The sequence below is a fragment of the Sitophilus oryzae genome, unplaced genomic scaffold (assembly GCF_002938485.1).
Source record: "Sitophilus oryzae breed Bouriz unplaced genomic scaffold, Soryzae_2.0 scaffold_562_pilon_pilon, whole genome shotgun sequence".
Lineage (NCBI taxonomy): Eukaryota > Metazoa > Arthropoda > Insecta > Coleoptera > Curculionidae > Sitophilus > Sitophilus oryzae.
Window position 1 is genome coordinate 1824617 of NW_022147154.1, and position 144179 is coordinate 1968795.

General features: G+C 32.3%; 2 protein-coding genes across 3 annotated transcripts; one reads left to right on the plus strand and one right to left on the minus strand.

Moving 5' to 3' along the window:
• Positions 1-29882: 29882 nt before the first annotated feature.
• Positions 29883-50899, plus strand: LOC115887296 (ankyrin repeat and IBR domain-containing protein 1-like). Its single transcript, XM_030906688.1, has 21 exons — positions 29883-30038; positions 30854-31033; positions 31351-31525; positions 32551-32708; positions 32774-33010; positions 33069-33243; positions 34089-34297; positions 34362-34478; positions 34531-34711; positions 34873-35015; positions 35067-35258; positions 35314-35479; positions 35537-35794; positions 35860-36033; positions 36207-36399; positions 36454-36635; positions 36723-36893; positions 38873-39082; positions 39150-39314; positions 45387-45666; positions 50095-50899. Exons 1-21 carry the CDS (start codon positions 29883-29885, stop codon positions 50312-50314), a joined length of 3942 nt encoding a protein of 1313 aa, XP_030762548.1. The 3' UTR covers positions 50315-50899.
• Positions 50900-56790: 5891 nt separating this feature from the next.
• Positions 56791-117015, minus strand: LOC115887319 (sodium-dependent noradrenaline transporter-like). Of its 2 annotated transcripts, none has more exons than XM_030906720.1 (18): positions 116796-117015; positions 109687-110082; positions 97742-97900; positions 75511-75576; positions 74108-74326; positions 70912-71043; positions 70794-70856; positions 68985-69174; positions 68695-68828; positions 67151-67290; positions 66530-66633; positions 64278-64402; positions 64102-64214; positions 62811-62951; positions 62647-62746; positions 62428-62528; positions 57694-57861; positions 56791-57634 (listed from the first exon to the last, which is right to left on the minus strand). In XM_030906720.1, exons 2-18 carry the CDS (start codon positions 109925-109927, stop codon positions 57536-57538), a joined length of 2295 nt encoding a protein of 764 aa, XP_030762580.1. In that variant the 5' UTR covers positions 109928-110082; positions 116796-117015; the 3' UTR covers positions 56791-57535. The 2 variants fall into 2 exon arrangements, with proteins under 2 accessions (XP_030762580.1, XP_030762581.1); XM_030906721.1 differs by lacking the exon at positions 116796-117015 and adding an exon at positions 113949-114012.
• Between the last annotated feature and the right edge of the window lie 27164 nt (positions 117016-144179).

Here is a 144179-nt window from a genome sequence, read left to right on the forward strand (position 1 = left end):
TATGGATCAGATCCATTCTTTTTTTTTCGACTTCGGACGAGTTTTTATCCACGGATCGATAGGTGGAGCGATACGCTAAAAAATAAGCTAATTTGACGACTGTGAGCAGTCTCGTCGGCCGTGGCCGATAATATCGGCCTTTTTATGCCGAGAACGAGATCGAGATCTCGGCGTGATTTTTTAGCCGAAAATGTCACCGAGACCGAGATCTCGGTCGGACCTTATTGATTACTTGTAGATTCGATATTCTTTTTTTTATTTAGAGAACATGTTTATTCAACTTCAGCATTATTCCAATACCAAGTCAACTAAACTATTGAAATATCTACATACACCCATTCAAAATATATCACGTATCTGTATTCCCTTCTTTGCTTCATTTAGAGTTCAAACTGTCGTCCTGTTCTAGTATTTCCTTTGATCCGAGCACGGCCTTCAATTATCCGCATTCCTCGCGAAGTATTGCCTCGGTACTACCGAGGACCCGCGGAGAAAAACAGTGGAACGGAGAAAATAACAAATCGCCGACGGACGCGAGAAAAATGTACCTCGGTACCGCTCAATAAATAATTCCTGGTAATCGATTCGTGAAAACATAATTGCCCGGCGAGACGAAAGAAGGGAATAAGAAACGAAGCAAAGAGAGGAAGAAAACTAAAGAGCGAAAGAGAGAGAAGATGAGGGAGATGGTATTTGCACCGGTTTCTTTAGAGCCATTGAAACCGATTTTCGCAGTCGTAGTTGTTGATGTTGTTAAGAGTTTGTTTCGATGTTAGTAGTAAAATCAGTATTATAATAGCAATTAGGACACAATCACAACTCAAAACCGTATTCTATGGTATTATACACAACTCAAAACGATATTCTATGGTATAACGCAATATCAAAACAGAAAAAACACAAAATTTACAACAGTATAGTTAAAAGCATTATTAGTTATGGTAGTGAAGTATGGCCTTTGAAGAAAAAAACCCTCAAGTCACGCGAAACTACAGAAATGGACTTTCGGAGACGAGCGGCCGGAAAACCGAAACTGGATAGAGTAAGAAATGTAGAGAATTCAGAATATCATGGGCGTTAAACACAGGAAGAGAGCAGAATCCCAAAGAAAGTATTCAATTGGACACCACGAGGTAAAAGAAAGAGAGGAAGATCTAGACGAAGTGGCAAAGAAGGAATAGACCGGGACATAATAACAAGTGGAATAGACCAAAATCTCTGGACAGAGACATTTCAATTAGCAACAAACTCAAACTACTAAGAGCCCTAATTTTCCCCATTACCACTTATGCCTCACAGACCTGGACATTGAAATTTGCAATAAGATGTAAAATCTATGCTTTTGAAATGTGGTGTTATAGACAGATGCTGCGAATACCGTACACAGCTCACCGTATAAACATTTCAATTCTCGAACAAATAATAATAAATCAATCATATTTTAGATACTTTGTAACGATGTTATCGTGGGAACTGTAATAAAAAAAATTATCAGGTAAAACCCGCAGCAAGATTAGCCATGAAAACCTGACTAAAATATACTAAGAGCCCTGAAAAAAAAGGAAACAAACGAGGCACAAGGCACTATTTGCCACCTGATAAAGCAGTAGCTCACAATTCGCGAGCATTACTACCGAAAAATCGCTGCGGAGCCGGAGCTACCGTACGGGGTTGAAAATGGTGCTTCGTGCCTCGTTTGCTTCCTTTTTCTTCAGGATCACTAATTCATCGTTACTGATTTCGTATTGATGAAGCTGGAACGAAGAAACACTAAGTGTCTACAGGTAGTCATATTTTAGTCATGTTTTCATGGCTAATCTTACTGTAGGTTTTGCCCGATAATTTTTCTTTGTTATTACAGTCCCCACGATAACATCCTTTGTTTTCTCCGGACCAAGGTAATTGCATCGAGGTATATTAGGGTACCTCCGTTGCGGTTTTTCGGTGGTAATGCTCGCGAATTGTGAGCTACTGCTTTAACCTGGTAAAACATGGTGCTTCCTGCCTCGTTTGGTTCCCGTTTTCTTTTTTCAGGGTCAGTAGTCCATCGTTGCTGATTCCATATTAATGAAGCCGGAAGGCAGAAACACTAAGTGTCTACGAGCAGTCATATTTTAGTCATCTTTTCATGGGTAATTTTACTATAAAGAGTCTAAATTTTTAATTTACTTAAAAGAATATGATTTGTTGTAGATTGTTTCTACCATCACACATCACAGGGAAACTTATGAATATAAATCGACCTCTTAATGCAACTTTTTCTTAAAAGTTTATAGCCCAATTTTAAATATCTTTTAGTCAACGACGTATTAATTTTCTGAAATTTGTTCCATGTATATACTTTTCGACATCTATTCTTTTTTATTTTTATTTTATTCATTAACAGATCTTAACTAGACATAATGGCTAGTACCTAAATAATTCACTGGCAAATAAAATTACCGCTTTCTTATCAACAAAATATTAATGGAGATTTTTTGACACCCTGTACTATGGCTAATGGTCTATTATTTTTTCATATTTCTTCTTTCTGTCTATAGGAAATATGATTTTTGCAGGGCATCCTGATAAAAATTAACATGCAAGTATTTAAAAAAATTAATAAACTAAAATAGTTAAACTTCGGCATGGAACATTATAAAGCAAATATCTTTAGAATTTAAAATAGAATCCGAAAAGCATTGAATTAACGGATTGTCCTAAATTAGAAGTCATCTCTGGTTTATCCGGAAGTTCGAAGTACCAGGACATGGTAATTTTTTTAAAAAGGTAAACCTCTAAATACCCTTAATCTTTTTTTATAGATGAGAAACGCCTTTAGGACCAGAGTGCGGGGATCCCCCTCATGCGAGAGGGTCTACCCACTAAAAACCCATCTGTGCTCTAAGCTCGGCAATCTCGGTACCGCTGAAGGCATTTCATCGAGATTAGAGGCTTGTCATTCTTCTATGTTGGTCTTTTCTGTACCCAAATCTTGTCTTTTTCGTCCCTTACCTTTTTTCTTCTAACATCCCGCAAATCGCTTCGATATTTTCGTTCGATAATGTTAGAAGGTTTTCGACGTTTACTCTATTGATCTTCATAAAACATACTGTTTCTGCGTTTTCCGTATATCTTTGTGCGCGTAACACTTAAATAGTGTATGGTTAGCCGAGTCTGACACCTCTCAATACCAGCATGTAGTAGAGTCAGCCTTGTGGATCCTGTGCATATACTCGCCAAATACTCCATGGCTAGTCATGGCTTGCGTGATGAATTAGTTCGTGTTTGCCCGGTCGCATTTTATCTAATCTTTGATATTAGGACTTTCGTCTTTGTCCACCTGCTATATGCTTCCCATCGTGTCTGCCATTGCTCTAGAACAATGTTTCTAGTTCCTTTCCGGAAGGAGGTTCCGTTTTTATATATTTGGTTTCTTTCCTCGATCAGTAGGCTGATCGGAGGTATCTTAGGAAAACACAGTACCGCTACTGTTGGATATGTGCAGTTTGGCAATGCAACCCTAAGTGCTAACGACTAAGCCAGAAGACTTCTTTTCGCGCGAGGTCCTCCGATATTGGGAGTGATTCTCGTCAGATGCTGGATGATGCCAGCAATACCCTTAATCTAGAATATTCATATGTGTATCTAAATCGGATCTTTAAAAAAATATTATTATAAAAATTCGATAATGAAAAATCTCGATATTTTGATATCATGATCACATACTTAAATATATCGATATATGTATTTCTTTTGCCATCCCTACCGTGCGATAGTGGCAAGATGCGTCCAAAATAAAACAAAAGTAAGAAGTTCTACCAGGCTCGACAAACTTGAGAAAAGGCTGCCGCCGCCGCCGTCGAGATGCAGAACAGAAATAAGAAAAATGGCGCAGAACCTGTTGGTTGACGGCCTTTTAGGTCTCCCTTAAACAAAGAAGTAGTGCGGCATTTTGTCATTGATTTGTCTCCAAAAACAAGAAATAAACGACATTCCGATGAATAAACATACAAGTTATTCCTCGATTTTTACTTATTTAGAGATATAAATTATGTCTTCTACAGCCGTGGTCAATTAGTAGCCTCTGCATCCAATATGTGAAAAATATTCAGGGTTGTTTATGCTTTGCATCGTTTAAAACTAAATTTGATTATCTTTTGTCGAAGTTCAATGAATATTTCACAGGGACATTGAGGTACAAAAGACATTGAGTATAAAAATGAGGTACTATGTGTCGGCGTTTAATGAACATCTGACTACATATATAAGAATATTTCTTTTCACATTCTGTGTCTCTGTACAGAGAGGTTGGCAAGTTGATAAATACAATAAATTACGTTCAGGATGAAATGATGAACTATGATATGACATGAATTATTTTTTATAAGATATCGAATTAACCTGGTTAATATCATATCCCTTATTAATATAAAACTTAACACTATTAGTAAAGAACTATATTGGAAGCTTATTGACATGTTTTGTATAAGCAAGCAAACATTCTAAAAATATTTCAGATGGAAACAATTACTGTTATGTAAAAATATGACCTTTGAAGATTATATTCATAGTCCTAGTTACCTCTTTCCTGTTGATTGTTTATGAAAACAATGGATCTCTTGTCTGTGATATTGACTCGTCAAAATACAAGGTATTCTTCGAGTGGTAGAAGTTGCCGTAGAAAGTAGCTACTGATGGCAATGTAAATGGTCTAAAGGAAAAGTAATTTTAACAAAGCATATATCGCATAAAGTGTTTTTAACATACTATATTAATGTATTTTGCATAATATGTCCTTTTTGTGTTTGTTACTTCTATTTTTTGATAATGATTAATTATTAAGTAATTTAATAATAATTATGTGATTATATTATACTGAAAAAATTCAAAATATACTAATTAGGGATCTTCGATACATTTAACGAGAAATCTTGGAAGGATGAAAGAGCAGAGAAAAGGCTAATTGATGATTTACAGATAAACAAAGTCAAAGCATTACTGAAAAACCACTGAACTGCGGTTATAACATCGCCAACTCGATGAAGTTGCATTGGTTCTAGCAAAACTGGTGATAAACTCCAAAATTTAGTGGGTCCGCTTCTACAGAGCCCCGCATGTAGAAGTAAGGGAGACGTGAGTATAATGGGTAGCCCCTGGTGCCCCAAAGTTGAGACTCGTAGAGGCTAGTCTTCTAGCTAGCTACACATCATGACTATTTTTATATTTTTTCATACACTCTGGTATATAATTTTTAATAAATTAGTAAAAAATAAGTAATAAAAACTAAGTAAATAAAATATATTCCAAAAGACCATGGACATACATTTATAAAAAAAGAATATATGACGAAAAATGTATAATTTAGTGTAGAACAGTGTCTAGCTAAATAAGTTTCTTCCATTCTTTCGGTTTAAGAGAAAGTGATAGGAAAGGAAATCTTTTTAAAAAAATTTGACCATAACCTGAAATATTCAGATTTGTATCAAAACTAGATCTTCAAACACTTTATACGAAGAGGTTATGTGATAGTGATTTTTAATCTTACATTAAAATTATATCAACCAAAATAAGTCGTCGCTCTATTCTCTTTCCTATTGTATTTTTGTATTTTTTTAGATTTTTAGCGAAACATCTTTATAATTGGATCTTTCCCCTTATTTTTCTTATTATATCGAGGGCTGAGGGATTTTTTCAAAATGCACTTTTTTGCATTAATTTGTTCTATTGATCATTATCTTTAATTTGTTGTAAATATTTCTTTAATATTTTGACAGATTATTATTATTATTATTAAAATTACAATAATTTTAAAATTTATTTTAGCTTTTTTTACACAACCAGATTTCATTTTTTTAATAGAACCATATAGTTCAAGTACAGCGCTAATAGTGCAAATCAAACTAACCTTTCGGAGGTCGCGTGCGGACTCACAGTCCGCAGTTAACTATTTTTGACAATTAAAAAAAATTTTTGACAATTAAAAATGACAATTACAATATGGCCACCAAGCGATAATCACTTAAATCATTATCCCTTATTAATCACATCCTTCTATATAGGAAAAATATACATAGAGTTGTATAATCACTGTTCTACGGATTGATTTTTTAATTATTATTTATTTTTGCGTTTGAATAATATTTATTAGTTTGTGTTTTTGCGTGTTTTATGTTATATATTTTATGTTTATGTTTGCTATTTGTAATGAAGAAAGTCAATAAATAATTTTTAGTTTGTTTATCATATTATTTTAAATCTTTACACCACTAGCAACGCTTAAGACATTTCATGGAAAAAATAAAGCGTTAGCGTCGAAAGGTTGAAATTCATTTTTCTAAGAAAAATAATTAAAATATCGCTTGGATCCACCTATGGTTGGTTCTCAGCCCTAGATATATTAGAATTTATAGACAATCATTTTGATTTTAGTAGGAATATGATATAAATTACTTTTTAATTGTTTAAACCGCTATTCCAATTCAGCTGACTGTTCCATTTTAAAAGAGGAGATATGAGTAAAACTATAGATATGTTATTAATTCAAATCACATATTACAATCACAAATAATTTAATTTAGTATATTTTATACAATACATCATTTAATACAATCATTAACAATAGTACGTATGATTTTGTCTAGAAAACAATATTTTATTTCGACAGCTACCGTCCAAAGAATTACAAAAATTATCTATTGTGTTGGATACCTGACAGTTGTCTGTCAAACATATGGAGGTCTTACTTTTATAATAAAGTTATTATTATTTATCACTTAATTCGCGTATTATATTGATTTATAGTATCGCTTAATTTTTATCGCCAGCGTAAACGCCAAGATTCGCTACCGATATTATATATCTCAATATATTTACATAAAGTTATGACACGATTTCGTGGAATTTAATGGGTGGCGGAATAAAGGACGGCGAGGTGTAAAAATTTCAACGCCACCATAATTTTTGATAGCCGTTATAAATCTTTATACTCGATATTTAAAATATAAAAAATAAATTTAGAGGGTGCCAATATAGAATCCGCATCATGACAACATTTCAATAATTCATAGGTAAATTGACAATTTATTAATCTTAAAATATATATAATATTTGAAATACTATAAAAATAATAAGTAGTTTCATAAATATCGATTGTGAACGTCTTGAATAGACGATGGGGGTGTCAGTGAAATAGGAAACTGTCATTCTGACAAAAAAATAGGAATTAGAAACTGTCATTCTCCTGACAAGAAGTATGAAACTAAAATAATTTCGGACCTTCACTGCCTTTATTTATTTTGCTTACACAACGTCACTCGCTTGATAACGGTCAAGTGATTTTCGGTGGAATCAACGGTGTTTTTTTTTCAATAACAAGGGGCCATCCTCTGCCAGAAACTCTGCGACCTGTGAGGCCTATTGTGTTGTAAGATAGGCTGCCGCCGATGATCCTTGCCTAGCTAGCTCATTGGCTTTCTCGTTGCCTTGGATGCCTCTGTGGCTCGGCACCCAGAATAATTTAATTCTGTTCCTTCCTGCCAGACCTCCCAGTTCACCCAGGCATCTCCAGACGAGTTTCGACGATATCTTTAGGCTCATAAGCGCCCCAAGTGCTGCCTGACTGTCTGAGCATATATTGATGAGCTTACCTGAATAAGCTCTTTTATTATTTTCTTTCGCACATTGTAGAATGGATTTTTGCCTGGAATACCGTTGAGACCCAATGAAAAGGATAAACTTACCCTTGGTCTTTCCCCAAATACTCCAGCTCCTATTCCTTCAACGGTCTTCGACCCGTCTGTGTACTAGGTTAGTCCCTCCTGAAGGAATGTTATTTCCAAACCACATTTCTCGATCCATTTTGTTCACCTCGAATGGTTTCCCGTAATTTCTGGTTAATCTCATTTGGAGTAGAGGTCCTCCGATCGAATACACCATCTTTAGTGTCCTGTTTCTGTCCTATTTCCTAGAGACAAGACACTTTGTTGTCGATAGAGTCCCATTCTTGCCTCCGCCTGAATCACTATGTGAAGAGGCGAAAGGTCTAGAAGCGCCTCCATTGATGCAGTGGGCGTTGATTTCATCGTCCCTGTTATGCTCAGACAAGTAAGTCTTTGCACCTTGCTGAGGCTTAGCACTGTTGTTTGTTGCATTACCTTAGGCTACCATACCAAGGACCCATATGTTACTGAAGACCTCACTACTCCAGTAACGGTCAGCGATATAGATAGGAACTATCGGAAACAAGAAATCGCCATCTTATCTGATAGTCAAGCAGCGTTAATAGCGATCAACTCAGTATCAATCAATTCAAAATTGGTCAAAGAATGCATAGAGAAGCTGAATAAATTAGGCAAAGAAAACTAAGTCCTAACAATGATAAAGCAAATCATCTAGCTAGCAAAGGAGCGAACACTCCACTAACTGGACCAGAACCGTTCTGCTTTCCAAGTGGTAACTAACTCAAGGCGGAACTCAAGAACTTGGAAGACTCCATCCGCAACCTGGAATGGGAATCTTGCAACGGTCTAAGACATTCGAAGAAGTTTCTGAGGGCTTACGATCAAGAAAAGTCAAAGATCTTCCTGGGTTTAAGTAAGAATATTCTTCGGACTGTCACGGGGTTTTTAACAGGACACTGTCTCCTCAATGAACACCTCAGTAGATTGAAACTAAGAAGAAACGACGAATGCAGATTCTGTGGGGAAAGTGGGGAAACACCAGTACACCTCATCACTGAGTACGCCGAGACGACAACCATTCGTTCCATGAACTTTGGTACGACTGATATTGGAGATACAGAACTACCCTCTATAAAACTGTCCCAGATACTGGCTTTTGTCAAAGCCCTGGGACTATATGATGAGTTATAATTCAAGAAAGGGAGACACAATAGATCTGTAAGGGCGCAGTGATTAACACCCCTCTCACTCATTCTAAATTCTAAATTCTAAAATTCTAACGGTCAGCGATACTTCTGACTGTAACGTTGTGTCAGCAAAATAAATAAGGACAATGGAAGTCCGAAATTCTTTTAGTTTCAATTCTGAACCATTTTCTATCACATTCAAAGAAGTATGATTGTCTAGACAAGGACAGTCTTGTTTCTAACTCACTTAGAGTCTTCTTATAAAAAAATGTAATAAAGAAAGTCTGCAACATTACTATCATTATGAGTTGGAATTTAAAATAAAAATATAATTTTAGTATCAACAATCGATTTTCTCCTTTATCCATTTAATAGTAATAAGTCATACTATTAATATGGCGCTTTTATACTGAATTAGGATTGCATGTGTTACATTGGTAGGAATATGGCTGAAAATTCACCGTTTTGAACGTTTGTTCGTTAATACACCCGACTTGATCTATTTTCTGTTTTGTTACGTACATATATTCAAAATTTCGCGAAAATGAGGTTGCGTCTCCATCCGCTCTTATATTAGCGTACTAAATTGGGGAGTTTTCGACGTGTCAGCTATTAGATTCATTCAAGTTCATTTAAATAAAAACTTTTATGAGTCAAAATCACATCTAATAATACTCATGAGAATAAAACAAAAAATACCTCACAATAAACACAACTTACTACAATAAAATAACTAATATATTTTTCTTTAATTATTTTTTTTCAATTTTTATTCGAATGCTATCAAATGCGATAATTAAGCTCATGATGTTGCGGAGAATAGTTCTTTCTTATATGACAAATAATTCAATGCAGACAGACATAAGATCATACATTACTAATTGAAAATTGCATTGATAAAGCCACTTTATTAAGAAAAGTGCAATGCAAGTTTGCTTTAGAGTGGTTCGATTCTATTTTAATGGAAATATCAGCGAAAGCCTTTTTATCGTCCAAATTTTGTATATTATATGTAATAGAGATTCAATTTGGAATGATTTATTGCAGAACGAGCAGAACCTTTTAATTATTAAAGTATTCAATAAAACTTTATTTAATTTTTGTTTTTAATGCAACCGTATATTGAATATAATTTGTTGATATACCATACTATCGACAAAAAAACGTCAGAGTTGCAGTTGCATTGGAAATGAAGAGAGCTGTCAATTTATATGTATAATTTTTTATATTTGACATTGTTTTGATATGTAGTATCAGGACAATGTTTGTTTAACAAAAATGCACTAAAATAAATAATAATAATAAATAATATTTTCTTGCCTTTAGCTGTGTATTTTTTCTAATTTCAAAAAATCGAAAGTAGAGAAAAAATAAGTAAAAAGAAAATTGTTTTGCTTGTCGTAAAGGTGAAAACCAAGCTCCACTCCCACAACCGGTTTCTGGGCCTACCGTTCATCAGGTGGGCTGTCCAGGGGCTGGTTCTCACCGATAGCGGTTGTGGGAGTGGAGCTTGGTTTCCCCCTTTACGACAAGCAAAACAATTTTCTTTTTACTTTTTTTTCTCTACTTTAGATTTTTCGAAATTAGAAAAGATACACAGATAAAGACAAGAAAATATTATTTATTAATATACACTAAAGCTGTAAGAATTTTGTTCATTTAATATAAATAATAATTAGGTATGTTAACAGATGATTTGCTGTGGAGTTAATAAAAGGACAGAAAATTTTATAAATAAATTAACAAGTTTTATTCATTAATTTATTCAACGAATCGACTGAATGGTATATTTAGTTCTTGCCAATTTCTTTAATTTATTAAACAAGTTGTGCCATGTAACAACGGCTAATGCCAATCTTTTATTTTTTCTGAAATAGTCTTCCATGATCTCTCCTTATCTCATTGAAGATTACCACCTCCTCCATTTATTGTTCGAAAAGCAGATGAATAATTACCAATGAGTTTTCTTTTAAGTCAAATGTAAAACCCAATTGATTATGATTACTTATTACATAGACAGGTGGTTTCTTCCCAAGCTAGCGATCTAATCCAAGGTAACAAATTAGTGACAGACGATGTTACATTACCAGAAAGACATAGACTAGGTAAGTTACATCAATAATACTCCATTTGCTGTAATATTTTTTCAATAATAAAATTGTTTCAGATATATATATAGGAGCTATTTTTTTTATTGAGAAATTTTTTTGAATGACTGCTTCTCGCATACAAAACACCATACATTTTTATCATTCCAGACTCATTCTTATTATAATGGTCTCTCTGGTCTTCAACGCATATTTCTTTGAGGTGTCTCGTATTATATTTCTCCGTTTCCTCCTTTTTACTTATGCGACGATGGTAGTTTTGGTTTGGTCTATTTTAATCCCTTTTCGTATATTGTGTCCAAAATAGTTTCTATAGTTATTCTTCTTTCACTCATTTTTTCCTTAATGTTCACATTAAATGTAAATAGAAATTTTCTATGTAGCAAAAAAAAGTTAAACTACGCCATCTTCAATATGACCTCTCTAGTCAAAATGTTTAAAAATTATTTGTTTAAAAAATAAATATATGAAAATAGATATTTAGCCATATAAGTTCTCCAAAATGAAATTTCTCCAATTTTACTCTCCAAGCCTCCTGGCCTTCTAGGGCCTTCAACCACGATCGTCTGGATCTTCTACGTTTTTTCTTCCTGGAGGGGTGCATTGGAGCTTATTTTTTGGGCAATCTATTGTATAGCATTCCTAATAAGTGTCCGAAACCTTCTAAATGGATGGCACAAAAGGATTTACAGCTAGCATCACAATAAACAGAGGCAGTAATTCTAACCACCAAACAAAAACTGGCACAATTCTTTTTGATGTTGAGGGAACATTGATCGTATCTAAAAATGCTGTAAAATACCTCGGAGTCTGGTTAGATAGTAAAACAAGATTCTATGAACATCATGTTACCCAAACAATCACTAAAGCGGAAAAAACTCTAGCAGCGTTATCAAAACGAATGCCGAACTTAGGGGACCCTAGGTCATCAAAGTGACCTGGCAATGGACAAAATAAAAACAAAGCTAAATATAACAGCTCATACTCTAATAAATAATCTGCATCGCAAATTATGTATTAGAGTATGTAGCGCATACAAAACTGTATCTACTGAGGCAGTTGGTGTCATTGCGGGCATCCCTCCTATCCACTTATTAGCTCAAGAACGAGCGGATAGATACAAGGAAGAGCTCAAACAAATAGCCAGGAAAGCTGTGATGTAGAAGTGGCAGAATCAGTGGGATAAAGGAAAATATGGAAGATGAACCTGGAGACTTATACCCAGCATTAAAAAATGGATTCATAGACCATATGGTGAAGTGGGATACCACCTGACACAAATGCTTTCTGGGCACGGGTGCTTTCGAAAATACCTCTATAAGATGTGGAATAGACAATGTTGAACACGTATTCTATTGTCCCAGATGGAAGGATGAGAGAGATATAGTTTTAAGAAGGAGAATTCAATTTGAAAATTTACAATTTGCCAAATCAGTGAGATAAGACAGAACATTCAACTTATGGAATTGCTTACAAAATAGAATGCATATATCCAGACCCTACAGAGCAGTACGTGCGAAAATTCCTTATTGTTTCTCGATGAAGTTGGTCGTTTATAAATAATTTATAGGCCAAAACCTCCGACTAGGAAACTTGACTGCTGCATGAGCGGTATTTATTAAAAATATATCCCGAAAAATAACTATTTGCACGTCGCCCGCCAGAGAGAACATGGAATTTGAGTTGGAATTTGATTATTTATATTTCGCTTTTCTATTCCCAGACGCCTATTTGTAGGTGGATTGTTTTTGTAGTTGAATTAAAAAATTATGTTTTTCTTCTAAACAAGCTTTTTATGATTTCAAACAATAATGATTTAAGTATATAAGAAAAATAAATTGAAATTAAAGAATCAGCTAAATAACTTCTGCTCTTTTTTACTTAGTTTTGTAAACTAGTATTTAATCATTTTATTTATTAAAATACAATTTTGGACATATGCTAGGATCTTCTAAATATTTATATTTCGGATTCTATTTAACTTGCTAGTTTGCTTTTAACTTGCTTAAACCTTAATCCAATTTTACCAACGTTAGGTTTTCAACATTCATACTGTCTAACTAGACAACCATACAAGCTAAGACAATTGCATTTACCAAAAATGAATTTAGTGCATGTGGTTCATTGGTGTGATAAAAATACGAAAAATATGAAAGAACATCTGCCTATGATAAACAATGAAATCCTTCATGAAAATCCTCCATGGGTATTACCTGAAATAAGTTAGACCTGAATATCCTCAAATGTCAAGGCAAGTCACCTGAAATATACCAACGACAATTCCAGAAAATACTAGATCAATAGGTACAATAATAAAACTTGTCATTTACAATCATGGATCCAAAACACAAACAGATGCTAGATGTACAAATATTATCAACGGGTTAGCTTTCCAAGGGAGTTTGGGACATGAAGTATCAACTGTATTCATAGAACATTTTGCTATCTTGCCTTATCCTATGTGATAACAAAAAATAAAGCTTTCCAAATAGCAAAATATTCTGCGAAGGAAGCTTCGATATAAGAATACAATCAAACTAGAGTAATAATTGTCTCTGACTCTTTAGATATCGTGTCTAAAATTAATGACATATTTACGAAAAATTCAGACTCTTATACGAAAGTACAGTGAAAAGGGAAATAAACTGACGTTTGTATGAGTACCATGCCTCACTAATATCCTTGGCAACACAATGACAGATAAAGCTGCTCAGCAGGCTGCTAGAAGAGATACCGTAGACAGATAACATTACGTATTGGGCTTTTCAGTCACAGAAAAGCTCATGAAAGAAAACGCCTTGCGTGACCATCTTCTGATGCGTGTCAAATACTCGTCAGCGAGTTATGGCAGTATGTATGTATGTAGTAGAAGAGATACCACTGACATCCCTTATACTAGTAAATATGATCTTAAAGAACTACTGCATAAGCTAACCTTCGAAGCTTGGCCCAATAAAACAAGATCCGTCTTTACTTTTTACACTAGAACGAGCGAATGAATCCAGAGTGCATCGTCTTCGTATTGGGCATACTGCTATGACACATGCATATTTGCTTAAAAAATCCCTCCAATGTGATTCTGAGTTGACAGTAACCCACATTATATGGGAATATCTTCAGTATACGGTAGAAAAAAGTAAATTCCAGATATGTGGTGAAATTCGTCTCAGGTCGACGTCCCTTGATCATGTAAGGTTTTTCAAAATTCTTGCATGTTAATTCCTTTGAAAGCTGAAATATCTAATTCAGCTAGATATGTTTTTTATACATTCGAATCGAGATTTGTGGAAAAAAAGGTTCAACAAAGACAAAAACGCCCTTGGTTTTTTTTTCTTGCCAGATCCAGTCTTGATATTATTTTTGAATTTATATTGAATCAGCATTGCTTCCTTTAAAAGTTTATGCCATAGCCAAGAAAACACTATTTGCAATAAATTACAATAAAAATTTTGAACCGACAAGTAACTTTTTATATCATATTTATTTATGTGAATGTCTCAATTCATTGGTTCAATTTGTTCTGTATTGAACATGACACTATAATAAGTTTAATATTGCATAATATAAAGAATAAAAAATAATGCAAGAATAGACTCAAAATATACTCATATTATTGAAAATATTTACCAGGAAGCAACAATGCATATTAGATTAGATGCAACAACTACGACCAACAGAATAGTATTGGATAGAGGTGTGAAACATGGAGACACCATACCACCTAAACTGTTTACTCTAGCACAAGAAGAGGTATTCAAAAATCTGGAATGGGACACCAAAGGCATTAGCGTAGATGGTATCAGATTAAACCACCTCAGATTTGCAGATAATATAGTTCTAATAGGTAACAACATCACAGAACTAGATGAAATGATAAATGAATTACATCTATCAGCTGCAAAGATAGAACTGAACATAAACTTCAGTAAAACAAAAGTTTTGAGTTCCGAAGATACCAACATATATATATACAAAATAATATGATCGCATATTAAGAGAATATACATATTTAGGCCACAATATTAGACTTGGAAAAGAAAACCAACACGTGAAATTACAAGGCGTATACGATTAGCATGGATAGCTTTCGGTAAACTGAGACATATTCTGAAAATCAATACGATAGGGATCAATCTGAAGCGAAAATTAATACCTATATTTTGTCTGTTTCAAAATAATTTGCAAATAAACTCTTAACAACTCAAAGAGCTATGGAACGATGTATGCAAGGGGTTTGTCTGCGAGACAAATTTCGTAATGAAAACATCAGGAGTAAAACAAGAGTTACCGATATAATTCAAGAAGTGGGTAAAATGAAATGGCAATGGGCTGGCTATGTTGCTAGAGTGGATAAAGACAGAGAAGTGGTTAAATACAGCACAAAAGAGGGAGACATGGAAAAGGATGGGAGAGACCTATATCCAGGAGTAGATGAATCCGATGTAAAATTTGAAGATTGGTGTAAAGCGAAAGAAATCAAGAATAGTAGTAATGAACAGGTTCTCCTGGCATATTTTGAACATCTTTCAAAACATAGGAAAGTTTCATCATTTTGGGTATATTATTCCATGCTATATTCAGTTATGTCAGTGAAGAAAAATACAGATATTAGTAAGTACGTCCATTTAATTGCATTTCTAAAAAGAAAATCGGAAGGATTTCGGTCAAAAAAATCGGGAATTTTAAGAAAAGAAGACATAACTCGTTTTTTGTTGGAAGCCGATGATAAAACTTATTTCCTGACAAAAGTTTCATTGATAGTGGGACTTGCAAGAGCCTGTCGGCGTATCGAGTTGACAAATCTGCAGCTGCAAAATATTAGAGATGAAGGACAGTGCATTTATGTCATTGTTCCATTTACGAAAACAAAGATATCACGACATTTTTTTTATAACGAAAGGGAATGTTGAAGGAATAAATATGGTGGAAATGGTTCGAAGATATATAGCTATGCAGCCCAGTAACACAGAGCATACTCGATTTTTTGTGGGGTACAGAAATGGAAAATGTATTAAGAAACCCGTTGGCATTAATAATTTAGGGAAAATACCGTATAAAATAGCAGTGCTCCTAAGTCTTCCAAATCCACAACAATACACTGGACATTGTTTCCGTAGATCGTCTGCGTCGTTGCTTGCAGATTCAGGAGTGGATTTATTAACTGTTAAAAGACATGGTGGTTGGCGCTCTAACACAGTGGCAGAGAGCTATATAGAAAATTCCAAAGAAAATAAGAAAAAAGTGTCATGTAATATTTTGGGTAACATTTCTGGCAATGGTGGGTCTTCAACAAGTTCAAGCACTCAGGAAATAAATTTACTTTCTAAAAATTCAACTCACCTGTCATCATCTATAATTAGTTTAACCAATTGTACTGATATTATAATTAATGTTTATAATAAATAAACGTATTTTCGTACCTTATTTTGCTTGTTTCTTATTTTAAAATTTGCGTGTTATTATGAATTCATAATAGCACTAGTGCTATTATAAAAGCCATAATGACTTCCAAATGACAATGTTAAATGTGTCATAATAACATTGTCGTAGATTAAAATATTAATAGAATTATTTCCAATTTTCGATAAACCAGAATATGAATAAACCAGATAAACCAGGATATTTGAAATAAAAAATATAACTTTAGTATCAATAATCGACTTCCTCCTTTATCCATTTAATAGTAATAAGTCATACTATTTATATTTTCTTAAAAAAAATATAAAATTAAAAGTGATAATCATTATAATTTGCCGTTTTATATCCCAGCCATCTCACCTACGGAATAACTGCAAATAAAACATCAAAAACTAACGATTGAGTCATTATACTGTGATTACGTAACGAGTTAACAAGTAGTTGTTGTGTAATTTAAAAGTGGATTGAACTTGAGACAAAAAAAACTAGAATTGCGGTGTCATTCTAGGAAAGTTAGCAGTGCCAATACAACTTTAAAGAGCTGTCACTTATTATATATTATTTAATTTCTGTTTTTTTTTGTTAACGTTGTTGTTTTACATAAATATTAGATATTTTACAGTGCATTAGATAATTTCATTTTTAATAAAATTGGAATATTTGACATATAGAAAAAAAAATACAAGTAAATTGTATTACAAAAATAATTGAAAACTAGTACAATCTAATTATTAAGATCGCAATAACTTTTGGCGTAAGAATTGACTAACAAATGATTAACAGAAATTAGCTACAGGGTTATTGAACTGAAAGCAATAACATATATAGAAAAATAAAGTATATGAAAAATGTTCTTTGGTACCGTCTCGTATCTTAACCAGTCTTAACATTGAATATACAGGGTTGTTCACGGCATACGACACGGAGTATTGTAGCTAAACGATTTGATTTTTACAAATAGTAAGTTTTGGGTTCGTTGAAGGACTATTAGAGCTACAATTTAAATATATTTTCACAACATACAGAGTGTCCCAAATAAATAAAAAATATCAAAGTTGTATTTTTTTAAACGGAACACCCTGTATATTATTACATTTTTAGTTTCTACGATGAAAATAAAGGTAAATTTGATAAAGATTTATTACACTTAAACATTTACCGTTTTTTAAATAGGTATTTTCAATTTTGTGAAATTGCAGTCAAAATTTTAAGGCTTCATTTCTCCAAGAGTATCAAAGTTTTTAATACTAGATATTTACTGAAGTTTATTTATTGATCAGTTATTGTGTCGCAATAATAAAAATTATACTACCTTATACAGAGTGTCTAAAATTTTATTTTAAATAATTACTAGGTTTAAACGGCAATAACTTGTTTAATTTAAATGGAACACCCTATATATTTTATGAGAATCAGATGCACAATTTAATTGTCTATCAAATTGTATTATACCATTTTTTACCTATAGCTTCAAGTTTCCGTAGAAAATGCATTTTCTTGCAATTTTAAATTCATTTATCAATATACCCATGGAATATTGACATTTTAGATTATTTTTAAAGATGTACCAAATTTTTAAAGAGTACAGATACTAATATTGTCGATATAGTTTGTTTATTTCATTAAAAAATAAAAAAACTGTTTAAATATTTGTTAAAGAGGACCAATTAATATGATTCCAGTATTCAAACTACATTAATTGACTGTTTGCGTTGATTAATAAAAATTGCTCCAAAAACTAAAAAACTGATTTTTTTATGTGTATTAGACAGTGTGGTAAAAAGTAACACCTTAAAAATGATATTTCATTTTTTGACAAATGCTTATTTGTAACAACAGACATTCATTTTTATAACTTATTATTTTATTGATTTCTGATTCAAATCCGCATTTATTTAGAATAATTTATTCACGAACATAATTAAGTATGTAATTAATTAGTATTTGGGCAGAAATAATGGTGGTATATTTAATTAATGGTATACTATTTCATGAACATTTAAATAGTTTTTTTTTGCAGACAAATGGGCTAGTAATATTATCATTTTGTTAAAAATGATAATATTACTAGCCTGTACATTTTGTACATTTGTTGCTTTAAAAATAATCTAAAATGTCAATATTCCATGGGTATATTGATAAATGAGGTCTAAATTATAAGAAAATGTATTTTCTACGAAAACTTGAAGGGATAGGTAAAAAGTGGTATAATACAATTTGATAGAAAATTAAATTATGCATCAACAAACAACAAACAAACAAACAACGCTTTATTGTGCAAAAAGCCAAAACAGCTTCATCGACAAAGCACTCACAAACAACAAAATCACAAAAAAATACAAACAACAAAAATACACAATACAAATAATACAATTCAAAAAAAATTTAAGTCTTTAAAATTACAAAAAGAATATACATGGACAATTTTAGAACAGTACGCAGTAAATAGATATAATTTTAAAGTTATAGAATATTAAATACTTGACCTTTGACCAGTGTGTGAGATGATAAAAATTTTAAAATTCAAAATTGTTCATAATTAAACATCAACAAAAAAGTCGTTTACCGCATATAGGGCTCTCTCCAGTAGGTATGATTTTAGAGCCTTGCGAAATGCGGGAAAGAACGAAAGCGATTTGATATTCAAAGGCAGATGATTGTACATTTTTTTGGCATTGTACAGTATTGAACCCTTAACTAGTTCTGAGCTCGGGGTTGGCAGATAAAGATCGTGCTCTGCATTCCTAAGTGGATAGTTATGAGATGGCTTTTCGGGAATAGCAGGTATGTGCTTGCGGATTAAGCAAACGGATTCAAAAATGAATAAAGAAGGAAGAGTCAGTATTTTCAAATTTTTAAAGAAATTCTGGCAGTGAGTTCTACTGTTCAGTCCCAATAAATATCGAACTGCTCTTTTCGAAGTATGAAAACACGATCAAATTTTGTTGCGCAGCAAGTACCCCAGAATGGAAGGGCATAACGAAGATGTGACTCAAAAAGGGCATAATAGGCTATTCTAGAGGTTGAGAAGTTAAGTTCCTTAGAAACTGATCTTAGCGCAAAACAGGCAGCGCTTAGTTTCTTTGATAGAGCTTCAATGTCTGATTCTCATAAAATATACAGGGCGTTCCATTTAAATTAAACAAGTTATTGCCGTTTAAAGCTACTAATTATTTAAAATAAAATTTTAGACACTCTGTATAAGATAGTATAATTGTTATTATTGCACCACTATAATTAATCAATAAATAAACTTCAGTAAATATTTAGTAAAACTTTGATACCCTTGGAGAAATGAAGCCTTAAAATTTTTAGTGCAATTTCACAAAATTGAAAATATTTCAAAAACGGTAAGGTTTAAGTGTTATAAACCTTAATAAAATTTACCTTTATTTCAATCGTAGAATCTAAAAATAGAATAATATACAGGGTGTGCCATTTAAAAAAAAACAACTATAGCGTTTTTTACTTATTTGGGACACTGTGTATCTTGTAAAATTATTTCTAAATTGTAGCTCTAGTCCTTCAACGAACCCAAAACTTAATCGTTTAGCTACAATACTCCGTGTCGTATGTGGTGAACAACCCTGTATAACAGTGGTTAAAATAATTTCTGGTGTTAATTTTGTACTTAGACAAAAATTTATTGTTTTGAAATAAATAAATTTCAATTTTTGTATAATATAGTGTACTAAGTTCATGTTTACTAAACTATTGGTACTTTTTTTAGGTAATGAAAGAGTTTTGCAATAATTTCGTTGTTACCAGTTATATAGGTTCATATACTTTTATCGTGACTTAAATTAGGCTTAAAACGAAGCTTCCTAAATTACTGAAATAAACGAAATTTAGATTATGAGTGATATTATTAGAATAAATAATTACTACTACTGTCATTACTCGCTGAAAAATATTTGACACGCATTAGAAGATGGTTACGCAAGGCGTTTTCTTTCATGAGCTTTTCTGTTGCTGAAAAGCCCGATATGTGATGTTATCTCCCTTCCGCACTCTGGACATTTAAAAATCTTATTACTTTGTTGCCTCTTTACTTTTTTGGTTGTTACTCTATTCCTGTATTTGTTAGAAAGGGATCGCTCAGTGATCCATGATGGTGACACTATTGACTTTTTGTTGTTATGGAGGCTTTTACGCACTGCAATTAATTTGTTGGGTACTCCGAAAATTTTCATAACTGCCCAAAGCGCATCTCTGTTTACAGATTCGAAGGCTTTTGTTAAGCCGATGAATGCAACATAAAGTTTACACTGCTGCTCTTTTACGTTTTCCTGTAGTTGGCAAACGGAGAATATGGAATCGACGGTGCTGCGGTTGGTGCGAAAACCCGTTTACGATACTGTGAGATGGATGCAGGTGGTTCGACATAATGACAATAGTAGACTTCCCCGGTAGTTTCCGCAGACTGGTGCACTTCCGTTTTTCTTAAATATATTCACTATATTCGCGTCGCAAAAAGCCTTGAGGTACCTCTCCGCTTTCTCATATGACATCGAAGAGAGCCTTAAAATGACCAATAAGTTCTTTATTTGTACACTTATAGATTTCTGCAGGAATCGCATAACAGCCAGCTGATTTGTTATTTTTAAGCTGTTTTATGGAGGCCTTTATTTCCTGTTCTGCTATTGGGATATCTAATATATCAAGGCTGTTATACTGAGGTATTTTGTTTAGCGCTTCTATATTGGGGTTGTTTTCTTCTTTAAGGATATGGCTGTAATGCTCTTTCCAGTGATTTATGATTTCCTCTTCGTCTTTTAGAAGTTCACCGTTCTGTACCGTGATTGGGCTGCTTACCTTCTTTGCTAGGCCGTATACTTCTTTACAGCCATGAAGAATTTACGATAGTCGTGATGCACGGCGTACTCTTGAATCTGATTAGCTTTTTGCGACCACCGACCTATTCTTTAGTTGGCGCAGGTTCCTTCGAAGCATGTTGTTAGCTGGTGTAAAGTTGTCCAGCCTCGGATTGTGTGGATTTGCAGTCACTGCTTCATGTGCTCTATGCTTTTCTTTCAAAAAAGCCTGTACATGCGGTTGATTTTCATTAAACCAGTCTGGTTGTTTCTTTTTATTTGGTTTTTCCAGTACTGGTTTTATAAATCGCATCCCTTAATAGTGTGCAGCCTTGTTCAGCTTCCGATATTGAGTTTATCTGTGAAAGTTACTCATCGATGGTTAAACTACTAAAGTTACTATCGTTGTTCTCTAGACTCCGTACGTTTAAACTGGTCATGCTGTTTTGCCTTGTACAGTGTGGATGTTTGGGTTTTAAATGGATTTTCATTTTTAAAATTAAAAGTCGGTGGTCAGTATCACATTCCGCATCTATTCTGGCATTTGTAAGTCTGACATGTTTTAGATGCAAGAATAATTCGGATATTTTTTATAGAAGTAGACAAATACTTAAATTTTATCTTTTTAACTATAGGGAATCATATCTTACAAAAAATTAATAATATGCACATACGAATATAATTTAGATACGAATATAAAATACATACACATAGACAGGACGATTCAATATTACATGGAGAATGTAGAATGTAGAATGTTTAGGAGGAGGGTTAATCACCGCGACCTTATATTATGTGTACTATACTATTGTGTGTTCCCCTTTCTTGAGTCATAACGAGTTATAACTCATCATACAGTCTCAGGGCTTTAAGAAAAGTCAGTATCTGAGACGGCTCCACAGAGGCCAGCTCTCCATCCTCGATATCAGACGTACCAAGGTTCATGGCACGAATGGTCGTCGTCTCGGCGCACTCAGTGATAAGGTGTTCTGGTGTTTCCCCATTTTCCCCACAAAATCTGCATTCGCCGTTGTTTCTCAGTTTCAGCCTACTGAGGTGTTCGTTGAGAAGACGGTGTCCTGTTAGAAACCCCGTGACAATCCGAAGATTGTTTTTACTTAAATCAAGGAAAACCTTTGCTTTTTCTCGGTCATAAGTTCTGGAAGTTAAGAGGAACTTTTTCGAGTGTCTTAGACCGTTGGAGGACACCCATTCCAAGTTACGGACGGAGTCTTCCAGATTCTTCAGTTCACAGAACGGTTTCTTCAGTTCAGAAAACAGAACGGTTCTGGTCCAGTTAGTGGAGTGTTCGCTCCTTTTCTAGCTAGATCATTTGCTTTTTCATTGCCTTCTATCCCTTTGTGAGCAGGCACCCAGAGTAGGAGGACTTTATTTTTTTCTATTACATGGAGAAACTTGAACAATTACAATTAATTTATTGTGTGAACAATAAAATTGCCTGTAACAAAACAAATCAAAATTATAATTATTAAATTATTAAAAATCTGTTATAAATAAAAAAAAAAATTAATTGAAATATATTGTTTCAGTGTTAGAAAATCAAAATTATTTAAAGTTACATATTGTATTTATTTATCTGGGTTACGGTAATGTCCAAAGGTTAAAAACAATGTTACCTGTTAAGTCAATGAACCCGATAGAATAAAACTCGTACCTATAATAACAGGTACTATCAATCAATACCTAAAAGCAAAAAATCTCAAAGGAATGACAAGCTTCTTCGATGCCCGAATTTGAGAGTTGTAAATCCCATTATCGGTTACCATCGCTGTACAAAAAAATAGTTAGAAAACAATAACTTCCCATTAAAAAAAATCGCTCCTTGCTATAGTGTAAAATTAAATATAACTATTTAGTTGAACGACCAATATAAAGTCACTGAACTCTGAAACGTACATCACACGACCAATAATCGCAATCCGACTATAGAACTAGCAATCAACAACGCGAAGAAAAATAATATAAGCAAATGACAAGCACCATCAGGTTTTTTTTCTGTTTAAGAACATATTAGCCGTATTAATCTAATAAGTAACTGGAATCTTCTTAGTTTCTCCACTTAGCTGTTTTTTTCTCCATTATGGAATATTGAAAAATTATTTAATTTAAAAATATTTAAAAACTGTATTGTGCATTTTTATATACTAAAATTATTTAAATAAACATATTTAGGCTTTGAATGAATATGTAAAACGTTTATCTCAAAAAAAGTTGCTTACATTAATGGTTTATATGAAGTTTTATTTCTAAATGTCGGCAAGATTTAAACTTAATGCCGCTAGAACAAAATTAATCATTTTGAAAACGTTCATTACAAACTTTGAATAAGAAGACTAAGGAAGGAGCATAATTAATCGATCAAAGGAACTTACCTGAAGTTCGATCGTAATTATATGAAGGTCCAGTCCGAAAATATTACATAATTATTCACAATGTAGTACATGCTTCTTCTACTCTCGAGCACAAGGTTTAAAGAAAATTTTAATGCCGGCCCTGTTCCGTCCCTGCTGTCAGTAGTCCTCTCCTTAACGCGCCATTATCTTTTAAAGATTTCTTGGATGTTTTTGGCATTCTTGGGATGTGGGAGGGCGGGTTGTAATATTTTCGGACTGGACCTTCATATAATTACGATCGAACTTCAGGTAAGTTCCTTTGATCGATTAATTATATTTCAGGTCCAGTCCTCAATATTACATAATTATTCACAATGTAGATGTTTAAAGAAAAACTTGCCAAAAACGTCCCAAATTTCTTATTAAATAAATCAATAATAAAATGAAGTAAAACTTCCTATTATTGAAAAAGAAATTTTTACTTCATCAAATAAACTATATACGATCTAATGTACCTGTTTTGCATTAGGTTTTGTCGTTTTAATTAAATCCGGAATAAGTATCTTTGCCCCTACCTCCAAAAGGCTTATGTTCTGATAATTAATTAGATGTTTGAATTCTGGTTCAAATTCTTTGACCTGTTGTTAAAGCAATCAGAGTTACTAATTTAGAAGATAAAATTTTTAAGTAAGATTCATTCGAGTTTTTTTTTTTTTTTTAAGAAAGTTAAAACTTGTTGAGGGTCCCATGTGCAGATATATCTTGGCTTTGGGGGTCTGAGCCTAGAAAACTAAAAATGCCTTTCTTTAAAAAAAATGGTTTGATTTGCAAATTATCTCCTAAATTTTGTTATGTAATCAAAAACAAAGCTGCAAGATGGCAGTTGAATGAACAAAAAATATTGTTTGTGCTGTCAAATATATTTTGAAGAAATGCAATTATGTTTGTAATTTCACCAGTGAATGGTGATATGTTAGTCTTACTGCAATACTACCACCATAACTTTAAGGTTATATGATACTGTTTGATGGTGTTTTCGTCACCTTGTCGAAACACCTACCTGAGAGCCTCGCGACAGCCAGGGTAAAGTCCTTTGCAAGAAGTTTCTTTTGACTGTAAGGACAAACTAGAATATTATCAACTAATCCACAAATCAGGGGATTCCCTAACTTTACGAACAATGGGTACCATGGCTGCGATTTCCAAAAAGGTACCACCAAGATGCCTGTTGCTTTATCGTTAACGATTTTTATTTTATTTTTTTTTTCAAGGTGCGAAGTATATATTAATAGGCTCAATTAGTTGTAGAGTATCAATAGTTTATGCATATTTCTCACATTTATTGTTGTGAGTAGACGCAAAAGGTCAATTACGGGCACGCCACAGTGTTAGGTTAGGTTAGGTATAATATTTGTAAAAATATTATGGTTAAGAGATTCATCTCAGATCCATTCTGTCTCTATAGGTAAAATACTGGAAGCTCGGTCCGTTTGTCAATTATTATTAAGCCGGTCTTATACGATGCGTCCCACGTTGGAACCAACATTCGGCACAGTTTTTTGACAATGTTATACAATACACATATTTGGCAAGTGCGTCTCCCACACGATGTGGGAGATGCCCATGTCCGAGTGTCTAACGTTAGAAAGTGTTTGCCACATCGTGTGGGACCGGCTTTACCAGAAGGTATATACGACGCAAAAACCCACCAATTTCTGATTTCACTCCATTGTCAGATTTTTCTGGCCAAATCATTCAGTTTAATAAATTTTTACGCCGCCCATCCTATTAATACATGATAACGCGGTAGTGTTACCTGTATCATAATAAACAGCCTTGAGCTCCAATAGATAGATGCGATCGTCAGTATCAGAGCTTGTTCATTGTCTATGAGCGGTACGGCCTTGGCAAAAGGCTCTCCACTCTGATAGACCGGCGTTGGTAAAAACTTCGAGGGTAAATTTATCAAACGTGACAATTTTGCAAGTTTAAATTTTTTGAATTCATTTAAAAAATTTTCCCCGTTTTACTGGTGGCAGTTCAACTTTATTTTAACGGAGTCAAAAATAAATCCCAGAAATTTACACCTTATTTATGGATAAAGTACACTTTTCTCTTTATTCATGAGAAACAAATAAAAAAACAGTGATTCCAAAATTTATATAGTGATCTGAATGTTTCTAAAACATTCCTGTTTCGACAATCCCAGAATCAAAAAATCGTAGTGAAAGATAATTAACGCACGATACGTCCCTGGACCACATACGTTCCACTACCGGCCTCGAAAGCCTTCTGAAGGCATGAGGCGCTGTTGCCAGATCGAACGGCAAAAAAGTAAATTCGTAGGATCTATTATTGAATGAAAAAATCTCAGGAACTTCCGATGTTCTACACGAACAGGTACTATATAGTACGCGTCTCTGAGATCAATGGATGTAAGATATATTATTTTGCATTTTTCTTGGTAAATTAGAAATTTTTACGTTTAACGGTTGCTGTTCAGCAGCACTGAATTTTTGTGTAATACTATGCTGCGACTGTTTAGGCATAGAAATAAACAGTAGAGAATACCCTTTTAGCCAACCCAGTACAACCGGGTTATTGGTAACGGTAAACCATTGCTCATAAAAAAATATTAAATCGACTTCTAAACATAGTCTTACTTATCGTATTTATTCCCTCTTATAAGAGTTCGGATTAGAGGCGGATCAGAGAAGGCTTGCCCCCCCCCCCTGTTTGTTTAGAGGAAGAGAGGAAATTTTTTGGAGAAAATTTGCCCCCGCTTGCTGGAATTTTTAGCTCTTTGCTAACTGATTCAATATTTCTTATGGTGGATTTTATTTTCTCCGTCAGATCTTTTCCAAAAAGATACTCCGAGGAAATGCATTTGTCAGTGAGACAATTACATTTTTTTTTTTTTTTTTTTTTGTCACCGAATGTCGGTGGAACAGGTTATCAGAACCCTACCAGAATTCAACAAGTCCAAAAGCAGTTCATTATAAATGGCATTGTGTATTCTGTCGACATTATCAAGAACATTGGTAATGTACTTACCTAAGGCACGTATGGCACTAAAGATATTTATTTAGAATACTTACAAAGTTGATCCTGATAGCTGTTTGCGGAGACGCTCCAGACGTCCCACTCAGCGATATAGCACTGCATGTGCTATCATTTTTATACTTATCGCTCCAAGCGAAAGCAGTCACATCTTTCGGTAGAGAAACATCATTGTGAACTCCAAGTTCATCATGATCGCTGTTTGCGGAGACGCTCCAGACGTCCCCCTAGCGATAGAAATAGCACTGCATGCGCTATCATTTTTATACTTATCGCTCCAAGCGAAAGCAGTAACATCCTTCTGTAGAGAAATATCACGGTGAACTCCAAGTTCATCATGATCGCTGTTTGCGGAGACGCTCCAGACGTCCCCCCAGCGATAGAAATAACACTGCATGCGCTATGATTTTTATACTTATCGCTTCAAGCGAAAGCAGTAACATCCTTCTGTAGAGAAACATCACGGTGAACTTCAAGTTCATCATGATCGCTGTTTGCGGAGACGCTCCAGACGTCCCCCCAGCGATAGAAATAACACTGCATGCGCTATGATTTTTATACTTATCGCTCCAAGCGAAAGCAGTAACATCCTTCTGTAGAGAAACATCACGGTGAACTCCAAGTTCATCATGATCGCTGTTTGCGGAGACGCTCCAGACGTCCCCCCAGCGATAGAAATAACACTGCATGCGCTATGATTTTTATACTTATCGCTCCAAGCGAAAGCAGTAACATCCTTCTGTAGAGAAACATCACGGTGAACTCCAAGTTCATCATGATCGCTGTTTGCGGAGACGCTCCAGACGTCCCCCCAGCGATAGCGCTACTTATCGGGCGATTGTGCCGTTACATACGGCAACGCCGCACGGCCATCCACTTCCATCTCCGTCTGAAAATAAATTGGTTAAGATCGGCCTACCGTAAAACAGTAGACCTTAAAATCGACATAGGTCGATTAATGTAGCGAAAAAAAAAACGGAAAAATGTTATTATATACTTACGTCTGAGGCGACAAACCCTGAAAGTTGCTAAACTAACCGCTATCACTGCTTAAAATGCTCGTAAACACTTTAAACGACGAAGCGGAACCTCGCGCTCGGAGCACAAAAAACATAATGGCGCGTTAAGGAGAGGACTACTGACAGCAGGGACGGAACAGGGCCGGCATTAAAATTTTCTTTAAACCTTGTGCTCGAGAGTAGAAGAAGCATGTACTACATTGTGAATAATTATGTAATATTGAGGACTGGACCTGAAATATAATATAAATATATACATAGTATAATCAAAGATATAAATAGAATTTTAGTCAGACGCTCTTTTAGTATATAGAGTAAAAATATCCATGCTTTTTATCGATTCTATTATCTTCGATTGTGTTTTCAATGGTTACTGTGACACAGTTTTTTTATTTTATTCAGTCATCTCGTGCTCATATACACTTGCTATACTAGTTTAAATTGAGAAGTAAAAAAATATATAATATATATAATTTTCGTGTAATAATTTGTTTGTAGTATAACATACATAGAGTCGTTTAACAAAGTTGCAGAGGTAAACCTTTAGCCAACTTTATAACAAACAGTTTAAATAAAATAAAGGAATTTCGGATCTGTTAAAAATATATTTTATTGATTTTCTTTTAATGATGCGCCCGACAAAAGCAAATTAGAGATATTTCAGAAGAACACGTTACGTACATACTATATGAAACTCTAAATTTTTAAATAGTCCTACTTATTATACAGGATAAATTTTAAATTAGTACAAATATTTTAGGGGTGATATACTTCGACCCTAGAAATATGTCTATGAGGTTCTTTTTGCAAAAAAAATCTGAAAATTTTTAGTTTTTGGAAAAAAGGAATTTTTCTAATTTTTTAGTTAAAAAACATACATAATATCTTGAGAATATGGCAATATAGGTTTTAGATTAAATTTAGAAAAACAAAAACCTCCAGAAAAGATCAAGTGGTTCTCAAAGTTTAAGCAATTTTTTTTAAACGCCACACAAATATTAATATTTGTAACATGATTGACAATAAAAAAAAAGTAATTTTAACGCCTAGGCATAAAAGTATGAAAATATATTATTAAACTGACATAAAGTGTCATATTCAACGAGCGTAACCATCAATGACTAAAGAATATAAGGACATGTAACGCCCCTATACGGGCTGCAGCAGAATTTGTGACCTTTTTTTTGTTTTGGTAGCAAACAATGTGTCATCATTTGGTCACCAGCGACAATTTTAGCGATAGTTTGTGTGTAGTAAATTTTGTATAAAATTTATTACAATGGTGATTAGTTGTTCAGCTTTCAAGTGTAAAAGCAGCAGCGATAGCCAGGAGTTACATTTCATAGGTAAATAAACAGTCCACTCCAACTTTTTAGCGTTTTCTTATTGAATTCGATAATTATTCTTCAATTTCAATTAACATCTATATGTACTTGATATGTGATATACGTCGATACTAGTTTTGTACCTTCTGTTAACATTTTAATACGTTTTTTTCGTAATTAATTAGGATGATACACCATAGGCGTAGTCAAAACAATTATCAAAAAATATAAATATTGCTTCAAACAGCTAGGTTAAGAAAAATATGTGCCACAGCACTGTTTGGTGACATCGTCACAATTTACTCTCGGGTGTTATTTGTCCTTGGATTCTTTAGTCATTGGTAACCATGGTATCTCGATATACAGATTGTTAAATGGACAGTTACTTATAGGGGAACAGAATGGCCAACACTGTTTATTGAGAACGCATGCACTTATAGGTTTTCTGCCTACTCGTCTCGTCGCCGTCGCGTCGCGTCGTCTATTGACGACCGGGCCGAGGTTGCCATATTTCAATCATAAAGCTTTTGCAGCGAGTAATAAACAAATTAACAACCTGTATAATTACATACAAGGTATTACTTTTAAATATTTTTATAGTATTTGGAACGTTAGAAATCGTTTAAAAAAATATTTGTGGCGTTTGAAAAAAATAGCATGTTCTATTCGGAGTAAAAAAGACTTTTTTGCCTCTCCTGTATGTCGACTCGCTAACGCTCGTGCTGAGGCTCCTCCGTCAGACGTATAGCCTCGCCACAAAAAGTGTCATTTTTACTCCTTATAAAACAATATAGGTACTATTTTTTAATTTCCAAAGTAAAATAACTGGGTTATTTTGGCCTTATTTGAAAAACGGTAAAGAGAAAATATGTTTCTTTTATCGACATCTACGAGCCTCGATAACATTAGCACTTATTTAAGACTCACCCTGTATAAATGAGAGGAGTACTCAGCCTTAAATTCACGACGGGAAAGAGCACGGTATATTCTCGAATTTTAAATAAAGTAAGAAGGAAACTGAGATCATCAATTGAAATCATCGATCTCAATTCCAAAGGATACGGTCATGCTGGTCTAAGTTTTAATAAAAAAGTAATAATAACATTTACATACTCTTACATATCAATATTTGTAGTTTAGCACATTTAAAACATTCAAAACTGAAGAGGTGTGTTAGTTAGTAGGTTACCATCCGTAGGTACTGATTACCCTAGGATTCGAAAGGCTACTCATTGTCAATTTTTTTGGTGCCAATATATATACTAAATTTATGCTATTCTCTCTCTGTGCTTTTGATTACTCATTTATTTGTTAACATATCCGCCCTGTCAAGGTAGGAAAATATTAGTTTAGTCACCATTACTTTACTTTAATGTCACCAAAGCCCTTATTGTCACACTAAGTCATACTGAACTAAAAACATCGGCATGAATATATTATGTAAGTAATTACGTTTAGATTTAATTTAAAAAAAATATATTCACAGCATAAATCTAGCCCTTTAAATACACATTATATAATATAACTGCCAGATGAAATAAAGAAGTAAACAATTTTAAATAACAGAATAATAGAAAACTTATGTGTTTCAGTTTAGACTGTAATTTAGACAAATTTATTACGAAAGTATTTACTTTACCTTTAATTCTACTCTTTGTTACAATAACAACTCACAAAACACAGATGCCACTTGAACAGTCGTAGTCGTCTAAAAATTATTACATAATTCGTCTTATCTCCCGTTTTTCGTCAGACTCTCCCTAGTTTAAGTATAAATATTTTAAAAATCAATAATTATTATTGTATCCTAAATGTCTTAAAATTGGGTGCTTTGGATCCAAAGAAATATACGAGTATATTATGTATTTATTTTTAAATAGACCTTATGTTCAAATATTTGTTTACAGTATGGAAACACGCCATTACACTGCGCTGCACAATCAGGCTTGAGAAAATGTGTTGAATTGTTGGTCAATAACGCATCTCCTATTTTCTTGGAGAATAATGACAAATTTACACCATGCGACTTGGCGATGAGATCGGGCCATGATGAAATTGCCAGATTGTTGGAAAGCAAAATGGTTTTTGTGAGTATGACAAATAAAATTTAATTTTTTTGGTTTGGTTACTTTATTTAGGTACTTTTTTAGAAGAATTTAGGATTATATAGAACAATTCTTAAATAATTAATTAATAAATAATAAATAAATCTATAAATAGATCTAATAATTCATTTAGGTCTGGATAAAAAAAATATTTTTATTTTTGATTTATTGAATAAAATAAAGAAATTAAAAAAGTTAATATTGCTATTGTGAAGATCACTGGTTTATTTTTCTTTTTTATAATGATTTTATTGATATTAGAAAAATAGAATAAAAACAGTATATTATTTTTATCTTAGGCCGACAACGCCGATATGGTAAATGAAGACGATGATGTCATCAATGAACAGGAGGAAGTTTATAGTGGTCTTAGAAGTCAAGATCTCCAAGAAGCTAAAGATCAACTCTTAGTGGATACATCAGACATGCTTAAAATACCGCTTTTTACTGCAGAGGCCTTGCTAAGGGACAACGGTATGTTTACCTTTAATTGTGATTTACAATATTCTTAGAAATTTGAAGAAACGAATCTGTCGCATATTTATAGATACTTTGAATATGGTAGACACTGATTAAGTATTGAAACTAAAAGAATTTCGGCTTCCATTGACTTTATTTATTTTGCTTACTCAATGTTTCGGTTAGAAGTATCATCGACCGTTACCAAGACTTATTAACACTTAGTGTGAACAAATCTAAATGTTAAAACTACTGAGATTATAAATTAGAGCCGAGCATTCACCCGTGAAGAAGTTGGATGCAGTCACGCAAGGGCGGGTTTGTCCACTGAGAATACCATTGGCATTGGAGCGTTTTTTGAGTGGTTGCCATATTGTTGAAATTTCTATACCTGGGGATACATAATGGGGTTCTTTGTGGACAACCTGGGCTTCCGACCGTTTTATGTTGTGGTGCTTGGACCACACATGATCTGAAATGCCCGGTTTCATTGTTTCACCTCTTTGCCTGTGTTTTTTTATGTTCGTCAGGTCGTACATGTAGAGGACGTTTTGTCTTTCCAATATACGACTCACTTCACTCTCTTCTTCGATTCACTTGATTCCGGTTTTGTTTTTGTTAAGACATTCTTAGAATAGTCCTAGACTTAAAAACAGTTTTAATTTTATACTGCTTGGCTACTCGCCTGATCTTCTCCGATGTTTCTTTCACATATGGAATCTTCCAGCGAGAGACAGAGCATCTCCCTAAGGCTGGCACACCAATGAGTGAGACTTGCAATTGGATATAATATTCTCGAGAGATTTTCATTGAGTAACCATTCTGAAGCAAACCGGTTTTAATATTACTTAGTTCAGAATTCAGAGATTCTTAGTCAGTGCATATAGTGATTGCTCGATGGCATAATGTTTTAATTATACCTATTTTGTTAGATTAGTTCACACTTGATAAGTGTCAGTATAAGGTCAATTGAAGTCCGAAATTCTTTTAGTTTCAATATTTTCAAATACAGTAAAAATACTGTACCTTAATTTTTTTAGAATGGTCCAGAGAAGTTCTATTAGAAAAATGGATGAGGGATCCTGTGAAATGCTGTCAACTTGCTGGTGTCCAAGCTCCAGCATCCGCATTAACGCATGCTGGCTCAATAGATTCAAGCATATCGACAGATACAGGATCAGATAAACCTGAAGCCATGGTAAGTTAAAATACTGTCTAATACAATTTTTTATATATTTATTTTCCATAAAAACTTATTTTTAGTGCGAAATATGTTTAACAACTATATCAGCAGACTGCAGTCAACCGTTGAAAATGTCTTGCAAGCATGTGTTCTGTGAATCTTGCTGGCAAAGTTACCTTAATACGAAAATACAAGATGGAGATGCGCATCATATATTATGTCCAGCATATCAATGTCACATTCTGGTTCCGGTGGAGTTTATTGAAAAGTTGGTGAGTCCAGAGATGTCAAGAAGATACTTACAGTTTGATATAGAGGTAAATATCAACTATATTTTTATATTATAAATACTTCAATAAAAAGAGTATGTTGTAGGCTTTTGTGGAAAGTAATAAAACAATAAAATGGTGTCCTATACCTGGATGTGGTAGAGCTGTCAGACTGCCCGAAGCTGAGCAAACTCCTGGAAAAAGTTCGAGAACTAAGATACCAATTACATCTCATGCAGTTGATTGTGGAAACGCTCATTTCTTTTGCTGGGAATGCTTAGGTAGTATTTATACAGAATTTAAATTCGTTTTCAGAGAAATAAGTCAAAATATATTATGTTATTACGGGCATAATTATAATGAAAACAAATCTAAAAAGAATCTATACCAGGGAGCGTCCCAAAAGTGGCTCACCGCTATAGCTTTTTTATTTTTCAGATAAAAAAACGAGACTTGGTACGCTATGTAGTATATTACATAAATTAGGATTGATTGACGTATTCAATTGTTTTTGGTCACTTCCTCTTTTACCGGAAATTACTACAACTTTTGATTTTCAAGTAATTTTCATTGTATTCGATATAAAATGACACTCTGAAGAGAATGTCAATCCTATGTCAACTTTTGACATTTTTGCGTATGGTTTTGAAATTGTAACATGCTGTTTATAACGACAATTTGACTCGAAATACCAAGTGTGTGGTATCAAATTATTCGTAAAAAAAATGTTTTTTCCAAATATGCTAATTAGCCATTTTTGGTTCCACTCATTAGTTCCATTTGAAAATATTGAGATATGGTTAAAAATACGATTTGGGCATTTTTTAACTGACCAGGACAAAATACGAAAAACATTAGACGATCAAACCTATTTTTCCAAGGCTCCTTGATTAAAAATTAGTGTTTTTAATACAGATACGGCACTCTAGACTGAAATTTAAAAAACGATTAATTTTTAAGCGAAAATGTCAAAAGTTGACATATGATATGACACATTGATATATGATTCTCCTCAGGTATACCTCTAAAGAAATATGTAGTATAATATTTAATCATAAAATTGTAGTCTATGTTGGTAATTATAGTTTTACCTTTAATTAAATAAATTTATTTGGTTTGTGTATAGGGCAAGCTCACGCGCCTTGTGGTTGTGAACAATGGCAAGAATGGCAACGAAAAATAGCTGAGGTCAAGCCAGAAGAGCTAAACACTGCCTGCGCCGGTTCGGAAGATGCAGCCAATTGCTTATGGTTAGTAACAAATTCAAAGCCTTGTCCAAATTGCAAGAGCCCAATCCAGAAAAACGAGGGCTGCAATCATATGAAATGCTCAAAGGTACGAATTTGATACACAAACAGCAGTTTTATTGATTAAAAACGCGCATTTCTAATATTTTTAGTGCAAATTTGATTTTTGCTGGGTGTGCCAAGAATCATGGAAAAAACATAGTTCAGCAACCGGGGGATATTTTAGATGTAACAGATTTGAAGCCGTTCGAAAAGCTGATGAAAAACAGGTATAGATGATTTATTTTCTTTAATCTAGACTGATAATTTCGTAAATTATAGGGAACTTTACTACATGAAGCTATCGAGAAAAGCAGCGAGGTGCAACAGGTCTCTAAATTTGTTCATTACTATACGAGATTCAGGAATCATGAAAACAGTCAAAAAATGGAGGAACCGCTTTTGTTCAGTGTTAAAAGAAAAATGGAGGTTTTGGCTAGCAGTCTTGGGATTACAAAAGAAGGTATCTAGTCATTATCTACTGTACAATATATTACCTAAAATGGCTAACCTCGAATATAAAGAGTAGTTAGCTACTTTTTGTTTATTAAAATGACACTTAGAGAGTTTTTTTGTGGTGGAATATCACCCTATAATTTTTTGAGTGTAAATATTTTTTTATAGAGGCTATAGAGAAAAGTACAAAGTTTATTGAGGATGGAGTAAGAGAATTATTAAAAGCACGTAGAGTACTCTGTGGTTCTTATGCTTATGGATACTATTTGGAAGACGATGGACACAATAAACATATTTTTGAATTTATGCAGGTAAATTATAAGTAATTCTTTAAATAAAGAATTATGTAAACATATTTTTAGAACGAACTTGAAGAGACTACTGAAAAATTAAGTGAAATGATTGCCAGGCCATATCTCCGTACACCTAAAGCTGTGATTATTCAAACCTCAGCTCTGACGAGAAGAAAAAGACACGAGTTTGTCAGAGCTGTAGCTCAAGGGTTGATACCTCCAGAAACACCACCAACATTAAGAAAAAGGAAAAGGAAATTTGTATGAACTGTTTTAAAATTAATTTTTAATTTATGTTGACTATCTTTAATTTTAGAATGATGGTAGTGATACATCAGTATGGTTAAAAGACTGTGAATGGTCTGGTGACTATGATACCGATGAAGAAACTGACTTAAGTGTAACACTGAAGAAGATGATTAGGTCTCCAGTTAGAGAACATGAGTGTGGGTTGCTTTGTAGTAGTCAGGGTTGTGGAACAAGTAAAACTTGTGATTATATATGTCAACCCTATTTTTAAATATATTTAAAATTTGTAGGACCGGACTATAATGTAGAGCTTATTATTGCTCTGGAAATGTCACGCCTTCAGATGATTGAAGATCGAATCAAGCAAGCTCAGGCTTCACACTCGAGTGCAGTTCCAATCACTCCAGACCCCAGTTCTAGTATATCTACTAACAGTAATGAGAGCACAGATGACCAATTAAAATTGGCTATTCATTTATCTTTGCAAGAGTCCACAGCCAAGCTGAGCAGACAAATGGAACAGCGTGAAGCCAATGAACGACAAAACGGTATGTAGTTTTGTAAAGAAGTATTTTTACAACTGTTACAGAACAAAATAATTATTTCTTTACAGGATATCAAAAAAGTAATGCAGATTTGACTGTAGAAAACTTTTTAAAGTCTTTGGCTCACCACAAAATCGATTTGAAGAGCTTGGATAGGTTGGATCCAGAAAGAGATGTTGGTTTTCGATCTTGCAAAGGAAATGAAGATGGCAGATTTAAAATTTCAGATATTCATGAAAAAGGTATTATTTTTAAAATGGCCAGAAAAATATTTTTTAAAAGTGCACTTTAATTCACGGGAAACCTACATCAGGTTTCCGGTTTAATATTTTAGAGCTTTTCTGGAACACTGGGTTGATCATTTATATTATTGTTTAATATAGTCAATTTTTATATTATATTCCGATAATTACAGGCTTTCCTTTTTGTGATGACGACTACGATGACACTTCAGGCCTGAAACGTTGTCATTCTACAGGAGATCTGTGCACTCGCAAGACAAGAAGAGGTCCTCTGATGCGTATGAACGGTACCGATGAACCAAGGTATCACTTGGATTCCGATCATAGCAGTCAGCATGACGAGAAGCCTGAAGATATGGTTCGAAGGTATAATTACTGTATTTTTTATATCTTATAAATAATTTATTGTTTACTTTAAAGGTATTTAGCACTTCCATCGACATCACTAAGAAATAGACAATTTATTTTAATGCAAGATGCACACCCAGAGGAAGAGTTTTGTCAAGGACAAAGCTCAATGGAAGATACAACCACTTCCGATTCGATAAATGCAGACACTGAAGTCTCTGGAATATTAAATTCAGTGACAGATGATGATTTAGGTGTGTGTTATCCTGAAAAAGACAACATTTTTTTGCAGATTTAGTTATTTATCACAGTAGTCAATTAATTTAATTAAACTTTTTTAGGTAGTAAAGTCTACGATGACGAAATTAAAAAGACTGATCAAGTAGCCAAAGAAGTCGAGTGTAAGAAACATACTCATAACCCTTTCGCCACTCTCAAGGCGAAATTGTGTTCAGCCCATTATTTGCCAAAATCTAGTTACCTTAGCCGAATTGCAGCCAACAAGAGTTTAGGTAAGTAAAGCCAAAGTCAAGTAAGTAAAAAAAATAATTATAACTATAATTTTCTTTAAAAGCTAAAATTTTTCTAAAACTTGTAATGTAAGGCATTACAAGTAATAAGAGTATAAATAGTAATAAGAGGTAAAATACCAGAGAAAAATTATCGGGTTGCTTTGATAAAAATTTACTGTGGAAAATACCATATGAAATATAAAACCGCAAATATCTGTGAAACAGTTAAAATTTTTGAAATACTATAAATAGAAAAAAAAAACATGTTCATTTTTTAATTCTCCATCTAGTGAAAAGATAATAGACAGGGTGTTCCATTTAAAAAAAAAAACGAAGAAAAATTATTTTATATTTTAGAAAGTTTGGCTTAGTATTTTGGACATCCTGTATGATTTACCATTTCCATATTAAGCAGACCATCTAAAGTAAATACCTAATAAAGTTTTGATTTCAGAACAACTCTTGTATTTTTTAATACTTTTTTTAATAATGGCTGAAAAATATATATTTTTTATTTATTTATTAATATCTCTGAAACTATCCAAAAATATTTAATCATATCTTAGGATTACGTAAAGTGATCCGAAAGGAAGCCAAAAATACAATAATATACAGGGTGTTCCATTTAAAAAAAATCATCCCGATCCACTCACGTTTTTTTGAGCCACCCTCTAAAAGTTAAAATATTTTCCTGAAATAGATCCTAGTACATACTTTAGGTTTGCACTTATACAAAAGTCCGAAGTCTTTAATTCTAAGAGCTAGAGATCCCCGATGCACTATTGCCGGACCCTTAAGGATGATTCACGGTACACCGTGACGGGCCGGAGCCGTGCGGCAGTGAAGGCACGGCCAAACATTGTCAAATGTCATTTATACTTATACATTCATGCTAAGCCGCGCACGGTCCGAGCTTCGCCGGAACGCGTCCGTGCCCCGCCCAAGAAATGTCGGTGTACATTTTTTCTCGGATCCGCTACGTTCCGGCCCCGTTGCGGCAAACATAAATGAGCCGCCGCGGCTAAATACTTCGTTCGTCTCCGGGCCTATAGCGACTGTTTTCTAGCAGTGTTGCCGCACCCAACTTTTAGCGCGTACCACATTATAAACTAAAAATGTACCACTTTGGTACAATTTTTTAAAGCACAAAAAAATACATCTGCAAATGACTTTAATCGGTTTGGTTGTTGTGAATTTCTTCATAAATTTCTACATAAAAAAACTTCCTGGAGAAAGACACAAATCGAGACGAAAAACATGAAGTAGAAATTCAGAAAACCCAATTATAAGTATGTATAGGTTGAAGAAATGTAAGTAATTAATACTACACACGATACTTGGAAAACTTAAATTTTATTAAAAAAAAAACGCAAATATAGAAGCATGTTAGAAACAGCAAATTTTTAAGTTTTTTCTTCGGGTTATTTAATATATGCAACCCTATAGACATTACAACGTTATTATAATACGTCGTTAATTAATGCGGATTGTCTCCGAATGGTATCGGTAAGCGCGTTTAATGCAAAATCAACGACGATAATTATTAAATATATATTCATTTTCGGTGCGCGTGGGAAATAATTATTGTACCGAATCATCCTGGATTTGAAAATGTAGTACCACTGTATCAAATAGAACTAAAAGTATCAAATTTGGTACAAATGTACCACTGCGGCAACACTGTTTTCTAGAATATAATCGGCACGGACATGATCCCCGTTGCCCGTTGTCCACTCGGTGTTGCATATATTGAAGGCCCGGACGTGGCTCGGTGTCTACTTTACGGAACGTGCCCAGCTCGGGTACGGTCCGGTGTACCGTGAATCATTCTTTACGGAACGTGCCCGGCTCGGGTACGGTCCGGTGTACCGTGAATCATCCTATAGGGAGTGCTAACGGATCGTCGTGTCGTCTCAAAGCCAAATGGGTTCCGTTTTTATTAACCGTTTAATCTATATTATTAATTTAAATTTTCTTAGGATTAATAGGCAACGATTTCAAGTCTAACAAATATTGTGAGCATGGAAAAAGACGAGGAGAAGGTTCTGGCTCGATATTTGGAAGAAAAACAAACGTGGGAGAGTCAAAAAGCGAAAAGCACAGCCCAAAGAAACGACAGAGCGCAGCGGAGAGTAACGTGTCCAAGTCCACTGGATTTTTGGTCGATAATCAGAAGAAATCTGGAAAAAGTAATATTTTAGTTATTACTACAGTTTTAAATGTTTTGTTAAAACTTTTTTGTACATTCTTATATAGATTTATGTTCTCAATTGAGAATAAATATAGGGAATAGTCCTCAGAAAACTGCTTTAGAGACGGACAGTTCCAACGAATATGAGAGTGAGACTGGGATACCGAAATCTCCAACGCTTTTTATTTCGGGGGTGTCCATATCAAGAACGCCTGAACCCAAATCACCAGGTAATGCGAAAACATATTATTTAACTTAGGCGCGGATATTTAGAGTTTTGCATCAGTATTACAATTTAGATATTAAATATTATTTTTCCACGTTCGGTCTAAAAATTATGATAAATTCATAATTTTTGATAAAACTATTAAAAATTTATATTTTTATGTCCTCTTAGGATATGCCATGTGTTGCATTCCCGATCTGAACATATATTTTTTAAATGGCGCGATAAAGGTTTCCTATTTAAAAAAACTTATTTGTGACTATTTAAAGCTCTCTTTAAAATAAAGCAATACGTTCATTGTGAATAATTTACAGGAATTCGTTTTTGAGTTGTGAGCGATACAACCCAAGTAGCATTTTTGGACATATTTTAGGTAATGTTTCTAATAATCGTGTCTGTTTCTTGACACAAAATTGTAACGGTATGCAACAAATAGGAAACGTTTTCGAAACCTATATATTTTATATGGCTTTAGTACATGTGTTTCCAGTGTGCTGGCGCTAGCCTTTTCCTGAAATGTTTCGATACGGAATTAATATTTTTAGAGGAAATGTTTCGAAACATTTTATGCAATTTGTGTCCAAGATGTTTCTAAATGTGAAGAAACAAAATACCAAACTAAAATAGTCTATTTCAGGGTGTGCATTTCAAAATGAAAACAACCATCAACAGTGTTGACCTCCGTCTTCAGATCTTTGTTTTTAAGTTTCCTCGCACAAATAATGTCTGACAAAAGCAAAATCATCGTTAATTTATTTTAGTTATTTTCATATTTTTAATGCCCCTTCTATATGTATATCATTTGTTGCTACAACAATTTTTTGTTTGAAATAGAGATTTTTATTTTTATTTCTATATCATGGTTCTGAAAATAAAAATATAGAAATTAATGTAAGTAGAACGCGGTCTAATGAATTTAAAAGCTCAACAGCCGATAAAAACATATATTTTCAGTTAAAAACGTTATCACTAGCCAACATGGTGGAATTTTGATTCATTATTTTATAAAATTGACATAGAGTCGGACACAAATCATCTAGATTATGGCATATTTGTGTCTAAAAAAAGAGAAACTTATGTTTCGAAAATGAGTCGACAATACATGGAAACTTTGTTTCCAAAATGTTTCGATTTTCGCTATCTGTGTAGAAATTTCGAACTGGTCACGTGTCAACAACGCCAATCAAAATTTCTGGTCAAAATAATTAAAACATTATCATTTACTTATTATAAAATAATTAAAACATAAAAAAAACATGTAGGTATTCCATTGTGGAAAAAAGAAAAAAAAACTTTGCTGGTAACAGATTTCTTCGGTCTCTACTCGGTCTCATTTTATATCGTATGGGTAGTGGTTGGTATTACATTTATTCCTAAAACAAATCATCTCTGTGATGCGTATAATAAATAATTATAAAATCGCATAAGAAAAATATATATCCTTTACCATATGTCCTTCCTTCTGCTTTTTTAATTATAGTACCTACTGTTACGTTTTTCGTCGGTTCCGTGTGGATAGAAAGTCACAATTTATTTAAACACAATTTATTTAACACTAATTAACAAAAACAATAACGATTAAAAGATTTAAAGAACTATTTATAACGTATTTACAATTTATCTAATTATTTATCTAACAGAAATTTATTTTGAATTAGCGCGGCGATTGTAACTGTACGCGTTGGTCGGTTATTTATCTCTCTCTTCCTTATGCCCCGGCGTCTGTTTATATAGGAGAGAAACAGACAATCCAGATTTGTCTAGTCAATTCTTATTCGTTCTTAGAACGTCGGTATCGCTGGGCGTATAGGCGACGTTACACGGTGCCAGTAACTTGTTCAAGTCACTAAAATCCAGAACTAAAAGCAATTGTGTTTGATGACTTGAGCATTTACATGGTTTCAGTACTTGTTCATTTTAGCCGAGTAAACATATTACGTTTTAGATTAGGTAAAAAGTTTTCGTTTTATTTTTTTATTATGAATTCGAGGAAGAAATGCATTGTTCTGATGAAGAAATCTATGATATCGTGTGTGAAAGTAGTAATAGAGGAGTTAATTGATAGTTTAGAAGATACGTTAAAACCAAGAAATAGGATATGGGTTAGGAAATGGTTGGCAAGGAGAAACACCCATGGTGCCTCTAACATGCTCTTAAGGGAACTCGCCGTTGAAGATATTCAAGAATACAGAAATTGCATGAGAATGTCTCCTTCTTTGTTCGACATACTTCTGGAAAAAAATATCGCCAGCTATACAGCGATCTGACACGATTATGAGAATGGCCATACCTGCCAGAATAAAATTAGAAATAACATTGTCATATTTAGCCACTGGTAATAGTTACCGAAATCTGCAACAGCATTTTCGAGTTTCTCGACCTGCAATTTCAAAGTTTATTCCGGAGGTGTGTGACGCTATCTATGATGCTTTAAAGGATTTTATTCAGGTAAATAAACTTTTATTCTTAACATTTTCAAAAGGCTACATTATCCCCAATTGGTATTGTCTTCACCAAAGGTACTTTCATACGCTTCTGAAATGATATTTGTGATAGTGCTGTCATTCTCCAACTGCATAGATGTTTGGTACGATTGTGCAGGCGTATCGAATCCTGGAGACGGAGAATGGTTATATGACCTAATGCTGTGTCTTGAAGACTCGGTTGAAGATGGTAATGGGGTACGTGTACTTTTGAGATTTGCCAGTCTAAAACGAGTCAAAAGTTTCTGTATTTCATCTTGAGCTGTAATAGCCTGTTCAAGCGGCAACTGCTTCAACTGTGCTCCTACACTCTTCCCGAATATGTCAAATTCATTTTCTGATGGTTCCATATTTTGAATAGATGTAGCTAAAGAACTTAACTCTTTAACACAAGCAGCAACTTCTTTGACTTTTGTTTTTCCAAGCTTGTTACGTTTTGGGGTGGGCTCGTTGTAAATATTAACTGTGTTCTTTTCTCCTTCTATTGCTAGAGATGCTTCATGTGTTGTCTGTTCTGTTTCATCTTGTGATGTCTGGGAATCATTATCGATTTCAATTCCTGGTGAAGCCTAAAAAAATAAACTCTAGTACTGGATGTCCCAAAGTTAAGTGTATTGTATTGCGATTCTAAATATTATGTTTTATTTTAGGTTCCCCAAACCAACAAAGAATGGAAGGCAATTGAAAGTGATTTTAGGAATAGATGGAATTTTCCAGGATGTTACGGTGCCATTGATGGGAAACACATAAATATCCAGGCTCCTGTGAATTGTGGCAGCGACTATTTTAACTATAAAGGACAAAACAGTATCATTTTAATGGCAATTGCAGACGGTAATTACAATTTTACGTACATTGACGTTGGTTGCAATGGGCGGTCATCAGATGGAGGAGTTTTGGGCAGTGCTCTATGTTTGCAGCCGCCGAAAATAATATATTACCCGATGGTGGATTTTGTTGGGGATGACGCTTTTCCTTTAAAACATTATTTACTCAAACCATATTCAAAAATTCAATTTACAGTTCAAGAAAAATATTAATTATAGACTGTCTCGTGCAAGAATTGATTGTGGAAAATTGCTTCGGCATTTTAGTCTCCAGATTTTTGAGTATTTCAAAACCGATATCTTGTGGATTATCATCAGTTGATAAAATAGTTAGAACGTGTTGTGCTCTGCATAATTGGCTAAGAAGCAATTCTAATGGTTATTTGCCAAAAGGATCCGTTGATGAAGAAGATCTCGACAGAGGAAGAATTGTTCTTGGTAGTTGGAGAACAGAAGTAGAGGGCTTGTCATCCGTTTCACGCGTGGGAGGCAACCATTCATCACAGTTTGCCAGAAATTTAAGGGAAAAATATAAAAATTATTTTATGACTACGGGAGCAGTTTCGTGGCAAGAACGAATGATTTTTTGAATGTTCTATATTTTGTATACCTACACTTATTACTATGAATAAATTGTTTTGGTTAATTAATTCTACTACAGTTACTTACCAAATTGCTAATTGTTTCCCTTCTTTTATTTATTTTCTGCAAAAACGCATACATTACTTGAAACCACTTCATTTTTGGTATATATACATCATCTGCTCCCGCTCCAGAACTTTCTGATTTTTTAATTTTGGCGACTTCTTGCACATAGGTCGACCTCAAGTTTTTAATTTTGTTTTTTACCTCTACTGGACCGAAATCTTCAATAGCCATTCCATTAACTATTCTTCTAATAGCGGCTTCACGTGCTTGTTTATTTTTATAAATAACAAGCTGTGTATTCCACAGACATTCTTCATCCCTATACATTTCAACAAATTTCACTGTCGTGTCCTCTGACCATTTTGAACACATTTTAAAAAACATTCACGCCAACTCACACTACAGCGAAATTCTTTTTAACGTGTACTAACACTAAAACCAAATGCTTGAATGACTACTAAAAAGCGTGTTTACACAGGTTTTTTTTCGATTTTAGTGGCAGTGGGAGAGCCACTTGCTCCAGTAAATAGGACTGCTTTCTATTCGCTGGACTGGAATCATAACTAAACCTGGCGCTAAATTTTAGTACTAGAATACTTGTCTATACACAACAAGTACTAAAATCCAGTACTGGATTCTAGTGACTTGAACAAGTTACTGGCACCGTGTAACGTCGCCTTATGAGTCATAGGCGAGTGGCCAGGTCTAAGGCTGAGTTCACACGGCACGGGTCCGCAACAGTACTATAAAAACTTGAAGAATGCTTAAATGCAAAAACTGCAGAACAAAATCTAAACAATAAAGTAAGGTTATGTCCTCATATTTGACAGAATATCGAATAAATTATGGAAACTTTTCAGACACAAAACGGGTAGGAAATCTTTGTAAATATCTGTTTCTTAAAAGTTTCGAAAAATTTGTGATACTTTATTATTTTAGCTTATGTAGCGAAACCATATTTTGGTAAAATGTTTCGAAACAAAAAGGGATTTATGTTACGAAACATAAGTATCAAAAATATGACGAAACAGTTTCGCAATGTTTCTCAGCAGTGATTTTGTTACGATTTTATGTCTAAAAATGCTATTTGGGAAAATACCAAATTAACCGAAAAATTTTAAATTATCCGGTCCTGGCCAAAGAAACATTACAATCAAAAATTTTGTCAGAATATGACAAATCTATTATGATTTTCTTCTACACTATGCTGCTACAGATCTGCCAACATATTCCTTATGAAAAGTTACAAATAGAACACATTCTTTCAAAAAAAAATTCACAAAATTAAGTACTTCTGATTTATAAAATGGAGAAAATAAAGAAATACAAAAAAATACCGTTCACCCCCGTCCAATAATTCTTAGTGTTTAGAATACTTAAATGAGTTAAAATTTACCTATGCTTCTTAAAATTCTTCATCAAGCAGTGGTATGTTTTTTTTCGACTATTCCGCCAATCAATTTTTTTTGACTATTTCTTCTAGCATAAATATTTTATTCTTCTAGAATATTGAATTAATTTTTATTCAGTTTTTCTCGATGATCTCTATCAATATTATGCATATTTGTGTATTTAGCCTTTAATATTTGTTAGTGTTGCTTAAGATCCTTCAATTACTACATTTTTAGGACAATGTACTGAAAATAAATCTTTTACAGCCTGTAGATTATTCTTATTCTTCCATAATACCACTTACACAATATGCATATTTTTCTAAAGTTAAATAATTTATATTTATAAATCATTTTTAGCAACATAAACGTCAATTCGACATTAAAAAATTTAATTTGAAGGTGTTAAGTGAATCTAATTTGATTAGGATCTTGATCTTTCAGAGTTGTTTAAAAAAATGTTTTGGGACATCTATAATAACTTACTCTAAACGTCACCAGGGACTATATGCTCTCAACTTATGTATTTTAATTAGCCAATTTATATTATTGTAGAAAAAAACTCTGAATGTAGCGAATAACGAACATAAAAACTTAAAGTGCTGTTCCCTATAAAACCTTAAAAAAATCTTTTATCATAATCTACTATAGTTTAATATTGAAATAATAACTGATATCGTAATTACTATAAAAATTAATATATTATTATGAATTTGCAATTTTATAGGTATAAGTTTGATCCAGAACAGCTCAGGAAGACAATCCAGGTCGTCCAGCCTCAGCGTGCCCGCTCCTCTGAGCTCCTGCTCTTTGAGCATCTCCAGCAACAGCCTGAACAACACCTCTCTACCATCTGAACCATTCACACCCTCTCTGGTGCGATCGACTACGCCCGCCTCTTCAAGGTCAAATGTGACCACGCCCCACGGCAGCCCATCCAGGTCTGGAAAGGACAATGGCAAGTCGAAGAGTGCCAGCGAGCCGGAAAGAGAACGGGAGATGTTCAGGTTAGTAGCTTATTCTACAGGATGTTCCAATTGAAGTGGTGGATCCAACATGATAAGCGCCATTTTATTAATTTTACAGGAGAGCCAGGAAACGTTTCAGAACGTAATAATGTGACAACTACTATACTTGTAATAATTATGTTTTGTAGGTTTACTAATTACAGTAACAGAAAATTAAATAAACTTTGAAAATGAGAAAAAAATTAAAGAAATGTGAAAATACCAAAATATTTTTTTTAAATACACTGAAATATGAGGCAGTGTAGATATTCAAAAGTACTTTAGGAAACTTACAGTTATATAACACACAGGTATGTTAACTTGGCCAGAGTCTCCAGGAAGTTTACAGCATGATATAACGATAAAAATCAAAACTCTAAAGCGGCCCCTAAACGCTCAATATTATTGTGCAATATTATTATGCAGTATTTTAGAGCGGCGCACACAGACGGTCAATTTTATTGCGCAATATTATTGTGCAGTATAAGCGGCGCAGACAGACCATCTCACATATTATTGAAGTCCTGGACAAGTTAGTGTAGTCGAATTTTGCTTTCATGCTGTATTAACGTTTCGGATTGGTTTCTTGCTATTTTTGTTTGGAAAAAACATGTTGAGTGACATAGAGTCTGTTTGTGTGGTTATTGCATTAGCCGAGTGTCAGAAAAAAGAAGCGCTTAAACTTAAAGCAATGCACGTTTAAAAATACTTTCACTGCACGGCGTTTTAGATGCAACTAAACAAAATGTTGAAATATTGCACAATGTTGCCCACAGACGACACAATATAATTCATATTGCACAATAAATATCAAACCAGTTTTGATTCTTTCAATATATTGTACAATGTTTCAATAACATACACAGATGATCAATATTATTATACAATGAGTAATATTGCGCAATATTATTGAGCGTTTAGGGGCCGCTTAAGTGCTGTTTCACCATCCGCCGCTGTGACCGTCCGCGCTGATCGTTCTTGTTGTGTCGCTTCACATATTATAGCCATAGTATAAGGAAACTAGTAGTTTTACTCCCTGTCAAATCCTTTTCAAGTTCTTTGTCTGCCACTTTATATGACCTTGTTCTCGCCTCCCGTGACCACTGACGTAGCAGTATAGTCGTGGTCTATTAACTAGGCAAAGTATAGTCGTGGCACTCGCCATAGTTTCACAGATATATATTTAGGAAAATATGAGTTCACAATAAAATAAAATAAAAAAATTGATCATCGAGTAAAAACATGCTTGAAAACAGAATATTTTCACATTTCGCGTAGGTAAAAATTCTTCTGTATCTGAAAATCTTCTGATTGGAAGAAATGCGGAAAAGATATATAATTACATATTTTTATATTATTATCTATTTCAGAGATTTTCTAGAACGTTTTTTTTATTTAAAACAAGTTTAATTTTCTGTACATAACTGGATTCGGCATAAAATTCTGCATATAGTACACCGTCTTTATTTAAAGCACACTGCGGAGTGGCCATTCTATTTCTTATTTACTAAAACTTTGGTTAAAAACATTATATACGAAAGGTGGTAAAAAACTAGAGTGAATATAACTTTATTAATACTTAGCTATGTTTCCTTAAACACGAAGGATACCAGAATAAATTCGTGTAGAAAAATTTACTTTATCATATACAGGATATTTTTAAGGCGTCATCAAAATCGTAATATTTAAAATATTGTATCTAATTTTTTTTAAATGCAACACCTTGTATATTATTTTTCTTTCAGATGTAGAATTAAAAGGTAAACATTTTTTGTATTTAAAGTGTTCTTAAATTTTTAGCCGTTTTGCAAATATCTTCTGTATTTCATTAAAATATGGGATTTCCAACTATAAAATATCAGACAAAGATCATATTAGGTGGCTTTGATAAAAATTTACTGTTTAAAGAGCCATATGTAATATCATACTGCGAATATCTGCGAAACCGTTAAAAATTTAGAAACCCTTTAAATAAAAAAATGTTCACTTTTTAATTCTGCATCTGACAGAAAAATAATATACAGAATGTGGCATTTAAAAAAATTGAGATATACCATTTTAAGTATTCCGATTTTGGTGACGCCATAAAAAATACCCTGTACAGGGTGTCCCAGAAATGAGTGCGTAATAAATGAGGCTCCAACACAGCAGCTATGCTATCCGTGAAATAATCCTTTTTCAACGGTATAATGAGTGCGAAATAGAATAATGTATATAGAATGGTAAAATAATAAAAAAAATAAAACTCTACTTTACCATAACTTAAAACCATTAACATACCATAACTAAAGTTGGGCTGATATGTGTCAAGAGTCCGCGAAGATAGACGTTGAGCTCGAGGAGAAGGGAGGGGTTAAATGTCACATTTATGACTTTTTAGGTTATATCTCGGAAAATATGACACCTACGAAAAAATACCTTACACAGAAAATTGAAGCCCAGAAAATTCTCCACAAAATTGGTTGAACGCATTTTTTTTCATAGGTCTCACCTTTTAATAGTTACAGGGTTGACAAAATTAACACCATTTTTCATATTTTATTTTCGCATTTAAAATCCAATTAAAGTCCAAATTTAACTTTTCATATTAATAATGGTAATATCAAGGGATCCTTGTGTTATCATTCAAGTTCTCATTGCATCGTGATTTTTGTCTTCCGTTGGAGAGCACTAGTGCACACACGACTTAACAATAACTGCAAGTAAAAACTTGCAACTGCTTTACGGTAAATACAGTATACTACAGTATTTAACGCAGCTGCAAATATTGTAGAAAATATACAAAAACCAAGAATCATGGTTTATGGTGCATGATTGCTCAGAGTTGAAGATTTCTATCCCCGTCTGCAGTATATTTTTCTAATGTTAAAGTAGTACGAAGCATTTGAGGCGTTAGTATTTGAGGTCTCTGGTTTCCTGAGGTTGCATATTGCGTTAAAATGATGGAGATGATTAATATTCTACAAGATGATATTCTACATGATTTCTTCCTGTTAAAGTGTAACATTTACGTATCTGCACTACCCAATCCATTTTGCCACCATAGTATCAGCCTTCCCTCGCAGAATTTCAATAACTGTATTGAGTATTTACAATGAATTGAGTACCTACAATAATTGAATACAATAATGATATTCCCACACTTCCCATACTTTAAAATTATCTATATTATTCCACATTATCCGTTTTAGATAAGTAATTTGTATTCAATAAAAAAAGTGATTTTAATTTACTATTTATAATAATGCATGTATCGCTTACTTTTTTAATTTAGTAGGTCTTTCTAATTCTTTTTTAGTTTTGTACAATATCGTATACTATATTACGAAATTTAAATTTCAAGAAAATCATCTATGTTATTAAAGATTAAAGATAAGGTGCTTTAATTTTCATTATAAGACTTTTGAATTGAAAAAAATTATGAACGTATTTCTTATTTCCGACACAAAAATTAATTCAGAAACATAATAATTCACTATTATTTTATAAATGTATTATTATTTACTTTGTTTCCTTAATATATTATGTACATAATGTCGATTTTAATTCTTTTAATTATACAAAAATATAAAGCAAAATAAATGAACAGAAAACATTATTCATCTTAGCACATAAAATTGCGCAGTCAAGGAGTGATTTATGTAAACGCATCACTTCTAAAATTTATAAAATCGCAGTATATACTAAAAGTTATACTTAATACTTAAAAAATCATGGATATCGTACTTCTTCAACGCATTTGAACGAAAAACGTGCAACAAAGAAAAATGTGTTTGCACGGATTTGGAATATGCCATTGATTTTGTATCCAAATTTATGAAGGGCATAATTCGGAAACCATAAGCGGAAACAAAAATGTGTAGAATCATTTGTGTAGAGAATTTTGTCAGCTTAATTTTTATATATAGAGCGTTTTTCGGTAGATGGCATAGTTTCCGAGATATAAGCAAAAAAGTGAAAAAAATTTTTTTAGATAGAAGATTTTTTAATAATTTATATAGAGGGTGAGTTTAATGAAGTGCAAATATTTTCATGGCTGGTAGATCTCGATAAAAGAAACATATTTTCTCTTTGCCGTTTTTTAAAAAAGTACAAAATAACGGAGTTTTTTTATTTTGAAAATTTAAATAAAAAATGATTTTTTGCTCATAGTTTGAGAAAATATTGGATTTTTTTCTGGATAAGTGCGACATCTTTTAATGCTTAAAGTGTCGACAGATTCCCCAGGGACGCGCATATGGGTTATCAGTGGAATATTTTTTTAAAAAAACATGTACGACACTGACTTTTTTCTCTTGCTAATAGACTTGTTTTTAAGACTTTTTCCCTGTTTGATGACCATTTTCAAAACACGAAGATAATGCTTCTTCCTCTACCCTCCATAATTTCATGGTAGTATCTATATTTAACTTTTTCGTCTGTTTATAGGTTTCCAAAATCTTCAACAGATGGTGCTTTGAGTTCAGTGCTGCACGTGCAAGAATCCAACTTGAGTTCGGACGATTTCCATGAAGCCTTGTTCTTGTTGGAACGGTCGCCCAAAACTAGGGATTCAAAGAGACGGAAAAAATCCAAAAAGAAAGATAAGGAAGACAGAAAAGATAAGGACAGAGATAAAGAAACAGAAGATATAAGTTCTGTTCTTTAAGAAAAACAAATTCTATGTAATTAGATGTAAAGAGCAAAAAAATGTTTACATTAACTTTGTTTTGAAGATGGACTAACCGTATTCTAATTCTATAAATTGATTTGTTTTGACCAAACAAATGTGGCAACTTGACGTTTATTACAGCAGAGCTCCCATCTGAATCCCTAGCGGGAAATTTAAATTCCAGTTGGTCATGTATGGCACCAATAAATTTAAAAATCGCGCCCACGATTACGTAACTAAAAGTGTAATTGGTAGGTATCGCTTATACGAATGAGGTGCGCCACACCTCATTCGCCTTGATTGATTATTGATTATTTGAAAACGGAAAGATGTAGAAACAAAATATTTTATGGGTATATGTGGGAAGGCAATGTGCATAATTTAAAATTATTTTGAAATGTACAGGGTATGTCAGAACTAAGATCCATACCAAAGTTATATATTTTCTTCCATAACATCCTATATTTTATTTCATATTTAGATCCTTGGACACAAAACAAGACATTTCTTATAAGGATTTAATATATTTAAAAGCTTTGGTTTTTAAGATATTTAAATATGCATCCTATAATGAAAAAAATGTCAACACCCTATAGATAGATTTTCAGAATTAATTCTTGTGCTAACTTTTAAGCCAAAGAAAGAAACTTTACTGAAAAATTTGATTGCTTTTTTAATGTTATAATGTATACAGTTAACGTTATAATAATATACAGTTAATGTTATAATGTATACAGTTGTTTACGTTTAATGTATAAAGGTATTATATTTGAAAAAACTTCGTTATTTCAAATACAATACCCTGTATTTTTTTAAAATAAATAATAAATCGAAGCAGATGCAAATGCTCTTTTAAACTATATTACGGTTTCCTATACCGATCTAGCTCAGATTTTGAATAAATAGCACTTTTATAATAAAATGGCAATCAAGAGGGCTGATGTCGGCATGGCAAGCTTCTAAAGACAGTTAGTAGCTATTTTAAAAAACGAAATTAGTATGGACTTATTTAAATTTATAGCAGTTTACTTTTATTTAATTTACCCACAATAATGTAATAAATAATATTTATTAAATATGTATTTATACTGTTCTATAAGAAAAACGAAGAAATAGTTCTTTGATTTATTTTAAGATTACTTATAGATACAAGTATATGGATGGATTTTGTATAAAAGAACCAATTACGACAAATTCATTTTCTTCACTTCCAACGACAGGTTTCTGCCTAATGGGTTTTTTATAAACCATACTATCAGCATTGCGAAATAGGACAAGTAGTGTATCAATGGAACGCTTGTGAGGAAGACTCCTATTTGAAAATCTTTGAGCATAGTCATTGAAGCCAAGAAGCAACATATCCATTCGTTCCGTCAGCAGATACTGCTTTATTTTTCTTGATAAAATAATGAATACTTACTTATTGAACTATTGTAGATAAATTTTAGTAAACTGTTATAAATCTAAATAATATTGTCCATAAACTAATGTCGATTCTAAAAATAGTTATTAACTGTCACTAGAAAATTGTCATGGCGACACCAGCCATCTTGATTGCCATTTTATTGAAAAATCCCTTTTTATTTAAAATTTGAGCTAGATAGGTATAGGAAACTCTAATATAGTTTGAAAGAACATTTAATTTGCTTCGATTTATTTTAAAAAAACAAAGTTTTTATGTAGAATATATATTTAAAATAGATCAGCAATTTTTGGTACACCTTTATAAATTTAAGGAAGCAATAACATTTTTCAGTAAAGTTTATTTCTCTACGATTAAACTCCGCACAAGAATTAATTCTGAAAAGTAATATACAGGGTGTTGATAATCTATTCTATTGTAGCATGCATATTTAAATATCTTTAATATCTCAAGAATTAAAGATTTTAAACATATTTAACCCTTATAATAAATACCCTTTTTTGGGTCTAAGAATCCAAAAATGAAATAAAATACCGGGTGTTCCATAAGAAAAAAAAATAACTTTGGTATGGATCTTAGTTCTGAAATACCTTACCTTAATAGAATTAGAGATAACATTTACAAAACAAAGTTAATATAAACATTTTTTTTATATTTCGAAAACTGTTTTGAATGTATGATCCGAAGACTGTGTATGGACTACTTAAATATGGATCGAAAAATAGGTGTTTTTTGTGATACAATTTTTATATAAGTAAAAGGAAAACATTAAAAAAAATATTGATAAATACGATAAGATCTTTTTACGAAAGTGACCAAAAGAGCAGAAATTTTTACTTAAATTTACTTTTTTCTACCTGTAGAATTTGATAAAGTTCTTGGTTCAAATCTAGGCCTAAAATACTAAAAAAATGTTAAAGAAACAAAGATTTTCGACTGATATAATACGTTTTTTTGTATATCTGTACTTGTATACAGTATGTTCCCGAATTGTTTTACAAGAGAAAAAACTTTTTATTATTGACTTTTTTGAGAAAAACGCAATTTCATAAAAAATTTTGCTTATTCTAAATCTAGTTTATACATTTTTAAATTTCCATACGGTTTTAGAGAAAATAAAAAAAAACATGAAAATCTGCTTGAATTTTTTGTTCTAAAAATCAAAATAAGTTTATGTTTCCTCTCGTAAAGACAATCCGGGGAAATACTCTATAGAATTTCCTACACATCCTCCAACTTCTATTGTTGTGGGTATATTTGAGTGTGTCAAAAAGTTCATAACAAATTGATTTGTTTTAATATTTAGTAATTTAAAAAGTGAACTAAAAAATTGGCGCCGGGGGGCGCGTATAGCCGCCCATACTAAAATATGTTAATAAAATCTTGATAGGCATTTCTTTTAGTTTCAAAGTAAAGGAATTTTTCCAATTTTGGTCCGCGTGTCTTTCCACTATCCGCCTCCTGGGGTCGCGTCCGATGGGAGTTTGGAGTTCTCCACACGGATTTTCTCAAAAACGGAGTACGGAAACACGAAATATCTCAAAAACTGCGACTTTGACTGATTTTGATGTTATTACAAATTTTGTTGCAAATATTATTCCTAATCTTAAATTGAAATCCGCGTTTCGCTAACTACTGTAATTTTGGAGTTACGATTTTTTTAAATTTTTAACCCCCTTATTAACCCCAAAATATTTTGTATTTAAAAAATAACAAATAACTCATTTTGAGAGTGAAATTAAAAAACTTTTTTTTTTGCCGATCTTAATAGCCTACCATACCTGGTGGTATGGTCGGCTAAAAAAACAATTCGAATTTCTATACATAAGCAAAAATGTTCTTAGGTGACTAAAGTTATTCAAAATTTGATTTTACGATTATTTAGGTATATACAAAGTTTTATAAATACATAGGGACTTAAAAAATATCAGTTATTTTTTGAAAAAAAAACAAAATGAATGGCATAAACCAAAACAAATCTAGTAAACACTAGTAAACTAGCAAAACTTATTTTTATTACATTAGAAGAACACTCTAAATATATTCAAAGTAGCTTTATAGACTACTTAAATACTTTGACCATTCTAGATAAGAAAAAATATATAATAATTTGTATCTTAAAAACCGTTTTTACAGTTATTTTTAAAACAGAAAAGTACAAAAATTATATTAGAAGCTATTGTCATATTTACTTCATTTTGAAAAAAAATTCAAAATCATTGATTTTCAATCAATTGATATTTTTTTTAAAATCCCTGAATACATGTGAAATTTGGTACACAACTTTTATTTTTAATTTTTCGATACTTTGTCACCAAATCCGCTGTAAATACATCGTTTTTCGATGCAAAGTACATTTCTGTAATTCGCCGCCATGAGAGCTATCGCATAAAAAATTATAATTTTTCTTGTTGTGGAGGCCGAAGAACTTTTGGCTATAAATACTCTTTTTGTAATGAATCTCATTAAAAAACATTAAAATTTTTTGGCGCACCACTGTACTAAGAATATAAATTTGTCATGTCGCTAAAAATTGAATCTTATAAAAATCCTCAACCTTAAAATAGGATGATGTGTATTGATATTCTCAAAATTAAAACTATATTTGTCTTTTAATTATTGTTTTATAAAATAGTATTTTACGTAATCAACAATACTCTATGTACTGGAATTAGTAACTATATAAGTCTTTTTGTATGGCATAAAGTTCATAAGTGATTATATTTTATACTACCAAACTTGTTATAATCTTCGATTCTTTTTAAAGTTTGAAAACGGCGCGTTTAAACGTGTAGGCAACCAGTTAAACGCGCTTTTTTGAAAACGAGAAAATTGTTAACGAGATATTGTTAGCGTTAAGGTACTTGTAGAAAGATGAATGTATACAGGGTGAACGTATTGTGGCGAAATATTGATGTATTCGATTTAATGAAACAAATATATTTCTGTTTTTATTAAAAAATAAATAATTATTTTGTTATTTATTTGTATTAAACGAAGTTTTAATGCTATGTTCAGCATTTTGAATACTACTCTGTATTATTTATACACATCTGTTTTATTTTTTCATGTTATATTTAATAGTAGTAATATACGTAGTATTTTTTTATACATTCGCTAAACGTATTTTATATGGTATTTTGACATTTTTGAATTTTTTATATCAATATTTTTAGGTACTCGCTAAAGATGTATAAATACAGGGTTTCTCTTAATTAAGTGTATATACGGGGTGTCCCAAAATTCCGTGAACATAGAACTACTGTGTAGTAACCTTGCAATTCCTTGATACACTAAGAAATTTCAGGAGAATGAAGTGATTCCGGAAAATGTCATATTTTCAATTTTTTGTAAAAAGACAATGTGTTTATTGTGACCGAAATCTACTACCAGTTAAAATACTTGCATTAATTTAAGAGGCACCTTGTATATGTATACAGAATGAGTTTTAAATAAGTGCAAATATTTTCAGGGCTGGTTTGGTCTGGTTTCTTCTTTACCCTTTTTCAAATAAGTCCAAAATAATCGAGTTGTTTTACTTCAAAAATTTCCAAAAAATATAATTTTTTGCTTCCACTGGATCTTTTCTTTGTTTTACTTCTGGCATATATTTAATCTACTACCGATGTTGCCATATTATCAAGAAATTGTTTTTTTAACTAAAAACTAAAAAAAATTCCCAAAAAAAAATTTCAAAAAATTCCCAAAAAAGAAAAAAAAATCATAACAGTGTTTCTGGGGTCAAAATATACTACCTCTAAAAATATTTGCACTTGATTAAGACTCACTCTGTATAAAAAAAGTGAAATGTAACTGATATCTAATAGTGTACTAGAACGATATGTATGTGTACACCTATTCCGTTTTTTAAAATAAAACATCATACATTACATTATTACTATTTTTATTTATTTTCTTTTTGGCAAGCTCTCTTGTGGTTCTTTTTGATCCTTCCTTATCTAAAAATATATTTTCCATGGATCGAAATATTTGACAGCGAAGGCAGGGCTGTCAGACATTTCGACAATAGAAATGGTTTTATGTACAGTTTTCTGGCATAGTGTCAACTTCGTTTAAAAAAATTGTATCTATAAATAACAGTAATTTAGACGGCATATTCATTACTATACAGGGTTGCATTAAAATATATAATTCAAAAATTCAAGAGACGATTCCTGAAGTTGAAAATAGTTTGATTAAAAGTACTTAACTTCCAAACTAAGTGTCAATAAGTTTCCGTCAATAAATCGAGAGTCGAGATTTTAAAAATTGTCAGTATATACAGGGTCCGGCAATAGTGCGTCGGGCATCTGTACCTCCTAGAATAAGAACTTGGAAAAAGTGCTGACCTAAAGTATGTACTAGGATGTATTTCAGAAAAATATTTTACCTTCTACAGGGTGGCTCAAAAAAGTGTGACTGGATCGGGATGATTTTTTTCAAATGGAATACCCTGTATATTATTGCATTTTGGCTTCTATTTCGATAGTTTCAGAGATATTAAAAAATAAATAAAAAATATATATTTTTCAACCTTTCATAAAAAATATTTTTAAAAATACAAGAACTGTCCTAAAATCAATTATTTATTTACGTTAGATGGTCTGTACTTATTTTGCTATAAATATCGTGATATTAAATCATACAGGATGTTCAAAATTCTACGCCAAATTTTGTAAAATATAAAATAAATTTTCTTCGTTTTTTTAAATAGATATGTATGTATATTATTTGTTTAGAAAATGGAGAATTAAAAAATAAATATTTTTTGTGTTTAGAGTATTTCAAAATTTTTAACGGTTTCGCAGATATTTGCGGTTTTATATTTCATATAGCCTTTTCCATAGTAAACCTTTTACCGTTGAAAGAGCCATATGAAATAATACTGCGAAAAATGTTCATTTTTTAATTCTCCATCTATTAAAAGAATAATATACAGGTTTAAAATAACGAAGAAAAATTATTTTATATTTTAGGAAGTTTGGCGTAGAATTTGGAACACCCTGTATGATTTAAGATTACGATATTTATAGCAAAGTAAGTACACACTATCTAAAGTAAACACCTGATATAGTTTTGATTTTAGGACAATTCTTGTATTTTTAATAATTTTTTTTAAAAAAGGCTAAAAAGCTTAGAACTTAAGATTATGTTATGTTATGTAACGTGATTATGTAAAGCTTTACTTAAGATTATGCAACGTGATCAGAAAGGAAGCCAAAAATGTAATAATATACAGGGTATTCCATTTAAAAAAAATCATCATGATCCACACACACTTTTTTGTCACCCTGTAGAAGTTAAACTATTTTCCTGAAATACATCTTAATACATAGTTTAGGTTTGCACCTAAACAAAATTGCTAATTTTTTTATTATAGGAGCTACAGATGCCCGACGCACTATTGCCGGACCCTGTAAGTTATCTTGAACTAATAGTTGATAATATGTCAATGTCAATATATTTTAAACTTCTTCAAAAATATATCCAGGAATCAGCTCTTCGAACTCTTGTTGCACATCCTGTATATCTCACTACAATCTAAATCTGAGCAATAACGTACTATATTCGAGGATAATACAATTCTTTTTTTTTGTACAATTACTTCTAGAAGCAGATATGGTTTAACACAAACAACAAAAAGTGTACAGTAAAGGACACAATTTTTTTTTTTTTTTAATCCTTTTTGACTGTACAGTTTATAAAATTTCTCTATTTTCCAACAAATTAAATAAAATAACGCCCAAGGCGTAATGTAAATTTTTACAACAAACAAAATTCCACATTCAACTTCTTTAAACATACAACCAGTGCTTAGCTTTAAATCTTCTGATTAGTTTGCTTCGTCTTATGTCATCGTGCTCTTCGACTGGTGATATGGACAATGCTACCCTCTAGAAAAAAATATGTTTATATAAAAAGGAACACTATTATATAAGTGCTAAGTTGGTACCTCTTTAAATGTACCTGGTGTTTTGCACAACTGTATGATAGCTCCGATGGGTATCATCATTATGGATGATAGGGCCAATGTCCAGCCAACCCATTCTGCCCACGTGGGATAGAAATAGTCATTGTATACAAGAGGTTGATGGTACAAGAGACCAAACATCACGACACACTGAAAAATTGTTTATGATAAATCCTCAGACAAATAAAATAAAAAAAAACTACCCAAGATATACAAATCAGCAGCAAACAACAGGTTTGTTTACATTTTCTTTGCATATGTTGGGTTTTGTGTATGTTTATGGATAAATTTGTTTATTATGTTACATAGTAGCATTTATTTTTATTATACCAAAAAAACTCGGATAGATCAGTATTTTAAGAAATATCATATTAGTATCGTATATTAGTATTAATTCAGGGCGATTCAAAAGACATCTGTCATCTCTCGTGGACAGATTCCTCATGTAAAAATTAAATGTACTTTTCATATCAACATAGGTTCGATTCTGATTCGTTTTGTTCCTATATAGGGGGTTAAAATCTTATTTTTTTTTCGATTTGTTATAATTTTCTTCCAAATGCTTTTAGCGATTCGAATGAAATTTTGAGTGTAAAAGTAGTTACTATTAGTGCAACATACACTCATCGGCACGAATAACGGGCACCTTATAAATTTCTTATATTATAAAGTTTTATACCGGGTGCGTCTCAAAAGTGGTTCACCCCCTATAACTTTTTTATTTTTTCAGATAAAAAAACGAGATTTGATACGTTAGTATATGGCATAAGTTGAGATTGATGGACGTATTCAATTGTTTTCTGTCACTTCCGGTTTCACCGGAAATGACTACCTACAACTTTTGATTTATAAATGGCACCCTCGGTATTTTTTTACTTTATTAGATTAAAAATGACACTTTGAATCAAATTACATATCATATATCAACTTTTGACATATTCGCTAAAAAACAAATTGTATTTTAAATTTCAATCTAGAGTGCCATGACTGTTAAAAACACTAATTTTTAATCAAGGAGCCTTGGAAAAATAAATTTGATCGTCTAATGTTTTTAGTGTCTTGTCTTCGCGGGTTAAAAGATGTCTTAATCGTATTGTTAATAATATCTCAATTTTTTCAAATGGAACGAGGGTGGCTCATTAACATAATTTGAAAAAGCATTTTTTTACGAATAATTTGATACCAGACACTTGGTATTTCGAGTCAAATTGTCGTTATGAACTGCATGTTACAATTTCAAATAAACCATATGCGAAAATATCAAAAGTTGACATATGATATGTCATTCTATTCAGAATGTCATTTTCTATCGAATAAAGTAAAAAAATACCGAGGGTGCCATTTAAAAATCAAAAGTTGTAGTAATTTCCGGTAAAACCGGAAATGACAGAAAACAATTGAATATGTAAATCAATCTCGGTTTATGTCATATTCTAACATCAAAATAAAAACACTAAATCACCACAATACACGAAAACACTTTTACTTTTACACTGGACGCGCGTTTCGCTAACCATGTTAGCATCATCAGCAGATGATTATAAACTGATAAAATGTGTTTTGGTGTATTGTGGTGATTTAGTGTTTTTATTTTGCTGTGTAACACCAAAGGTTCCAACCCTCAACTGTAATATTCTAACATACCAAATGTTATTTTATCTGAAAAAATAAAAAAGTTATAGGGGGTGAGCCACTTTTGAGACGCACCCGGTATATTGCGCTCTAGTTAACCGATTTTGATGATTTTTTAAGCTATTTGTAGCTAAATTATTTGACTTTCTAGTGTCTCTTTCTAGATTAAAAATGAAGGTTAGTCAATTATACGAGTGTAAACAAAATATTGTTAATTTGGTGATAGTTTGAAATACCCTGTGGAGTACGTTAACAAATCAAGGAATTTCGAAAATAAATTTACCATCTAGGTGTCTCTTTTTTTCGAAAGTTTATTTTTGGATTCATCTCAATAGCTTTATTTTTTTGGAGAGATATTCGCTTTTAAAGAAGACACTAACATGTTTTCGTATTTTTTACAGTGAAACCGTGACTTTGCTTCGGTCCTTGTCAACACACCTATAAAATAATGGCAATGATTTATGTAATGTCACTGTGTTTGAAAAATCATCTTATTATTGTCTACTGGGCAGATACTCTAGCACAGGGGCGGGAAAGTGAAATAGCAAAAGCGGTTCCACCGTTTCCACGGAAATCTCGAATAAAATAGTTCCAGCCCTAGCCACTAGGTGGTAGTGCAATTAATTTTTAGGTTAAGAAGTTGCTACTAGTTTATGCCATATGGCGTTAAATCATAATTTTTTTTGTAGTTTCCATAGTTTCCAACGACCATTGTCATATTATTGTCAAATTCACAAAAAATGTTGTCGTTGTCATAGCGCCGATCATAATATTATCAAATAAATGATTATCAACATATACAAACTAAAATATATAGGAAACTGAAATGATACCGTCTGTTGGAGAATTCAGTGGCGCCATGCATCGGGTCGTTACAGAACTTATGATAGAATTTTATTTTATTTTACAGGAAACTTTACATTTTAACTACAGGTAACTATGTTGTTTTGTCCACTCTAGCGCCATCTATTATCAATTTTTTGGAACGTAATTTATTTTTTTGTACAGAAATGGGTAATTTTTCTTCTATTTCTTATTTTTTAATAAGAATAAGTTACTCTAAATGCTACATCGCTCCATTATATCGTATTGTTCTCAAACAGGTGGCGTTTCATTTAGAATTAACTTATCCTCATCAAAAAATATGAAATAGAAAAAACAGCTATATCTTATTTTTTAAACAGCACAACGATACTTGTTATTAGTATTGTTGAATTTGTGTAAAAATAACATTTAATAATCAAATCTAATTATTTTAGAGTAAAATTCAATAAATACGCTCATTTAAAAAGCCCGCGCTTCAATCCATTTAAAACAAGCCCTACTCAATAGATGGCGCCACTTCTGTAGGACCACTTTTCAGTATGGCAGAGTCCATTCTTTTTCTAGCTAGGTATATTCTTTGCCCTAGCAGATATGGTTTTAAGTTCAAAAGTTAATATCTACCATGATCAATTAGAGCAACAATAGCAGAAGACACTTAAAAGAGCACTTCAGAAGTTAAAACCATCTCTACCTGAGTAAACGTCAATAAACAATAATATGATATTTCAATCACTCTGACATTACAAAAATAATAAACACTATTTTATAGGTGTGTTGATGAGAACCCAAAATCAGTGCTAAAATGCGTTAAAATGTACGGTCTTATTGAAAAGCGAATATTTGCAATAAAAATAAAGCTATTATTGAGATCAATCAAAAACAGAACCAAAAAAGATGTAGGTACCTAGATGATAAAATTATTTTTAAATTTCTTTCTTTGTTATATTCCACAGGGTATTTCAAAGTTTCACTATAATATCAACATTTTGTTTTTCCTCGTATAATTGACGGATGCAAACTTTCATTATTAATTTAGAAAAGGGTAATAAAAAGTCAAATAATTCAGCTAAAAATTGCTTAAAAATCATCAAAATCGGCCCATTAGAACAAAATATATTAAACTTTAAAATATAAAAAAAATTAAGGTGCCCATTTTTCGTGCCGGCGAGTGTATTTTAATGCTAATAAAGTATCGAAATATTCACCAGTGACGTGCGTATGGGTTATCACTGGAATATTCTTTAAAAAAAACATGTGCGCTACTGACTTTTTTACTATTGCTAGTAAAATTGTGTAGATCGTCTAATGCCGATTAAAAGTTGTCTCTTAATATTTTGTCGATTTGGATTTTCTTGATGCGATAAAAGCGATTTTATTAAGTTGCCTTAATCCAAGTCTAATAGCAACCTGTAGCAGCATTTAAAAAGTTTTAATGTCATTAAGTGACTAAAATGTTAAATAAGTACTAAGTGATTCCTTTAAAAAAAAAATATGAATAAAAGTTCCTATAAACATGGATGCGAATATGCATAGTTTTAAAATTACGGTTAAAACTTAAAAAAATAGATCTTTTTTAATTATTTTAAATATACAGGGTATCCCAGAAATAAGTGCAAATATTTTAACTGGTAGTATAGTTCAACTCCAGAAACACGCCTATACGGTTTTTTTTCGTGAACATTTTTTTTTGAAAATTCGACATTTTTTGAAAATTTTTTTGGAAATTTTTTTAGTTTTTAGTTAAAAAACATAATTTCTTGATTATGTGTCAACATAGGTATTAGATTAAATTTACAAGAAAAAAATCCAGAAAAGATCCAGTGGTTCTCAAAATTTTAGCAAAAAATCATTTTTTTTGGAAATTTTCAAAGTATTACTCCTTAAATTACTCCGTTATTTTGGATTTATTTGAAAAACGATAAAGAAAAAATATGTTTCTTTTATCGAGATCTACCACCCCTTAAAATATTTGCACTTATTTCTGGGACACCCTGTATTTCTTTTTTGAATTTGATGTAGATAGCGATCAACATCAGTGTTATAAAGTTACAACCAAATAAGTAATTTATGACAAAATGCCAAGATACAACTTTTAATCGGCATTAAACTGCCTACACAATTTTGCTAACGAGAGAAAAGAAAGTTGTCTCAAACAGTACTGAACATAGCAATAGTATTCCAGCTTAATACGTGTCATTATGGCTCTTACTCTTGTTTTTTACAACACCCTGTATATGAAAATGGGTATATTATACTTACCACAATAAAGGAAGGACTGATAAACTTCCAACATACCCTCCAATAAATCCCTGGTTTTATACCAAGCATGGCTTCAACATCCTGTGTCATTCTGTCCAACCCTGAAGAACAAAAACGTTAATATTTTAATATTTACATTATAAAATTTTGAATATATAATCTTCATATTGTATTAATAATTAATAAATATTATTTTGTTTACGTTACAAGTTTATTTACCATAAAACCATGAAACCGCTATTGCTTCAAACAGTGCTGAACACAGCAATGATATTCCAGCTGAATACGTGTCGAATAAATGAAACATATAGATTCCACCCTATAAAACATATTTTCTATTATATTATTGTATTTATTAAATTACCCTAGATACTGATACTTACTGGTGTAACATTGATTAACGCCACAGAAAATGATGTTATAATTACAAACAATGTAAAAACCTCTCTTGCATATTTTCTTTCTCTAAAGAACACCGAAAATTCGTCCATCAAACCCGTAATCACACACTCCAATCCACCCATCTAAAAAAAATATATCTTTCTATTTATATCAATACCGGGTCTTCTTCAAAAGTTGCTCACCACTTGGTATGTTAGTAGGTATATGACATGAGAGAAGTGGGGATTGACTGACGTATTCAATTTGTTTTGTTCACTTTCTCTTTTAGTGGAAATTACTTCAAGTTTTGATATTTAAATGGTACTCAGTATTTTTGACTCTTTTTTGATGGAAATGAAATTTGAATAGAATAACATACCATATGTCAACTTTTGACATTTCCATTTAAAAATAGCAACTTAAATTTCAATTTAGAGTGCTATGACCATAAATGTCATAACAATTAAACTCGACATACCTACCACGTGGTACCAAATTATTCGAGAATTTTATTTTCCAAGTATGCTAATGAGCCACACTCATTCCATTTGAGACAATTGAGTTGTGATTGAAAATACTATTTGGGAATATTTTAGCCGACCAGTGAATACACGAAAAACATTAGACGATCAAATCTAGTTTTCCAAAGCCCCTTGATAAAAAAATACTGATTTTAATACAGCCATGGCATTGTAGATTAAAATTTAAAACGCTAGTTTTCTTAATTAAAAATGTCAAAAGATGACAAATGATATGTCATTCTATTCATGATTTCATTTAAAGTAAAATAAATACCGAGGAAAATAAATACCATTTAAACATCAAAAGTTCTAGTCAGTTTTGATGGAATAGGAAGTGACCGAAAGTAATTGAATACGTCATTCAATCCCGATTATGTAAGTATGTAATTGTCTTTATTTTCCCCAAAAAAAATCAAGAAAAGTAGCCTTACAATAAACTAAATAAAATTTTAATATTAGGAAAATATAACAGAAGAAAACAAATTTAGTGGGAAATGGACCAAAATTCAAAATATAAAAATTAAGTTCTGCTCTTTCATTTAACTCCAGAAAAAAATAAATAAATAAAAAACCCAAATGTAAACAATCGCAAAATTATTATTAAACAATATAATATGATATAGCAACACAAATACTATTTTATTTGTGTTGTAATTTATATTTATGTACTATAATAATATACCAAATTTGGTTTTATTATCTAAAAATGTAAAAAAGTTATAAAGATGAGACACTTTTAAAAAAATACCCAGTGTAAAGATATTTTTTATACCGCGGAGTCCACTCCCAACATGATCAACATGAAAAAGAACAAGACTGACCAAAGATGAGATCCAGGAAGTGTAGCTACAGCTTCCGGGTAGACTTGGAAAACTAGTCCAGGCCCTAAAAATACAATTATTTATTTATTTTTCTGAAAAACGAAACAATTTTTGTATGTCTTATTACCTTCAGTGGCTACATATTTTATGTCTACTCCTTGTTTGTGTGACATATAACCTAAATATGTAAAGATGACAAACCCGGAGAAAAAGCTAGTAAAACAGTTTACTATTGTTGTGATAATACAGTCCCTTCAAAAGAAATATTTAATTAATTACGGAATAGCTATTTATGTAACAAGTTGCGAAATGAATGTGTTTTCAGCACGGGACGCAAAATTGTCAATGGACAATGCGTCGAGTGCTTAAAACACTCTTTCCGCAACGAATTTCATACAAGATTTTTTGTGAAAGCGGATAATTTGTGATTTTCATGCTATTATTAATATTTATTTTAAACATTTTTTAAAATGTTCTGGTAATCGGTTTGTAAGGCATTGTTTATGCATTGTTTAATGACAAAGTTCTGTCAGGTTCCAACGTCGCCGTATTTTCTAAAAAGTTTTGTGAAAAAATGAGTGATAATGACGACTCTTTGGATATTCAACAAGCTGCTGAAACTGCGCTATCCACGTTAGTGCCCGAGAAGTCGAAAAACTTATACGAGACCACCTACAACAACTTTGAAACCTGGGTCACAGAAAAACATGTTGAGAATTTCACAGAAAAGGTATTGCTAGCCTATTTCCTGAAGTTATCCACTACCTTAAAGCCGTCAACTCTGTGGAGTAAATATTCGATGCTTTCTCCGCACCATGATTGACCTGAACAGAGACGTAGATATTAGCAAATTCACAAACCTTATTGCATTTTTAAAAATAAAAGCTTCCGGATATCAGGCAAAGAAATCAAAAGTATTTACAAAACTGGAAATAGAACGCTTTATGAAAGAAGCCGATGACAAAGAATTCCTGTTAGCTAAAGTTGTAGCTCATCTTTGATGTATTTGGAGCATGTAGGAGGTTCTACTTTTCTATTTTCAAATCACGTTTTTGACCGTAGATGTCATTAAAGATTGTCAGTCATTTATATTAGTGTGAAGATTCCGAATACAAAAACTCATTTTCTAAGAGTGTTTACGATTACTGAGGGACCAATAAATGGTATCAATTTCTTACATGTATTTCGTAAGTCAATATTGTGTATTTTTTTTTATTATTGTGTATTTTATTTTTTAATATTATGTATTTCGTACGCAAAACTTCGAACACTCAATGTGACACATCAGCGATTTTTCTTGACGTATCGAAAAAATCAATGCTATACCCTGTCAGTTGGAATAAGTACAATTGGGGGTATACCAAACAAGATAGCGAAAGTTCTTGGACTCACCAACGCCATTGAATACACTGGTTATTGTTTCCGGCGCAGCTCTGCAACAATGCTGGCAGATTAAGGAGCGGGCATAACAGTTTTATAGCGACATGGGGGTTGGCGATCAAGCTCGGTTGCTGAAGGTTACATTGAAAATTCGAATTGAATAAAACAGAAAACCGAAATAGCAAAAAGATTCATGGGGCAGAAAGATACGCCAAATAAGAAATTAAAAGCAGTTTACGTAGAAGCAGAAGCTACCAGCATTGCCAGTACAAGAAATTTACTTATTCCAACTCCTACAACTTCCATTTCTCTTAGAGACGAAAAGTTGGATGCCTCTTGTATTCACTTTAATAATTTAAATAATTGTACCTTTAAGATTTATAATAAATAAATATTTTTTCTATGACTAGCCTAGAAAATGCAGTTTGACACACGGAAAACTCGATCTGAAATTGGCGTTTTGCAAACTGTTGTGTGCTAAGGATTTAGCGCACGACATGTGTCTTAGTGCACACAACATGTGTCAATTTTAACACTTTTAACCTCCAATGTTTAGCTGAAACGCCAAACGCAACGCAGCCATCAGAAAAGTGTCATCATTACATCGCAAATTATTCCACAAAACTGACAAAAACTGAGTGAGTCTGCTGCTAATTTGTAGTCGTAGAAAAATAGCGTAAAAAACTCGTTCGAAAACTTCTTTGTACACACGTTCGATTTGTGGCTCTTGCCTGCGGCTCGAGCCAACAAACTATCGAACTCGTGTGCAAAGCGTCGATTTCGAAACTCGTTGTTTCGAAACGTTTCATTTTTTACTTTTAGGCACTAGTGCCTAAACAAGTGTCACTTTTAGATACTGTGCCTAAAAGAATGTCATTTCAAATCTCAAATAAATATCAAAAACTGTCAATTTCGAAACGCTTCTAATTTCGAAAAAAAAATATTTTCTCAGTATATTGCACTTTGCACTAAAATTACTAATATATGAACTGATCTTACCTGTAACAGTTATTGTGAAAAGTATTATAACTAGCATAAGAGAGGTGTACCCCAAATCCAGCACCGACAGAGTAGAATATTTGCACAGCTGCGTCTACCCATACCTGAAACAATTCAATTTCTTTTATTTTCATAATAATCGCCCTAAGACGACACATACACACATGTGCTAAAAGGAAAAAAAAAGTAAAAGGAACTCGAGAAAAAATTCTCCAACAGTAACGAATTTTATACGGTACAAAAAAGAGCGCACAAATTCAAGAAAAATAAGGTTATCTTTACTCGTTTCCCACGATTCCCCTATTTTTTGTTCTTTTCTTTAGGCCAGAATTAAATTCAAATTGCAAATCAGCATCCAATAGCAAAAAGGGAAATTTAAAAGAAATAAAGACTGCTTGTAAATGTACATAAATGCTTTTACGTGAAGTATAAATAACTAACGTAAAGCATTAAAGAAATAAATTGTTCCTAAAATTTAGTTTAAGGTATAAAATCTGCAATCTCAAAATCCAACTGAATAGAATCAAAAGAAACAATCTTTGTTTATATTTAATAATATAAACCAAAAAAAAAATAATAAAAATTATGACACAATGGCATTATAATATCTGATAAACTCACTTGAGTTTCTTTTAACTTTGATAGTTCGGGTTTCAAGTAGTACGAAATGCCCGACAAAGATCCAGGTAACATTAAACCTCTAACTAATAGTATAGTAAGGACTACGTATGGCATAGTCGCAGTTACCCATACCACTTTTCCTGAAACAAATAATTATACTTTTTAAATTTTGACATATAGGGTGGTCCGAATTGTGTTCGAGAAACTTCAGCAGCATGTTCTGCAGATAAAAATAAGTACAAAAAGTTCGTATATATTTATGTCCTAAACTGCTTCGAAGACACAGGGTCTGGAAGTTTTATTTTTATTTCGATTTTTTCCTAATAATTTCTGATCTGACGTTGATATTAGGATAAAAATTGTGTCTGAAAGTTTTTTAAAATGAGAAATTTGATTTCAATGCCAGTATGACTTCTAGTTATAGGAAGCGCTACGTACATATTTTTTAACTGATTTGAAGAGTAATATTTTTTCTTCTGTACCTGTATAAAACTAGCAAATGAAAAAATATAAATTTTCGCCATTTTTTATATAAAAAATCTCTTTCTTGGTATTTCCGACTAGTGGTTCCGACTAACCGTTCTCGAGATATTTGGAATATAAACTATCAATACATATGTCATTACTGACAAAAAATTAACATGTTGACTAGGTAGTTATTTGACTGAAATGAATTTGAAGTTTTGGAACTATTTATTTTTTTAAATTAATTATATTTTTTTTAGAAAAAAATAAAACATTTTCTGTTGAATCTTTGACACAAAAGTGTTTTAAATGTATGATTTCAGATACTGTTACATTTTTTTTAATAACTGTTATTAATAACTGGATTCCGTGCGGATAATTTAAAGTCTTGTTTATTTAAAAGAGTATTTTTACTAAAGAACTACTCGTACAACAAAAAACTATATAACCTTAAAAATTAATTATTACACTTATATAAAAGCATTTATAGTAAGAAATTCTATCTTCTATTCGTTTCATGGTCGTAGAGCCGTGCCCTTTTTTTGTTAGAGCTTTTTTTTGTTACATAACTATCTAGTTCACGTGTTCAATTATTGTTATGATTAAATGTAGTGATTATGTCGATTCCAAATATCCCGAGAACCATTACTCGTAGCAATTTTTACCAAGAAACCTATTTTACGCAAAAAACGGCGAAAATGTATATTTTTCCACTCAGTAGATTTATAGAGGTATGGACGTAGATTTATAGAGGAAAGTTATTACTCTTCAAACCTGTTAAAAATATAGGTGGCGCTCCTACAAATAGCAGTCATTTTGACATCGAAATCAAATTTCTCATTTCAAAAAACTTTCCGACACCAATTTTTATACTAATATCAACGTTAGATCAAAAATTATTAGGAAAAAAATTGAAATAAAAATGAAACTTCTACAACCTGTATCTCTAAAACTAAGCATTTTAGGACATAAATATACACGAACTTTTTTACTCATTTTTATCTGCAGAATATGCTACTAAAATTTTCCAAATATAATTGGAACCACCCTGTATATGTATGGCAATAACGTCAGTTTACCTGATGATTTTACCCCCTTGAAAAGAGAAACGTAGAGTAAACAGTATATCATTATCAAGCAAACTACCAACTGCCATTTTGGATATCCCATTTCATGCAGTCCATCACTCCATTGCATTTCGAGTACTGCACGACTAAAAATAATAATACGTTTATAGACAAATTGTTTTTTTACGAATTTTATCTTATTTGGTTGGCAACATTAAAACCGTAAAATTTTTCGTACCGTGAAGAAACACAATTATGAGAGATGTGTATAACTATGAAATGTAAATGCATTTATCACTTACTGAAAGAATTCAAATGCTGGTGTATGTTTTGTCATTTTATTGTTAGTTGCGTTTAACAATACAACATATGTCCTGTTTGTATCGTTTATTTCACGCGTTTCCCAGCACAGCTCTGTATTCCAAGAATTATTACAATGCATCCAGGGTAATTCTTCAGAGATACTTGAGCCCAAATAATATAAAGCCCATGCTAAAAATAATATTCTACTAAATATTAATTCATAGGTATGTATAGAACTTTTTTCATCACAATGTTAAACTGTAACATTGTTTAATAGAAATATAATTTCACACATTTGTATGTAGATTTTTATATTTACTTCAGTAAATAATGACACGAAGAAAACCAAGTCTCGGCTTGAAGGTTGATTCTCACTATACCTTCCGTTTCCATTTCATATCCATTCCGTATTTTTTATTGTATTGACGCTATACGTAAGCTTCCGTTCCGTATCAGTTCCATACTTTTTATAGTAGAATTTATATCATTACGAAAGTTTTATTTTAAAAATTTGTATCTTTTGAAAAAGGTAATAGATTTAATTAAGAGTTGAAAGAATAAATAAATATCAGCAAAATTTTAACAAAGCTGGTACAAATGTAAGAACTTGACAATGCTGTTTCCGATACGCTTCAGTCCGTTTTGGTTTGGTTTGGAAAAGGAAAGGATATGGAACGGAAGGGAAACGGAATGGATAGTGTGCATTGTCCTATTCATTTACATGATATATTATTTTATAAAAACGGAAGGGAGCTGATATGGAATATATAGTGAGAATCTACCTTAATTCGTCGACCATGACTTTTTAGGCGAATTGTGTATCTTTTGTGGAGTAGTTGTAGTCTAAAAAACTGTAACACCGTATTCGGCCAGCTTCAGCCGAAAAAAATGGCCCCAAATAGCTGAAAATCAGTTTTTTCTTGAAATAAAAATTAAGTTTACCTATAAAAATGGTCCTTATTATTTTTTAAGTAGAATTAATAGTTTTCGAGATATTCCGCCTCGAAGATTCCTGAATTTTCTCTCGAAGTCTTAACGGCTCCGAAGATAGATTTCATAAGCGTATTATTGATTGATAGAACAATAAAATTGTTTACGTTGGTTAGGATTTAATATTAATATTTTTTGATGATTCAATTTTTTTTTAAATATTAATTTTTTTCAAAACGTAATATTTTTTGATGATTCAAAATTAATTTAAAAGGTAGAATCAAGAGCTATCACATTTTAGAATTTGTTGGAATTTTGTCATATTTTGACAAATAAAGTATTATTAATATTTTGATAATAAAAAAAACAGAAAACATTCCTTCACCCAAAATTTTTTAGATTTTTACAAACTTATTTATATTTTCACTAATGATAGCTTATTTGTTAAGATTTATTTAACAGTTGTTTTAGAGTCTCTGTAAGCAACTCAGGAGTTCGTTCGTCAACTACAATAATTATTGTTGTCGTCAATTACACGTTTTAGTTTAGTTGTAGCCGCATAGACTGGATAATATTTCTAAATAGGAGAAAATTATTAATAACACACTTATGTAATCTATCTTCGGAGCGTTAGGGCTTGGAGAGACAATACAGGGATCTTCGAGGCGGAATTTTTCAAAAACTACTAATTCTGCGTAAAAAATGATAAGGACCATTTTTATAGGTAGTTACTTAAGCTTAAAAAATTACAATTTTTCCCTAAAACTACTCCCCAAAAGGTACACAATCCGCCTAAAAAGTCTCGGTTGACGATGAAGCCGTGATTTCAACCTTCATTTACTGGACTAATTTATAGAAACCTGTAATCATTATCTTACCTAAAATTACGTTGTAATAAAATGATACATAAAATGCTACCAGTACTGCACAAAATCCTACACCTGAAATTAATTATTTTAATCCCGTAACATAAAAAATAATCCAAAAATGGCTTACCCTTAAATAAAGGGCATATTCTCCATATACTAATAGGCCCCTGCCTATTAAATTGTCCTAAAATCAACTCCATATAAAACAACGGAACTGCTCCAAAAACTAACATTAATGAGTATGGTATTAAGAATGCTCCTAAAAAATAATAAAGCGGATTCCTCAGATCATTTTATAATAAAATCAAAATTATAATTTTAAAATTTGATAAATGTATGATTAAAAAATTTAAACTAGAGAACATATTTTCCTTACATATTAGTTTCTTTAGTCGTTTTATCTCTGTCGAAGGTCGAGCCAAAGTAGAGCCCATTCCTCATTAAATACAGAAAAGAAATGTCGTAAAGTGATCTCACGCGGAAGTTAGAAGAGATAACAAAAGGAGAGTCATAAAAGTATTAATTATGCTGGCACTGACTGACTGAAGGCACTGTTCCAAATATTGACCCAATCAGTTTAAAAAAGAAAGTCAAATATTGTAATTAATTTTAATTTGCATATTAACCTGTTTGTTGATAATGTTGTTTCTTTGATAATGCATTGTTCCCTAAAAAAATATATTCTCTTATGATTGATTTCATTATAACTTGGTTTAACAAAATCCACCCTTCAGTAAAGTTAATTATTGAGAAAAATAATAAAATGATTGCTTATCCGTCTCTAGATGTATACTAGGGCTGGCATTTCTGGTCTCGGGTGCCGATTTTCGTGTGTACGAAGAGTACGGTCAACACGCTTAACAAAATAAGATGTACTGAATAAAGACAGAAGGCAAGTATTTTCCCAAATGCGCATGGAATCTAGCATCAGATTAAGTGGTTATGTAATAAATACTTCGTATTTTTGCTCTTTTCGACTTACTAGATTGCCATAGCGATTCACTCCTATACATGTAAACGCCGATACAAGGTTTTTCTTGCCAGCAGGATATTTTGGCGTCAAACAGTGATTATTCGTCGTTTTCTAAAATGCCCAGTTATTTCGCGTATTGCCGATACATGTAATTTTTTAATAGAAACATTGTTTGGCTTTGGATCTCAGTCGTTCCCGGTAATGACTAAATATTCCAGTGAAAGACAGTTTTATACTTTTTTGGGCAGGCCTTAGGGGATTACTGAACTTAATCAATAGTAAATAAACAAAATAAGAGTAGCGGAAAAAGGGGCCAAAAAAACCCTACATATATGCTTATTCTCTGCATTAAGTTCATCAGACCGAAGGGAACAGCCATTCGACGACCGGTTTCGGAGATTTTTCTCCATCGTCAGGCCGACTTTGCTGTAACCCTCGATCTGACCAACGAAAAGCAGAGAATAGCATTTGAGTACAATAAGTACTACTATGGCAAGAGTGCTAGACGCTCTACGCCATCTAGCGGTAGCCGTGACAATCACAGATCGTACCGCCAAAATTATAACCAGCGGCCTAATGGACAAACATGCTTGCTTCATCCACGTTACCGTAGATGGAGATAAGAAGGCTTAGATAGGGTATATATAATAAATAAGCAAAATTAGAGTAGCGGAAAAAGGGACAAAAAAAATCGAGGGTTACAGCAAAGTCGGCCTTACGATGGAGAAAAATCTCCGAAACCGGTCGTAGAATGGCTGTTCCCTTCGGTCTGATGAACTTAATGCAAAGAATAAGCATATATGTAGGTTTTTTTTTAATATTAAGTTTCTTATAAAATAAGTTTAAATTTCATGACATGTCTATTCCTATATAAAATGCACAGAATATAAAAATAAATACATTCAGTGATAAACCCTTCAAATAGGGTTACTAAAATGACTCAATTAATAACTGTGTCTCACTGAAATAATTTCGTTATTACAGGGAATGCCAGAGATCCACAGTCAAACGATGTACCATGTGTATTTCAGGGAATGACGGATTTCAGTGTATGACGCCGAAATAAAAAAGTTTACAATGAAATAAAACGCTAAACATACAGATCGGACAAAAATAGAATAAAAAACTTGGGATTTTTGTTTAAGTGGAAACTTAAAGTATGTACGAGGATGTATTTCAGGAAAAAATATCTTAACTTCTATAAAATGGCTCGAAAAAGTGTGAGTTGTACGGGATGATTTTTTAAATGGAACACCCTGTATAATATTGCATATTTGCCTGCCTTTCAGATTGCTTTACATACTTCTAAGATAGGAGTACATATATTTCGATAGTTTCAGAGATATTAATAAATAAAAATATATATTTTTCGGCCTTTCCTAAAAAATATATTAAACATACAAGAACTGTCCTGAAATCAACACAATATTAAGTATTTAGTTTAGATAGTCTGTACTTACTTTGCTATAAATATGGTAATCGTAAATCATACAAGATGTTTTTCGCCAAATTTTCTAAAATATAAAATAATTTTTCTTCGTTTTTTTTAATGGAACACACAGTATATTATTACTCTTATTATATTATTATTTTGTGTTTAGATAATTTTTGCGGTTTTATATTATTTTATATGGCATTTTCCACAATTAATTTTTATCAGAGTCGCCCTATAATTTTTCTCTTGTATTTTTCCGTTGAAAGAGCCATATGAGACAATACTGCGTGTATCTGCAACCATTAAAAAAATTAAACACTTTAATTAGAAAAAATGTCCATTTTTTAATTGTCCATCTAATAAAAAAATAATATACAAGGCATTCCATTTAACAAAAAAAAACAAAGAAAAGTTATTTTATATTTTAGAAAGTTTAGCGTAGAATTTTGAACATCCTGTATGATTTAAGATTGCGATACCTAAATTTAAATACCTAATATAGTTTTGATTTCAGGACTGTTATTGTATTTGTAATATATTTTAATGAAGACTGAAAAATATATATTTTTTATTTATTTATTAATATTTCTGGAAACTATCGAAAAATATTTACTCATATCTAAGGATAATCTGAAAGGAAGCTAAAAATGCAATAATATGGTACCATTCGTCGAAATACCATTTAAGAAAATTATCCCGATCCACTCACACTTTTTTCAGCCACCCTATAGAAGTTAAAATATTTCTATGAAATACATCCTCGTAAATACTTTAGGTTTACACTTAAACAAAATTCCCAAGTTTGTTATTTTAGGAGCTACATATTCCCAACGTACTATTATTGCCGGAACCTGTATAGGAGTCTTTGAAACAAAATATGTTTTGGGGATTTATATATTATGTATTTTCATTTACCTCCACCATTTTTGTAACAGAGATAGGGAAACCTCCATATATTCGCCAGGTCAACAGCAAATCCTATGATAGAGAGAAGAAAATCAGTGTTGGAACCCCAAGTTTCCCTGTTGTCATCCGCCGTAAAGGAGTCTGGATCGACTTCTCCAGCTTGGCTTGACGTTGGGGAGAGTACAAATGATTCTCTTTCATCTTCTTCCAGTTGGACATGAAGATCTTCTAAAATATTAGATATTACTTTATAATTAACATTATTTGAATAAGTTGAATAATCACAAACCAAACCACTAATAATTATTGTATTTGCATTTCTTGATATAATCAGATTAAAGTGGCTTGCTTGAGCAATTGGTCGAAAACAGTTAAAATTATATCTATATCTACATTTTTTAAGATTGTTTCTAGATATTAGTATAAAATGTAAGAATATAAGGTTATTTCGGTCTGTCTTATTAAATGATACTAATTTATTCATTAATGCCCCTATATTTCGTTAGTGCTAACATCATCAGGAAGTACCAAGCTGCAAGAAAGTTTATTCTCTTTTACAAAGCAGTTGAACAAACAATACATATACCGGGTGCGTCTCACAAGTGGCTCAGCCCTATAACTTTTTTATTTTTTCAGATAAAAAAAGATTGATATGTTAGTATATGACATAAATTAGGATTGATTGACGTATTCAATTGTTTTTGGTCACTTCCTGTTTCACCGGAAATTACTACAACTTTTGATTTTTAAATGGCACCCTCGGTATTCTTTACTTTATTCGATAGAAAATAACATTCTGAATAAAATGACATATCATAGGTCAACTTTTGACATTTACGCATATGGTTTAATTTAAATTGTAATATGCGATTTATAACAACAATTTAACTCAAAATACCAAGTGTGTGGTACCAAATTATTCGCAAAAAATGCTTTTTCCAAATGTGCTAACGAGCCACCCTTGAAACCACCCTTCATTTGAAAAAGTTGAGATATGATTAAAAATAGGATTTGGGCATCTCTTAAACGGCCAGGACAAGACACGAAAAACATTAGATGATCAATGGCACTCTAGATTGAAATTCGAAATATAATTTTCTTTTAAACGAAAATGTCAAAAGTTGACATATGATATGTCATTCTATTCAGAGTTTCATTTTCTATCGCATAAAGTAAAAAAATAGTGTGAGGCACACTCCCTTTTAACAATTAAAATTTGTCATCTTTTCCGGTGTAACAGGAAGTAATCAAAAACAATTGAATACGTCAATCAATTCTAATTTATGTCATATACTAACATACCAAATCTCATTTGAAATGTTATTCAAATAAATATTCATAAAAGGGGTGAGCCACTTTTAAGACGCACTCGGTATACAAGATAAGAATTTACATACTACATTTTCACCTACTTTTTCGTAACGTGCATGTGATGACCATATTCGTCGAGGTGCTGTTTAATTTCGACTTTCCCTTGCCTGAAACAAAATCCGAATTAGTTACTTCCAAAACTAGTTAAATAACTTTTCTCCAAATATATAGTTATAGAGAGAACAAAGGACCTCTTATTGTTCGACCGCCCATTATTTTCATAACTTTTCGCGCAGTTTTCTAAAATGCCCTTTAATTACATCAAGCTTCTTTTCGAAAAGCTCCTTTAAACTTTCATCAAAGTTTATTCCACAGATTGGTTGTAGCAGATTTCTCTGCCCGCACCTGAATGTTAAAAAAACTTACCAATTTTTGTACATTTTTTTTTAAAACCTATAGGCTTATAGGATTATTTTATTTGTTGTATTTTTTGTTTTGAAATTAAATTTTATGTAATTTACTAATTAATTACATAACTTTATTGTATATGATTATCATTTATCTTTAACTTTTATACAAAAAATACTAATGGATAGTATTAAATATTTTTTTATAGAGATGTATGCTTATAAAAAACTTGTACTGAATAATTAATTGTAATTGAAATAATTATACAAAATATACTATTTTAGAACTAAAGGGGTCAAAGACGTGAAAATGCCACAAAATGGATAAAGGCGAGAGATACCTATGAACTTTTTTATTGTGAAGTAGGGCGAGCCGTCTCAATTACATGTAAATGAATAAATTTGCGCTCAGGTATTTCCAATAGCGGTGCCTGCTGCCTGCTGAGAATCGACGATATAGAATCGTCTTGAGAGGATATTGGGTGTTCAGATGTCAGAAATTGTGATTTTTAATATGATTTCGGTTGATTTTCAGTTTCAGTGTTTTTATAATTTAGGGGTAAGTATATTATTTTAATTATGTTTATATATGGAGCCTTCTTAGAAGGTAATAATTACTTGCATTTTAATTTTAGCGACTTTTATGTAAACATAATTGTTCTATGATTTCTATAGGCTTGGTGCATTTCAGTTGATTTCAACAAATTCGGACCGTAGTAACGCTTCAACGGCCGAAATCAGAAATTATCATTATGTACTTTACGCCACGCGCCGCCCTTAGTCATGTTAATAGCATTAAAATAATATTGAAATCGTGGTTTTGTTATAAGATTTAGATAAGTATTTTAGTTTTTTGCTAGTGCAGTTATTGACACTATAAAACACTCAGGTACGAGGTTTGTGTGATGTAAAGCTACGTTTACACGATGCAAGTTTTGCTTGCGCAAGAACTTGATTGCAAGTACTTGCTTGATGTCAACTGTGTTTGAAGTAATTGCTCAACTGATTGTACAAGAAAAATTACTTTGCAAGTAAAGTTGATCGACGGTCTACTTTTCTTGCACGCTAGTAGGTACTTGCAGAGCAAAAATTTTACATGTAAACACGTTGTCAAGTTCTTGCAGTAGCAGTTGCACGAAAAAATGGCCCCAAGCAGGTTGTCTCACGACCAAATTATGAGGTTTTGAACAATTTACGAAAAGCACGAATGTTTGTAGATCGTTAGAAGAGTAGTACACCTTAGTGTACAGGGTGTCCCATTTTGGTTGAAATCATACGGTATCTCCGTTACTCGTGAAGATAGAAGGGTGCGGTTTTTACAAACCTGTGCCACTTTTTTGTCAAATGGAAGATGCTGTCAACAAAATTTTTACAACCCTTTTCGTTTCTGAGCTACAGGATCTTTTCGAAAATTTTGCAATTTGGGACCGCCCCCGTATCTCCGTTATTATGGATGATATTGAAAAGGTGAAAAACTGACTCTTATAGAACTTTTTACGTAGAATACAGTGGCGTAGTCTGTTTTTCTACGAAAAAAATATTTTTGAAAATATGAACCAAAGTTATGTTTTTTCAAATGGAACACCCTGTATATTTATAAATCATATGATCCGCTTTGATATGAGCTTCTCAAATATATATATATCACTCTCTATTTATTTTCACTATTTACTGCAATATTTAAAATATATCATTTTCTTATTAGTAGGCCGTGATAAATAACAAAATCAAAATGGTATTTACTAAAATAGAGATGCACATATTAAAATTTTATTTGGAATTGATATATTTTACTTTTGAACTGATACCACTGAACCTCTAAATATATTTTTCTCTTTTTGATAACTGAATTTATTATAATGGGATGGGTTTGCAAATATTTAAAAGTTTGCATTATTGAAGCATTTTTCAGGTATTCAACATCGTATTAGTTGCCACGATATATTTAATATTTCAAAAATTCCTAAAATCAGATATGGAGAACAGACAAATCCGAGAATCAGGGAGGCCATCATATGGGTACATTGGTTCCAATTCATTGATTTGAGAAATAATAATTTGATTTCAACCTAATATTTTCATTGTAAGTTAAGTTGTGAGGGGGAGCCCCATCTTGCTGAAAGTATATTTCACGTAAATTAGCTAAAGGAATATTTAAAAGTTCCCATACGATAGCTTCCAAGATTTACAAATAGCGGTAGAGATTTAAGTTTCCCTAATATACAAAGAATTAATTAGTGGCTCTCAAAATAAAACAAGAGACAGATAGCAGTATTACTCTTAAAAATTCCTTAGTTTCTTTTATTATCAATCATGGCCTGCTAAAAAAATGATCTTTTAATATGTTTTTTTTTAAATATTGCCTTAAATAAGGAAAACAAATATCGAGTGTTATATATTTTTGAGAAGCGTATAACTAGCCAGATCATATAATTCATAAATATACAGGGTGTTCTATTTAATAAAACATAACTTTAGTTTATATTTTTAAAAATATTATTTTCATAGAATAACGCACTACACCACTGTATTTGACGTAAAAAGTTCTACAATAAACAGTTTTCACCGTCTCAATATCTTTACCAATAACAGAGATACGGGGGGTGTTCCAAATTGCAAAATTTTCAAAAAGACCCTGTAGATCAGAAACGAAGAGGGCAATGAAAATTTTGTTTACGGCATCTTCCATTTGACAAAAAAGTGGCACAGGTATGTGCAAACCGCACCCTTCTATCTTCACGAATAACGGAGATACCGTATGATTTCAACCAAAATGGGACACCCTGTACAGTATAGAAATCAAATTATGACATGCTGCCTCTGAAAGAGTTTTGGAATAAACAGTTTTTTTCCTCAGATTTATCGATGGTTTTACCCATACTCTTGTTTTTTGATTTTTTTTAACAAAGTACGCAATTCATCACTTAACGTATGAAATAAAATATTTACACCACATTTAACAATTTCTGTGGTATTCATAGTTCTTGCACAATAACTTGACTAGTGTAAACATACAATTTTAAAATGCTCAGTTACAAGTACTCGCAAACAAGTATTTGCGCAAGCAAAACTTGCATCATGTAAACGTAGCTTAACGCTTTTTCGGGAAGGAAAAAAATAAGTGAAAAAGAATTCGAACTAGGCATCGTGTTGTGGTTGTGACAAATTCAAATATTAATAAAATTGCCAAAAAAATGCTAACGCATAAAGGAGAGCGTAATTAAGGCATTGTTAGGTGCAATAACATTCAATAACTCAACTTTCCCGGATATTCAACTCTTCCAAAACAACATTTTATAGGTTCATATTTTTTCACTCCGATTTGATCAAAAAAAAAATAAATTCAAGATTCAGGCAGTTCGACGAAACAAGTGAGTAAACAAAGTGCTCGTTACATAATCAAAAAATTAAATAAACATACCACGATATACTTTGAGAGGATAAAATATAATTTGCAATAAAGATATACGTTTTTTAATCAACTAGATTAAATGTTTTATGAACATCCTCTAAAATTATAATTATGTAACTTTAAAAAAAAATCGTTAGAGACAAAATATCCCAATTATGCCCCAATAGCAAAACCGGTGATTAAAACTATGCTCCCTACCGTAGTTGAACTAATCTAAAAAGTGTTTTAACTGGAATAATGAATTATAATACAACTTAGACCTTCTGCAGATATCAAAACATTCACCTTTTTATTTTCATTTTTAGAATTTTTACAATTTATACTTCCTAACACTTTTAGAATAATTAAGTAATAAATTTTTTGTATACCCGCCATTTAAACCTGTGTATTTGTATATATCAATTGTTTACGATATTCTCCGATGGTGGCAGCACCGGCGGAGAATGCACCAAGCCCATATCAACATATCTGTAAGTAGAAGACCGTTTTAGAGAACCCTATACATCCATAGTCTCTAAGTTGACTGTTTTAATTAGATGCCTTTATCTTGCATTTTTTTTTTCATTTTGTATATAATGGCAATTTTGTTCCAATTTTGGTTAGGAGCAGGATTCCAGTAAGGTTCTTCTAGCAAAGAAGAAATGACAAAGAGTATCTTAAATAAAAGTTCTGTTTTATGACTTTTTATTAACCTTTATAATAAATATTATAATATAGACGTGTTTTATTAAATTTATTAATATTTACTAACGCTTTGTGAATTTACAAAAGTAATTGTGAATATCACTATAATAAAATATTTTAATTTGTTTGATACTCTTTAGTAATAGTACAAGAAATTGGCGTTTTTAAAAGATATATTTATAATGAATAAGTAGATTTACTAGACACATAAATACAAAAAGAATATTGATGACACTTTTTTAGCTTTAAAATATGTATACAGGGCGTCCCAGACTGAGCGTGCATTAGAAGTTTCTAGAGAACCACATTGTCTAGATCGGAGATTTTTTGCACATCATTGTTTTACAACGAGATCTATCGATTAAAAATATTTTCAATATGGCGGCACTTCCGGAAATACTGGAAGTTGACAGCAACTTTCTTATTTTAAATGGGTGCCCCCATTTTTTATTACATACCTAAATTCTCATTAAAATTCTATGAATACTGATGTTAAACAATCTATATCTACCATTAACCGTTTTTGAGAAAAAAAAATATTTAAAATTTTTGGATGAAAAATATTACCTGTCAAAAAAAATTTTATAGCCTAAAAGTCAAACTCAGTGATTATCACAGCCACTATGACATAAAGAGAAGACATGTGGCTATCATCATGGCCATTTCAAAAATTAAATTGTTCAAATGTCATATAATAATGACGGTAGCTGTCATGGAATTGAGCGATTAAAAAATTATCTTAAATAATTTTTTGCAAATTGAAACCCACTTTTTTTATTTCACTAATGGAAAGGTTTTTCAATTCGTTACTTTCTAACTGTACATGTTCCTATACCTAAAATAAATCGTTTTTAAGTTATTTAAGATTTAATTTGAAAACGTATATTTTTCTTGATATTATCTAGCTTCCTTTGACATTAAGTGACAAACGGTTAGAAAATTTATTTCGAAACGAATTATTTGAATTTCCTATATTATAAATACTGCCTGCCTAAGAGTTTAAAAAGTGTATTTATAAAAATATATGTGATATTTTCGCTTTTTAGCTTTGTCTATAGTGATATCTAATAGTTGATATTATTATTAATAATATTCTGTATGATCGAAAAAAAAACAGCGCAAAGTTAGTTCGGAAATGATGCTGCTTTTTGCACAAAGCGTCACAATATGAAATGGTCAGATCTATTGTTTTACATCACTTGACGTTTAAAGTCATAGGCTACTGGTTAAAATCAAGGAAAATATACGCTTTAAAACTAAATCTTAAATAATTTAAAAACGATTTATTTTAGGTATAGGAACATGTATAGTCGAAAAGTAACGAATTGAAAAGCCTTTTTATTAGTGAAATAAAAAAAAGTGGGTTTCCATTTGAAAAAAAAATGACTGATGATAATTTTTAAATCGCTCAATTCTATAACAGATGACAGCTGCGGCCATTATTATATGACATTCGAACAATTTAATTTTTAAAATAGATAGCCACATGTTTTCTCTTTATGGCACAGTGGCTGTGGTAATCACTAAATTTGACGTTTAAGCTATACATATATTTTTGACAGGCAGTTTTTTTCGTTCAAAAATTTTAAATATTCTTTTTCTCAAAATCGGTCAATGTTAGATATAGAGTGTTTAATATCAAAATTCATAGAATTTTACAGAGAATTTAAGTGTGTAATAAAAAATGGGGGCACCCATTTAACATAAGAAGGTTGCAATCAACTTTCGGTATTTCCGGAAGTGCCGCCATATTGAAAATATTTTTAATAGATAGATCCCGATGAAACTATGATGTGCAAAAAATCTCCGATCTAGATGTTGTAGTTCTCCAGAAACTTCTAATGCACGATCAGTCTGGGACACCCTTTATATGTACTTAGTAACTTTTACCCTCAAATTTTCATTCGAAACGCTAAAAGTACTTGGAAGAAAGTACTTAAGAAAATTATAAGTAAGTAAGTTTAGTATTCAAGTACTTAAGTACTTAAGAAAATTATAATAAATAAAAAAATATTAAGACTTTAACACCCTGTAGGTACAAAACAAAGCAGAATCTGACATATTATGTTGATTTGAAAAATAAATCTTATTTTTTACATGACTTGATTTATATGTATTTTATAATTTGAGTTTTTGAGCATAAAAATATAACCAGTTAACATGTTTCACCAATAGTTATCAAAAAAAGGTCTTGAGAAAACAAATAATATTCAGATAATACTGACATTTTCTACTAAGATTCTTTCAAAAATCAATTATATCATATTTATAACAACCCAATTATCGGCTTTACCGTGTTAATTAATATTGGCGTTACTTAAAATTGCTTTGCCTCAATTGCAATCAGTGGACACTTAGCACGGTGCGGAATTCCGGAAACAATCTGAAGCACTTTCAATAAAGATATCGATTGCAGTACAGTACCTGCATTCAGTTCCTTTTTGCATAATTAAATGATGTCCTTATTGTTAATTTTTCTAAAAGGAAAATATATGTATATAATTGTAGTAGGCCTATATTAATTTAATATGATTATTTAATTAAAAAAATGTAATTGTAATTTAATTTCTTTCTTTTTTATTAATTTTTCTCGGCTGACGTCGATTCCGAATTTTCTATAGATTTATAAATATCTTGTCTAATCTGGCGTACAAGATATACCCTGGTCTACTACAGGCTTGCATATATCTGTAAAGAACATGCACTCATTATCTCACCTTAAGAAATTCACGGACAGCATCTTCTTTCATAATTACGTAAAACTTTATAGAAGAGTTTATCGTAAGACTATAAAAGCTACCAAAGACATTTATTATAATGCGAGGTTAGCCAAAGCCGGTAATGTTGCTAAGGAGACTCGGGCTATAGTAAATGACTTAAGGAAAAAAACTTCTTCGTCTGGCGCAGTCTTTAATTCACCTGAAGATTTAAACACTTACTTTGTTAATATGGCTAAAAATTTAGTGAACACCATAGCTTCTTCTCATGATTCACTTTCATATCTCCCTAAAGCAAATGAGAATTTACACAGTTTCTTCTTCACGCCCGTAGCATTAGATGAGCTCCATAGTACAATTAAAAGTATTAAAACAAATCCTCATCTGGGACTGATGGGCTTACTCTCAAAATGTTCTCTGAACTTCCTGAATACACATTAATCCATCTTACTACTTTAATTAACGAGTCATTCTAAAAAGGAGTTTTTCCAAACTGCCTTAAGACAGCAATAATTATTCCTCTGCATAAAGGAGGAGTTAAAGATGAAGCTTCGAACTATCGCCCAATTGTGTGTGCACTCCTGCCCACATTACCTAAGATCATTGAAAGATTGGTTAAAAAAAGGTTTCTAACCTTTCTCCTTAAATATAAAATACTTACTAGCCATCAATTTGGATTTCTAAGTAACAGTTGCACAAATGATGCTATGTTCGACCTTTTTAATAATGTATACTCTAGCCTGAATAATCATCACTCTACAGCTACAATTTTCTGTGATTTCTCTAAGGCTTTCGACTGTGTAAATCATAATATCTTAATTAACAAATTGCAAATCTATGGATTCAGGGGAGTGCCGCTGAATGACTGAAGTCATATCTGGGCAACAGAAGGCAGCTTGTGAGGATTGATACGTCTATATCTTCTTGTAAGCCTATAGAATGTGGTGTCCCTCAGGGTTCAATACTTGGCCCTATTTTATTTCTGGTGTTTATCAACGACATTGCAAATCTAGGCATTAGCGGTAAAATTTGCCTCTTTGCGGACGATACTAGTTTCACTTGGAGTGGCCCAGATGTTACGGCACTATGTAATACTACATATATCCAGTGACTTCAACATTAAATCTTGATGCGATTCTAATCTCCTATGCCTCAACATTTCAAAAACTAAGGTTATGTCATATAAAAGTACTATACAATCTTTTGTACTTAATAACACCACTATTGACGTCGTGGACTCTGTGAAATTCTTAGGACTTGTTGTAGATAACTCGTTAAAATGGGACTTTCACATCGAAGCTCTATCAAAGAAACTAAGCGCTGCCTGTTTTGAGCTAAAATCAGTTTCTAAGGAACTTAACTTATCAACCTCTAAAATAGCATATTATGCCCTTTTTGAGTCACATCTTCGTTATGCCCTTCCATTCTGGGGTACTTGCTGCGCAACAAAATTTGATCGTATTTCCAGACTTCAAAAGAGAGCAGTTCGATATTTATTGGGACTGAACAGTAGAACTCACTGCCAGAATTTCTTTAAAAATTTCAAAATACTGACTCTTCCTTCTTTATTCATTTTTAAATCTGTTTGCTTAATCCGCAAGTACATATCTGATATTCCCGAAAGGCCATCTCATAACTATCCACTTAGGAATGTGGAGCACGATCTTTATCTGCCAACCCCGAGCTCAGAACTAGTTAAAGGTTCAATACTGTACAATGCCAAAAAAAATACAATCATCTGCCTTTGAATATCAAGTCGCTTTCATTCTTTCCATCATTTCGCAAAGCTCTGAAATAATACTTACTGGAGAGAGCCCTATATGCGGTAAGCGACTTTTTTGTTGATGTTTAATCATGAACAATTTTGAATTTTAAAATTTTCATCATCTCACACACTGGTCAAAGGTCAAGAATTTAATATTTTATAACTCAAAATTATATATTTTTACTGCTTACTTAATTAATTATATCTTTTCTGCAATTGTCCATGTATATTCTATTTGTAATTTGAATGACTTAAATTTTTTTGAATTGTATAATTTGTATTGTGTATTTTTTGTTGTTTGTATATTTTTTTTGTGCTTTTGTATGTTTTGTGAGTGCTTTGTCGATGAAGCTGTTTTGGCTTTTTGCACAATAAAGCATTGTTTGTTTGTTTGTTTGTTTGTTTGTTGTAATGTTTAAAATTGAGCGAGTCTTGTTTTAGTCTTGCGGTTTTCGTCTTGCACAAAAACCATGATCGAGGCCAATAGCAAGATTAGTCTTAAATATTTTGTTAATTTCTTATTTTACTTTATTTGTTGTTTGTTACATATTTTTTAGTTTCTTTATATGAATTATTTTATTTTCGGGCACTTGTATTACCGGGAACGACTACAAATTTTGGTTTTTATACAGGGCGAGTCTTAAGTAAGCACAAATATTTTCAGGGCTGGTAGATCTCGATAAAAGAAACATATTTTCTCTTTGCCGTTATAGTAATAAATAAAAAATAACCCAGATATTTTAATTTAAAAATTAAAAAAAATGATTTTTGTTCAAATTTTTAGAACGACTGGATTTTTTCTGGGTTTTCTTTCTTGTAAATTTAATATACTACGTATGTTGCCATATTATGAAGATGTTTCTTTAACTAAAAATTAAAAAAGAATTTCAAAACATTTTTAAAAAAAATCCAAATTTTCAAAAAAAAAAAAATCGTGAAAAAAACTTCATAGACCTGTTTCTGAGGTTGAAATTAAAAAACCATACTACTCCTAAAAATGTTTGCACATATTTACGACAGTATAGTATAGTTTATTTGGTAGAAAATAACATTCTGAATAGAACGACATATCATAAATATATCAACTTCTGATATTTTCACTTATATAAAAACGGTTATTATAAATTTTAATATAGACTGCATCGACAATAAATACAAAAGAAATTTTATTTCAAACCCCAAGCGTGTTGTGCCAAATTAAGGTTGATTCTCACTATGCCTTCCGTATCAGCTACCTTCCGTTTCCCTTCCGTTTACATAAAATATTATATCATGTAAATGAATAGGACAATGCACACTATCCGTTCCGTTTCCCTTCCGTTCCATACCCTCTCATTCCATACATTTTTTTGACGGACGGACTGAAGTGTATCGGAAACAGCGTCGTCAAGTTCTTGCATTTGTACCAGCTTTGCTAACATTTTGCTGATATTTATTTATTCTTTCACCTCTTAATTAAATCTATTACCTTTTACAAAAGATACAAATTTTTAGAGCAAAACTTTCGTAATGATATAAATTGTACTATAAAAAGTATGGAACTGATACGGAACGGAAGCTTACATAGCGTCAATACAATAAAAAATACGGAACGAATATGGAATAGATTTGGAATGGAAACGGAAGGTATAGTGAGAATCAACCATTATTCGTCACAAAAATGATATTACTAATATGCTAATGAGTCACCCTGACATCATTGCTTTTGGTACCACAGGCTTGGTATTGCGAGTCAAATTGTCTCTATATTTATTGTAGATGCAGTGTAAATTGAAATTTAAAATACCATTTTTTAAGCGCAAATGTCAAAACCTGACAGATGGTAAATCATTCTATTCAGAGTGTCATTCTCTATGAAATAAAGTGAAAGAATGGATACCAAGGGTATCATTTAAAAATCAAAAGTTGTACATGTATCCTGTGAAAGAGGAAGTGACCGTCAATTTGCGGTGAGACACTAACCGACCAAAACTAAGTGAATATGTAAATCAATTCTCATTTATGTCATATACTAACATACTAAATCTCGTTTTTTTTTTATCTAAAAAAGTCACAAGGGTGAGCCACATAAAAAAAACATCCGGTATATTTTGTCCAAAGAGCTCAAAAAGATTTAGAAAGACGACATTCAAAAAGTTACAGAAAATACAATTTTTCTGTGAATTAAAACAACAGACACAGGTGTCACTGTCATCGTTGGACAAACTGTAAATCTTAAACCGTAAAATAAAATAAAAGTCATAAACCAAAAACTTAATATAGAGCTTTTTTTTCTCGTAGAAAGAAATACTGTATGATAAAAAAAAACGGCGTCAGGGGTGGTTATGAAATGAAGATCGCTCTCATTTTATATGTAAAATTATATGAAAAATGTCATCGATCGTCATGTCCAAGCCAACTGGACGCCGTTTTTTTTCGATCATACGGTACATCGTTTGCAACGTTTGTGCATAGCAAAGTGGGCAACTATCAGCTAGTAATTTATATCTCAAAAGATCCTTGGTGGAGAAAAAGCCTTTCTGGAAAAAGAATAATAAGGGTTGGAGGGGGTTAAGGAGTTTCCTACCGATGGGACGACAATTATAGGTGGCGCGGCGGCCACATTCCACACCGTTCCCGAAGCCAAGCTGGCTGCACATTACCGCATTCCAGAACTCCAATATAGCCGGCGAGTTATTCTCGATACCGAGACGACTGCTTCATCCAGACCCCACAGAGACTGCCGTCTCTTTCCAACCGCCCTTTTTTATTTCATTCGCTTTTTTCGCTCTTTTTTCTTCGATATAAAATCGATTTTTACCTGGTAAATTTTTTTCTTATATACACGGTGTCGCATATGAAAATACACACTACAGGAATCTCGTAAACCAGAACAAAATCAAAAATTATTAGAGAACAGTTGCGTTTTGTTGAACCTGGCACATCAATGTTTTGAAATCTAAAAAATCTTATTACTTCTGAAGATAATTCTGAAAACCGAATTTTCTTGTTACACTTTATTTAATATCACTATGGATTATGGTTTTCCATAATGAATATTAAAAGAGGGACTCTCGTTGATATAATTATGGATCAGAGAATCAAAGATGTGAAACTCTTGGATAATGTCATGCAGTATTGATGAAAGAGAGCAAGAACGACCTACGGTGACTCTTTTACCGACTAACAAATAAATGCGCAACCTTATGGGTGATTTCTTGGCACAAAATCTGTCCGAGATGTAGCTGGCGTTAAGCTTGATTTTCATGCATCCGTTGTCCGACGATACGTTGATACGATATTAATTTTATTGGTAGAATTTAAATACTTTGATTGGTTAGAAAATAACGCAGTTTTCAAATTTATTGCATTTTCATGCCTCCGTTTATCGGATATTCGTTGGTGTTATTTTCAATTTTCGTTTCCATAACGATTTTGCTATTTTACTTATATTTTTATTAAGGTTAGATTAAATTTGTCAAAAAAGTGTCAAAACGTCCGTTATCGTATGAACGGGTCCGTTGACGGGCTGAAGTAAAATATTTACGGATGAAAAGTGGCGCGAAAACGCTATAACCAATCGGAGCACCGTCGGACCAACGTACCAACGTATAACGGATGCATGAAAATCAAGCTTTACGCGTCACCCTGTCCGAGATTTAGTTTAGCTCTGCGCCGCTTGCGCGCTGATAGTAATTTACCGCACAGCGGATAGAGAATACCGTACCGTAGATCGTAGATCTGCTTTCAATCGACAGAGTGAGTGATTTTCGGAGGCGGTGTTGCCAGAACTACTGACAAATCCGTAGATTTACGGATTTTTAATTAATATTTCTTGTATTTATTTTTTTATTTGTAGGGTAAGACCCTATTTTTTATTATAAATTTTGATTAAAATTCGATATATTTTTATAGAATATAATACGATGGCTATAAAATGAAGGTCATTGTCATTTTACATGTCAATTGACAGAGTGAGTGATTTCCGGAGGCGGTGTTGCCAGAACTACTGACAAATCCGTAGATTTACGGATTTTTTAATTAATATTTCTTGTATTTATTTTTTTATTTGTAGGGTAAGACCCTATTTTTTATTATAAATTTTGATTAAAATTTGATATATTTTTATAGAATATAATACGATGGCTATAAAATGAAGGTCATTGTCATTTTACATGTAAAATTATGTGGAAAATAAAATAGGTCGTCATTTTCAAGCCAACTGAACGCTGTTTTTTTCGGTCATACGGGATATAATATTATACAGGGTGCTCATATGTATGGGAACGGTCGATTATTAGGTAAAATATACGAGGTACCGCAAAATGTTAAATAGAAAAGTTGTAGGGTTTTTAAATGCCTATTAGCTAGCAGTAACTTTAAGTATACAGGGTCGGTTTATACATAACTTTACATATAAAATGACAGCGACCTTCATTTCATATACCGGGTGCGTCTCAAAAGTGGCTCACCCCTATAACTTTTATATTTTTTCAGATAAAAAAACGAGATTTGGAATGTTTGTATATGACTCAAATTAGGATTGATTGACGTATGCAATTGTTTTTGGTCACTTCCTTCTTGTTTAACCGGAAATTACTACCTACAACTTTTCATTTTTAAATTGCACTCTCGATATTTTTTTACTTTATTCGATAGAAAATGACATTCTGAATAGAATGACATATCATATGTCAACTTTTGACATTTTCGCTTAAAACGAAATTGTATTTTAAATTTCAATCTAGAGTGCCATGGATATGTTAAAAACACTAATTCTTAATCAAGGTGCCTTGAAAAAAAAATAGATTTGTTCGTCTAATGTTTTTAGTGTCTTGTCCTGGCGAGTTAGAAAATGCCCAAATCGTATTTTTAATCATATGTATCTCAATTCTTTCAAATGGAATGAGGGTGACTCATTAGCATATTTGGAAAAATAATTTTTTTACGAATAATTTGATACCACAAACTTGGTATTTCGAGTCAAATTTTCTTTACGAACCGCAAATTATAATTTCAAATAAACCATATGTAAAAATGTCAAAAGTTGACATATGATATGTCATTCTATTCAGAGTGTTAATTTCTATCGAATGAAGTAAAAAAATACCGGGGGTGCAATTTAGAAACCAAAAGATGTAGTCATTTCCGGTGAAACAGGAAGTGATGGAAAACAATTTAATACGTAAATCAATCCTAATTTATGTCATATACTAACACACGAAATTTCGTTTTTTTATATGAAAAAATAAGAAAGTTATAGTGGTGAGCTATTTTTGAGACGCACCCGGTATAGGAATCGCTGATACTTTTTTTCGATCATATTGTAAAAAGAGATATAGAATTTTAAGGAAAATCTAAAAATATGATAAAAAATTGGGCCATACCCTATATATATACTCAAAAACAAATTTGAATTTTGTAACTTAAGGTTCCCCAAAATGTTTTTCGTAATTTTAACTCATTATTTAAGCCCATTAAGTTTTGACTCATCCCGTATATTAGATTTAATGATAGAGTAAAAGCGTCTTCATATTTATGTATTTCTCTCAAAGTTCAAGGCACTTTTATTGCGTATTTTTGAGCCACAACGCAGAATGATTGTTTAAAACGCCAGTGTAAGATCAGAAAACCATTTCGGCATCGTAATTTTGAAGCGAGGTCTTCAGGACGAAATTAACCACGTAATACCTTCGTTAAAATTAAGGAAGCGGAGGGATGGCGTACCTTAAGGGCTATAAACAATTACAAGACCATTTTATTTAATAATCTAGCTTCAGATATTAATTTCGTCCTCTCCTTATCCGGCACAGGAAGTTCTTCAAGTGTTTCAAGTTTGAAAATAGTTTATGTTCGAATATCAAGATTTTTGTTTTGGAAAGAAAATTAAATAGTTTCTAGTCATATGGATATATTGCAAAAGTTTGCTGGATTAAATAATACAGAACAGTATTACCGTATGATTAAAAAAAGGCATTAGAGAGGACGGGGGAATAACAACACTGCTCGACAAATCAAAATTTTTGCAACGTTGTTTTGATTTGAATGTGAATTATCGCGAATTTTGAACACAGTAACACCTACACATTTTTTCTATCACAACAGGTTTTTCTACAAAAAGAAAATAATGCTTATTTAAAAATATTGGAAAAAAAATTATTATGTTACAAATACAAATATTTTAACATGTACAGGGTGATTCACAGCCATGGCAAGTTATACGTTTATGGAGAACAAGTGATTTTTTTGAAAATTTGAATTTTTGCATAAAGGCACCTGCTCCATCTGTCTAAATTATTTTCAGCATTACATTAAGTGGTGTAGCATCTTTGTTATTTTAAATGGAACACCCGGTATATTATTATATTTTTCGAAACTACTTCCATATCTCAACATTTTTAGTGACCTATAACAATCCCTGATAGTTTTCGAGATAAAAATAAAACTTGAATAAGCATATTGGTTAAATCATAAATTTGGCATATTAAAAGCTAGGTTTATAGGCCACAATATTTTTATAGTCAGGGTGATTTCCTAAGAAACTGTTAACAAAATGTTTGAATGCCAACCTTCTAATTTAGTAGTATTCATTGTTGCATCAAATCATAATCAACGATCTGGTTTATGGTCCATCGATTATCCCTTTAATTTTCGCTAAATCAGATAAGCACGGGTATTTTTAACACATATATTTAAAACTAAAATATCATTCTTCTACTTACAGAGCCACTCTGTACAGAGCGTCGGCTACCTCTCGCGTGTACTTGTGATGTGTGTCATCAGTGTTTCAGGGGACCTGAAATACAGGGGACCTGCAGTTTATCACCGAATCCGAATATTTGAGAGGCTGTACCGGGTGTCCCACTAAGAATAGCTCTCGGCTGTATCTCGGAAAGTATTAGCCGTAAGGCTTACGGAAAAAAATATTTATAACTAAAGAGGCTATGAGAATTTGCTGGAAATTATTTTCAAGTTTGTAAAACGGCCGCTAGGGGGCGCAACCGCTATGGAAAATAAGAAAATAGAATTTTTACAGAATTCTTCCTAGATAATGGGTACTATAAATAATAGCTTCATAATCTTCAGTAAATTTTGGATTTTTTTTGTTAAAGCCATTTTCCCCTATCTGCTAAAATAAAGTGGTGGGGGAAGGTTAGGTCTATCTTTATTTAAATGTTAATAACTCCGGACTGAATGGTCAGAATCCAATCAGCGATCGGCTCGTTTAAAAGAGCATTTCTTACTCTATATTATACCATAAAAATAATAATAATAAGGTTTTGAACGTAGACGCTGGGGGGCGCTTCCTTACAATTTAACAAACATAGTGCCTTTTTTCAAAATTCAGTTCAATTTATTCCAACTGACTTCAGATAAACTATACCAACTTTCGTCTTTTTAACTGAAAAAAATAAAAAAGTTATAGAGGTGAGCCACTTTTGAGACGCACCCGGTTTATTACTACTAACTTCTTCTGTACTATGAAATGAATTCTACCAAATCCAGAAAATTAATTTATACTAAGTATATTACTTATTTTCAACATTATGAAAGCTAGCGAAAATTTCCAAAAATCTAATAAAAAACATCTAAAATATCTACACATATCATCTTTAACTAAAGCTTTAACAACTTGTTGCATTATACCCAGTTTAATATGAAGACTCGGAATATTATTACAATAAACTAATAACTTCTTTACAGAAATAACTCACGATTTTTTTTTCAACCATACCAAGCAAAATACACACATGGCCAATTAATAATTATTGCACATATCGTTTAAAAATATACGGTAAGGAATTTAAAGATTTTTTTTATACATAGCTTTGATAATCTGTAATAAACATTTTTTTTTGTTAAAATGGATATGGTAAACAATGTTTATCGTTCAGACCCAATATTATTACAAATTCTTGCACATTTCAATTTGTGGTCTCCTGAGTTTCAGAAGAAATTTGACTATTGTTTTGGCCTTAAAATGCCTAGTAACATAATTTCACAGTTTAATAGAGTCAGAATAGTAACACTGTCTCAACAGGGCTACCGCCAAGTAATAAGTAGTACCAAAAAAACTCAGGAAGACAAACGAGGTTACAGACCGGCCTGGAAGAGACAGAAAGAGAGTTACTACTGCTGTGTAAGACCGTCAAATATCCCTAATTGCACGTCACAATCCCCTGATTTCTAGCACTACTATTAAAAATGAGTTAGCTCGCCTTGAAGGAGTAAATGCTTCATGAAAGACCATAGCAAGAAGACTCCATGACAGAGGATTACATTTAAGGAGGCCTCTATGTGTTCCGAAGCTTAATTTTGCAGCATAAAATTACGCCACAACAATGGGCTGAGGAGATGAGAATGCAAATGGGCCTAATTGGAATTTCGTCATGTTTAATGATGAAAATTCTTGTTTCATTCCTAGTGTCAGACTCCTTCCTAGTGTTCAGGCCTAGTGTCAGACTCGCGACGAACTTTGGTTTGAAGGGCATCTGAAAGACGAGCACGCTTGAATGCAGCTCAACCCCGTGTTCCGTTTCAAGGGGGAAGCATTATGGTATGTGCAGGTATAATGCACATGTGCATATATGCGTGGGGGCAGTGGAGGATGAATTTGTTTACATGGACGATAATGCTCATCCCCATCGCATTTTAGCGGTTCGGGAATTTTGTGAGGAAGAGGGTATAAGAAAACTGTGGTAGCCACCGATGTCTACAGATATGAATGTGATCGAGCATGCTTGGGACATGCTAAAACGCCATATTGCCAAAAGGAATGATATACCCCCCGTACCTTAAATGAATTGAAAATTGCTGCGCGAACCAGGGGAAGCCTCAACATCTTCTGGACAACTTAATTGAGAGCATGCCACGTCGTCTCACAGGTTGCATTAAGGCTCGAGGAGGCAATACAGACTATTAGTTGTGAGAAATAATAAAAATTGTTTTCAATATTTTCTGTTTAAAATGAAATTTGTTTTTGTTGATCTCATTATGAAATAAAATTATAATAACAGCCTAGTTGCACTTAGATTTTTAATTTTGTATTAGGTAGTCGTGTTAGTCGTGTAGTAAGCCAATATGTCCAAAAATATAAAAAGAATCATATTAGGTCCAAAATAATATAAAAATATCGTTATATGCAATAATTTTGTCCATGTGTGTAAGTCCCAGAAGCTAAAAACTTTTTTGCATGTAGTCTAGGTCCAAGAAGTTGAGCAGATTCTTTAGAAAGGCATAGGTCTCTTATCAAATCATTTAATTCGCTTTGTGTAAATTTCTGCGGCTGATTCGAATTTGGTTCGAAATTTTTTGACTTCTGACGCTGTATATTTGGTTCTGACGATGTTGAACTAAGATGAGATATTAAATTTGGAAGTGATATTGGAATTTCTGGACCATATGGGATGCGGGATCGGACCTGTAGCTGAGATTATACTTTTTGATTTGTATTTGTATTTAATTATACCGGGTGCATCTCAAAAGTGGCCCACCCCTATAACTTTTTTATATTTTCAGATAAAAAAAACGAGATTTGGTATGTTATATAAAATAAATAAATTATAATTGATTGACGGTATTCAGTTGTTTTTTTTTTTCCTGTTTCACCGTAAGTGACATTTGATTTTTAAATGGCATCCTCGGTTTTTTTACTTTATTTGATAGAAAATGATACTCTGAATAAAATGGCATAATATGTCAACTTTTGACATTTTCTTATATGGTTTATTTGTTATTTAAACATACGGTTCCTAACGACAATTTGACTGGAGATATCAAGTGTATGGTACCAAATTATTTGCAAAAAAATGCAGGACAAGACACGAAAAACATTAGACAATCAAATCGATTTTTTCAAGGCTCATCAAGGAGATTAAAAGTTAGTGCTTTAGCACGGCCATATGACATTCTAGATGGAAATTTAAAATACGATTTTTTAAAGCGAAAATGTCAAAAGCTAACGTTTCATATGTCATTCTTCAGAGGGGATGTCATTTAAAAATCAAAAGTTGTAGTTGTATTTGCGATAAAATAGGAAGTGACCAAAAACAATTGAATACGTCAATCAATCCTAATTTATGTCATATACTAAGATACCATATCCCGCTTTTTATCTGAAATAATAAAAAAGTTATAGGCGTGTTTAAGAAAAGAAAATGGGTCAAGACAAGCGGAGATACGTTTTTAAGAAATAAAAGTAGGTCAAGACACACGGAAATAAGCCGAGACGAGACAAAGTTAGACGAGGAAACACAACCTTGACCTTCATTCTTTCCGCATAGTGTAGTGGGTGTATAACACTTCTGGTAGTACAGGAGGTGTAAGAGAGTAAACATTATTTGAAACTTGAACTAGAAAGAATATCTAGAAATTATCTAAACTTTTAATAAACCATTTGCGTAACAAACCTTGTATACCTAAAGGTCTAGTCTAAACCGTTGCAAAATGCAAATAAGAAATTATTACCGTTAAAATTAAACTCGAAAATGATTTGTCATTAGACAATACCCGATAAAAACATATTACGCATGCATGTAGGTTAAAGTTTCCACGTGGATATTGAAATGGAACACGTTTTCCACCTGGATATTGAAATGGAAACGTTTAACTCAATTAGAGGTGGATAACAGGCCTCCATTTCAACACGGCTAGATTTTCGAAAATAGCATTCGATGCAACAGATAGCAGTAGAATCGAAACTCATGCGCCCTGTCCATATATCGGAAATGAATTATCAATAAAAACGGTAACGCGCCGCTCCTGGACATTACGCAATCTAATTTTGAGTTCTATCCAGTTATATGGACACGAATTTCTAAAAGAGTTCTCCAATAGAGGGCTGTTAAAAATGCGCTTGGTACAAATCAGAGTTCATTACAATTTTATCAGTTTATCACTTTTTTAAATTTGACTCGAGGGGGAAATCAGTGGGTTATTTTAGTGTAAGGGAAGTGTAAGGGCATTTCACGGTATTATTTTGAAGTATTTCTTGGAATTTTCGGGTATTTCAAGGGAATTTCGCAGACTTTTAAGGGTATCGCATAATATTTTATAAAATCCCTTTATAATTTTGACAATTTGGCAAACGCGCATATTAAGCGAAAAGTCAAAATGCGGTGTAGCTGATTTTAGTGTCATTTAAATAGTGTCATTTGCAAGAAAATTTTAAGAAAAAGTACTACCTTTAATTAAAGAAATAAGATGTCAACCTTATGGGCAATTTCGCGGCACAAAACCTGTCCGAGAAGTAACTGGCGTTACCGTCAGCCTGTCTGAGAATTCCGAGATTTAGTTTAGTTCTGCGCCGCTGCGCTGCACGCTGATAATAATCGTTTACAGCGCAGCGGATAAAGATTACAGTACCGCAGTTCTGCTTTCAGACGCCAGATTGAGTTGGTTGCCGGAGATAGTGTTTCTAGAACTACTGACTAATCAGTAGGTTTACGGATTTTGGGTACAGTACGTTAATGATACAGATTTTCTATCATTAAACAACTTAATAAAATATTAAGCCAACTAAACGACTTTTTTCGATCATACGACATATTCAGTACCTATAAAACAATCTTTATTTTTATTGTTTATTCTATGTTGAACACGAATAAATTTTCAACACATAAACGCGAATTATTCATCCAAAGTAATTTTGTCAAACGTATTACAGATAGTATACATTTATATACAGAATATGGCCACACTGTCGCTTTCAGATCCACACCGTCTTCGATATGTCTTTGCTGGCCGAATTAGAGAAAATAAGTGTTTTGTGCGTTGACCGCAAAGCAATTGGTGTCTCCACCGTACAGCATTTGAGACGTAAGGGGAAATCAAATCAGCCTTGTCACAAATTCGCCCATTAGGTTGCGTATCTTCCCAATTCTTTCAATCAACGGTACTATCCAAGGATACTATAGAGATAAGGATAGTTCGATCCCTATACTTCCTATAGGCTTGGTGCATTCTCCGCCGGTGCTGCCACCATCGCAGAATATCGTAAACAATCGATATATACAAATACACAGGTTTAAATAGCGAGGATACGAAAATTTTATTATTTAATTATTCTAAAAGTGTTATGAAGTATAATTTGTGAAAATTCTAGGAATAAAAATAAAAAGTAAATATTTTGATATCTTCAGAAGGTCTAACTTGTATTATAATTTATTATTCCAATAAAGAAACTTTTTAAATGAGTTCAACTACGGCAGCGAGCATAGTTTTAAATCACCGGTTTTGCTAGTGAGGCATAATTGGGGCTATAACGAAAATTTTTGAAGGTACATAATTATAGTTTTAGAAGATGTTCATAAGGCATTTAATCACTAATTGATTAAAAAAATTATACCATTAATATCGCAAATTATATTTTATCGTCTCATACTATACATCCACAGTATCTCATCACATCATATCTCTATTACACTTTTTGATTATGTAACGAGCACTCTGTTACTCACTTGTTTCGTCCAACTGCATTCATTTTTGCTTTTGATCAAATCGGTGTGAGAAATGATGAAGCTATAAATCCATGTGGCTTTTGATACAGTTTTCATGATCTGCTTATGATAATAAGCTGGTTAACGAAACGCGCGTTCAGTGTTAAAAGTAAAGTGTAAAAATAAAATGTTTTTTTATACTTGTGTATACTATGTTATATTTTAAAGCATTTTGGTGTATTGTGGGAAATTAGTGTTTTATTTTGCCAAAAACATACACACATAAAATTTTACATTTAAGAAAAAAGGTTGCACCATTGCTGTCCCGATTTTCAAATACAAAAGGGAACAACCATGTTTCCGACATACCCATAGAGAACATTCTAGGAAACTCACCCTTCATAAAATGATAAATTTGGAGACATTTTGATGCCAAAAGTTCAACAGAAATTGTTTTTTCTGTGTAATTTTTATTTACTCGCATATTAACGCAATTTTTTTTAAAAAGAATGCATTTTTTTAAATATTAACAATAAAATAAAAATAGTTTGGGTACCTACGTCGACTCAGCCATAAATGAGTACTTGGGATTCACAATTCTGAGGTAATAATAGGCGGTTGAAGCGTAGTGCTAGCCACTTTACCTTCCTTGTATACCAAACGGCTCTAGTATAGCAAGCTGTACCTTGCTACTCCCAAAGGCGTTAAACGCTATATACGGGAGCTATTATTATAACAATAAAATATTATTTATTTTTATTGTAAAGACGATCCGGGAACATACTGTATGTTAAAATAGGTACCCTTGTGTGTCAAGTTGTTTTTCTTAAACTATATCACAAAAATAATTATCAATATTTACAGTGATATTAAGAAATTTTAAATATATGTATAATGTTTAATAGCTAATGGGTTTTTAAGTTTTTTTTACCTGAAACTAGCGGTGTGCTATTGGAGGATTCGTAGCCATCATCCAGTGTAGAGGTAGGCGTTGAATGGATCGTAGTGACTTTTTTCAAGTCTTCTTCACTCTTTCCAGCTCTAATCGTCTCATCACTTCCAAAGTTTTCTGTAGAGACTCCATTTTGACCTGAAAAAATATACAAAATATTTTAGAACAAAATATAGTAGACTAAATCTTAATTAATCGAAGAAGTTTTTCAACAAATATCTCAATTTTACTTCAAATTACTGAAATTTGCATTTAAAATCTGCACCTACACTGTTGTATTAACTTTTTTTAACAACGGGAAGCTAAAAAATTGCCTGTTATTAAATTTCTTCTTCAATCGTGTCGGTTAGGATTATCTAATAGAATTCTGAAGTGTACCTGTTGCTTCTTATAAATTTAAAATGCTAATACTTCTTTTACTTAAAGCGTATTGATATTTTAATTTTAAATTGGTGTTCGAAATAAATTTTAATAGTTTCTTTTTTTCGAAATTCTATATCCGTACTAATCGTTTGAAACAACCAAGTACATTACAGTATACAGGGTCCGCCAACAGCATCTGTAGCTCCTAGAATAAAAAAAACTTGGGAATTTTGTTTAAGTGCAAACCTAAAGTATGTACTCCGATGTATTTGAAGAAAATATTTTAACTTCTATAGGGTAGCTCAAAAAAAGTGTGAGTGGATCGGGATGTTTTTTTTTAAATGGAACATTTCATTGCAATTTTGCTTCCTTTCAGATCACTTTACATAATCCTAAGATATGAGTCACATTTCCATAGTTTCCATAAGTAAAATGAACGTCAGAAAAGATCAGGCGAATAGCCAAAAAGTATAACATTGAAACTGTCTTCAAATCGGAATCGACTCTAAAGCAAACCATACATTATCAAACAAATTGCGCAACAAAGCGATGCGCAACGTTGCGTTGCACAACTGATTCAGCGGTCTATACACTATCAAACAAGTTGCACAACAAGCAATGCGCAACGTTCCGTTGCACAACTGCATCACCCATGCACTTAGTAAAATTTTGATGGAACTTTTTCTTAAAAGTTGTGCATTGTTTGATAAATAATCATGTCCTCAATTTCCATTGCGTTAATTATTATCCTATATACCCTAGATGATGTTAATGATCCAAAAACGAAAAAGAAAACAAAGAATTTGGATGAAAGAACTAAAAGATCTGAAATATTTCATAACGAAGCGCAAGACACACATACACTACACAACGCGTTGCGCAAACGCCTGTTGCACAAAATAAATCAAACATTCTTGAAACTTATCAAACAATTGCGGCACAAAATAAATCAAACATTCTTGAAACTTATCAAACAATTGCGTAACGCATCAAACGTTACCATACATTGGCAACTCGTTGCGCAACAGCCTGTGTTGCGCAATTTGTTTGATAATGTATGGGCCGCTTTAGAAACGTCCTAACACAAACAAGGCCGGAATCATTGAAACGAGAGAAAGAGTGCATCTACCAGGTACCTTGTAAATTCGGTGTGTCGTATATTGAAGAGACTAAACGTCCTCTAAATGTACGACTTAGTGAGCACAAAAAACATGTACAAAAAGATGGAACTATGAAGTCAGGTATTGCGGGCCATGTTTGGTCAAAACAGCACAATATTACGTGGTCGGAAGCTCGGGTTATCCACAGGAAACCTCGTTGAGAAGCCGGTTTTATAGAAAGAAATTATAATAATTTTAGCAATTCTAGTACCAAAATACCTACGATATCGCAACCACTGATAAAACGCTCCAATGCAGGCATTCTATGTGGACAACCTCACTGTGAACTCTACCCAACTTTTTCACGGGTGAATGCCTGACTGCAGTATAAAAGCTCAGCAATTTTAGGAATTAGTTTAGTTTACACTTGATAACGGTCAGTGATCCTTCTGATCGAAACGTTGTGTTAATCAAAATAAATAAAGACAGTAGATGTCCGAAATCCTTTCATTTTCAATACTGAATCACTGTTTACCACATTCAAAGAAACACGAAAAATATTAGACGATCAAATATATTCTTCCAAAGCTCCTTGATTAAACATTAATGGTTTTAAGACAGCCATGGCACTGTAGATTGGAGTTTAAAATGATATTTTTTTTTAATTGGAAATGTCAAAAGTTGACATATGGTATGTCATTTTCTATCATATAAATTATAAAAATATCGAAAGTACCACTTAAAAATCAAAAATTGAACTGCATACGTCAATCCATCCAGAATTTATGTCACATTTTTTTTACCTTACAGATCTATTGTGTCCCCCTTTCTTGAGTTATAACTCATCATACAGTTCCAGGGCTTTGACAAAAGCCAGTATCTGGGACGGTTTTACAGAGGGCAGCTCTCCATCTCCAAACCAAACACAAACAAGGCCGGAATCATTGAAACGAGAGAAAGAGTGCATCTACCAGGTACCTTGTAAATTCGGTGTGTCGTATATTGAAGAGACTAAACGTCCTCTAAATGTACGACTTAGTGAGCACAAAAAACATGTACAAAAAGATGGAACTATGAAGTCAGGTATTGCGGGCCATGTTTGGTCAAAACAGCACAATATTACGTGGTCGGAAGCTCGGGTTATCCACAGGAAACCTCGTTGAGAAGCCGGTTTTATAGAAAGAAATTATAATAATTTTAGCAATTCTAGTACCAAAATACCTACGATATCGCAACCACTGATAAAACGCTCCAATGCAGGCATTCTATGTGGACAACCTCACTGTGAACTCTACCCAACTTTTTCACGGGTGAATGCCTGATTGCAGTATAAAAGCTCAGCAATTTAGGAATTAGTTTAGTTTACACTTGATAACGGTCAGTGATCCTTCTGATCGAAACGTTGTGTTAATCAAAATAAATAAAGACAGTAGATGTCCGAAATTCTTTCATTTTCAATACTGAATCATTGTTTACCACATTCAAAGAAACACGAAAAATATTAGACGATCAAATATATTCTTCCAAAGCTCCTTGATTAAACATTAATGGTTTTAACACAGCCATGCCACTCTAGATTGGAGTTTAAAATTATATTTTTTTTAATTGGAAATGTCAAAAGTTGACATATGTCAGAATCCAGAATGTCATTTTCTATCATATAAATTATAAAAATATCGAAAGTACCACTTAAAAATCAAATATTGAACTGCATACGTCAATCCATCCAGAATTTCAAGAAAAGGGGACACAGATCTATTGTGGGCCCTTTTCTTGAGTTATAACTCATCATACAGTTCCAGGGCTTTGGCAAAAGCCAGTATCTGGGACGGTTTTACAGAGGGTAGCTCTCCATCTCCAAAATCAGTCTTACCAAAGAAAATGGTACAGCTGGTTGTCGTCTCGGCGCACTCAGTGATGAGGTGTTCTGGTGTTTCCCCATTTTCCACACAGAATCTACATTCGCCGTTTCTTTTTAGTTTCAATCTACTGAGGTGTTCATTGAGGAGACATTCTCCTGTTAAAAACCCCGTGACAATCCGAAGATTGCTCTTTCTTAAATCCAGGAAGTTCCAGGATTTTTCTTGGTCGTAAGCCCTCAGAAACTTCTTCGAGTGTCTTAGACCGTTGCAAGATTCCCATTCCAGGTTGCGGATGGAGTCTTCCAAGTTCTTGACTTCCGCTTTTGGTTGGTTACCACTTGGGAAGCAGAACGGTTGTGGGCCAGTTAGTGGAGTGTTCGCTCCTTTTCTAGTAGATCATTTGCTTTGTCATTGCCTTCTATCCCTTGGTGAGCAGGCACCCAGAGTAGGAGGACTTTGTTTTCTTTGCCTAATTGATTCAGCTTCTCTATGCGTTCTTTGACCAATTTTGAATTGATTGATACTGAGTTGATCGCTTTTAACGCCGCTTGACTATCAGATGAGTTGGCTTTCTTGTTTCCGATAGTTCCAATCTAAGATAAGTTGTACGCATCTTTCGATAAAAAATTTGAAAAATTAAATTTATAAGGGTGAACCACTTTTGAAAAACACCCGGTTTACTCTGTATAGAAGACTTTATGTACGATACATCTTCCGAAAGACAGTCTATAAGGTGAGCGATAATGGGCTATATCATGCCCTAATAAGGCAAGGCATAAATTTTTAATGTCGAATAGGAGACCACTTGTTTATAGACCCATTATAGACCGGAGATAGGAGCGAAACTTACACCAACATCACTTTATATATTTTTCTTGTTTCCCGCTAAAACAAACTTTAGCAAGAAGCTTTTTAAGAAAATCTTATAGTTACAGACTCCCTTGTACTTCAATTTTTGTTTTTTTTCGTATTTTTACAAATATTTATACAAGATTATGTACAAAAAAATATATCAAACAAAATATATTTCGTTTTTTACTATCAAGTAAAGAGTAATACTACTCTTTGTACCATCTTAAGGAGTTTGGTTCTTAAGATATTCGATTAGAAATACTCAAGTATTTTTCTAATATGCATGGTATATACAGGGTGTCCCAATATTCCGTGGACTTAGCTACGTATTTTTGAAATCAAAATAAGTTCATTGGATACAATTTACCAATTTTTTCTTCGTTTGTCCGCTGGAGTGCATCATACTTTAAAAAAATAAACACATCTTTTCAGCTATTTTAAGAACCCTTATTTCGATTTGAATGAGATTTTGGGTGTCTATGTTTTGCCACATGCTTTGATATTTTACTTGCTCACAAAAAATAAGAAAAAAATACGAGAAGGGTAAAATCTACACCCACCCCTACATAAATTTTAGTAGAAATATTTTTCAACTCCACCGATGACAGATTTTTTTCGTATAATGGTCCCTCTAGTATTTACTACATTTTTTGTCTCTTGTAAAGAACGGTACATTCCATTTTTTTTACCCTACAAAATATATAGGAGTTTCAATATTCCGTGAACACAGAACAACTACGTATTTTTTGAACCAAAATAAGTTAATTGCACATAATTTACCTCTATACAAAAGTGCTTCGTTTGTCCCTTAGGTCAAAATCAACATCAATCAAAAATACAACATCAATCAAAAATAAACCCGAACGTTAATTAATTTAAAATTTATTAATTTAAACTTTTTATGAAGCTTGTTGTTAAATATAGTTTGTCATACTAACATAAAATTCCATATTTTTGCCAACTAGATCATTAAAGCATAATAGATTGTATGAGCCTCAATAGGCTTAATGTGACAAAAAACGTTTTTTTGGAAATCACCTTCAACAAAATATTTTTTTCCTCAAAAAGTATGCGCCGTGGCGTTGTTTTACAAGAGACAAAAAATGTAGTAAATACTAGAAGGGTCATTTTATGACAAAAAAATCGGTCGTAGTTAGAGTTGGAAAATTTTTATACCAAAATTTGCGTAGGGGTGGGGGTAGTTTTCACCCTTCCCGTACATTTTCTTGATTTTTGAGAAAGTCAAATGTTAAAGCACTTAGCAAAACATAGACACCTAAAATTTTATTCCAATCGGAATAACGGTTTTTAAAATATCTGAAAAAATGTGTTTGTTTTTTTAAAGTTTTGGGCCCTCCAGTGGACAAACGAAGCACTTATGTATAAAGGTAAATTGTGTCCAACGAACTTATTTTGTTTCCAAAAATACGTAGTAGTCCTATGTGCATACTACATACATACTGCCATTACTCGCTGACGAGTATTCGACACGCATCAAAAGATGGTCACGCAAGGCGCTTTCTTTCATGAGCTTTTCTGTGACTGAAAAGCCCGATACGTGATGTTATTTGCCTACCGCACTCCGGACATTCAATAATCTCATTGCTTTGTGGCCTCTTTACTTTTTGGTTGTCGCTGTTAACTGAGTATACAATTCTTCTCCATTGAGTTCTATTGTGAACTGCTTCTTCCTAACGATTCTGCATGTTAATCCCCTTTAAGTTTTCGTGGAAAATATCCTTGTACCTATTGAGTTGTCCACCCGGCCGCCTCTTACCTTTTACAAGCTCACCGTAAAGCAGAGATTTTGGTATGCGGTTTTCTTGCATTCTGCATACGTGACCAGCCCATCTTAAGCGGGATTTTGTAACCATGACTCCAATACTCTCGCAGTTAGATTTTTCAAGGACCGATACGTTTGAGATATGATGGAACCACCGGATTTTTAAGAGTTGTCTAAGGTGTCTCTGTTGCAACTTGTTTAATGCGTTCATGTGTCGGCGGTACGGCACCCAGGTTTCGCTCCCATATAACATGGTGGGGATTATAATTGCTCGGTACACTGCAAGTTTCGTTTTTGTACTCAAGTCATGATTGTAGAAAACCCTGTCTTTTAATTTCCAGAATGCTCTTGACGCGCTGCTAATCCTGTGCTGAATTTCAGAGTCGATATTGGCCTTTTCCGAAATTAAACTGCCGAGGTAATTAAATCCCGCTACATATTCCAATAGTTCTTCTCCGATTTGTATAGCATTGTTATGATCTTCCGGGGGAGTGCACATGATTTTGGTTTTGTCGATGTTTAGCTTAAGGCCCAAAGCGTCGTATGCCCAGGTATATGTGTTCAACATTTCTTGTAATTGTTCTAACGTGTTTGCAACTAGAGCGCAGTCATCAGCGTATTGAAGTTCTGTGATGAATTTTGTACATGTTTTTGCCCTGAGTCTTTTTATGTTGAACAGACCGCCGTCATATCTGTATCTAATGCCCAATCCTCTTTCCTGCAGTTTGCTGTCCACTATAATGGAGAGCGCTGCCATAAATATGTTGAATAGGAGAGGCGCTAAGACACATTCCTGCCTAACTCCTGTATTTCTCAGGAAGGGATCGCTCAGTGATCCATGATGTGACACTCTTGACTGGTTGTAGTTATGGAGGCTTGTACACACTGTAAGAAATTTGTTGGGTACTCCGAACTTTTTCATAATTGCCCAAAGTGCATCTCTGTTCAAAGAGTCGAAGACTTTTGTTAGATCGATGAATGCAACATAAAGTTTAGACTGCTCAACCCTTTTACTTTTTCCTGTAGTTGGCGGATGGTTTGCGATTCTGGAAGGATTTTTTTATATGTGGGTGCAGGCGATTTGACATAATTTTTGCAAGAATTTTTCCTCCGATAGCCAAAAGTGAAATTCCCCGGTAATTTCCACAGTCTGCATGATGCACTTCCTTTGTTCTTAAATATATATACATAACATAATACTACATAAATATGTGCATGTAATATTGGCACACCCTGTAGATGGAGGATGCGGTTTGCACAATCCTGTCCCACTTTTATATTAAACGGAAGATGCTGTAAACAAAATCTTCATTGTCCCAAGTTATTATGATAGATATGGAGAAGGTGAAAAGTGTTTTTTGTAGAACTTTTTACGTAAAATACAGTGGTGTAGTCTGATTTTCTACGAAAAAAATATTTTTTTGGATATGAACTAAAGTTATGTTTTCTCACATGGAACACCCTATATATTTATAAATCATATGATCTGGTTTGCTATGATCTTCTCAAAAACATATAATAGTTTATATTTATTTTCACTATTTACTGCAATATTTAAAATATATTTTTTTATTAGCAGTTCGTGATAGAAAATAAAAAAATCAAAATGGTATTTACTAAAATATTCATACACACATATCAAAATTTGATTGGCGATTAAAATATTTTGCTGTTAAACTGTTACCATTGAATATCTGAATATATTTTATTTTTTTTTATAACGGGATAAGCTTGCCTAAATAATATAGTTGTTACGATATATTTAATTTTTCAAAAATCCCTAAACACAGAAATCGACAACGGACAAATCCAGGGATGTGGGAGACCATCGTATAGGTCCATTGGTCCAAATTCATCGATTTGGAAAATATTTATTTAAAAAATTCTCATATTTTCAAAGTTGTTAGCTGGAGCCCCCTCTTGCTAAAAGTATATTTCACGTAAATTAGCTAAAAAAATATTCTCTAAAAGTTCCTGTAAGATAGCTTTTAAGATTTACAATGCGGTAAGGTGTTAAGTTTTCCTGATATATAAAGAATATATTAGTAGCTCCCAAAATAAAATAAGACACAGAATAAAGCAGTATACTTCTAATAATTCTTTTGTTTCTTTTATTAACAATCACGGCCTACTAATAAAATATGACCTTTTAATAAAATCTTTTAAATAATATTAGAGTAAATAATGAAGATAAATACCGGCTGCGTCTCGAAAGTGGCTCATCCCTATAACTTTTTTATTTGTTCAGATAAAAAAACGAGATTTGGTACCTATGTTAGTATATGACATAAATTATATTATATTAGATGAAGTGAAGACTACATCTCTGTGGAATGTTAAAGATTCTCCCCTTAATAACTTTGTATTTTGAGGCGTAAATTTTACAATCATTTTCGATATTGTTTGGCTGTGAATATGTGAATATTTTATTAATTAGTATATTTGTTTAATAAAGTTTCTTTAGTTACAAATATTTCGTTGATTTCTTAAATTATTGTGGTTGTGTGTATGTGGTATGGGCAAGGCCGTGAGAGTGATCGAGAAATTAACAGGAAACAGGAAACAAGTCATACACCGCCAATAATATTCTCATTTCAACTAATTATTTTGTAGACGATCGTTCCAATTCAGCAAAAAATTAACAATACTTTCCAGAGAACATAAATTCTTGTAAATGAAATGTGATATCGAATTTGACAATAACAACATTAACTTTTTGTTGGTATTTTAATTCTAGCTTTCTCTGGGTCGTATTATACATTTTTTGTAATTTGAAGGCAGATTTTTGCAAATAACGTTTAGATGCCTATTCAAATAAAACGAAATTCTAGACGAAAGTACAACTTTAACACCTCTTCAAAAAAGTCTAATACAATTTTTGCATAAAATCATCTGGGGAGATAATATTTGACAATTTTCAAAATTTCCTATGTCCCGTGATCCGATGCACCACACGGTATATGTTTATATTGTTTATAGATTATTCAATATATATAATGCTAATATAATACTATATATAATATTTCTTTCTGTACTTTCTATATACAGGGTCGCTGTTATGTATATGCAAACGGTCGATTATTAGGTAAAATATAGGAGGTGCCGCAAAAAGTTAAATACAAAAGTTATATGGTTTATAAATATCTATTAGCGGATAATAAATTTAAGTATACAAGGTCGGTCATAAAGTCGTAGCACATCAACGTTTCTTTTTTTAAATAGAACGCCCTGTGTATTATTGCATATTTCGGTTCTTCCTTTAATTCTAAGCAAAAATCGAAATACACACAATGAACCTCAAACCAACCGTTTCCGACTTATTAACTTTTGAAAATATCACTTAATTATTGACTTTTGAAAATATCACTTCAACAATTTGATTTAATTAATTTCGATATGTTCAGTTTAATTTAACGATGCCATTCTACCAAAACTGTGATACTTAATAATACTTGACATTAGTTCTCAAGTTAGCATTTATAGATGTATAAAATGAGAGTATATCAAGTTTGGAAATTACAAAATTTTCGTTTACAGTACAGATAACGATATTTCAATTCTTCAATTTATGTACATTGTGTATTACGATTATTGCTTAGAATTGAAGGAAGAATTGAAATATGCAATAATATACAGGGGATTTCATTTTCAAAAAATTAAGTTTGATGTGACACAAATTTATGACCAACCCTGTATACTTAAATTTACTAGTAGCGACAGGAATTTAAATCCCATTAGAACAGTATCCCATTACAACAGAATGCCAAGAGGTGGAATGCTCTGTACGAGTCTGTAAATTTTCATAGAAAACACAAACAAATTACTGGCATCACAAAAAAAGCACCTATACCTGCCCTAAAGAATTCAACTAAAACACAATGGGAAATTGATTTTAGTAGATCTATGCAGCACATGGAACAGCTATGCACAGTTATTATTTGAAGACCAAAGAGAAGACAGACAGCCTCTCAATTGTGAAGACTGGTCGGGCCCGGAAATTCTTGAATCTGAAGTTCTTCTGAATCTGAAGAATCTGAAAGCAATGTCGAAAGCAAAATCGAAAAAGCCACGGTCATGATAACGTGCATGCAGAAGTTCTTAAAATATTTGACTCAAAGCATCTCACATATCTGTTCAATCGAATATACGATACGGGTAAAATTCCAAACGACTGGCTAAAATCAACTTTTATAACAATACCCAAAAAGGCATCTCCAAAAGACTGTAGTGACTACAGACTTATAAGTCTAATGAGTCATGCTCTGAAACTTTTTCTTCGTGTCATGCATGCTCGTATATACTCGAAATGTGAGGAAAAAAGCGGAGAGACACAGTTCGGCTTCATCAAGGGGCTGGGTACGGGAGAGGCTTTGTTTTCAATCAAGCTACTGAAATGTTATGATCAACGCCAAGATGTCTTTGTGTGCTTCATAGATTATCAGAAGGCTTTCGACAACGTTAAACACGATATTTTCCTAAACAGACTGCTCGAGATAGGAATAGACGCCAAAGACATTAGAATCATACAGGAACTATATTGGAACCAAACCGCGGAGATAAGAGTTAACAAAAATTTATCCACAGACACATTCAATGTGTGTAAAGGTGTCAAACAGGGCTGTATACAGTCCCCAATACTTTTTAATATATACGTCGAAAAGATATTTCAAATGGCCCTAGAAGGAGAAAGTGGAGGAATTAAGATTAACGGAGTTCCAATTAACAATATAAGATATGCAGATGATACGGTAATCCTAGCACCAACTTTAGAGGATCTCCAGCAAATAATAAATAAGAAAGAGGACATGGGAAATCGTTTCGGTCTTAAAATCAACGCTACCAAGACCAAACTTATGGTAATAGGACGCCAGCCTATAATCAACACCGCATTGACGGTGGATGGAAATATTATAAAACGAGTACCACGATTTAAATATCTAGGTGCTATGATCAATGAACGGTGGGACTGCGATAAGGAAGTTAAACTTAGAACAAATTATGCAAAATCAACATTTTTTAAACTTAAAAACTTCCTATTAGCACGCAGTCTCCCGCTAGCACTTAGACTACGGGTAGTAAAATGCTACATATGACCCATCTTACTATACGGCGCAGAAACGTGGTCTCTCCATTCTAGAACCCTGAACTGCATCGAGGCTTTCGAGATGTGGACTCTCCGGAGACTCTTGCGTGTACCATGGACCGCACATGTCACCAACGAAGAAGTTTTAAGAACTGCAGGTTATGAACGAGAAATGCTTAATATAGTTAAAGAAAGAAAAGTTTTATACCTCGGCCATATCCTTAGAGGAGACAAATATTACATTCCGAAGCTGATTCTACAAGGAAAAATAGAGGGACGGCGAGGTCCAGGAAGGAAACAACATTCCTGGCTAAGAAACATACGGGATTGCTGTAACATCAGCGACGCAGCCACCATATTTCGAAGAGCCGAAAACGGCACTCTACACATTGTATGAAGAGTACAGATAATCTCCAACGTGCGGCTAAGGCCCAACAAGAAGAAGAAGAACAGTATCACAGTTTCGGCAGAACGGCATCATTAAATAAAACCTAACACATCGAAATTAATTAAATCGAATTGTTTAAGTGATATTTTCAAAAGTCAATAACTCGGGAACGGTTGCTTTGAGGTACATTTTGTGTCGATTTTGTGTACTTCAATTTTTGCTTCGAATTGAAATATGTAATAATATACAGGGGGTTCTATTAAAAAAAAATAAACTTTGATGTGTTACGACTTTATGAACAACCCTGTATACTTAAATTTATTACTCGCTAATAGATTTAAAAATCCTATAACTTTTGTATTTAACTTTTTGCGGTACCTCCTATATTTTACCTAATAATTAATCGACTGTTTCCATACATAAAAGCGACCCTGTATACTGTATATGACAATTATAGCAAATAAAAGATTGGAAACAAAAAATAGTAATTTACCTTTGAAAAACATTTCCGAGAGACTTCTAGTTGATTTCGGTTTCTTCTGAGTCTTCAAACTACAACTTCTGGTCACATCTTCAGATCCCTTCCTTTTCCTTTCCTCTTCTTGGTTTAAATTATTCTGAATCGTCTTGATTTTGGCTGATATTTGTTGCTGCTGATGCTGTTGTTGCTGCGAAATCTCCACAGTATCATTTTTGAAGGGTTTCAATGGAATATTGTCGTAGACGTGCGACATATTCGCTTTGGTCTAATTACTCCATGAATGTTACAGGGGCCGAAGACAATAAATATCTTCGTTGTAGGCTTAAAAGGGTCCTAAATTCGATGATTGATTAGTCCAGTCTAATTGGACTCAACCGCGGTGATGGTCTTCGTTGAGAAATTTCAATTCTGTAATGGAATTTTTGAGTTTTTAATTGATTTAGTAATTAATTAGATTATTTCTTGTAATGTGGATCTCATCTGGTATTTTTATATACTCCCAATTATAGTAATTAAGGAAAAACTGCGTATAGTGAAAACTTTAAAGAAAATGCATATACAGGGTGTAGCGCACCTAATTCGCCTTGGTTGATTATACGAAAACGGAAAGATGTAGAAACCACATTTTTATGGGTATATGTATAGAGGCAATGTGCATAATTTAAAATTATTTTGAAATGTACATGGTGTGTCAGAACTAAGATCCATGCCAAAGTAATATTGTTTCTTAGGGAAAACTCGTTATTTTATTTCATTTTTGGATTCTTGAGCATAAAATAAGGCATTTATTATAAGGGTTTAATATGTTTAAATGCTTTGGTTTTGATATATGCCCTAAGAACGTTCTTGCAATGAGTTTAAAGAACAATTCAGTTCTTGAAAACAAAATAGTCTCATATGCTCCATTAATACAGTAATTTAGTGTCCTAGATATATCTATAAAACTTTAATAGGATATAAATGTTCTATTAGCTTAAATTTATAGAACAACTTTGTTAGCTGGGTGCTGGTCTATATTAAATACTTACTTTACATAAAAACTTCGTTATTTGAAATACAACACTATGTATTTTTTAAAATAAGTCGGAGCAGATTAAATGCTCTTTCTACTATAATAGGGTTTCTTATACCTTCTGGCTCAGATTTTGAATAAAAATCTATTTTTCAATAAAATGGCAATCAAGATGGCTATTGTCGCCATGGCAATTTGCAAGTGACAGTTAGTAGCTCTTCAAAATCGACATTAGTTTATGGACTTTATGTAAATTTGTAACAGTTAACTTTTATTTAATTTACCTACAATAGTTTAATAAGTATTTATTACTTTATCAAGAAAAATAAAAAAGTAGTTCTTTGAGTTACATATATTACGATGACTTGTAGATATATTGGATTTTCTATAAAAGGGCCAATTAAAGCAAATTCATTTTCTTCACTGCCAACGACAGGTTTCTGCCTAATAGATTTTTCATATACCACACCATCAACTTTGCGAAATAGGAATAGTAGTTTTTCAATGGAACGCTTGTCAAGATTCCTATTTGGATATCTTTGAGCAAAAACCCTTTAGGCCAACAAACAATGGTCCCAAAATAAAATCACTAGTAACATATCCATTCCTTCCGCCAGCAGATACTGCTTGATTTTTCTTGATAAAATAATAAATACTTTCTTATTAACCTTATTGTAGGTAAATTAAATAAAAATAACCCGTTATAAATTTAAATAAAGTCCATAAACTAATGTCGATTTTGAAAATAGATACCAACTATCACTAGAAAATTGCCATGGGGACACCAGCCATCTTGATTGCAATTTTATTTAAAAATCGCTTTTTATTCAAAATCTGAGCCGGATAGGTATAGGAAACCCTAATATAGTTTGAAAGAGCATTTAAATCTGCTTCGACTTATTCAAAAAATTACATTCTGTTCCCAAGTAGCAAAAAGAAGTTCTAAAAGGATTGAATTATTTTATAAGAGTCGAATAGCGTTGTCTTAAGGACTGCTTGATTTTATTAAGCCGTTGGTTTCCACCATTCTGTTTTTTAATAAAAGTTGTCATATTAAACTATTTTCTAGTGGTTTTTACAACGTATCCTATAACGCATTAAACCATAATTTCTTTTAGTATGATATAAAACTTAATAAGACAATGCTATATGACAACAAACATATTATTTTATTAGACTCTTATACCCACCATGTAAGAGTTCTATTATATTCATATAACTAGTAGTCACAAGATCATATAATAGTTACTTAAACTTGTCTTATTAAAGTTGTATTACGTTGTATGATAGAATGTTTTATTCCGTTAAACTACGGTGCTGTATACAACACTAGTTATATAGCCTTATATGATAAAATTGTGATTAACAAAATAAATTCGCTGTAATATCTGCATTATAAAACTGGTAATGTATAATATAACCTCATTTTAAATTAAATGGTATACTTAGTTATTTATTTTATTATTGTTGTTGTTGCAAAAGTAATATCTACGTACGAGTATAATCAATCACAGCTATTATGAATTCTGGACAAAGTTGGAAAAAAGTTAACAAACGCAGTGGTAGTTATAAAGAACATGTAAGAAAAAACTCATCGAAATTACGGCAAATAATCCCGAGAATACCCTGGGTTCCCAAATGCCAAAATCTCTCGGGTTGTGTGGCTTCTTCAAAGCATTGTTGCCACGTTGATGTAAAAGTTTTACTGTAGTAATAATAATGTTTATATTGTTTTATTGTTGTTTTTCCAAGTTCTTAGGTTGCCGCTCACTCGTCGGGCATGCATGAATCCATGAAAACCTGATCATGTTTGTTAGTTTAAATACTAATCAAATGAGATTTGGCAACATCTATTTGTCACAAATCTCAATATGTCAAAAATAGTTTTATAGTGCCTGGAATTTCTGCGTAATGATAGATATTTATCCTATACCGTTTTATTTTACAACAAAGACTTACTTAAGGGATTCATTTATAATAAAATGGTTGCATTATAATTCGCCATGTTTAAGGCCGAATTTTTGTATGGCCTATGGCCGCCATTATATGAAGCAAAATTAAAAACATCAAAATAAATTGTAAAATGTTATTTTTGAGAACTATTTTGTGATAAGATTCCCACATACAGTAATAAACTGTTTAATTAAATTAAAAACAAGAATTTTTGAAAATTTTATTTTATTTTATTGTTTAAATTTATACGTAAACCTTAATCGAAATTAAAGCGCTTTAATTTTTTGCCAAATACATACCTATAATCTACCAGTAAAATTTTCGGCGCAACAAAAATTGTCCCTACTTTTCAAACCCTATTAATGATTTTTTATATTACATATTTGCTGTACCTTCTGGCTCTACCCGCCATTTTCACCGTCGAGTAAAGTCTCCTTTTTAACAATCCACATCCTCTAGATTCATTTTATGACACGCTTAAAATATAATTTGCTCCTAATATTCTTCGGTAAAAAATAAAATACTCTTTTACCTCGCTAAATGATCAAATGTTCTGTTTCTTAGATGTGACCACGTAATACACAATAAAACTAGTTTTATAATAGTTATATAACGTGTGTAAAATAGTTGCATAAGAGTTGTATACCATTTTTATAGAACTTTTATACTACTAAACGGTTGTATAAAAATGGGCCTTTTTTGGTTGTAAAGCTATCATATTACGGTCTTATAGCACGTTATATGAATTGAGGTATCCTATAAAAATGATCACATAACTGTTTATACATCCTTTATAAAATAAAATTTGCTACTTGGGTTTTATTTGAATTTTTTTTTCAGAAACGAAGTTTTTATGTAAAGTAAATATTTAAAATAGACCAGCATTTTTTGATACCCCTGTATGCATTTAAGGATGCAATAAATTTTTTAGTAATGTTTATTTCTCTGGCTTGAAAGTCAGCACAAGAATTAATTCTGAAAAGTAATGTACAAGGTGTTGACAAACTTTTTTACTATAGCATGGATATTTAAATATCTTTAAGTATCTCAAAAACCAAAGCTTTTAAGCATATTAAACCCTTATAATAAATGCCTTTTTTTATGTCCAAGAATCCAAAAAATGAAATAAAATACCGGGTGTTCCATAAATAATTTCACATATACCTATAAAATATCCTACCTATATATATATTGTGTTTCTACATCTTTCCGTTTTCGTATAATCAACCGTGGCGAATGAGGTGCGTCACCCTGCGTATTTATATTCTAATAGACAAATTAATTAAATATAAATGGTGTTTATATTTACTATATTTTGGTATCCATAGACTGATTTACGTATTATCTACATTGTAGATAAATACTTCCACGCGAGAATTACTACAATAACATTTGTGCTATATAGTTTTTATAAGATCACGTGCATACTAATGTCGGCAAATCGTGGAATATCATTTTAATGTTTAAAATTATTTTTAAACGATAAAACAGTATATCCTAGACACTCTGATATTTATTTATTATGATCTTGTAACTAATTGTTTAACGTTATAAAGAATATAAATTATCGTAGAGGTGTAAGATATGTGAAGTTAATGTGATTAACTACCTACGTGATTTATAAAAACCTATAACCTAACTGAAAAAGAAAGAAATACATTTAGTATAATATATTGTTTTGCAAATTAAATATTTGCCATTAAAACGTTTGTTAGTATTATTACATATATTCATATATATTATTATATCTTTATTTAATAGTATATTGTGGTTATTATTTAATATAAAACTGCCAATTATTTTATACAGGTGGATTTTTAAATAAGTGCAACTATTTAAAAGGTAGTATAGTTCGACCCCAGTTACAAAACCATTTTTTGCCAAAAAATTGTTAAAATTTCACATTTTTCGTAGCATTTTCCGATTATCCCAGATATTTAAAATAACTTTTTGGTGCTACAGGTTTATTCTCCTTAATTTGCTTGACGGTGTATCGAAGCCTTTCGGTTTCCTACATTACTTCTGCTACCATCTACATCTTTGAGCTTTTAGGTTCAGATTAATTTTAAATTTCTACGCAATAAGGTAAAAAAGTTAATTTTATTATTGCAGTGGCATTGGGTATTAATAATTCTAGAAAGAAACCAATGTAGTACATATTTTTTAACGCGTATTAAGATAAAATATGTTTCAGTTATTTTTTTAATTATTCAGAATGGGGTATGTATGTTGAATGGGTAGGTATTTATGATTTCAATAAAGATATAGTAAATAGTTTTGTGGTCCCATGGCAACACAAATCGTTGCTGATTGATGCCAGCGGTTTTGAAAATGTAGCATTATTTCTTTTTTAATTTCAAAGTTAAATAACTTTTATAACGGTTATTTTATTTTTTTTAAATGACAAATAGACAATATGTTTTTTTTGTCCAGATCTACCACACTTCAAAATACTTGCACTTTTTTACTTGCCACGTTTTCAAGACACTCTGTATATAAAATCATGTTAAATATTTATTTGTTAATTACAAACTTTTTATATGCCCTGTATATACATAAAAATAAAAAATAATATCAACGCACCTGATGATTTTACACATCTACTAGATTACAGGGTGGCCTATTAATGCGCAAAAGTCCAATATCGTCGTTGTTCATGATATGAAACTTTTTTAACCCACATTTTTCTACACAGAATTGGATTCGGTATAGAATTCAACATATAATATCTAGACTATTTTCATTTGAACCACAGCATTGCTGCCATTCTATTTCTTATTTTTCGTTAGAAACCTTTGTTAAAGGAAATGCCGAGAGAAATGCATAATAATAATGAAACAAATGAAAATGGATAATGCTAATTTTACGAAGGTAAGTTTCCATTACCTTATAGAGAGTATTTTAAATGGCGTCGCCAAGAATGCGGTATTTAAAATGGTATATTTCATTTTCTTGTAAATACACCATCCTGTATATTATTTTCCTTTTAAATGGAAAACTACTAATGGTTTTTGCTAGTGTTTTTAACCAAAGTTTCAGTACTTAAGAAATAGAACGGTAGCACCTCATAGTGCTTCAAATAAAAATAGGTACTATATGCTGAGTCTAATTCTGTATTATAATATTGCGTGGCAATTTACAAAAATTAAAACATTATATTTTTTTTAGGAAACCCTGTAGACAACAAAATACTTTGAGGGTGTGCACGATTATAAACCATCCAGCATTTATATAATACTTTTGTCATATTATCTTCGGCAACATACATACATAGTACATACAATCGTATACAAACTCTTCGACAACAACGACGATATTGGACTTCCTCGCACTAATGGGCAACCCTCTAAATACAGGGTCAGTCTTAAGTAAGTGTAAATATTAAATATGTTCAGGGCTGGTAGATCTCCATGAACCGTTTTTCAAATAAGACGAAAATAGACGAGATATTCTACTTTGAAAATCTGAAAAAAAATTGATATTTCGGTTAAATTTTGAGAGACACCGGACCTTTTCTGGGTTTTCTTTCTTGTAAATTTAATATACTATCTATGTCGCCATATTATGGAGATATTATATTTTTTAACTAGAAGTTAAAAGATACAATTTTTTTTAAAAGTATTCACAAAATTTCGCAAAAAATAACTCATAGATGTGTTTCTGTCTTCGACATATACCACCTCTAAAAATATTTGCACTTATGTAAGACTTATCCTGTATACTAACTGAAATAATATTTACTTAAACTGAACTTTATTTATTTACATATCGCACATATTCAAAAAATGTTGCTAGACTCTATAAAAATATCTAATCTCGCAACAAAATATTTTAGAGTTAACTCTAGTAGATTTTCGACATTAAAAATTAATAACAAAGAAAATGAGTAGGTATGTTTTAAATAAATTATATTTTGCAAAAGTGTAGTTTATAAACTATAATAAAAAACAATATTTTTAGTCTCATTTCAAGACCCCAATTTTGAAAAAAAATACTGATATCGACTAGAAAAATGTGCGACAGGAGCTTAAATAAGTTCTGAACTTACCTTTATTTTAGAAAAGAATAAAACGAATTAAGAAATAATTTAAAATAGAAAACAGAGTAATTAAAATACACTAAGAATATACAAATTAAATAAAACAAAAATATTTACCGTTAAGTTACTTAACTTTCTGAAACTTCTATATTTTCGTAACTCCACTAAAACCGGACTATTTATTCGCTGCACTACTACAACATTTCTAGGAGAGAAAAATTATCTGGACAAAACTGAATAATCCCGAATGTGTGAGCGATCTAGCGGTGGTGATTTGCGGACAAAACAGCAAATTTTAAAACGACCGGTGCGGTGGGTGACTGGTGATGCGCCTCGCAGCGTGGATGGCGATGGTGTGATGGCGCTGAAAACGAAGTCCAGAAGAGGGGCTCAAGATATCCAGCCCCCCGATGATGGGGTGACATCGAGGAAACGCAGAGGATAGGATTTTAATTAATAAGGCGCGAAGAATAGACGGGTTTAAGGATTATCGGATAAAAATCGTCATATCGCGGTTTTTATTAGTTCTCAATTATGTATTATTTATTATTTTAGAGAAATAAATGAACCTAGAAGACTTTTAAAATTTAAATAGTTTACTTAACAAGTTTACACTCTAACCATCTTGAAAGAGGGTTTAGAAATATGAAAAACGGGCATCTTAAAATTTTGATGTATTGTAAAGTTTAATATATTTTGTTCTAGTGGGCCAATTTTAATGTTTTTTAAGAAATATATAGTTAGATTATTTGACTTTTTAGTATCTCTTTATAAATTAAAAACTAAAGTTTCATTTGTCAATTAAACGAGGAAAAAATTTTGATTTTTTTGAAAGTTTGAAACAGTTTGTGGAATATGTTAAAACCAGCTAGAAATTTAAAAATCACCATCACTTTATCATCTATGTTCATCCTTTTTTGATAGTTTTTTTGCTTCGTCTCAATAGCCTTCTTTTTGTTGGAAATATTTGCTTTTAAAGAAGACACCAAAATTTTTTTGTAATTTTTACATTAAAACCATGCCTTTGCTTTTGGTCCTAGTCAACAGCCCTAGTAAGTTGTAGTTATAAAGTAGGCCTTCCTGACATAACATTTGTTTCGTTTAACTTTCTTCTTACTTACTTCTACCTACCTACTGGAAGTCTAGCATATGAAATTGTCTCGAGAAATAGTATGTAAACAGTCTATATCCGTATTGTAACGGAATTTTAAATTGTCTTTATTTCTGAGAAAATTTAGTCAAAACATAAGGAATATTTTGTTGATGTTTGACCATCAAAATCTTAAGAACACAGAAGTTGTCTAAAAATGTGCTACAATATGAATATAGTGTAATCCTTTATCTTTAATTGCCTTCTTCATTTCGTCACCCTAGAATTAGGTTGTTCTATATCCACTTTTGGGTAAAATTAGTTACATACACCATTTTTTTATGCAGAATTAGCTTGTTCTATTTCCACAAAAACAATATAGCCAAATTCATAAACAAAGAAAAAAATCTAGTACTTTGTACTATATCCATATTAATTTGAAAGTCGCGAAACCATATAATGGCCTACATCCAAAAATCACTATTTAAGGCTACAGTAAAAAAAATAGAATTATTGTGTTCTTTATCCTAAGAAATGGATATTGAACGAAAATACCAGATCAAAAAATATGTTACTATGCATAAAAATTAGATTGTTCTATATCCATTTATTCTCGATCTCTTTCTCTCTAACATACAATGGATGTATCTGTTTTTATTTAACTTTAAGGCATTTGTTTTAAGCGGGTGAAATTGCACCACTAAACGTTCGTTTGTCAAATAGGCGGTAAATCGGTTCGTTTGAAAAGCACTGATTGCTTGATTTGTTAGCAAATTCGAATGTTTCACACTTTGCAATTTCGTGAAACCAGCTGCTTCAACTCAATTGACTGCTCAATCGTTCGTTTGAAAAGCACTGATTGCCTGATTTGTTAGCAAATTCGAATGTTTCACACTTTGGAATTTCGTGAAGCTGTTTCAACTGAATTGACTACTCAATCGTTCGTTTGAAAAGCACCGATTGCCTGATTTGTTAGCAAATGCGAATGTTTCACACTTTGGAATTTCGTGAAGCTGCTTCAACTCAATTGACTGCTCAATCGTTCTTTGAAAAACACTGATTGCCTGACTTGTTAGCAAATTCGAATGTTTCACATTTTGCAATTTTGTGAAACCAGCTGATTCAACTCAATTGACTACTCAATCGTTCGTTTGAAAAGCACTGATTGCTTGATTTGTTAGCAAATTCGAATGTTTCACACTTTGGAATTTCGTGAAGCTGTTTCAACTGAATTGACCACTCAATCGTTCGTTTGAAAAGCACTGATTGCCTGATTTGTTAGCAAATTCGAATGTTTCCACTTTGGAATTTTGTGAAACCAGCTGCTTCAACTCAATTGACTGCTCAATCGTTCTCTAATACTATCAATACTAGAGATAGCCGAAAAAAACATTTAAATAATCCAATGAAAGTTAAAAATCAGATTTAAAATCTGAATAACTTATTCTAACACTATACATACCAAACAAATAGGCAGAAAAAATGATAGTTTTTAATAAACAATGCAAACGAATAATTACTACTATTGTATTTTAGGTTATTATTTTTTTATGTTGTTTTTAGTTAGTGTCTTAATGTCTCCACTTCAGATATTTTGTGTTGAAATAATATTTTGAAATACAAATAAATCAGCTTAAAATGAGTATTATATTATTCTATATCCCCTTAATTTGTTCTATATCCCTAAAATCGGCTAAATGCACTTTGTTCTATATCCAAATCTAAAATCACTAATATCTTTTAAATAAAGCTTCTAAAAGTAAAATAAATACATATGTTTGATAGGTTTTTATATTATCTTTAATTTAAATGTTTAATAGAACCATTTTGGTATATAGTGTTCACGGATATCCAGTTTAAACTTTAAACCTTGTTTTCTCAGTTTCATCGAAATGGTCTATAGAACAATCTTATTCTAGGGTGACGATTTGTGTAAAAATACCTAGCCAGTTTTAAATAAAACGTTAAATGCCAAACGCTTATTTTGCCACTTTTTCGGACTAGTAAGACTCTTAAGCCTTAGTGCCTATTCAGGCAGGTCCGAATTATATTCGGGAAACTTCGGCAGCACACTCTGCAGATAAAAATAAATGCTTCGTTTTGGAGATAAAGGGTGTATAAGTTTCCTTTTTATTTCGATATTTTTTAAATAATTTCCAACTAACTACTAACGTTGATGTTAGGATGACGATTCATATCTGGGTGTTTTTTGACACGAAACTTGATTTCGATGTCAATATGACTCCTACTTATACGAGCCGTCACCTACATGTTTTTAACTGTTTTGAAGTAATGTAAATGAAAATTATCACGACATGTCATTTTTAGAAAAATAAACATGCTGACTAGATAGTCATTGGACTGAAATTATAAATTTGGTTGCATTTGGTAACTTTTAACTTAGTAATCTTGAATGTGTGAGCGATCTAGCGGTGGTGATTAGCGGACAAAACTGGACGGGTAACTGGTGATGCGCCTCGCAGCGTGGATGACGATGGTGTGATGGCGCTGAAACCGAAGTCCAGAAGAGGGGCTCAAGATATCCGGCCCCCCGATGCTAGGGTGACATCGAGGAAACGCAGAGGATAGGATTTTAATTAATAAGGCGCCAAGAATAGACGGGTTTAAGGTTTATCGGATAAAGATCGTCATATTGCGGTTTTTATTAGTTCTCAATTATGTAATATTTATTATTTTACAGAGATAGATAAATCTAGAAGAATTTTAAAATTTAAATAGTTTACTTAATAAGTTTAGTATTTCCCACCCTGAACGGGTTTAAAAATACGAAAAACGGACACCTTAAAATTTTGATGTATTTTAAAGTTAAAGATATTTTGTTCTAGTGGGCTGATTTTGATGGTTTTTAAGAAACATGTAGTTAAATTATTTGACTTTTTAGTATCTCTTTGTAAATTAAAAATTAAAGTTCCCATTTGTCAATTAAACGAGGGAAAAAAATGTTGATATTTTTTTAAAAGTTTGAAACAACTTGTGGAATATGTTAAAACGGCAAGGAATTTAAAAATCTTTATTATATAGGTACATCCTTTCTCGATAGTTTCTTTTTTGGTTCATCTCAATAGCTTTATTTTTGTTGGAGATATTCACTTTTGAAGAAAAGACTGACATTTTTTCGTAATGTTTACAGGTCCTTGTATGGTCCTAGCTCTATACCTAAAGTTGCGGTCCCGAAGCAGGCCTTCTTGACATAATAGTTGCTTCGTTTAATCTTCTTCTTATAGTCCGTTCACTTCTATGTACGTTCGTTCCTTAGGCGCAATATATTATAAATTTGGAAAACTGGCGATTTATCTCTTCAATCTTCTTCAATTAAAGCAACTATAGCGGATGTGAATCTTCTGGACTTAAAACCATCTCTCCTGGAGTAACTCTCCATCAGCCAACAGACAACAATAATATGATTTTTCAATAACAGTTATATTACATAAATCAAAAATACTATTTTATAGGTTTGTTGACTGGGACCAAAGAATATTATAGTTTTAAGAACTCTCGTGTGGAAGCTTTAGTGATTTGTCATACGGTGGCGCTTTTGAACATAATCGAAGCCTGAAAATGCTAATATTTTAAATTTTGAGGACTACGCGCGGCGATATTTCGTACGGTGTTGCCAAACATATTTTATTTCTCGATATTTAAAGAAATATGTATTGATTATATATTTCGTATATTCGATAGTACATGAGGCATCCTAAGGCTATGAAAAAAAAACAAAAATTTTAGATTTTCAATTTTTTTGTACCTTCTAATAAAAATTACTTCTATTCCAATAAAAAATTAACTAGTATGATTATGTGTTATCTGTGCTAGTATTAGGAAACTGGAGTAAATACGGAGAATATTAATTCGTTCTCTAAGATGAGCACTACTAAGTAATTTTTTAAAATTCGACCCATAAGGGGTGTAATTAGATAAAGGGATGTAATTATACAAAAAAAAAATCTGTACCTACTAGGAGTATGAACTTTTGCACAGATGTGGCGCATTTGAACATTGATAAGCGATTTTTGGAAATGTATAGCCTAAGGGTAGTGAAACTGGGGGGTGAAATTTTGTACAAAAAATGTTGTTCTAGGAGTATGAAATTTTGTACAGAGTTTTCTTAAGTGACGAAAGTGAGTACCTAGAAGCTAATTTTTGACATTCATCCCTTAGAAATAAGGGATGAAAATTTGTACAAAAGGTTAAAATCGGTTTTAGAAGTATGAATTTTGCAGACGTTCCTTATGTAACATAATTTAGCATTAAGAAGCAATTTTTGGAAATTCGCCCTCTAAGGATGTGAAATGAGGGGTTGAACGTTCTGGAACAATAAATTCTGTTCAAGGAATATGAGAATTTGCACAGAGGTTGCTTATGTAGCGTAATTGAATAATTAGAGTGATTTTTGGAATTCATTCCTTAAGGGGGGTAAAACTAAGGGGTGAAAATTTGTATAATTTTTATGTAAAATCCGTTCTAGGACTAGGAGTATGAAATTCTGTTCAGAGGTCCCTTAAATGATGAAAGTGAGTACCTAGAAGCGAATTTTAGGCATGCATCCCCTAAAAAATAAGGGATGAAAATTTGTACAAAAATTTGTTAAAATCGGTTTTAGAAGTATGAATTTTGCAGACGTTCCTTATGTAACGTAATTTAGCACTAAGAAGCAATTTTTGGAAATTCGCACTCTAAGGGTGTGAAACGAGGGGTTGAACGTTCTGGAACAATAAATTCTGTTCAAGGAATATGAGAATTTGCACAGAGGTTCCTTATGTAGCGTAATTGAATAATTAGAGTGATTTTGGAATTCATTCCATAAGGGGGTAAAACTAGGGGTGAAAATTTGTATAATTTTTTATGTAAAATCCGTTCTAGGACTAGGAGTATGAAATTCTGTTCAGAGGTCCCTTAAATGATGAAAGTGAGTACCTAGAAGCGAATTTTAGGCATGCATCCCCTAAAAATAAGGGATGAAAATTTGTACAAAAATTTGTTAAAATCGGTTTTAGAAGTATGAATTTTGCAGACGTTCCTTATGTAACGTAATTTAGCACTAAGAAGCAATTTTTGGAAATTCGCCCTCTAAGGGTGTGAAACGAGGGGTTGAACGTTCTGGAACAATAAATTCTGTTCAAGGAATATGAGAATTTGCACAGAGGTTCCTTATGTAGCGTAAATGAATAATTAGAGTGATTTTTGTAATTCATTCCTTAAGGGGGTAAAACTAGGGGTGAAAATTTGTATAATTTTTTATGTAAAATCCGTTCTAGGACTAGGAGTATGAAATTCTGTTCAGAGGTCCCTTAAATGATGAAAGTGAGTACCTAGAAGCGAATTTTAGGCATGCATCCCCTGAAAAATAAGGGATGAAAATTTGTACAAAAATTTGTTAAAATCGGTTGTAGAAGTATGAATTTTGCAGACGTTCCTTATGTAACGTAATTTAGCACTAAGAAGCAATTTTTGGAAATTCGCCCTCTAAGGGTGTGAAATGAGGGGTTGAACGTTCTGGAACAATAAATTCTGTTCAAGGAATATGAGAATTTGCACAGAAGTTCCTTATGTAGCGTAATTGAATAATTAGAGTGATTTTTGTAATTCATTCCTTAAGGGGGTAAAACTAGGGGTGAAAATTTGTATAATTTTTTATGTAAAATCCGTTCGAGGACTAGGAGTATGAAATTCTGTTCAGAGGTCCCTTAAATGATGAAAGTGAGTACCTAGAAGCGAATTTTAGGCATGCATCCCCTGAAAAATAAGGGATGAAAATTTGTACAAAAATTTGTTAAAATCGGTTGTAGAAGTATGAATTTTGCAGACGTTCCTTATGTAACGTAATTTAGCACTAAGAAGCAATTTTTGGAAATTCGCCCTCTAAGGGTGTGAAATGAGGGGTTGAACGTTCTGGAACAATAAATTCTGTTCAAGGAATATGATGATGATTATATATGATGATTTGCACAGAGGTTTATTATGTAGCGTAATATAATAATTAGAGCGATTTTTGGAATTCCTTAAGGGGGCAAAACTAAGGGTAAAAATTTGTATAATTTTTATGTAAAATCCGTTCTAGGACTAGGAGTATGCAATTTTGTACAGAGGTCCCTTAAGTGATGAAAGTGTGTACCAAGAAAAAAATTTTGGACATGCACCCCCTAAAAAATAAGCACTCCCTATAAAACAATTAAAATAAAAATTTTGTCTAAAAAATAAAAAAAAAAGTTGGGGTGAGCCACAAGTTAGGGGTATAAAAAATAGATAAAAAAATAAAATAAAAAATAAAATAGATAACAACCTAGGAATAGGTTGTGACCAAACCAAACCAAACCAGACCTACTGAATATACATATAAAATTTTATCAAAATCGGTCTAGCCGTTTCGGAGATGGTAACAAAAAATTAAAAAAATACAACCCCTATTAAAATATAGGGGATGATGGTGGAACGGTGAAAATTTAGGGTTATTTGTATTTATTAATGCCAACTAAAAAAATAAAAACATTTTTTTCTTTTCAAAAAATAAAAAATGAGGGTGGGCTACCCTTACCACATAAGGGTATAAAAAATAGATAACAACCTATTCTTAGACGTACTAAATATACATATAAAATTTTATCAAAATCGGTCAAAGCCGTTTCAGGGATGGTAACAAAAAATTAAAAAAACAACCCCTATTAAAAAATAGGGGGATGATGGTAGAACGGTGAAAATTTTGGGTTCTTTGTATTTTTTAATGCAAAATAAAAAAATTAAAATATATATTTTTTCAAAATATAAAAAAATGGGAATGGGCTACACTTATCACTTAAGGGTATAAAAAATAGATAACAAACTATTTTCAGACCTACTCAATATACATAATAAAATTTCATCAAAATCGGCCAAACCGTTTCGGAAATGGTAACAAGAAACTTTAAAAAAAACAACCCCTATTAAAAAATAGAAGATGATGGTAGAACGGTGAAAATTTAGAGTTGTTTGTATTTTTTAAGACCAAATAAAAAAAAATATTTTTTTTCCAAAAATAAAAAAATGAGGGTGGGCTACCCCCTCGGCTACCCTTATCACTTAAGGGTATAAGAATAGATAACAACCTATTCTTAGACGTACTGAATATACATATAAAATTTTATCAAAATCGGTTAAGCCGTTTCGGAGATGGTAACAAAAAACTTAAAAAAACAACCCCTATTAAAAAATAGGGGATGATGGTAGAACGGTGAAAATTTAGGGTTGTTTGTATTTTTTAATGCCAAATAAAAAAAAAATATTTTTTTTTAAATAAAAAAAATGGGGGTGGGTTACCCTTATCACTTAAGGGTATAAGAATAGATAACAACCTATTCTTAGACGTACTGAATATACATATAAAATTTTATCAAAATCGGTTAAGCCGTTTCGGAGATGGTAACAAAAAATCTTAAAAATCAACCCCTGTTAAAAAATAGGGGATGATGGTAGAACGGTAAAAATTTAGGGTTGTTTGTATTTTTTAATGCCAAATAAAAAAAATTAAAATATTTTTTCAAAAATAAAAAAATGGGGTGGGCTACCCTTACCACTTAAGGGTATAAAAAATAGACAACAAACTATTTTCAGACCTACTCAATATACATAATAAAATGTCATCAAAATCGGCCAAGCCGTTTCGGAGATGGTATCAAAAAAACAACCCCTATTAGAAAATAGGGGATGATGGTAGAACGGTGAAAATTTAGAGTTGTTTGTATTTTTAAGGCCAAATAAAAAAAATTATTTTTTTTTCCAAAAATAAAAAAATGAGGGTGGGCTACCCTCTCGGCTACCCTTATCACTTAAGGGTATAAGAATAGATAACAACCTATTCTTAGACGTACTGAATATACAAATAAAATTTTATCAAAATCGGTTAAGCCGTTTCGGAGATGGTAACAAAAATCTTAAAAACAACCCCTGTTAAAAAATAGGGGATGATGGTAGAACAGTGAAAATTTAGGGTTGTTTGTATTTTTAATGACAAATAAAAAAAATTAAAATATTTTTTTTCAAAAATAAAAAAAATGGGGTGGGCTACCCTTATCACTTAAGGGTATAAAAACAGATAACAACGTATTCTCAGACCTACTGAATATACATATAAAATTTCATCAAAATCGATCAAGCCGTTTCGGAGGTGGTAACAAAAAATTAAAAAAAAACATCCCCTATTAAAAAATAGGGGATGATGGTAGAACGGTGAAAACTTAGGGTTGTTTGTATTCTTTAATGCCAAATAAAAAAAATATTTTTTTTTAAAAAAAAATGGGGGTGGGTTACCCCCATTATCACTTAAGGGTATAAAAAATATATAACAACCTGTTTTCAGACCTACTCAATATACTTATAAAATTTCATCAAAATCGGCTAAGCCGTTTCGGAGATGGCAGCAAAAAAAATAAAAAACAACCCCTATTAAAAATAGGGGATGATAGCAGAACGGTGAAAATTTAGGGTTGTTTGTATTTCTTAATGCCAAATAAAAAATAAAAACACATTTTTTTTCTTTTCAAAACTAAAAAAATGAGGGTGGGTTACCCTCTCGGCTACCCTTATCAGTTAAGGGTATAAAAATAGATAACAACTTATTCTTAGACGTACTGAATATACATATAAAATTTTATCAAAATCGGTTAAGCCGTTTCGGAGATGGTAACAAAAATTAAAAAACAACCCCTATTAAAAAATAGGGGATGAAAGTAGAACAGTGAAAATTTAGTGTTGTTTGTATTTTTAATGCCAAATAAAAAAAAAAATTAAAATATTGTTTTTCACAAAATAAAAAAATGAGGGTGGACTACCCTTATCATTTAAGGGTATAAAAATATATAACTACCTATTCTCAGACCTACTGAATATACATATAAAATTTCATCAAAATCGGTTAAGCCGTTTCGGAGGAGTACGGTAACCAAAACTGTAACACGGGAATTATATAAGATAATATTATATGTAAACTGGCGGAGTGCGGAGAACGGAAAGACTGATTATAGCAATAGATAAAATTTAAAACTATAATTTAAAACTATTATTCAAGAAAGTACACACAAAACAAGGCAACGCCGCGCGTCTATTCGTTCAATTCCGAGCAAAATAGCGAGGCTCCACGAAGTTGGGGCCTCGCTCGCCAAAGCGAGGCCCCATCGACAGGTCAGATTTTGATGCGAGACGAGACTTCTAGGGTATTAAGATATTCTTTGCTGGGACCAAAAGCAAAAGCAGGGTTTAAATGTAAAAATTACGAAAAAAATTAGTGTCATCTTCATAATCGAATATCTCCAAAAATAAAGCTATTGTGATTAAACAAAAAATGAACTATCCAGAAAGGATGTACCTAAATAATAAAATGATTTTCAAATTCCTTGCTTTTTTTTAACATATTCCACAGTGCCAAGTTTGGTTCCAATCGACCCATAATTAAGAAACATCCTGATGATTTCGTCCATTTAGAGGCATTGGTTGTAACATCGAGGACAACCAAGTCATCCTGTAACCTGTGCCCAATTATGACGATATCGGCCAATATTTTTTTTTTTCAATGTCAAATCCTTAGTCCCACCCTGATGAAGACGTAAACGAAACGTCGTATCCAACTTTGTAGGGTGGGACCGTAAGCACCATCGCTCACAGAGCCTACCCACCAAATTTGGTCGGACGACATCTTTTGACGTTTCCTACGTCAAGACTAACTATCACTGTGACACGTGTTGTACACGGTCAAGTTGGCCTTGGGCCAATCTATCGACATATATCGATTTTTTGATTTGATTCATTGATGATGGGGTTTCGTAATGCTCTAAATGTCGTCAAAATATCACGAGAAAATTTACATTCCGAGTTTCAGCTCCCTAGCTCACATAGGGCCTGAGTTATGACGCTCCAAAAAACCCAACTCAACTTCCTCATTGACTTGCCACTCTTTTTTATATAGCTTGTCTGTCAAGGCCGTGACACGGTACGGCCTTGAATTTATACTCCTATCGCGCGTAAAATGTTTCACTTCAAAAAGGTTCTGATTTAAAAAAGTGTTTGAGTCTTGTCATAGAAAAATTGTCTCGTAAGGAGGGTCAGCAGGTTGCCTAATAAAGGACATCCATTTTTTGGAATGAGCGCGTGTGAAATACAGATCATCAATGGCTCCACAAAACTCATTATACTAGTCGACTCCACTCTCCATATAGTTATTTCCACAGACGGTACCATGATATGTTGTCTTCAGACGAGACGGTACATTGCAATCAATTTTACTCTGACCAGAGCTTTGTTTTCCTACCCCACTTTGGGAACGAAGAATTTCATTAAAAAGTGTATTTTATCATTTGCTGGACCTCTAGTTGATTTTTTATAGAGACTGTCAAAATCGTAGACTTTGATAATTACCTAGCTGTTTATTTTTTTCGTTTATCTTTAGTCATCGTTAAAAGATTGATGTCAATTATCTGGAAAGTTTTTCTATTTCCCTGGAACTATCAAGGCTGCTAGATATAGCTATATTTTATTGCTAACAAATATTTTTGAAAATATTTCAAAAATAAAAAATACAGGCTCGGCTGTTCATAGGACACCATGTATGACTAGACAGAAAATCTTCTATCTAGAAGAAGGCCGTACTTTAAACATTTCCTTAGTACATATGTGAAAAAATAACTTCTCTAAGTCTCTCCTTTAGAAAATATCTTAGGTAACACTCTCCTACATAAAATTTTGTATAATTTCTAGAATTTTTAAAATTTTACATACAATTTTTTGAGAGCGCTGAAAACGTGCAATCTAATATCAAAACCTTGTAAAGTAAGTCTTAAATAAGTAAAAATATTTTCAGGGCCTAGTAAATGCCGATGTATATTTAATTCTGTGGCACGAAGGAACAGAATTAAAGTATTCTGGGTGCCGGGCCACAGCGGCATCCGAAGCAACAAAAAAGCCGAAGAGCTAGCTAGGCAGGGATAATCGGCATTCTATCTTGGTCCAGACCCAGTACTGGGAATACCCAAATGTATGGCCCGTAATGCACTAAAACTCTGGATCAGGGAAAAGCACAATGTCTATTGGAGAAACAGACAAGGGCACAGGCTCAGCAAGGCTTTTATCCAAGGACCTAGCTCTAAAACCGCAAAAAAACTGCTAATGCTTAGCAGGAATAAAGTGCGGATTATAACAGGCCTCTTGACAGGACACATGGCTGTCAACTGTTACCTGAACAAACTCAACCTGTATCAAGGAAGTCTTTACTGCAGACACTGTGATAAAGATCCTGAAACAGCGGATCACATAATATGTCATTGCCAGGCTCTGCATCGCAAGCGACACTTTTTATTTGGGAAAGCGAGGCTAGAACCGGAGGAACAATGCTCCCACTCTATTAAGAACCTGCATAAGCTAGTGCAGGGCACAGGAATAGGAGAATGGGTGCAGATATAGAAAGGAGACAAACACAATAGGCCTCACAGTGTTTCCGGCAGAGGACGGCCCCTTGTTATGAAAAAAAAGTGTCGATGTAAAAAATATATTTCCTCTTTTCCGTTTTTCAAATAGGTCCAAAATTGTCGAGATATGTTACTTTGAAAATTAAAATATAATTATTTTTTGCTTAAATGTCCAGACAATTTTTTTTCTGGATTTTCGTTCCTGTAAATCTAATCTACTCTTTCTAAGGTATTATCAAGATATAACGTCTTTTAACAGAAAAGTAAACAAATCCCAAATTTTCCTTGAAAAATACAAAATTTTCAACTCTTTTTTGTGAAAGAAAACCCCGTAGCGAAAAAAAGAAACCACACGGTTATGGTTTTTTGAAAGCCTGATCTAAAGATGTTTATAAAATAGTTAAAAACTTAATTATTCGACTTTTTTCAAACATGCGTTGTCATGTTGTGTTGATAATTGACACGTGATCAAGTAACCAATTTCGAGTAAATAGAAGGTATAGTTTAAATAACTATAGTGGCATTTAATTTTATGAGTACGGTACTAGATGTGGCCTAAGACTTATTACCGCAAAAAAATGTTCAAAAATAAATACTCAAAAATAAACTTTCATGTCAAACCAGAGTATTTCAGCTTTTGTATGTTTAGCTACCGATTTCTTCTGTTTTGGTTATGTATTTTTTTATAATTATTCGTTACTTATCGTAATGGATACAAATAATACTAATTAATACCGTGTGATACTTAGAATATATCTGTCTAATTACTCCAAATAACACTTGCTCCGATATACATCTCTACTTTACTAATTTGGTGCACGCTAAGATTCGTCAAAAGATAAAATATTAATATTTTAACTCTAATATTTAAAAATGTAATTTTTCCAGTATCTTATAATTAATTACTTAATCGATATAAAATTTACGCCATTGTTATTTATGTTTTTAATATACGACTATCGCAGCGCTGCATACGTAAATATTTTTACACAATAGTCACTTTACAAAATGTCTGTCCAAAAAGAAATATTATTAAAACAACATAAAGAAGAGGGCCAAAATCACAAAAAATCATATTACCTAAATAACAAACAGGCTTCATAATGGTAATCATGATGTCACAATCATCCCGTCTTTAATGTTTGAATATACAGGGTGTCATTGAAATGGTGTAAAAATTAATAAATTAGGGGGTGATAGTACTCCTAAAAACAGTAAAAAAAGTTCCTATAAGTATAGGGCGGAAAATGCATATTAAGGGAGTTAGGGGCACTGAAAGGGTAAATTTAAAAAACGGTTGTTTTGAAATTGTAGGCTTAAAAAACCAGATAAAATTACGAAAAAAATGCTCTGCCATAAATGTTGACCCTAAATCAAATGGTGATACTGAAAAATTATTTGGAAAAGCGGAAAGGGTAGTTTTTGCAGGGGTAGGGGGTTATTTCGTAAATAACTTCTTAAAGGTTATTTTTTTGCAACGTGGGTTCATTTTTTGAAAACTACATACTTTTTCCTACAAAAAAAGGTACTCTTGTTGCACATCGCCCCGAGCGATTGCCTTCAATTTCGAGAAAATTGAAGGCAAAGAGTTTGCTCTGATGGGTTGGTATCAACATAAAATTATGAAAGTTATGGCGGTTCAAAAGTAACCAAGTAGTTCCAAAAAAACCTGGGGCCACTTTGAAAGCTTTGGTTTACTCAGTTCCGATTAATACTGAAGAGCAACTACGGCAACGCATTATTGACTGTTCCAATCAAATTCGGACAAACACCAAGGATATTCCACAGGGTACGCAGATCTTGGAAAAGAAGAGCAGATGTCTGCATTGAAATGAATGGTGGTCACTTTAAACATTTACTATGAATGAATTAAGGAATGAATTATTTGAATAAGGAATTTTGGTAATTGGTTTATTTCCTTTTTAAAGCAATAAGATGTTTTAAAAATCACGAAATTTTGATTTTCCAATTAATTATTTAATAACTACTTGGTTACTTTTGAACCGCCATAACTTTCATCAGTTTATGTTGAGTTAGCAACCCATCATAGCAAGCTCTTTGCCTTCAATTTTCTCGAAAACCATCACTCTGGCAATAAGAGTACCTTTTTTGTAGGAAAAAGTATGTAGTTTTCAAAAAACGAACCCACGTTGCAAAAAAATAACCTCAAAAAAGTTATTTACAAAACACCCCCTACCCTTGCAAAAACTACCCTTTCCGCTTTTACAAATAATTTTTCAGTATAACCATTTGATTTAGGGTCAAAATTTATGACAGAGCATTTTTTTTCGAAATTTTATCTCGTTTTTTAAGCCTACAATTTCAAAACAACCGTTTTTTAAATTCACCTTTTCAGTACCCCTAACTCCCTTAATATGCATTTTCCGCCCTATACTTATAGGAACTTTTTTTACTATTTTTAGGATTACTATCACCCCCCGATTTTTTTTTCACCATTTCAATGACACCCTGTATGTTGTAGCATATATTATATTTGCATTTTTCCTCAAACAACCTCTACAGTATGCCCGAAATGTGTCACGAAATATTTCGCGAAGCATTTCTCGAAATACTTTTATAGAAGTACACTCAATACTTTTCCTATGTTTCCTATGAAATCGACTGAGACAAGCCGTGATTAGTTGTTTGTGTTTTGATGTTCTTGGAATTGTCTCGGGAAATGTTTCAAGAAACTTTTCGACCAGTCTCAACATAACACGCGTCTATATTCTTCGTACTACTTCGCGAAGCAATCAAGGTCAAATTTTGTGATGGCTTCAGAAAAATAAGTAAACATGGAGTAAGAATAAATATCATTAGTTTGTAGGTAATGTAGTGTAATGTAATACAGTGGTGCTGCTAGAGATTGAGTCTGGGAGGAATAGTGGCAATATTTAAATAAAGTACTAAATAAATAAATAAATAAATAAATGCCTTTATTGTCAAAAAATTTTTCAATTTGTGGACAAAGGTAAACTAACAAACAAAGTAAAAAAAACAAGGTACACAAACAAACAAACAAAAGATAATAAAAATCATTATACAAATAATATTGTCAGTCTTATTGTTAAAATAAACATATATAAATGTTTACAATGTCAAAGAACAAAAAAAATTAAAATAATATTCAAAAATATTTAGCCAGTTTATAGCAAAATATCAATGACCTCTAAATAAATTAATTTCGATGTCATTAGTAAATATAGCAATAGCAAACATTAGACCAGTGTTTTCAAGATCAAATTCGATTTTCAATTCAAATATAATTCATTAACGGCGTAGAAAGCCTTGTCTAGTAAATAAGAGTTCAATGCTTTGCGAAATGAAAAAAATGATGTTATGGATTTGATTTCAAATGGCAGGTGATTGTGCATTTTTTTCGAGTTGTATAATATTGAACTTTTAACTAACTCTGAGCGTGGGGTAGGTAGATAAAGATCTTGCTCCGCGTTCCTGAGTGGATAAGTGTGAGATGGCCTTTCTTGAGAAGCTGATACATGTTTACGTATTAGGCAAACGGATTCAAATATAAATAAGGAAGGAAGAGTCAATATTTTTAATTCTCTAAAAAAGCCCCGGCAATGAGTTCTGCTGTTTAGTCCCAGTGAATATCGAACAGCTCTCTTCTGGAGCTTGAAAATGCGGTCAAATTGAGCCGCACAACACGTACCCCAGAATGGAAGGGCATACCTGAGGTGCGACTCAAAAAGTGCATAATAAACAGTTCTAGCCACTGACAAGTTAAGCTCCTTAGAAACAGACCTTAATGCAAAACAGGCAGAGCTCAATTTTTTCGACAAAGCTTCGATATGAATGTCCCATTTTAGAGAATTGTCCACAACAAGCCCTAAGAATTTTACGGATTTTACGACGTCAATGGTGTTGTCAAATACAAAAGGCTGCAACGAGTTTTTATACGACAAAGCCTTAGTTTTAGAAATGTTGAGACTCAGGAGGTTCGAATCGCACCAAGATTTAATGGTGATTAAGTCATTTGACAAAGGAATAGCCTAAGAGATTTCAAAATGGAGGGGTCCCTCAACCTGGCCAACACGTAACGTCCATTTACCACATCTGAGTCCTGAGACAGCCGTACTATAGGTGGGGTCATCGGGTCCATAACTACCAAACCATCTCTCTTCGCACTTCCCTGCACAATAATTTCTGGATTTTCCATCGCCAGGGATTTGCAAGCAGCTATAGCCTCCCTGTCAGACCCAATCTTAATAGTTCTTACCTCCCTTGGCATAGTTGCCAGTGGTGGGTCAAGTAGGTGAGGTAGCTTGCGGTTCTCTATGATGTTTATTTTGTGATTTTGAGCAGGTTCAACCGAAGAAGTAAACGAAGTTTGGCTTAAGGATGTTGAGGTTGAATCTATTATGGTTCCCAGCGGCCACATATTTATGTCCTTAAGCTGCACCAAGTGACACCTCTTTTGCACTCCAATTTTGAAATCGGCATCTGATGAAGTCGGTGGTTCCTAGTTTTTCTTTAACATAGTGCGCAAGTTGATTCGCTGTGTAAGGAGGTGGAATTCTGGACACCACCACATAATTCCAGTCTTCTCTTATGGCGGCCTTAGGAGGTTGCGATGACACTATTTTGGGTGAAACTATTTTTTTTTGGCGAATCTATAAAAGCTAAAGTACTATCTAAAGTACTATTTTGGTGATCTATAGGGCCCGTCTGCGTTGAAATGGATTTTTTCCGCGGCATATTATGATCTGTACAGGTCTTATCCCTTGTAACAAGCTTTTCCAATGTGAGCGACATTTGTTTAACGCTCTGCCTAAGGTCAGCCATTTCCTTCGCCATTTCTTCCTTAGATGGGTCATGAACTTGGACTTTAACAGACCCATCATGGTTGTCCATTAAAATTGATGATAAATTGAAGGTGTCTTGCTTTATCTCATTTATGGACTTAAATAAGGATTCTTGTGTGGTATCTGATATCCTGGATATGTCATCAATTTTCTTGAGTAAAATTTTCCACTTGGAATCGTGGTCACTCAGCATGTCATACATTTCAGTTATGACTGGAAAAATGTCAATATTTTTTTTAAACAGAATCCTAGTGCTTCGATGATTTCTGGTTGGACCTGGCATTCTTGAAGCTGTGTAATTCTATCATATTTTATATGAAACAAACGAACATATTTTAATGTAGGAGAATCGCAGACAGTGCAGAAAAATATAACGTTGTGGTACTTTTGTTGACATAGCACCTTTGTTGTTGCCTTATCCAGTCCTGTACAGGTCATACAAAAACTTCTTCGACACTCTCCACTACAGCGAACCTTATAACTGTCCTTTTGGATTTTTTGACAAGAGTCGCACTTAAATTCAGCCATAATAATGTAAATGATTAATAATATTAATAAAAGTCGATGACAGCTGAATAAAATTTGGAAGTATAAACAAGCTAAAACTCACGCACAGCGGAAACAAGTACGCCGAAAAATTATTAATTAATGCTGCAAAAAACTAACACAAGTAAACAAAGTCAAGTTTAAACGAACAGTGAACTTTGAGTTGATTTCGGGTCAGGAACAAAAACAAGTCAAATCAAAACAAAACAAAACGTTCAATAACCGGCAGACAAAACGCACGATCGGTAACACAACCTTCTCGTACGACTGCTAAACTGTCACTGAAATTTAAATAATATTTTCTTTTACAGATATTGTGACAGTGGAAAGAAATATACCTTGATAGGTTTGAATTTTCTGTTTTGATTGGTATTATTAACTTCTTTTGTGAAATTTTATTTATAACACATTTTATCTTATTCATAAATTTCTTCTTGAGAGAGTTAATTACCCCCATTATCCCTCCCGTATATGCGCCCCTGATATAATATCACTATATTAAACTGATATGAAAAATCAGAAACAGTGCATTTAGGAAACAGTTACCGGTGGTAGAATATTTAGTTTTAATCATCGTCAAATATTATTAATTACAATATAGTAAAAAAAATATATTTCCAAAACTTAAAATCGTAAAACTGCAGCAGGGCAACTGCTTTTTTGTTTTTTTTTTGTTGATGTTTAATCTTGAACAATTATGAATTTTAAAATTTTGATCATCTCACACACTGGTTAAAAGTCTAGTATTTAATATTTTAAATAACTATTAAGTGATTATAACTATTTACAATTTTAAAATTGTAAAATTTTTATTGATACGTTTTTTTTGTGTTCTGCAATGTATGTACTGTTCAATTTGCGAAGTTTGAGTCTTTCGTCACATATTGTCATTCTCTCTCTTATCCACGTTTATCACATGAAATGGAAATTTTGTGTCAAAAACGTAAGTCCATTATATTTCTTACATCATACGATTATTTTTTTTGTTTTACATACGGATCACCTTCATTACGTATAAAGAATCGTACTTCCTTGTCTAATGTGCATGAATAGAAAAAGGCAAACATCATATTTATTGTATTACTCGCAGAAATCGAACAAAAGAATATCGCCGACTGTCAACATTGTCGTCAAATTTTAACGACTCCGATAGTTTTCCGTAAATTTTTGTGGGATTTTCTGTGTTTATATTTGTGTTTAAAATGCCGTCCCGTTTTAGTGAAAAAGAACAACGGCTCATATTAAAAGTTATCGAGTATTTGAAACTCTAAAAAAATGGTGGAAAAAACCCTTTTACCTGTGTCGGCTGTTTACGATGTAATTGGACAACTACCGAGTTAATATTTTGTAACTAAATCGAAAATATTCACGTGTTTTATAGAGAGCATCGGAGGTTTTAGGAATTTCATGCTCGACTGTGCAAAGAATAAGTTCCAGAGGAATCGTGAAAGATAAACAACAAAAAGCAGCAAAACAAGTCACAATATTCGTTTGTCCCCTGGAATTCCTGCTTATAAGATCCATGAACATATTAATAGAGGACGTATTTATTCTTGTATACTCTGCGGGTAGGCTACAATAAATTTGTCATTGTTTAATATTTTGTTATTAAATTTGTTATTGTTAGTTTACAACCGGAGATATAAAAAATTCATGGACCAAGTCAAGAAATACGTGAAAACCAATATGGCGCCGAAAATGATGACGAAAGTTTCAAACTTCGCAAATTGAACAGTATGTAGGTATGTTCTATTTGTGATTTTAATGACGTAATTTTTTTTCAATTGTATGATTTTTATTGTATGATATTTTTTAATTATTTGTATATTTTTTGTGCTTTTGTTTGTTTTTTAAATGCTTTGTCGATGAAACTATTTAGGCTTTTTGTACAATAAAGCTTTATTTAATATTATTATTATTATAACAGTGACGATCCACCTTATATCGGTTTATAGAATACGGTGTAAAACTATTTAAAAAATCGTCTAATTATTTATTATTTTTGTATGGATTTATATCGAACCATGTTGTGTGCTAAGAAACTATCGTTTACAGGTTTCTCTTAAAAACAATAAGATAATATTTTTAAAAATGTCCATGGACCATACTTCTAGTGACATCGGGTCAATCAATAATTTTCCCAATTAGATCGATATATTGATGATGTTACCAATATTACTCATCAAGCAATACTACTGTTATATTAATCAATTAAGGCCGTAAACAAACATAACATATACAATTTTATATACTAATTAATTATAATAAAATTAAGCAATAAAAATATTGTAATTGAAATATTGTAGCAGAATATGTGAAAAGTTTTGTTCTTAAATATCTACTATACATATTATAAACGCGTGTTCAAATATTAATCTTGTGGAATATGTATCAACATAAAACGAGATGTAATATATAACGAAATATCATCGTAAGAACAGTTATTTTATAAACGTCTAGATTTACTTATTTCACTGAGATATACGAAAAAAAATCGTTTGTCTCGGGTATAGATACTGCCAGGTCGTGGAAGTCACTCGAGAGAAAACGAGATTGAACAACAGGAAACAGGAACATGAGATTGAGGCAACAGGACAACGGAAAGTCGTAAAAAATATCCACACACCTTCTTCTCCACAATTTCACGAGTAGTTTCGTTTTTCGGCGTTTTTAAGAAATGAAAGTAAGTCAAGACAAACGGAAATAGGCCAAGACAACCGGAGATAAGCCAAAAATTGAAACTTATTTGCAGATTACTAAATGACAAAATGTATTTTTCATGGCCTACTTATAGTATTGTTTTATTTAGACATTGTCACTATATGGTCTCCGATCAAGTAAAAATGAATGTATTTAAAAATTGTTTAAATATCGTACTACTCTAGCGAGCTGGATTATTATTAAAGCAAATCTAAATCTAAGTTGAGTAATTAGAGAGAGGAAATGTGTGTGTATAATAGACAGGGTGTCATCTCGATATATTGAAATTATTTATAGTTTGTATCACGCATACCGGTTCTTTAACAACAAGATTTAACTTTTCGTATAAAACTATAAATTTATTCAAAACCTAAAGTTTGTCTCGGGTATAGATACCGACAGGTCGTGGAAGTCACTCGAAAGAAAACGAGATTGAACAAAAGGAAACAGGAACATGAGAATGAGGCAACAGGACAACGGAAAGTCGTAAAAAAATATCCACACACCTCCTTCTCCACAATTTCACGAGTAGTTTCGTTTTTCGGCGTTTTTCAGAAATGAAAGTAAGTCAAGACAAACGGAAATATGCCTAGACAACCGGAGATAAGCCAAAAATTGAAACTTATTTGCAGATTACTAAATGACAAAATGTATTTTTCATGGCCTACTTATAGTATTATTTTATTTAGACATTGTCACTCTATGGTCTCCGATCAAGTAAAAATGAATGTATTTAAAAATTGTTTAAATATCGTACTTCTCTAGCGAGCTTGATTATTATTAAAGCAAATCTAAATCTAAGTTGAGTAATTAGAGAGAGGAAATGTATGTGTATAATGGACAGGGTGTCATCTCGATATATTGAAATTATTCATAGTTTGTATCACGCATACCGGTTCTTTAACAACAAGATTTAACTTTTCGTATAAAACTATAAATTTATTCAAAACGTTTAACTAAATATATGAGTACTATGTAGATTAATATTTAATTGGCAAACGGGCTTCAATCAGCTTGTTGAAGTTTTGCTTCTGTATCACGAGAATCGGCTGCTATCGGTTAAAAATGACGATTTCTTTAACTAGTTGGCTCAAAATAGGCATGTTCATCTAAAATTAAAATAGAAACAATTTTTAAATAACATTTTTCGAAATTGGGCCAAGATACTAATTTTTTTAACCATTTATTACTTTAAATGTGAAATTTAACTGATACCCGGAAGCAACAGGCAGAATTTTCTGATTTCATTTTCAATATAAATCAAAGCACAAATACTGGCGAAGTCAAATTTCAGCTGTCAAGTCAATAAATAAAAAAAATACACGATGCGGATTTTATCAGTGACAATGTATAAATGAATAATTGTTTATAGTGTTTTATATTTTAATTGCAAATTAGAGACTGTATTTTAGTATATTCTATTGCTTTATAATATTCATTTAGCCAAGTAGGAGCCTTTTTCTGCCTTTTTATTTCATTTTATTCGCTCACACTTTCTCTGAAATTTTCGCCAGCGGCGTTTTGCGTGTATTGTACGCTGGTATGATTTAATTACTCGAGTGAAAAGCTTTTCCATTATAGTAGATCGTCATTGTATAAATATAATTTTCCACGGTAAATTATAAACGTAAAAATATTATAAAAATATTGGAACTGAAACTTTGTGTTAAAGTTGTGTATAAATTTGATAATTTTTGAAATTATTTTGTTTCTCAGATATTTAACATCAAATAAATAGATTTTGAAAAAAGTATCTACCTAATCCGAGTATGGGAAATAGATGCAAGCAAAGGTTTAACCTGTGGCTTACCTAAAAATAATAAATAAAAATCGCCCAAAAAAAAATCGATTATAAATAAATCGTACTAGCGTGTACCAGCGACTTCGTTCGCGTCAAATTAATCATTTGTAATGGTGATGATAAAGCAAAGCAAGAATTTTCATTAACATACAAACTGGATAAATTTTCTCACATTTATATCAGCATGAGAAAAAACAATATGGCGATATTATTATATAACTTGGTAATATTTGAGGGGTAGTTTCATCTCGTTGGAATTTAACTTTCGAAAAATCCGTTTGTCAAAAATAAGCTTTTTACGTCAAGCAGTTCAAGCAGAATCGTAGAATTGTGGTTAAGAAATTACCCAACTTTTTGGAACACCCTGCATGATTTTTTTAAAAAATTCAAAATATGTGTAAAAAAAACAAATAAATTTTGCTTGTCCAAGCGTTTTCCCGAAAGACTAACTGTTTTTTAAATAACAAATATATAAGTAATATTTGAAGGGCGTTTTCACCCTCTTGGCATTTGAGATTCGAGAAACCCCTCCTTATCGAACCTCTACATCCCACAGTCAATCCGTTTGCCAAAAATCAGCTTTAAACGTCAAGCAGTTTAAGCAGAATCGTGATTACTGAATGGTCATATTTTATGAAACCCTGTATAAATTTTTAAAAATATTAAAATATGTAAAACAACAAAGTAAAATATACGTGTTTAAGAGTTTTTCCGAAAAACTCAATGGTTTTTAAATAAAAAAATATTTTAATATTTGAGGGATAGTTTCACCCCCTTAGAATTCTAGTTTAGAAAAAAATCCCTTCTTATCGAACCTCTACACCCTAAAGTCAATCTGCTTTCCAAAAATCAGCTTTATACGTCAAGCGCTTTAAGCAGGATCGTGATTAATCAATGACCAGATTTTTGGAAACATCCTGTATACATTTTTAAAAAATCTTAAAATATGTAAAAAACTAAATAAAATATACGTCAAAGTAAAACCTTTGAATGCGGGTAAAAGAACAATTGTTTAATTTAAATTTAAATGCTTAAAAAAGCAAGGGGGGCGACATGTTTCGGGAATTTAAACTATTCCCATCATCTCGTTCAAAGACAAAAGTCACCTAGGAAGTACAACCACTCGGAAGAAATAAAATTAGTTAGAGCTGTTAACATTTACACAACTCATTCATTGTAATTATAAATTGTATAACTCTTCAAGAAGGAAGACTTTCGTTGTAATACCAAATAAATACCAAATAAATACCAAATAAATACCAAATAAATACCAAATAAATACCAAATAAATACCAAATAAATACCAAATAAATACCAAATAAATACCAAATATATACCAAATAAATACCAAATAAATACCAAATAAATACCAAATAAATACCAAATAAATACCAAATAAATACCAAATAAATACCAAATAAATACCAAATAAATACCAAATAAATACCAAATAAATACCAAATAAATACCAAATAAATAACAAATAAATACCAAATAAATAATGTAAAATATACGTGCGTAAGCGTTTTTTCGGAAATTTGACCGTTTTTTAAAAAAAAAATATTGTAATATTTGAGGGGTGGTTTCACCCTATTGGAACGGGAATTTCGAAAAATCCCTTCTTATCGAACTTCTACACCCTAGAATCAACTTGTACGCCAAAATTAAGCTTTTTACGTTGAGTGGTTTGAGCAGGATCGTGATTAATCAGTATGTCAGTCACTTAAGGATTTTATATATTAGTATAGATTTAGCTATTTCTGAGAGCCCTGAAAACGTAAGTAATAGCCAAAAACAAGCATTTTTTGCTTTTTTTGAAATTTTTTCGTTTTAGATGCAGAATTAAAAAATGAATATTTTTTGCATTTAAAGTGTTCTCAAATTTTTGACGGATTTGCAAATCGATACCTTACAAAATATGGATATTTTGGCGTTTGAAACAACCTGTGGAATCATTTAACAAAGTAAAAAACTTTAACCTAACCACCATAATCACTACCATAACAGATAACATAGTATACAGGGTAGCCCATTAGTGCGAGGAAGTCCAATATCGTCGTTGTTGTCGAACTATGAAAAATTGTTATAAAGATGTTGCATGGTTTATAATGGTGCATATTGTAAAAATATTTTATTGTGTACAGGGTGTCACGAAAAAAGTCATAACAAAGATTTAAGTTTTTTTAAATTACACCTGCCATTTTCTGTAGATAACTTGAATTAGCATAAAATTCTGCATATAGAACACTATTTTTATTTGAAGCACTATGCGTTGTTGTCACCCTATTTCTTATTTAATTAAAAGAACTTTGGTTATAAATACTATATCTGGATGTTTACTGTGCAACCACCTAATTTAAACAAGAATAGCCGAATTTTTATTGTTTTCAACTAAGGAACATCGTTATTGACTAATTATTAACAGATGCAAATTATAAAAATTGGTGAAGTGCGAGTCGGACTCGCGCACGAAGGGTTCCGTACCATTCATTATCTATACAACATTAGACACTATATTATTATAAACTTTTTTTCCAATTTTGGTGAAGTTTGGAATGCGCGTATAAGTAATTTAAAAAAAAATGAAGAAACACATTACTAAAAATTGTATTAATCGGTAATAATAATAATATAATAGCTCCCGTATATAGCGTTTGACGCCTTGGGAGTAGCAAGTTACAGCTTGCTATACTAGAGCCGTTCGGTATACAAGGAAGGTACCGCCTATTATTACCTCAGGATTGTGAATCCCAAGTACTCATTTAAGGCCGAGTCGACCTAGGTACCCATACTATTTTTATTTTAATAAAAATAGTCGGCTGATGAAATGCCGGGTGTGGGAATCGAACCCACACCTTGAGATTGGTAGACGAGAGCCTGTACCTCTACGCCACCGGGCACCTTTATTGATCAATAATAAATATGTAAAAAGTAAAAATAAATATGTAAAAATTAAAAAAAAACGATTAAAAAAAGTCGCCTTGACTAGGATTCGAATCTGCCTTACTACGGCTCCAACGTCATAGCAGCGTAGAGTCCTAATGCTTTATGGCCTTAACCACGCGGCCACTGAGAACTTGAAAGATTCCATGTAAAATTCTTACTTAAAAGATAATGTTTAGTGAAAGCACTTTTTTATTTATAAACATTTATTTAATTCTGTTTTGAAACATTCGTTCTTATAGCGGCAACATATACATTATCTATAAAAATTTCAACTGTCTAGCTATAACGGTTCATAAGATAGACCTTTGTGACAGACGGACGGATAGCGAACTCTTAGTAATAGGGTTACCGTTTTTACCCTTTGGGTACGGAACCTTAAAAACATAGATTTATGGCCTTTTTGGCTTAAATCAGCTTATTAATTCCGTTAAATATTTATATACTTTTATATTATATTTATATTTATATACTAACAGTAATTTTCTAATAATTTATTTTCAAAAGAGATTTTCAAAAAATATATACTATTCTGAGAACAGAAAGGACAGGGTGTACAGGTGGGGGCAGTTTTCACCCTTCCCGTACTTGTTTCTTTATTTTTGTGAAAGTCAAATGTGAAAGCACTTAGCAAAACATAGACATCTAAAATCTCATTCAAATCGGAATAACGGTTCTTAAAATATCTGAAAAAATGTGTTTATTTTTTAAAGTGTGAAGCCCTCTAACGGACAAACGAAGTACTTTTGTATAGAAATAAATTATGTCCAATGGACTTATTTTGATTCCAAAAATACGTATTAGTTCTATGTCCACGGAATATTGGAGCATCTTGTATAGTGCCTCAAAAAAAACTGGCCTATTCTAGACAATATTTTAAGCGAATTTTTAATAAAATCACTATTGACATGGAATCATGGTTTTTATTTTTATATTTTAATAGTTACAAAAGTTGAACAAAAATTACATCTCCAAAACATTTTTCTTAATCTATAACTTAAAAAAGAGCAGGGATGTATAAAAATTACCTTCTAATGAAACATTTATATGTTTAGCTGCATCTATCGGTTAGATAAAATAATGAATGTATTAAAGTAGAAGATAACTTTCTATGAAACAAGTTAAAGGCTTGCTTTTTATCAAGAGAGGTCGCCACAATATCTAATCAATAGATATTGACTTAGAAGCAGTATTCTTCTGCTAGTAATGTATTAAGTTAGGTAAACGATAAGAGATGTCGCTGAATATATCAAAAGAAGAAATTTTGAGTTTTGTTCGGAACTTTTCTATTCAAGGCATTTTTATCAAATTTTATAACTTCAGAAAATATTTATTATTTTCTGAAATTACTTGAAATATATGTTATGTTATAATTTTCTTATTATTTATTATATTATTTCATAACATATCCATGTCCACTACTTTCTTTTGAAGCTATAGTTCCTAGATTGTTATAGCTAAATTCCAAAAGGTCAAAAAAGGCTATTTCGAGCCTAGAATATTTCTATTTTTTTTTTAATTACAAATAGCAATTAAAATGAACAACAATTAATTATCCATGTCATGTAATCTATATTAATAAAACTATAGTTGTTGGCTAACTAAAGGATCTATATTGAGAAAATATACACCGTTTTAGTTTTACGTGGCCGGCCATAGCGCAAGCAGTAGTGTGTTGATCTGAGGTGCTAGAGGTATTGGCTGGTACTGTGTTAGATCCTCAGCCAGTACGGTAGCTTTATTTATTTAAATAAAAATATTGATTTATCTAAACAGGACGACCAGCGAGCCGCCAACTCAAGGAAGGCAATGGCAGACCACCTTGAGTATATTTGCCTTGTACAGTCTCTCAAATAGTGCCGTTCGGATTCGGAGATAAACTCTATGACACACATCACAAGTACATGCGAGAGCTAGCCGACGCCGACGCTCTGTATAGAGCATGGCACGGTAAGAAGAGAAGTTTTACAAGTACGGTTCTAGAAGTAGGCAAATATTAATCCACAATAAAAATAGATAATAAACAGTTATTAAAAATATACACAGACCATTTGATTTTTTTAATATTAAGGGACTGTTCTATGCCCAAAATACTGCGACCTGTAAGGTCAATTATGTGTTTATTTCTATGTCTGCACTCACTCTCTTATC

What these genes read in the sequence shown, in the direction of transcription:
- LOC115887296 (XM_030906688.1), top strand. Translation starts at nt 29,883, where the DNA reads ATGAGAGGAGTACTCAGCCTTAAATTCACGACGGGAAAGAGCACGGTA. An exon ending in CAGATAAACCTGAAGCCATG is followed by an intron (nt 32,709 to 32,773) that starts GTAAGTTAAAAT and finishes ACTTATTTTTAG; the next exon opens with TGCGAAATATGTTTAACAAC. An exon ending in GAAAAAGGAAAAGGAAATTT is followed by an intron (nt 35,259 to 35,313) that starts GTATGAACTGTT and finishes CTTTAATTTTAG; the next exon opens with AATGATGGTAGTGATACATC.
- LOC115887319 (XM_030906720.1), bottom strand. Translation starts at nt 109,927, where the DNA reads ATGTCGCACGTCTACGACAATATTCCATTGAAACCCTTCAAAAATGAT. An exon ending in TTTCACAATAACTGTTACAG is followed by an intron (nt 64,403 to 66,529) that starts GTAAGATCAGTT and finishes TTTCTTTTGAAG; the next exon opens with GGACTGTATTATCACAACAA. An exon ending in TCAGTCCTTCCTTTATTGTG is followed by an intron (nt 57,862 to 62,427) that starts GTAAGTATAATA and finishes ACAATTTTTCAG; the next exon opens with TGTGTCGTGATGTTTGGTCT.